The following is a 144,179-nucleotide window of genomic DNA, read 5'->3' as shown; positions in this document are numbered from 1 at the left end:
TCAGAATTTTTTTGTTAAGAAATGTTAAGAAAATCGTCGAAGATATGCCCACTTTACTGAGTTTCACTTTTGTGCGTGCAATTAGTATAGTTTACGTGGCACTGTTGCGCAAAAATTCCTGAGCATAGTGTACAGATGTGTGACCAAATCTGTAAAGTTTCGTAAAAATATCTCGTCCAGTTTTTTCGAAAAAAATTCCGAAAGTGGCCCCTCAGATTGAACCGAGAACGATTGGACTTCCTGTTCTGGAGAGAATCGTGGCGAGGGTGTTTGTGCGACGGGAAGTCGATCGGGGTAAGACTTTCGCACGATCGTGAGGAGGGTGGCGGCTCGCCGAGGCTGACCAATTAATGACCCGGTCTCCCTTGATCCAGCCATTTGGCTCGCGAACGACTTTTCATCCCCTCGGCATAATTCGATCCACGCCGCGCCACTCCCTGGCTTTTGGTCGAGCCACCCCCGGGGCCGGGGCCGGGGACGGGGGTGCGGTGTCGGTTCTGGGGCGACCCCTCGACAGAGAAAGAGAGATCCGGGGCCGTTTCAACCCACAGAACGAAACATCCTCGTTCCCCGTATTAAAGGCATCAGCCACTTATCTGGCACGCGCATCGGATTGCGTTCCTTATCGCGCCGCTGCACTACTTTCTAGCTACGATACCCGGCAGCCACCCCCTCATCTAGCCGGTCCACGACGATGGAAAGTAAACGGAAACGACACGGATCGGGGAACGAAATTGTCTGGTTCCCGGGATCGACTTTTAATTCTCCCCGGCTGAACCCGATCGACCCCGCTCTGCCATCCGAGCTCCTGTAACACCACGGCCATCTAGACACCTAGCAAATTTAGATAGACGGCCCCATTACCCCCTGCTTCCTCGCAGAATCCACAAAAATGTCACGGTAGCTAAACCTCACTTTATTGCTATTTTCTAATTTATTCCGAGGGGACTTTCAGATTTTTTTTTCGAAAAAACTAGTAGAGCTACCCCCGTGAAATTTTACAGACTTGGTTGTGCATCTGTGTGCCATGTCCAGTAATTTTTCCACGTCGCTATCTTTCGTATTTCGCTAATTACGTTCATCGAAAGTGCGAATGTATTTTTCTTCCGGATACAAAGATAGCGTGCTGTGTTTGTCACTCAAGTCGGGGATGCTGCGAGGCTTCTTTCAGTGTTTCGTGAAACGAGCGTCGCCTTGGTTTCCCGAGTCACGCTCCTGCGGATGATATATGAAGCCTCGCGGGGAGACCGAACGAGTCGCTCAGACGCCCGATAGAAGCCCGAACGATCCCGACGACGAATCCGTGACTCCGGCGCCATAATCCGTAACAGACCTTTTGGGAAAGCATCGTTACACCGTCGCGTACACATTGTGCCGCGGACATTGTGTTTGTACGGGCCCCTCCATGTGTCAACGTCTTATTCTTATTCTTCGAGGGTGGGTCTATAGAGGAGCCTGGGAAAAAAGGTTTGAGGGAGCGAGCGAGCATTCTGCTGCGAGTCCATTATACGGCCCGGAGTACATTAAAATGTTGATAAATCGAGTCTGGCAACGGCTCCCTAATAAATAAAAAGGAGAGAAAGACCGTCGATACACCGTGAAACGTTTTAACACACGTCGGTCTACCGTCGCGCGTCGGAACTAAAGGGTCGCGACCGTATCCGAGCGAAACGACTGCTTTTTTCAGGTCTCGTTTCTCTGTTGGCTCTAAAGCGGCTTTAGGAAGCTATAAAGACCACAATAACGGTATAACTATGCTCCTCGAAGCGGATATTTACGTTAACCCTCTATTAAGTTGCATTAATCCCCCGTACACCGTGGATCTTGACGATTCTCCCCGTCGTAACTTAGGAACGGAACGTGCCCTCAAAATTTGACAAACGCTATTCGAAAGAGCGCCGAAAACACTACCTAGGATGAGTTTTTGGTTAACAGCAAATGGCTCCTTCTTGGGAAACTAGACCTACCCAATAACAATTTTCCACGCCAAAAAACATAAAAGTAGAAAAAAACTTATAGAAAAAATAAGTCCAGTGAATCGCGTGTTACACCGTTCGAAAGCTCAATTTTTACGTGATTTTTCAGCTCAAGTCCCAAAATGATACCTCGTCTTGATCAAAAGTTACGGGCCCCGATAGGTTTCGTGAAAAACGAACTTCGACCCTCTCTTTCTCCCAGCTTGGGGCCTGTATTGGAAAAGTATTTCGTGGAAACATGCGGGCTGTGTGGAGCTACCAACCTGCAAAGTTTCGAGGAAATTGGGCACCGTTCGTAAAATTCTGAGTCGGCGGTGCCCGGGTCAATCTTGACCCAGACTGAAAAAATATTTGTAAATGGTAGATCGAATCGACGGTGACGCACAGAGGGTTACCGACGTGCAAATTTCACAGAAAGTCGTGCGCTTGGAGCTTACGAACGACTGCTCGCGTCTCATCTTCGTGGTTCGATTTGATCGGTGGACTTTATGGAAATTTTACGGACCGTGGCGAATCGCGAGAGAATCGCGGCCACGTTTTTACGACTCCGGTTGGTCGCGATTCGCACGCCTCCTCGATTCACCGAGCGGGTATCAATCACCCGGGATCGGGCCGGGATAATTGAAATAGTCCATGATATTCTCGTCGTGCCGGCTGGCAAACGCGGCACCTTGAATAATTTTATTACCGGGCCGGTCACCTAAATAGCCGTTCTATTGGCCGTGCCGAATCTGTGTACAAAACAGGCGTAACCCGATGGTGTCACGGTTCTGTTCTGGCTGCCGTCCCCCTCTACCCTCGGGACACGCGCTCTTCCAGAGGGAGAGAGCGAGAAAGAGGGAGACGTTCCGGGGGGTAAAGCGCGCGATCACGAGAGGGTGGGGCTGTTTTGACTATCCGAGCAACCGTGGAATCCTCGGCTCTTCGCGAGGACTCCCTTCGGGGATGAAAAATTGAAGACGGACCGTCGAACGGCCCGTGAAATTGGAACCCCGGGCCCCGGGGCCCAGGACCCACGGCTGAAACCCACCGGCATAGAATGGGCCCCTAATGCGACTTTGTCCCGGAAATTGATCCTTGGGACTCATGCTTACTTCGCTGTTCTAGCCTGGTGACCAACTTCGACCACTCCGGGAGACGTTCCCAGTAAGAAACTCTTCAATGTACAAACGCAGGTGAATTCGATGATGGGGGGTTGATAGATCGATGGTGGGGGGTTCGAAGAAACACCATAGAATCGCTCACCATTGTCTGTTTATGCGTTTATACAAATGACAAATTTGAGTATTTGATAAGTCTGGGGGCCTAGATGATACCTACACGTGGAGAGGCTGCCACTTAGGAATTTTTTCCGAAAAAACTACGAGACCCACGGAAATGAAACTTTGCACGATTATTGACCCCATCTTCCGCTACGCGCATGAATTTTTTCATAGCAAAATATCGAGCAACTTTCGTATGGCACGTATCGAAACTCGATGCTGTGTGTGGAGGGTCCTTTTTGGACTCCAGATGAACTGGACGGTAATAGCGAGCGATCGGCGGGTTCTAGCCAAACCAGAATCCTTCTAGGAGAAGATAGCCGTACGTCGGAGCTACTCTCGATCTCCTCAGGAAGCATTTTCACGGACAACGTGTCAGGAATCACTTAGGCCCTCGGGCTGGCCGACTAACAATGACACACACTCGGTCCTCTTCCTCCGCGAGTGTATTCGAGTCCCTCGTGCATGCGATTCGGACACACCTGCTGCTCGTGTACACGGATACGTGGACTCGAGCCGGCATTCGACGGACCCTCCGATGCTCGGCCATAGACGCGGCTCGCACAATGCGGAGACTAATCGAATCTCGCGTTCTCTGCGAGTCTGCGTTCGCGTACAACACCTGGCAAAAGTTTCCTTGATGTTCCATCAAATATCCACGATTGTCAAACCGATTCGCAAAATCTCGACCGGACCGATCGATGCAGCTCGAAATTCTGCAGAGAAAAGTGCTGAACCATTTGTAAGAAAAAATCATCTGTTCCTGAAATATTTCAATTTGAATTTGGGTCATCTTCTTCGCGTGTTCATCTTGCGAACACTTCTCACCTCTGATTCACACAAAAACATCTGCTGAACTAATGGTTGCTCGATGAAACTGGTTCAGTACTTTTCCCTGCAGAATTGCAAGCTGCATCGACTGGTGCAGTTGCATTTTTCATTCCATTTGCAAAACCATAGTTATTAATATTTTTATGTATGATGGGCTCAATTTCGTGCACGGACTTTCCGAACGGTAGTCGTACGTCAGGTGAAACTACGAGATTTCTTTCTTTTCCTTAGGTACTTGAATTCTATGGTCTCAAAGTATACGCTTGGAGGTATCACAATGAATTTTTGCAGAATTTTTCGCCAATTCTAATCATGCGAAATTCGAAGCTGAAGTTGAAGGATTTGATGCAATGTTTGGTGAAGACGTTGATCATTGATTGGGGTGCAATTGAAATTTTTGTGGGCACTGTACGCGTTACAATGCGTAAGGTACGGGCACGCACGCGTCGGTGTGCGTGCGCGCATCGATTAGTATCGATACTCGGTCCGGAGTCCTCTGCCCATCGTCCGAGAGACTGACTTCATTGTCCGGCTGACGAACATTGTGCTCCTGCGGCCTCTCCGATCGCGACCACTCTCCTCTCCTCTCTCTCTCCCTCTCTCTCTCTCTCTCTCTCTCTCCCACTCTCTTCTGCTCTTTCTTTTTCTAGCCTGTTCATCCCGTTCGGGCCTCTGTGTTTCTGTCATTCCACCCATTGGAACGTCTCGCCGATGATGCGTCTCTACTTTGGAGAAAAGAAGCCCAACCACCACGGGAACCGACCACGGTGACACGTGGAATTTCGGGACCGGCTAATCTCGTGACTAAGTGGCTGCCCGGAGCTCCGGCCGATACAATATCGATACCGTTCCATGGGAATCTTTCAATGGGACTCCCACAATCCCATAGAGAAATCTCGTGATCGCCGTTCCGTCAGGATATCGGTTCCACTGCAGCCGCTCGTGTCTTTCCGTTCAATGTCGGATAAAACGACCAGAAAAAATCGCAGCCCGATGGTTCCGCGCTCGTTTCCAAGCGAAAGCTTCAGGCTTCGAACACGTGGTGGTCCGGGTCGCGAAAAAGAATTTTTGAACTCCTCGCGGAGGTTGGAATTTGAAAAATTTGGAAAAAGCGATTATTTTGACTTTCTCGCGAAATTTTTAATATAGGAGTACTCTTAGCAGAAGTTGACGTGAAGACGTCGAAAGCGTGGACTTCGAGCGTTAAAACGAGCCTAGTTTCATCCCCCTACGATTTTTTTTCAGAAAGTTACAACAATTCAACTGTCGCCTAGGATGCAGTGCCCCCTCGAGTAAGACATCGGCAACACCGATGGCACACTTTTCATTCAAATAATCACGAAATGGTGGGAAAAAATCGCAGAGCAATTGTTTTGATCTTGTTTTAAAGCGGACGCTTCACGCTTCGAATTCCGGGTGGTTTCAACCACAGAAAAAATTTTTCAAACTCCCCAGAGACGATTGAATTCGAAAAACTTCGAAAAGTGACTATTTTTCTCTCATCGTGTGTCTCTCTGCGAACAGGTCTTCGAAACAAAAGTTAAGGTAGAGGTTTCGAAAGCGGAGACTTTGACCTTGAAAATGAGCATGGATAGGTTCTCCTGGGATATTTTTTCGCGGAGCTACAGAAGGTTGAATATGAAGTTGTACAGGACCAATCGACACTGGTGACGGTTCGTGAAGACATTTTGATATCGAAAGAGAACAGGTTGTAAGATGTTGCATACGGTTTGACAGTTCTAGTATGAATAAAAGAGGGGGGGGGCAGGTTGCCATTCGAAAAGCGGTTTCCTCTGCCGGCAAGTGGAAGGCTGCCGGGGGGACGGTTCCGTGGGCCCCGATCTTCGTCGATGGTATCTCCGCGTCGAGCCACGGACTATAATTATATCGGATCCCCGAGCCACCGCGTATATTATTATTAATATACTTACCCGTTCGCCGGGGAGGAGGGAACCGGGGAGGGAGAGATAGAGAGGCCGTCGATCGTATGTGTAACACGTTCCAGTACTCGAGTTTCCCCGGTGTGTACGCGCCCATACGTGCCCTAAGCACAATGGACGCCCGAGGACGGGGGTGGAGCTGGAACGACCGGCGGTAGGCAGACAAAGAGAGCGAGAGGAGGCGGGGGGCACAGAGAGGGGGGCCTTATTTGCATACGGAACCACCCTGTAGAATGTGGATCGCTCGTTTCCTCTTCTACAGGGTGTTCCTTGCGGGCACTCGCCGGAATCAAATAAAAAGTCTCGAGAAAAATTATGCTCGACCCCGAAATTCACTTTACAACCACTCAGTTTTCGAAAATAAAATCCACGCTTTCGAACGAGCCCAGAAACTTTGATCTACGACTCTTTGTTGTTTCGTTCCAAGCTGAATCGATCGTGACGCTTCAGTTCGACAGTTCGAACGGTATTCAAACTGTTGCAACTTCGTGAGAAGAGATCGCAGGACGATCCACCTTGGCTCGTTTTAAAGCGCCAAATCTGAGCTTTCGAATCCCTTGAGTCACTTCCCTCTAGGACTTCTTCGTCTTCGGAGATGACGGAAAAAGTAAGAACGATAATTTTTCGAAAATATTTCGTATTCGTACAGCTCTGAGAAGTACAAAAATTTTTTCCCGCAAATAGGACTGCGACTGTGTCGAAGAACAAAGTCTGCGCTTTCCAACGAGACCAAAAAAATTGCTCTACGATTTTTTTTGCCCACTCTATGCCACTTTTAGTGAGAAGTGTGCCATAGGCGTTGTAATAACTGACTCAGGAAGGCAATGCATTCTAGACGAATATTTGTCGATATTTAAACTACTATAACTTCGCGAAAAATAATCGTAGGGAAATGAGATTAGGCTCATTTTAAAGCGCAAAGTCTGCGCTTTTAATCCCTTTCAGTCGTTTTTCGCTATCGCTGTTTTAACTTTGGAGGCAACAGAAAAAGTGAGAAGTCTCGTTTTTGGTACATTTATCAACTTCAACTACCTCTGAGGGATTCAAAAAATTTTTTTGGTATTGAGACTAAAGTAGATTCGAAGAACGGAGTTTTCGCTTTTCAACGAGACCAAAAAAATTGTTCCACGATTTTTTTTAGCCATTGCATGCCACTTTGAGTGAACACAGTTGGTACTCGAATTCCTGACTCACGGTGGCAGAAATTTGTGAATATTTAAACCATCGTAACTTCGAGAAAAAAAATCGTTGGGGGATGCACCTGGGCTCATTCTGAAGCTCGAAGTTTCCGCTTTTAAAGTATGTGTGGAAACGCTGCGTCACCATTTTTTCCAGTCATTTTCAACACGATCAAGTCAAACTCGACGAGATAAGGTCAAACTCAAAAAGCAAGAATCGCTTTCAAAGTGAAAATTCGCCTCGTCCTTGAACGACTGTGGCAACAACAGTACGCAGAGGTTGGAGGATCGGTCTGAGGCTAGTTTCTCGTTAGTATTGTCCCCGGAGACGATGATCGAAGCGGCACGGAAGAAATCTCGGTGAAATCTGCCGCGAGTGAGCAGGTTTATCGTGCCTAAACGCGAAGCTACTTCCCGTCCCGATACAATATTTACGAGGCGATGCATCATGGCCAACAATGGCTCGTAACACCCTCCAGAACCGCGAGAGAGGGAGAGAGGAAGAGAGAGAGAGAGAGAGAGAGAGAGAGAGAGAGAGAGAGAGAGAGAGCCTCGGGCGCGCACAGCCTCGTCGGGTGAAACGAGGGTGAAAGGAGGGTGAAACGGGGGTCGAAAGGGGGTGGAAAGGGGGCGAAGGATCCCGTACGTTGCACGCACACGATCTCCCGGCAATACCCGGGGGCTCTATCGTATCGGAGCCCGACAGATAACTCTTATCTCCGCGCGGCAGTATTCTTACGGAGCGACGGGAATCGGGGACGAAACGTCGACCTCGGCCAGGGCTGCTCCCGCGATCTTTTTACGTCTCGAGATCGATAAAGACCCAGCTGAGCCGAGGGGAGGGGGCCATGGGGGACCATAAACCACCGTCAAGTCCGGCCGCTAGCTCCGAAAACCAAGTCCCGCTTCTTTGTCCTCTTTCGAAGGACTTTGTCGCTTCAACTTTTGCACAAGCGGTACATTTTTGGAGATAAAAAAAACGACTAGGAGCTTTCGTTTCGAAACTTCGCGGGGTTGTTCGCGGATGTTTCGAGAGTGTACATAAATTTTTCCAACCTGGCCTGTTCGTCCGATGCGAAGTTACAGTCCAGGAAACGAGGACAGTTTTCCGGATTGACTTTTTCGAGTTCAAATGTTTGTGTGGACTTTCGAAAAAATTTTCCTCGAGTCGAACCACCGTGGAATCGAAGATCGAAGGCTTTACATGACAGCCTGTGAACAGTGAACGCGGTTCCGAGGTGAGGAACGCTTGTGTAAAATAAAAAACCGGAGCCACGAAGGCGGCAGCGTGACAAAGGGACGGCTCCTCGCGTCCGCCACGAGTTTCGAGGGTTGACACCGTTCGGGAAAGCCTGTCATCCGAATCGGCCGCAGGGGGAAAGTGGAAAAAAAGGCTCGGCCCAGGCTTCGGGAATCCTCCGGGAAGAATGATGCGTCAAAATATGTCGGGGAAACGTCAAAACGCTGGCCGAGACCTTCTTTAAGGTGGCTAACCGCGTGTGCGCGTCCCGGCCACGGCTCCGGGACCCTGTCTCCCGGGTTTCTGGGAACAGGGGGCTCCATTTTCTATCTGGAACCCCCTGTCACGAACCCCGTGTCTCGTCCCCCGTCGCAAACACACGGAAAAGTCGACGTTTCGCGACAGGTTGCTCGAAAACTTCTCCACCCCGAGCGTTTAGGCGTCCCTCGTTCAGCTCGCACCAGGATTCCCTCAAATTGAACGCCGATCTCGCGTAGACAGGAGACTGCGGCAACCTTCGGTCACCTTTCCAGATGAAAATTTCAAACGTCCGTCGATCGGAACGTCGCCGACGATGATTCCGCCGCGGCCAGCCTGGATCCGGCGAAAATGAGTCTGTCACTCCGCTTTTCCCGCACCCGTCCACCATCTCGCGACGTTTCCCTTTCCTGTTGGTGTTCCTGAAACCCTTCCGAGACTTCAATCTTCGAGCTCGGCGAGGTCTGAATCGCAGAGAACATTTCATAAAGTTTCCAGAGAGGTTTGAAGCCGATAGCCTTGGAGAAATTGCTATTTTCGATTTACGGCCCGCCTGCTACTGCACACGCGTTCCAAAAAGTACATGCGTTGGAGCCGTTCGAAGCGGAAAATTTAATCTTTAAAATGAGCCTAGGTATACTGTTCTACGATTTTTTTTCATAATGTTGCAACAGTTCAAATGTCGACGAATGTTCGTCTGGACGACACACTTTTCACTCAAAGTGACGTGGAATGGTGAAAAAAATCGTAGGACGATTTTTTTGGTCTCGTTGGGCAGCAAAAACTCCATTCTTTAAAAGCGTGTTAGTCTCAATTGTGGAAAAAATTTTTTGAATCCCTCAGAGACACGTGAACTTGAAAAATGTCCCAAAAATGTGTCTGTTTACGTAGAGCGACGGTACCGAAAACGAAAAGGATATAGGAAAAAATGACTTAACAGTGTCGAAAGCGCAGACTTCAAGCTTTAAAATGAGCCAAGGTAGATCCCTCTACGATTATTTTTCAGAAAATTACGGTAGATTAAATATGCACAATTTTTCACATTCTCCGACGCGCGAGTTACTTCAATCTTGATGGCACTCTTTTCACTCAAAGTGCCGTAGAAGAGTCAAAAAAATCGTGGGACAATTTTTTTGGACTCGTTGGAAAGCGCAGACTTTGTTCTTCGAATTCCCGTTGAGTTCGCTCCCGAAAGAAATTTTTTAGCGTCTCGGCGTAGTCGGGAATCGGAGGGTCGTAATATGTGACGCAACATATTGAATGCTGCAGAGAAGGGGAAGAATTGTTGTGGTTAGAAACAATGGGCCGATGAGAAATGAAGGTAGAGGGGGTGGATTGATGGGTTCCTAAGGTGCCGTTGGCGCATCGGCCCCTGGGGGGAACGGTGTTTAAAAGGCAATCGACACGCACGGACACGCGCAAAGAGAGACAGAGGTTCTGTAAACGCGGTCCAGACAAGTTGTCCCGAGGATCGCAGATGCGCGTCACACGCGAATTACACGGCCGGGGTCGTAGCGACAGGATCGCCACGGGGGTTTCCGCATTATGTCCTGGCCACGTAACCCTCGTTAAGGGGGTTTCTTAATGGGGACAGGCCACCCCCGTATTGCGCGTCGATAGTTTACCGAGGAGAGACTATTAACCGACCAGCAACCTGCTATCGCGCTACTATACCCGCCGGTTTAATCCCTCGATCCGCGGGACAATGCGGCCACGATCTCCGGCCCGGGATCTACGATCCACAATCTACGATCGATAACTCACAATTTTCACAGTCGACATAGTCTCAACATGTTCGCGATGGTCGCAGTGCGTTCCATCGCCCACGGCACACTTTTCACTCAACTTGTCATATTGTCACCAAAAAAAAATCGTAGAGGAATTTTTTTGGTCTCGTTGGAAAGCGAAAACTCCATTCTTCGAATCCACTGTAGTCTAAATTGCGAAAAAAATTTTTTGAATCCCTCAGAAGTAGCTGAACTTGATGAATGTTCTAAAAACGATACCTCGCACTTTTCCTGTCGCCTCCAAAGTTAAAATAGCGTCAGTGAAAAACGACTGAAAGGCGTTAAAAGCGCAGACTTTGCGCTTTAAGATGAGCCTAGTTTCATCCTTCTACGATATTTTTCCACAAAGTTGCAATACTTTAAACATCGCAAAAATTCGTCTAGGATGCAGAGCCTCCCAGAATCAGTTATTGCAACACCTATGGCACACTTCTCATTCAAAGTGGCGCAGAATGGGCAAAAAAAAATCGTAGAGCAATTTTTTTGGTCTCGTTGGAAAGCGGAAACTTGATTCTTCGAACCCACAATAATTTTCCTCGGGGAACAAATTTTGTCAACTTTTCAGAGATACCGAAATTCGAGAAATATTGCAAAAACGGGTCTTCGCACGTATGACTGCGGTACCGAAAGTAAAAAAATGCTAAAAATAAATAACCTCAGGGAATCTAGAGCGCAGATTTCACTCTTTAAAATGAGCCAAGGTGCATTGTCCTACCATTTTTTTTTCACAGAGTTGCAACGGTTTGAACATCGACGAATCACCGCCAACGATCCCAACTATTTTTCGATCCTCGCCGAGCGAATTCCTCGGTACTCCAAATCGTTTTCGATCGACAAGAGCACGTGATGGGGGGCGGTGAGGGGTGGGGGTGGGGGTGGTGATTTAGCCGAAGACCGCCGACGCTCGGGAACAGTAAATACACTGCTCTAATAACAGGGGACGATCTCGTCCGAACGCGCCGCGTCATCTTGTTCGCGGAGCCCGAAAGAAGAAGAAGAAGGTCGCGCGAGCGGTTAATGGTATTCAAATTTCCATGGATGGGCGTTTATGGAACGAAGTGCTGGGCGTTCGCCCTTCCGACAGCCCTTCGATCCACCAGCATTCCTTTCGGACATCCTTTTTCCAACCTTTCTACCGTTTTCTAATTTCCACTCCCCGCCAGTAAGAGGATTCTGCTTCTCCGAACGTCTCCGGTGGTTTTAGTTGCGCGGACTATGAACAGCGTAATCGAACCGGGATGTTCTTCTGGATGGGAGAGCCTAATTGGCCGACTTACCGGAGCGGCGCCCAAGGTCCGACCAAATCGAAAACATATTCCCCGGTTAAACGAACCGGAAGGTATATGTTTAGTCGATTTACTCTCACCCCGGGGGTCGCAGGGGGTAAACCACCCCTTTGCGCGAGCGCCTTTCACCCTACCGTAGCCGCTGCAATTCACCCCCTCCTTTGGCCGCAGGTTATTCATTGTTGGAAGCCTGTGCGTATGTTTATAAAATAATTTTCACTGTGCCGAAGAACCAAGTCCTCGACAATTAAAATTATTTTGATCTGAAATTTTTCGAAGCGAGGGGTGAAAAGAATGCTACTGGTATTGCAATACCTGACTTTGGGTCATCTTAGACGAGTATTTGTCAATATTTGGACTGTTACAACTTTGTGAAAAAAAAAATCGTAGGAGGGTGTACCTAATTTTAAAGTGTGAAATCTGTGCTTTTGAGTTTTAGCACCGCTGCTTCGGGGGTTGTTTGAAAACGATTTTGCTCGCAAGGGAAACTATTGTGGTATTCAAGAATCATCGCGTTCCAACGAGACACGCATAACCACAATGTTCAATTCCCCAAGCATCCATCAACTGTGTCCCTCGGCAAACAAACCGAGAAAATATTTCATTATAACTGGGAAAAAATCAGCAGCTATACAGTCTCTATCAGGCACGCATCTCCATCGGTGGAATAATTGCGTGGCACCGCGACGTCTCCATCGGGGGCCGGCATTGTCGCAAACTGAACAAAGAGCGTCGAGCAAATTCCCGCGCGAAAACCTGCCACAACATCGACAATGGGCGTCGGGATCATCGATTCTGTTCCGTCGACACGATCGGTACGCAAACAAAACTGCCTGGGGGTAGTCGTTGGTCGCGTGTAGATCGCAGGATCTCGCTGGATCTCTCTCTCGGGCAGGAGGCCCGTCTCCCGTCGATCCTTTGACGCGAAGACGCGCGCCATTTGCCGTGTTCCGCGTTTCACGACGCCATCGCGCCTCCTCGCCGATCGATGGACAATGCTTCCCGACAATGCTCGGCAAATTACGGCCGTTCTAGCCAAAATATATCCCCTGCCCTCTCCTCTCCTCTCCTCTCCTCTCGTCCCCGCTCCTCTCGAGGGTAATCGCGATCGGACATCTACAGGCAGCCGTGCATCGTGCGACCGCAAACTGCAGCTGTATTTTCGGTTATCGGCGATCGCCGATCTGCGGATTTTCGGTTTTTATGGCCGACAAGGGAGGGGGTGCGCGACAACCCCCTACTGCACACACCCTGCAACTCGAACGCGAACGCTTTCACTTCGGGCTTTACCGTTCGACTGCCTCCTTGCGACAGGAGCCTCGAATCTGCTCGGCGGAGCACGGTTTTCTTCAAGTTCTTTCAGTTGGACGAGTTTAGTCGCCAGACCTCCCTTTTCGTGTCGAAACAGTGACCGTTTTCAATGTTTCCGTTGCTCCTGACGCCAAAAAATTTTTGTAGGCAAAATCACCGACAGAAGTAAAAAGCGCAGACTTTGCGCTTTAAAATGAGCCTAATTTCATCCCTCTACGATTTTTTCCCCCGAAGTTACAGTAGTTTAAATATCGACAGATGTTCGTCTAGTCAGGTACTGCAACACCTACGGCACACTTCTCACTGAAAGTGATACAGAGTGAGTAAAAAAAATCGTAGAGCAATTCTTTTGGTCTCGATGGAAAGCGAAAACTCCATTCTTCGAATGTAGTGTGGCCTGAATTGCGAAAAAAATTTGTTGAATCCCTCAGAGGTAGCTGAACCTAATAAATGTTCCAAAAACGAGACTTCTATCTTTTTCTACCGCCTCGAAAGCTAAAATAGCGATAGCGAAAAACGACTAAACGGGGTTAAAAGCGCAGACTTTACGCTTTAAAATGAGCCTAATTTCATGCCCCTGCGATTTTTCGACGCGAAGTTATAGTAGTTTACGTCGGGACATCGACATAAACGCACGAGGGGTAAAATAAAATGATTATGACCGAAATAGAAATGACAAACAGCAAACCAAGACAACTTAAGGGTGGTTGTCGGAGGATGGAGGAGACAAGGGGTAGATCCAGGCTGAGGTTTAAGGCCGAGCACAGTGAAATCGCGGACAAAGCAGGCGGGGCGAGCACATGTCAGAATTTCCATTCTTAATAAGGATGTCCCGTGTGGGCAAACAGAGTGAAAGAGAGGCGGAGAGAAAGAAAAGGAGAGGGAGGGAGAGGAGCAGGCAGGTCAGGAGCAATCTCGTCATCTAAATTCGCGTGGAATGATCGTTGTTCGGGGTCCCGGGGCTCTCGGAAGCTTCTTCCCAGCACGTGAATATGAACGCGGACCGTTGGACGCGTGTTTTCGCTTACACGGGCGCAAACCGCGCGCTGCCACGCATTTACGTCGCCGGAACCAAAGAAACGGGACGAACAAGAGGAAGAAGAATGGCCCGGGGGAGGGTGGGGGGGGGGGGGAGTGAGACAGAGAGAACAGTGAGAGAGGAGAGAGCGGGGATGCAGATGAGATGGTATCGGACCGCGTAATCGTCGGATCTCCGGGAGCAGGACAATACCGGGTGTTCTCCAGTGTTCGGGAACACTCAAAACATCGCGCGACAATAGCGCAGAATGGGCGACAGCTGCCTGACGCTAGTCCTGCTATTCTCTCCCTCCCTCTCGCATGTTCTTCTCTCTCGCGGAACCAATACGGCCACGCAATCACCAGGTATTCGATGATTAATCCATCAAACACAGTTCACAGTTGCGTGTTACTCAGCCTGCAACAACACGAAACCATCACTCACGGTTGCATCCTAGAAGAACAATTGCCGATGTTTAAACTGTTGCAACTTTGCGAAGAAAAATCGCAGAGGGATGTACCTTGGCGGATTTCAAAGGGTGAAATCTATTCTTTCGACACTGGGAAGTCACTTTTTCCAAAATCGTCTCAATTTCTAGTACCGCGGTTATAGGTAAGAAGACTCGTTTTTCGTGCATTTTTCAAGTTCAAGCCATTCTGAGAGGTTCGAAAAATTTTTTCCAGTGGAAAATTATAGTGATTTTCTAGACTGAAGTTTTCGCTTTCCAACGAGACCAAAAAAATTGCTCTACGATTTTTTTTGCCCGTTCTGTGCCACTTTCAGTGAGAAGTGTGCCATAGGTTGCAACTTTGCGAAGAAAAATCGCAGAGGGATGTGCCTTGGCTAAAGTAAAATCATTATCACAAAATAAACTCATCTAAAGTAAAATCCAAATACTGTCAGCGAAAGCGGAGACTTCGCCCTTTGATACGAGCCTAGATTCATCGGGCTCCGATTTTTTTTTCATAAAGTTACACCGCGTGAAACAATTTTTGAAAGCTCTCCGACTTCAATGATCAACTGTTTTAATTTAGGTAGACGACTGTATTAGGCTATCGATAAACATCTCGCGATTTGAATTAGCATTAAGTGGTCAAAAACTGTGACTAGATAACCGGTCCGACGGGAAGAATCGAACAATTCCCGAAAAAAAGCGCATCCAGAACCGGCGCATTTGCATTTGCATTTGCATCGGGCTGGACGGGGAGAAAAAAAAACCGGTCATATCGAAATCATACGCACGTATATATATAGCATACATGTACATGTATGCGTATAGATACGTGAATTTTTTTTTGTTGTGCCGTCGGTGAAACTGCCTCGGCGGATATCGATTCGCGATACCAATCCGATAAGTTATCGGCATTATGCAGCGGCTTATAAAAACTCGACTGTCGTCGAACGGCCAAAAACAGAATTAATCTCGATCGGGCTTTTTTTCGCGACGTGTCCGAGCGTCCTCTGTGCGAATTTTTTTTTTTTGCTTTTTTGTTTTCGCCCGTTTCCACCTGCGCGCGCGCGCACGCTCGCGTGTGTATGCGATTTTTTGTCGAGTTGGTGTGCGGCGGGCATCGTTGGAACTAATACTGATTTATGGGCCACGTTAATTCGAGATCATCTGCCGATTGTAAATATACGAAGTGTAAAAAATGCACTTTTGAAAAGCCGGCACAGATAACACGGAAACGGATTTATCTGATTTACGGTCGGGCGGATTCGCGCTGCCCTGCAACTTCCGGTCTTCTTAAACGATGCTCGATTTCGATGGAATTTCTGCTCAAATTGCAAATTATTCCGACCGAGCAATTTTCAACAATATTCCCAGCACCGCGAAAGCGTTGCAGCACCTCTTTGCGTTTTAACAGAACCGCCACAAAATTATTCGTAACTTCCTAATTAACAAACATTTCTGAATGAAAAAATAGTGAGCTACTCTCCGAAGTACGCTTTTCAAATGCGGAAAAGTTTCACTCAACAAAGTCTTACCGTTTTCGAGAAAAAAATTCCTGAAGATTCGTTTTCGTTCTGACTTTTGTTTTCTCCAGCCGGTTGGTTAATTAAAACGTGATTGTTGTTGGATTAGAGTGTGAAACGATTTTTTCGGAGTGGCAGGGGGAGAGGGGGGGTCGCGGGAGTGGTTTTCGTGGAAGATGCAGAATGCGGGGGCGGAGGGATATCCGACGCGTGCATAACGAGTCGATCCCGAGAACTGGCAAAAGAAAGAGCGGGAGCTGGCGCCGTTCGCTCGCCGTTGCTTAACGCGCAATTGGCGTCGACCGAGCCGGAAAGAATTGCTGACAGGACATCGATGAGCCGGCGTGTTTCGCTGCATCCTAATTAATCGCCGGAATCTCCTGCTTTCGGCCGATTCCTCGAATCCCTCGGCCGAAGGGGGAGCCGCTCCTCGGAGCCATCGGAATTTCGTTCTCGCCGAGCTTCCCCGGCTTTTCGATAGAAAATCACGTTCCTTTCTTCTTCATTTGCATAGCAACATCATTCTCTTTCTCTCTGCCTTTCTCAAATTTTAATTAACCATTAAACTCGACAGATCGACGAACAGCACTTGCAAGACAGTTCGAGCTTCAAGGTATCACAGGTTGGTGAAAAAAAATCGTACAGCAATGTTTTTGGTCTCATTTTAAAGCGAAAACTCCATTCTTCAAGGCCATAATAATTCTCCCGGCGAAAAACATTTTTTGACCTCCCCACGGGTACCCGAACTCGAGAAACGTCCCAAAAACGAGTATTTCCACTTTTTCTGTCGCCTCGAACGGTAAAAAAGTGCTAGCGGAGAATAACAGAGAGGCGTTAAAAGCGCAGACTTTGCGCTTTAAAATGAGCCAAGTTACGTCCCCCTACAATCTTTTTTCGCAAACTTGCAATAGTTTAAACATCCACGAATTTCAACCTCCGGAGATCCACGCGTGACTCCAATTCTAGCTTTTATTCAAAAAGCTGCGGAACGGCTAAAAAAAATCGTAGATCAATTTTTTCGGTGTCGTTGTAAAGCTGGATCCTCACTTGTCACAGCCACGTTGGTTTCGTTCGCGAAAAAAATTTTCTCAACTTCCCACAGGTACCTGAATTCGCGAAACACAATTCAATTAAAAACACTTGCCTTTCGCGGCCATGATTTCGAACCGGACGTGTACCTCTGCTCGGAAAAATTTCTGTGCATTCTCGGAAAGCGGGCGAACAACCCTACAAAGTTTCGAAACGATCCGAGCGGTGGTTTTGTTTTTTAATCACCCGAAATTCCCGGCCGGGACATTCTTTTCACCGCGTCGCGTCGCGTCGCGTCGCGGCGAGATCGATCCTCGCGTCTCGATAGCGCACCGCCAGGGGCCCGGCTGTCGATTTCTCGGAATTCGACTGATCCTCTTTCGTACGGAGAGCCAGGATCGAGTCTAGATCGGCCAGAGACTGCCAGGTGGCTGGCCGCGTCCGTGAGCGTATTTAAATCCCTCCCGCGACTACCGTTTCGGACATTAAAAATGCTAATATCCCGAGAAATTCCCGCGCTGGTAATCTCGTGGACAAGAGCAGCAATCAGAGGACATCCTGTTATCCCCCGGGGAACACCCATATTTAACGCTCGAAGCCTCGACCGTTTCGTTCGCCTGATTCCGCCTGATTCGGCTACCGTTGGCCACACCCTTACGCCCTCTTCCCCTTTTCCTTTTCTTACATCCTGGAATTCCCGTTTTCCCTCTTCCACGAACCTCCTCTATCTTCCTACGCGTTCATTCTACTCCCAACATTCAAATTCGTGGCCCTTTCCCGCCTTTTTCCTCGCGAAACACGCGAGCTCATTCACAGGTCGATATTTGTTACTTTCGCGAAGGAATTATAATTCCCACGAATTCAATCGATTTCTAGCTGTTTTAATTAAATTAATCTGCCCAGATTTAACGTAGAATTCCCGTAAAGAATCGCCGTAGAATTTTCAAGGAATTGTTTCGTCTCGTTTGTTGTGTCCCGTTTCTTTTTTAGGGGATTCGATGTTAATTGAATTTCGAGACAATGGAGTGTTGTTGCCGGGGCTCTGGTTTCAGAGATCGCGTGGGAGTGTAACGCCGGTGAAAATAAATTACAACGGTGACTTGCGTCCGCTGGAAAATCAGTCTGGCCAGGTGTCGAGATTGATACCTAGCCCTCGAACCCCCAGGACGTTGCGGGACCTCCTACGGTTAACGATCGCGCTACCAGTCCCTCAGGATGCAAACCTATCCCAACACCGAACATAATGTATGAGTTACATCCTGGAACTCGCTTCATCCTCCATGACGATCATTCCGTTTTCCCCAGTCATTATTTTCCCGAGACTTCCTTCTCTCCGATGGTGGAGCAGGTAGGCACGGGGAGGAGGGGAGGCGGGGGAAGGAATTTCGAGCGGTGTTCTCCCAAGACTTAGGATCTTGATTGGTCCGAGCGTTTACGAAAGATCGTGATTTCGTACGCGATACGATCGTTGTCGTCGATGTTACATCCTCGCGTCGCTCCGAGGCGGATTCCTGCGTCCCAGATCATCGTTCGTCCTAATGTTACGATAATCATTCATTTAACGAACCTTTCGCATGACAAGTAGTCGCCGGAAAATACTCCGGCCACGATAAAACAAAAATTTATGGGCTTCTCCGATCGAACGATCCCGAGTTGTCGCTTGGATGAGGGATCGGTGACGTACGAACTTTCGTAACATTCTGAAGAAAAATCGTAGGGCGATGAATCTGCCCTCATTTTGAAGGGCTGAGTCTGCGCTTTCGACACTGCTAGGTATTTTTCTTGTGAAACATTTTTTAGCGTCGTGAACGAAATATATATTGAAAACTGGTAATTTCTTCAATTTTGCCAAATTTAAAGGGCTCTGGGGATTTCGAAAATTTTTTCACCGGATTAAAAGTACGTGGAGCTTAAAGCCCGAAGTCTCAGCGTTAAAATGAGCCGAAAAACATGGTCGTACGATTTTTCCTCTGTATTTTACAGCAATTTGAAGAAAATTCTCCCCGTGGAAAGGAATCTATCTCGAATGTACGATTATTCGAGCTAAGTTAAAACAATAAAAAAAAAATGGAAGTTTCCAAATTTGGAAAGTAGCGTAATTCAATAGGAACGGAGTGGTACGTCAGTTTCCAGGGACGGAAGACACGGAGAGCGAGTAATTCGCGGCGGGGTCGACAGATAGAGGAGACAAACAGGTTTCGGGAGCGTAACGAGGACGAAATCAAAGGGCTGAAGCACAGCACAGAGAGAAAGAGAGAGAGAGAGGGGGGGAGAGAGGAGGAGAGGGAGAGATGGCAGATCGTTGAATGCTATCTATATTATCCGAGCAAGGGTTTAGCCGCTCACGCTGTTTGGCGTAGATCGAGATTATCTTGAGCGGTATCCGAGGCCACGGTCGGCCCGCCGAAAAGCGAGGGGGTGCGCGAGAGCGTGCGCTCTCTCGCGGAGGGGTTGAAAAGAGAGACAGAGGACAGAGGGAGAGATTATCGCGAGATACGTTTGTGTGCACGCACGTTTGCTCTCTCCAAATCTGATGCGACGTCTGCGTCACGTAGCTCTCCTCTTCCGACGCGGCTCCTCTTTCCTTCGGGCCGGGGCGCGGGGCCCCAGCAACCCCTATGCGCCCCTGCCGCCTGGTAATCGGCGAATGTTCCACCGCAAGGGCTTTTCGAAAAACTGTCCCCCTTCGAAAAAAATAACAAAACACTCTACAGTCACAACGCCCACAAAAAATATCTCAATGAACCACCGACTTCTCAAACTAGTTTTGTTATCCAAATTGCTGTTGCTATTTTAAAAAATTCGTCCCAAAAACCGGAAACTTTTTTTCCCCGCAAGAAATCAACCTTGAATTGGAAGATCGAAGCTTCCTTTTTGCAACTACCCCTCGGAACTAGATCTACGATTTTTTTCCGATCGTTTTCGATTGTTTTCGGTACTCAAGGTCACTCAGAGGTCACGATATCGCGATTAACTATTCGGAATCATTTCGTTCCGAACGAATCGACTACGAAGAAGGATGTTTTCTACAAAATTAGATAATGTTTGGTGCTCAAGGTTACGAAAAGGTCATTCCAAGGTCATTTCCCGTTCTCGAGAAAAAATTCCGGAAGATTCGTTTTCGTCAAGGCTTTTGTTTTCCCCGGCCGGTTAGTTAATTAAAATGTGATTGTTGTTCAGGGTGTGAAACGATTTTTTCTGGCACGGAGAAAAATTCCAAAAATTCGGCAAACCTCTGAATAGTCTTCGGGGTAGAAGAGCGTCGCCTCAGGGGCGCCGATGTTTACAGGGCTTAGGCAGAGGCTCATTGTTCGAGCAGGTTGGCCATAGTGTTCTCGTGTTACGCGGCTCTCGTTCGATCGGCGCCAACTCTTTTTGTGCTTTTCCGTCGCATTAAGGATTAACGGGGACCCTGCGCAGCGGGGCTCGCAAGCCCTGAAGAGAGTGCCACAGTCTTCAGGGTCGTGGGCCGTGAAAAACTGGGGCCGGCCTTTTTCGCTCACCGGAGACAATGACAATCGCAGAGGATCTTAAAATTCGCGATCTTCCGGATAGGAGAGGCTCGCGGAGAGGAGCCTGAAGAAGCTTTACCTTGAAGAAGGTAGCCTACTTTTCCAGCAGGACAACGGACCGGTAGTGGCGATCCTATCGAGCGTGGATCGCTTCGATCGAACACGATCGGAGGGATCGATGACACCGAGGGGAGAGGGATAATAATCCGTCGATCGTTGTCGAGCTCGGCTGTCTCCGATCGGGATCGATGCACCTGCGACAAACGAGATATCACTGCCATCGACATCTGCTGCGGTTGACTATCGACCTGACTGATCGATAGTCGCTTTCCTCTTGCTCTTCTTGTCGTAGCAATTGCACCTTTTACGTGGCCCACTGTTTCTTGTGATTAATCAAGCAGGAACAAATTTTTCTCGTCAGCGAATTCAACGCGACATTGAAGAACGGTGTTTCCGCTTTTCAACCAGACCAAAAAATGGCTCCACGGTTTTTGTTGGCCATTCTATGCCAGTTTCAGTGAAAAGTGTACTCTCGGTATTGGCATTCGAAAACTTGTCGACATTTCAACTACTGTAACTTTGTGAAAAAAAATCGCAGGAGGATGAGACTAGGCTCATTTTGAAGGGTGAAACCTGCGCTTTCGACGTCACCACGTCGTTTTCTCTTAAAAAATTGTTCAGCTTCGGGGTCAAACGAAATAGTGAAAATGGTAATTTTTTCAATTTTTCCGAATTCGAACGAGTCTGCGGGGTTCAAAAAATTTTTTCCGTGCCTGAGATCACGGCGCGTTTAAAGCCTGAAGTCTACGCTTTAAAATGAGACCGAAACCATTGCTCTACGATTTTTTTTTACCAGGTTATAATACTTTGAATGCGACCCGAGCTGGGTCTTACCCAGTACTATTCATCAAAGTGTTTCATCTGGTGTTTCTTCTTCTGCTAGATTGCTGATGGGTCTCTCGTTGTTGTATTTGATTTTTGTTTTCCGAGAACACCCTAAATTCAAGAATGCTTCGTCAGCGACGTGAAGATTCAGAAAATCGAACAGCAACTTCCGGAATTCCGTATCGGCCTCTACGATCGGTTACGAGAACCATGTGTACAGTTCGGAAACCTCGTACTGGTCCGTTCTTTGAGAAAAGAAGACAAAGGGGCGTGGCACAAGGGGCAGGGGGGAGGGGAAAGACAAGGGTGGGGAGGAATCTAGAGAACGTATCTGTCGGTTCGCGGCCGATACACCGGTCTATATAATTATTCTCGATGCAGGATACGAGTATCTTTATAAGGAAGGGCTCGCGTGCACCGTGCAGTATCCACCATGGTATCTTTATGGCTTATTGCAACGCTTTGGGCTGTTTCGTGATCGACGGGCCACGGGGTGGAGGGGGAAAGCGATACCGAGTCGCGACTCCAGGCGTTATTGGCTCCCTTCTTCATTCATTTTTTTTTTAAATCCACACCGCATCTCAAAATCGAGATTTCGAACTCGAGCCGGAGAAAAAAGTTTATTCGAACCCGCGAGTCACTATTTGTTCAAGTCGCTATAAAGTGAAACAAAAAAATCGTGGAGCAATATCTTTCGTCCTGTTTTAAAGCTGATACTTCAGGCTTTGAAATCACTGTGGTTTTAATCCGGAAAAAAATTTGTTGAACACCGTACAGGCAGTCAAATTTGCGAGGATGGAAAAATTTACCATGTTTTCTATTTCATTCGTTCCCGACGGTAAAAAATGGTTTAGAAGGAAAATACTTAGGGGTATCGAAAGCGCAGACTCCGCCCTTCAAAATGAGACCAGATACACTGCCCTACGATTTCTTTTCGCGAAGTTACAGTAGTTTAAATATCGACAAATATTTGCCTAGGATATAGTGCCCCGAAAGTCAAGAATTCTCGTTCCAATGGCACTCTTTTCACTCCAAGTGGCACAGAATGGAAAAAAAATCGTAGAGCAATTCTTTTGGTCTCGTTAGAAAGCTAAAGCTTCATACTTCGAATCTATTGAAGTCTCAATTGTGAAAAAAATTTTTTGTATCCCTCAGAGGTAGCTAAACTTGAAAAATGTTCCAGAAACGAGTATTGTTACTCTTTCTGTTGCCCGCAATGGTAAACTAGTGGTAGCGAAAAACGACTAAACGGGGTTAAAAGCGCAGACTTTGCGCCAGAAAATGAGCCTAGTTTCATCTGCCCACGATTTTTTGTCACGAAGTTGCAATAGTTTGAACATCGCCAATCCTGAAAAAGGTGTAAACAAGCAGAGACACAAGAGGGGGATGGGTGTTGGGTAAAAATGCGGGCTGCTGGGAGAAAAGGGGTGAATCTCTCAAGACTGTTGAAGGCCCGAGGGGGTACCCCATGCATTGGACACCGTGGAATTACAAAGACGGGGGAAAAAGATGTGTAAGATGCGGTGGCACGTTGGAGGAGATGCCGGGGAGGGAAGAGGTTGGATTAAGGCAGAGAGAAAAGGAGGTTTCCTATGACGGGGCAAGAGCCCGTCGTCGTCGTCGTCGTCGTCGTCGTCGTCTACGTCGTGATCGTCGCCGTCCTCGTCCACGTCCTCGTCGTCTATGCAGATACGGCCAGCTGATACGTTTCAACTCCCGGTCTAGCCCCCACAGATAGAACCGATATTATTCAGCTAGCCTCCTCACTAATTCCATTCATTCGCTCGAAATAGAGGAGAGAAGGTTCCACCGAACGGACCCTCGCCTCCCAACCTCTCTCACTATGACGCTGCGAACGTGCTTGCTGCTGCTGCTGCCATACTACCCCTCGAATTTACATCAACGCAACCCCCAACCTCCTCATCCCCGTTACACTTCTATATAGACCATCTCTCTCTGCCTACAGTGTTTTCAGCTATTATCTTCCTTTTAATTGAATCGTCTTCAGTCACAGCGACCTAGGATTCGATGCTGAAGAAGGTGGCTAGCTTGTCTTCTCACCAGTTTCTCGGTTTTTAATGGAGAATAGTAGCTAAGTAGTATGTGGTTTTTAAGAGTTGTTAATGGAGGGGGTAGTTTGGGAATTTTTTGCGGATGAACTGAGTGAAGGAGCTTTGTGCAATTTTACAGAGGTGTTTGAATATGTGTGCACTACGTTCAGGAATTTTTCTGCGTCTATAGCTTTTGAATTGCGGTAGTTATTTATGTTAGAAGTTGGAAGATTCCTTTTTCTGTCCATTCCCCTGAAGGTGCACTTTGGGAATTTTTTTTTGACAAAACCTGGTGGTGTATTTTTTTCAAACTTTACAGATATGTTCATACAAGTGTACACTACGTTTAGTAATTTTTGTACATCGATAGCATCAGAATCGCGATGGTTATTCGTACCAAAGGTTGATCATCTTAGACACAAAGAGTACACCCTTTCTGGTGATTTATTCTGAGTGCTCGGTTTGAGAATTTTTTTGCAAAAACCGAAGGAGGTATCTTCACAAAATATCTTGCATATCTTGATATCTTTGCAGATATCTTCATACGTATATAGATTATGTTTAGTAATTTTTCTGCGTTGTCATTACGTGAACGACCATAATGGTGACCTGTATTAAGCAAGGTGCTCCTAATACGGATCGTTAACGCAATTCTCTCGAGACGAAGGATAGGAAGACGATGAATGGGAACACGGGAACTGTAAGAAGGGCTCGTCTAGGTAGTCAGGTGGCAAGTGGCAAATCTCGCCGGGTCCCTTCCGGTGTCGAAAATCCGCTCTACTTTCCTGTAACGGGCCCCGGGGCGGGGATTTGACCGCGATTAAAGAGACTAATCATCGTTCCGTGCCGATCCTTTGTTCCCCCGTAGAAAATCTACCAATTATCGATTCGTTTCCACGGACCAAAACAATGGGGAGATTAACGAGCTGTAGACAGATCTTTCGCGGGAACCCGGACAATGCCCTCGAACCACTCTGAACTTCATCGGCAACGTTGAAACAATGAAACAAAGCGCAGACACCTGCACACATTCGAACACAATTTTAAATAACAATAAGACTTTTTTCAATCCACCTCAGAATTGAAGAGGAATCTCCCTTTGCACAACTGTCCCCTCAAAACTTGATATGTAAATTTAAACTACTTATTTTGATCATTTTTCTATATTTTTGGCTCTGAAGGTCAGATCAAGGTCACATGAAAGACATATCAAAGGCTTTCTATGCGTTATTGTATTCGTCTAGATCTTGACAATCACACAAGAATAGTAGAAAATTATATGATTGTATAAAAGAAGGGTGGAAAAAATTCCCAGGGGGTTGACAAAAAATTCCCCTCCCCGTATCTTCCTGTAAAAATCGAACAACAATTTTCTTGGTTTAAATTCCCATAAAATAAGCCGGAGTAGCCAAAAAGCAAAAACCGGAAAAAATGCCTGGCGGTTCGGGTTTCCACGGGGTGGGTTCGCCGGGGGTGGGGGGTGGAGCCGGAGGCGAGTCGCATTTTACATTTTTGCTCGGCGCTCTCCTTTTTTCCCTGGCCGAGCTCCATCGCGGTGAACGAACGGGCAGCCCCTTCGCGCCCCTCGTCCCTTCTGCACCCCCACACCCCTCGGACGGGGGTAGTATTTCACATTGAAAGCGACGCGAGGCTGCCGGACCCGCTCACCCCTTCGCGGGCTTCTGGACAGGGTGGCTTTCCCGGCGTATCTCCGCAAGGAATACAAAAACGCGCGCACCACCACCACCACCCCCCTCTCGTGCAACCCCGGCGCGCGGCCGGCTTTAATTTCGAAAATAATTAAACCGCGAAATTAAACGAGTCCGACGCCGCTCTTCCTTCCCTCGCCTCGGCGACGAGCGTCTCTTCCTTTTTTCGATAGGACGCTCTCGATTCGCTCCGACGCGAGACTCGTTCGCCATTTTACCTCTTTTTTTTTGGCGAGACAGAGTAGCAACCCCGTTCCATTTACCCCCGGAATTACCGGCCGGCTTTTGTGAATGCAAACGCCACTGTTCTGTGGGACCCTGCGATGCTTCTGCGAGATCCACAATTTTTTTAGAGCCTGTACACAATCTCTGAAAGCTCTAGAATTTTTGCATGCGCTCGACAATAGTTTTCAGAGTCCTAGAATTTTTCTCGAAGCCCTACGTTTCAGTTTTGGGGGACCCACAATTTTTTAAAAAGCTTCATAACATTTTTCCTGGCTCTACATTTTTTCTATAGGCTCCACTAGGTTTCTCAGAGCCTTGCAAATTTTCTGAAAGCTCTGTCTACAAATTTTCTTACAAATTTTAAAGAGTCCATAATATTTTTCTGGGGCCCACAACTTTCCTGCCATCCCTCTAACACTTTTGTGAACGTAACAACAGTATTTCTGCATGTCCCACAGTTTTTCTGTTCGATCCCCCCTTAAGGTCCCGCTGCTGTTCGAGAGACAATGCGACTGTTTCTCTCTTTGTCTCTCTGTCTCTCTCCGGTTCTCTACGAGGGTGGACGGAACCCTCCCGTAAGGGGGTGGGCAACAAGAGCCCCGTATGTGGGGACAGGAACGTGACTCGCCGACGAGGGGAGGGGTAATTGGAAGTACAAAGAGAATAGACACGGATAACCGATGTCTCCATTAAAGCGCTCGCCGATTGCGGTCTGCACGCTCGACTACGCTCCCTCTCTTTCCTCGCGCGACCGGCGCGGAAAGGTGGCGCGCTTACAGGGGGATCGGCCTCGATTGCCAGTAATTATATTAGCTCCTCTAATAAGTCGCCTAATCACTCTTGCCTGCGATTAAACTCTTCGAGAACTCGAAAACCGAAAACGACAATTCCACCTCTTTTGATAGCCCCAACCAGTGGTCCTCATCTTTCTATACTTAATCTTTTATTTTATTTACAGCGAACACAACTTTCTGTGCAGATCTTCTAAACTCACCCAGTACATTTATACAGACAATTTTATAATATGTTGAAAATATTTTGCAACCCATTTTGAAAATCTGTGCACTTCGATTGCAGAGGCCTGAATCGATTTCAAGATTATTTTGAGGGAAATCGTGGCGAATAAAATATGAGAAAAATTTTGCGACCCATTTTGAAAATCTATGCACAGTCGCAGGGTTCGATTGCAGAGGCCTGGATCGATTTCAAGATGATTTTCAGGCAAGTCGTGGCGAATAAAATATGAAATAATTTTGCGACCCATTTTGAAAATCTACGCACGGTCGCAGAGTTCGATGGCAGAGGCCTGGATCGATTTCAAGATTATTTTCAGGCAAATCGTGGCGAGTAAAGTATGAGAAAAATTTTGCGACCGATTTGGACAATTTTTGTGCATAGCTAGGGGTCTAAAATTGCAGGGGACTCGTTCGATTAGAGAAATTTCCAGCGGTGGAGCCCGGTGAAGATTTTACGGGAATTTCCGCGGGATCGTACAGTTTTTTCGAATTCCTCCTCGGGCACCGGAAATATACGAGCCGCAGGAGGAGGAGGAGCGTGTCCTGGAGAGGACACCGGCCATATAGAGGCGGCGATATATGTATATCGGAGATATCGGCCGTTATCTGCGGCCAGATATATCGAACTCGTATACTTCGGCCAGGAGAACCGGAAAAAGACATTTTTACGAGGAGCCTGCGGGATATGCGTACAAATACCGGGCCATATATCCTATTCGCCAGCCGGCAGTCATTCTCCTGTGTGAAATATTTTAACCGGAGATAACGGTTCCATTATTTTATTCGCCGTCTGCGCTGTATCGAAACCATCTGCCCGCAATCCCCGACAAAAATAAACTATTTCTCATTAAAACCAGCCCGCCGCCGCCTTGAACGACCGTTTCGCCGCTGGTTATGCCAACTACCTACCTCGTAAACCCCCACCCTCCCACCGAAAAACTACTATCTCTGTTTTTACCACTTTTCGAGATTTTATTCGATTTTTATGCTAGAATTGGAATTTCTAATCAAGAGTCAGATTGCGAAACTTCAGCCAAATTTTATGGTGAACTGGGGGTTCGAGGTCGTCGTAAGGTCAACACGTAGAATACATGAGATAAGACAATTTTAATTCGATCGAAAACTGATTTTAGAAAAGCGGTTCTAAATAATGAAAAAAATTTATTTAAAAATCCACAGCGTACTCATAATTATTTACCACTAAGCAGAGCATCATCTTCGACAATTCCTAAATAAATTCTCAGCCACAACATCCCGAAGAATCTCTACGAGAAGAAGCTAGCAAGAGGGGGGTGGTCACAAGGGGGTGGCAAAAGAGAATCTTATGGGAGGGGGTAGTCGTTACTTTTCCATTGGACGGATAACTCTAGGTCTGCGAAACGAGGCAGGGTGCGGGGGTGGTGTAGGGCGAGGGGGTGTCGGAAGGAGGGATGAGAAGGTATATTTTTTCACCCCTTTTCTTGCAATAAATCTGGTCGCAGGGAATTAGTTTCGAGATAAAGTATAATATCGGGCCCTCGCCGGGTGACGTCAGAGGCTGCTCCCCAGTATTTATGGCCGCGATAGTGTCAGTCCTGCGCGCTCGAGCACCCACCACCACCACCACCACCTCCGCCGCCGCCTAACCACCCCCTAACCGGAAAACCGCCACCCGGCGCAACCCCCTTCCACCCTGGGGTAAATTATTGGAAAATAGTCGGCCGCTCTGAGATCCTGAGGCCACCATGGCTGGGGTGCGAGGGGTGGCAGGGGGTGTCGAGAGGAAGGACTATCCTTCTTCTGTTTTGTATTCCGCGGTACGTTCGGGTGCCCGTCTGATTTATGCTCTTTTCTGCTCCCGTTTTCCGAACCGACCACCCCCGCCACCCCTTCGTCCACCGTCGCCGCCGGAATTTTGTTTCTCTCTCTCCCTCTCTCTCTCACTCTCTCTTTCTCTCTCTTCCACCCCCGAGTTCTCTCTCGCTTGCCAGCTTGCTAGCTTTATCTCCGCAACTTTTCTTATTCCTCGCCGGGGCTGGCCTATCGACTTCCAACCCCTGCCACCACCGTGCCGGCAACTTGCTCCCGCGGAGGGTGGCAGTCGTCGCGATACTACGCGGACTTTGCCTCGAACTCAATTTTTATGCTGGAAGTATCATGTTTTTCCCAAGATATTTATAACGATTTTTTCGCCCGGCTAACAATTTTTGCGAAATCTCTGGAGCGGTTCCTAGGGGTTTGTAATTTTTCTAGTTTTCATACGGACTTCCTAAAGCCCAACGATTTTTTTTTTTTGAGACCCCATATCATTTCTGTGGGTCCTACAGTGTTTCAATGAAACCCAGTTAATATAATCTCAATAATATTGTTAGGCGCTCCAATTTTTTTTTTCACAGATACTGCATGCTTGTGTGGGCCCTGCAATTATTCTGGATGTCCCATAAAATATTTTGTGAGTCCTACCCTAGTGTCTGAAGTCCAATAAATTAATTAAAAAGTGAGAAACAACAGAGCTTGTTAACGTCAAAGGAATTTCCTATAAATATAAAGGGGAACAGGTTGAGCGAGAGTATAGCAGCCGGTTGCGTCGCCGGCAATTACGTGAGGTCGAACAATGGCCCGGAACGGTGTTTTCGCGGTTCGAGGGTGGTCGTTCGGGGTGTCTATTTCACCCCCTGGACGGGACCACCCGCGGATCTCGATCGGCTAGATCGTACGACAGCGATTCGCGCATCTGTTCGGGACCTGTCTCCTCGGACGTTAAGTCGTCATGGAGAGCTATATAGGGTGGCCGGTGTTGACATTGAAATTATTTTATCGTGCCTCCGGGGAGCAGTTAGGCCATCTGGACGTCTGTGTTCGTCGGCAATTTTTCCTGGAAGATTTTACCATACATACACCTTACACATACAACTCCTTGACACCGATTTTTGGCAATCTCGTCGGGCCGATTGATTTTGCAAAATGACAGGCGAGTCCTTCGCGAATTAATTGAACGCTGGCGTATTTATGCGTTATGCATTATGCGACCGCGCCGAGGGATAAGACTTTCGGGCAGGCCTGCGGCTAATTGAAACGCCACCGCGCGCCCGATAAGCCCGATTGCGACGGAGAGTTATGAGACAATATTATGAGGCGTCGTACGTCAAGCCGAAATTAATTTCGGCCATCGCTTCGCTGCCCGCAGATAGCCCCACTTCGTGGCCGCCGTGCTCGTCTCCATAAGTCACAACGAGATGGAACCGCGAGCACGTGCTTCCTCTCGAAGATCGCGATCTTTCGATCCAAAGGCTCGGCGAGTCGTCGGAAAACGAGGATCCAGCGACACATTGCAGGTCCATGGTGGCCCAGTCGTGGTCTACGAAGCGTGGAAAAAATTTTGGGACTCGCAAAACTGTTACTGAACCTTCGGAAAAATTGCAACATCTGTGAAAATATTATGGACCCCAAACAAAAATTTTCAAATGCCACAAACACATTATACAAGTGTTGTAGGGTATCAGAAAAATTCTACGGTCCTCGAAAACGACTTTATAGGCCTTTCAGAAGATATAAAAAATTTTATAGGGTCCCTGGAAAAATTGTAGGGCCCACAGAAATATTATAACATCATTAGAAAAATAGTTGGGTCTACCAGAGCGTTGAATGGCTTTCAGAAGAAATGTGAGGGTCACAATAGTGTCGTTTACAGCCTATAGAAAAATTTACGGGCCCACAAAATATCATAGGCCCTCTAGAGAAATTATGATGCCTCCCTGAAAACTATAGGACACACCAAAATGTCGTGCGACCTTCAGAAACGTAGGGGACACAAAAAATATTGTATAGATTTTCCCTAGGAAAATCGTGATGCCTTCAAACAGCCTATATAGTTTGCTGAACAACTGTATACGGTGTGTGAAAAAATTGTAGGGCCCTAAAGTGATCGCCAAGTCCCCCAAAAATGTTGTAGCACCTCAGAAAGGCTAGTGATGCCTGTGAAAAGATTGTGGAGGGTTTGAAAAAATTGTGGGTCTCATAAAAATGGTAATGGGCGGTCGGTGGGCGTGGCTTGGGCGCTCGCGATTTCCGAGGGGCCAGCGCAGCGCCCCAGAGGGCGCTCATCGCTCGCGTTCGTTCTCCTCGTTCCTCCTCGAGTGTTTCGCCGTCTCTCTCGGCGATCGTCGTTACATAATATAATATAAACCGTTCACAGAAGCAGCGTACTCGTCGAGGCGTGCACGGGGCTCGACGAGTGGCCTGCATTAAACGCTTTAGCGCCCTCGAGGCTCTAGATGTCGATAGGGCAGATCGTGGCCCTCTTCGGAGGCGCACTCGAGCAGCTTACGGGGTGAAAAAGGTAACTCGAGTTTCGCGGCGACGGCGTCGAGTGCAGCCTTTTCACCGGGCCGGGGCCGGGGCCCCGGCTTCTGATCTTTCTCATTGTCGTGTCACGAAGGACCACCGGAAGTGTTGCTCCATGCTCGTTTTCGACGTCGACGAGCCACGATCCCCCGCGAACTAGCCCCAGACCGTGAACGTGCATGACCATTTCTAGAATTTTTTCGAAAACCAACGACTTTTTCACTTTTATTCACAGCATATGACAGTTAAAAGAACACTGAAGGTACCCACAAAGTCTCGTGACCGTACCTCTTTCCATTTCCGAGAGAAAAAATAGCAAACTCGACTGTACAGTCTGGAGACAGTTCTCGGACTCATCCTCACCGCGCTCTCAGCGAGTGGAGGGGATACAGCAGAACCACATACCTGCCTCGATACAGATCTCAGCGTGGTCCGCGCACAGGAACTAATAGAGAGGCGCCATAGTTTCCGTGTGAAAGGATTTTTGAAAAAATGGTAGAAATTTGCGGCGATCTCGCGGCTCGTTAGCTCCTCAGGAGCAGTTGCAGTGAATTAGCGCGTCAAAACACCTGGCGCAAATTATCGGGCAATTACACGTGCCATTAGAGAAGCTCCGGATGACTTTAAGCGAAACAGAGATCGCGTCTCCGACAGAGGACCTGGCAGAGATCATGCCAGGGGGAGAGAGAGAGAGAGAGGGAGATTGAGGGAGAGTAGAGTTAGGGGTTGGGGGAGAGGGGAAAGGGGCGGGCCGATGCGCAATCGTCTAATTTACGCAAATTGCAAATCTGCCCGGGACGTTCTCCGTCGCTCTCACGGCGTGTTACGCGGTAATGTCGACGATCCCGGGACTCGGTGCGCAAACTAAGATCTAATAAAGCGACAAATCAGCCTAACGAGCGACACGCGGACGCTGGAAATGCGGCTTAATGCGGCACGGCCCGTACGTTGGATTAACGGCCACACTAATGGCTTTCCTATGCATGGCTGGCAAGGATTCCTGGACACCACGGCCGCGTATGATTTTCCTTATCTCCTGCCAGACCAAACAGCGGCTTCTTCGTGGGCTCTTTCGGCTCTGTGTCTCGCCTATTTTTGCCCGCAGGACTGTAACGAGGCTCCCTCGAGCCCCTGACATTTTTATGTTCAAGCAACAATTATATAATTACTTTATAATCTCGTTATACTGGCTGCACGACACTTTCGAGTGCTTTTTTAATTTTTTTAATAGTCCTAAAAGTTTATCGAAGGCTCTGTAATAGTTTTAATGGATCAACTGAACCCCTGGGAACCCCACAGTATTTTTATAATTCCCAAAATTTGTCAGTAGACTGAGCAAGGGTGGTGCAGGGGTTTTTTCATAAATGTTGATTTTTTCTGGAAATTTGAAAGCGATTTTGTTCAAATTTTTATAGTGTCTGTACACGGTTATAGAGAGTGTCCGTGAATTTTTTCAGATTTTTTGGAAAGCTCTTTGGGTCGTTAAAAAATTGGTGAGCGTGGAGCGGTTGAGTTTCGGGTATTCGAGAGGAAACGGAAGGAAGTTTTGATGCGGGAGCTTCGCGTATGGTGTAGGGGTGTGGTATGGGACTCCATGGAGAGGTTTGGAGACAGCGTTACGATCGTGTGGCGCACAGTCTCACGCAAAATCCCATTTGGCCCCGGTGCTCGCCGGTGATTTACGATATCTCGGCCCGTAGGAGCCGACGTCGATGTTTACGGAAGCTGAAAACGAATAGGAAACCGAAGCCAAAAGTCATAAGGACAACCGCACATTAGAGGGTCGTAAAGCATTTGTCCGGGATAAGTAGTCGCCCGTGCTCGATAACGAGGTGGGCGTGGCCCTGTTTTCCGCGCTCCAACGTCGAACCGCCGAAGGGACCACGGAAATCGCGTTCCTATGGGGCCCCGTAAGGCCCCGAAAGAGTACCCATAACCCCTAACCGAGGATTTACCGTTCGCTTTCGCCTCCCACACGACGGTCTTCAACGAAATCCTCGATCTCACGGGAATACCGAGCTACAGCCCCTTTTCGTGTGCTTAACGAGCGTGTCGTTACATTTACACGGTTCCCTTTTTATCTGCCGATGTAATACAAACAATTTTGATAAATCCAGCGACTTTTTGAAACCGCTAATTTGTCTTAAGAAATGAGGCGACGGATAAAGAGCTCGTAACGCGACTTAACGATCGTAATTACGCGTAATTGGAAATCAATTAACGCTCGACGGTGACGAGGAACGTCGAAATCTCCTTTAATAACGGTTCGGGAGCGGAACCTCCCACTTTTCCTTTCTTCCGTGGACCTAAACCGACGAATTCGGCGATCTGTGGTTATACGGTAGCGGCCCCGGGCCGCCTAACAGTCGGCATAGTCAAACACCGGAAGCCCCGGTGATCCTAATTTCTGTTATTACCGCCTCAATATTTTCCACGTTCACCGACAGCTCGATCGGGACCCACACCATCATCCCTCGTAATTAAGGGTTAACTCGATCGCCTCCCGACGATTATGCTCTCTCTCTCTCTCTCTCTCTCTCTCAACACGGCGAAAATCGAATCACTGTTATTTGCGCGGCCGAACACCTTGCTTCCTCCATTTTGAATCGTTTGACAATTTGACAACATCCTCAAAACTGAGCTAAAAAGCATACCACAGAAGTACACAAATAATAATCTATTAATTTTGACTATTCATTCTGAAAAAGGCTTCAAGGTCGTTTGAAGGTCAACCGTGTTTTTTGTTTTAAAATGAGCTGCTTACTTTAGTAAGCAATTTTCCACGGTAAAGCACTCGGCCACTCCTGTCTAACAACTGTAAATTCTCAATAAAACTGCAATGCATTAATGAATCAATTAATCGTTCTCCGAAATCAATAACTTTTCGCCACAAATGCGTCAGTACTTTCTTGTGGAGAATGGAAAACTGCAGCTATCAGTGTATTCGTTTTTCCCCCACCATTATTCCACTGGAAGTTACGATGAAAAATAAATGAGAAGTGTCTTTTTGGATAGCAGGACGCAGGCTTTTCGTTTTGCTTCGGGCAGACCGTGTAAAAAATGGGAAATATAGAAAAGCGATTGTAGAGTGGTCGCCGGTACGCAGACTCGAGGCTTCGGACGCGCCATAAAATTGAAAGGCATCGGCCTTGCTACCCTAATCCCCGGGAAGAATGCGAAACAGCTCGAGTCACAAGGACACCCCGTGTTGAGGGCTGGACTGTTATTTACGACCGTTGAAATCGATACCTCAGCAAATCAATTATGAGAATATAGCTGTGCCTAAGGTCGCCTGGCCAAAGGGCCCCGTTTTCTCCTCGCTGTACACACAAACCGCGCGAGATTTAAATAAGCCGGGCCCTCGTTACTCTAAGTGGCCAATAAAAGCGGTAGTAGCCTTGGCGATTACGGAGAACATTAAATTCAAATCAACCTCCTCGAACAAGAATTGTTTAGGGGAATGTGTTAATTACACAAAAACTCCAAAGGTCTGGAAATGACAAAGACTCCCAGCGAGCCCAGGCCATTAGAAACAGAATTTTGCTTGACCATCCACTCGTTCCTGGATCGTGCACTTCAATCGTGGGACGGTGATGCCAGATCATGAAATCATGCTGGGCTCATTTGATCCTCTTTTCTGGCATCGCGGGGGTGGTACAGGTTCCCGGAAGAGTTTCATCCAGCTTAGGCTCTCTCAGGTACGAGGGTCCATAGAGCCGTTGTAGTCGCTCCAAAATGTCGCAATGTCTTACGTGTCGGGGCCCCATTGTCCGTTCGACCCGGACACCCTGCCTGGACGCCATAAGGCCCCCTTCGGCCCCCTTCAGACTCCAAGGTGCCATTAGGGAGACGAGACGAGTCGAACGACGAAATCGCGGTTGCTTTTGCTTTGCTTACTCCTGTATACCTTCGTATACCACGGTTTTATGGTCGGTAGCGGCTGATTTATGGGACGGTGCGAACCCCGTAAAATGTAAAAAGCGTTTCGTGCTCGCGACCGCTTCCCGAGTCCCCCACTCCCCAAATACCGAAGGCTATGACGCCACCGAGGAAATTATGGCAAACGACTCTCTCGAACGAATTTTCCGTGAGCTTAACACTCAGCTGCGCTTGCCAATAGGTCACGTATTTAATTGTTAATTGATTATATTATTTATTTTAGAATACAGATCTTTTGCGTCTGAAATGATCATGCTTGAAAATTATATCAGGCCTGGTTACTCTTGGAGGTTACTCACGAGAGTATCCTTGACTCAAGGACGTATATCTCAAGGTCAAGGTCGTCGGAGCAACCTCCAACGAAAGTAAATAAAGCCCCTAGTAAAAATTTATACTTACTCGCAACCTGGAGTGGTTGAGCCGTTTTTGAACCTCCAGGTGACAGTGCCCGGGTCACTTCTGACCCAGTCAATCTTAGACTAGCTCCCACACAAACCCACTGATTTAGTTCTATATTAGACTGAAACAGAGTATGCCAGAGACGCTTTCGCCCGAGATCAGCAATGCCCAGGTTAGGCTAGGCTGTCCGCAATGTAACCAGGCGTCGCCCCGAACAAATGTTTTCGAGGATCCCGGTAATTTTCACGAAACTGGCAACTGTCTTAATGCTTGTGTACCTGGCGAGTCTCGGTTGCGATAATCCGGTGAATAGGCATCTGTGTTCTGGAGCGCACTTCGACGGGCGCACAGGGGTTAAATAAGGATGACCCAGTTTCGCATTAGCGACGTCCACCGTGCCAGCAGGGGGCCCGTAAGGTGCACGAACCGGGACCAAAGCCCCATGAACCGCTTACCTGGGCTCCCTTCGTCCTCCCCGAAGCACTATGCCGCGATTAAATGGCCTGGCTCGGAGCTTACATCCTCCGGGGATAATATTTGTCACCGATGCCACCGCCACTGCTACCGAATCGACACCGCACCGTCCTTTATTTATTATTCTTCATGGATCCCGTACTTTTCTTATTATTTCCCGAGCTCGCACCTGACCTTGATACAACACCCACTGAAAATCAATCTCCTAACACAGAAATCTTACTCTCTACGTATTTAACACTTTGAACGCCAAACTAGAAACCCCAAAAATTCCATAAAACCAAAGTAAGTTATTTAATGAAATAAATATGGCAAAAAATTAAATGTACGATACTGAGTAATTCTCCGACTTTCTTGCATGTTACAGATCCTAATTAAGTTTAGTACAATGAATATATCCTCGTAAAAATTCATTTTAAAACCTGCACAAATAATTCCGTCAGCCACATATGGCTCACGTGGCGTTCAACGTGTTAAACAATTTTTAGTGGGCGTGGCCTCGCTGCACGGGACCGAAGCGCTGCCCCAGAGGGCAATGCGTGCTCCTGCCTCTGTCCCAGACCCTACACTCACTAAAAATCTACTTCCGAATAAAAGAAACCTTCTATGTACTCATTTAAAAAATTTGGAGAGGGTGTGGCCTCGCTTTACGGGGCCAAATCGCTGCCCCAGAGGGCAATGTGTGCTCCTGCCTCTGTCCGAGACTCTACACTCACTAAAAATTAACTTCCGAATAAAAGAAACCTTCTATGTACTCATTTAAAAAATTTGGAGAGGGCGTGGCCTCGCCGCACGGGGCCAAATCGCTGCCCCAGAGGGCAATACGCGGCTGGAAGTGTTCCAGGCGTGCTCCAGCCTAGAATTTCGCTTTCTCACCGGTTTCAGGTTGCTAATTGGTGCTCCTCGAGGAATTATGTCGAGTCACGTAGCCGAATACGAGGATCGACCTGGCCGGCGAGTCTCGAATCGATAGAGACGTGTCGCGTTCGAGTCGGACGGCCGGCGGAGCGGAATGCTGCGGCGTAAGACGATGCCGTCGGGGTTTGCTAACCCCCGGGAAGAAAGGGGACCGGGAACCGGGGAGACAGTATTTAGAGGTTACAAGGCCTGGCGCCTGGCTTACAATGTACCCGGCTGGGTCTCGCCTCGCCTCTTTCTTCCGCCCTAAAACCATTCTCGAAAGTGTCCCGGCCCTCTCCGAAACGAATTTGCATGAAAATACGAGGCGTCTCAATCCGGGGCCTCCGAGTCGACTCGTGTCCCCGATCGAGCTCGATCCTACAAAAGTATCGATCCCGATACCTCCATACCACCCCGTTACAATCAGCATTATTAGTCATGCTTTTACTCTGCTCGACCTGACCTACGGACACATTATATTTTTCCACCGACGAACGGAACTAGCTATCCAAAATTTATTTATGGCGTCCGAGAGGGGAAAGTCCGCTCTACAGAATAGCCCAGTCGGTTTTCACCTCGAACGGTTAGTTTTGTTTAAAATAAATTGCAAAATGACTCGCTGTCACCGCCGAAATCAAACAGCTGAATTTTAGGAAGAATTCCGAGTCGTTGGAAGTGGGATCGCGGATCGCGGATCGATATCCCATCGCGAACAACGGCCGGCGGGCTCTCGATCGAACGAAACAAGATCGACAATCACCACGCGATAGGAGCGGAGAGGGCGGCGAAAGCGTTGTCAATCGCGGCCGGACGAGGATCGATTGCTATCTGCCGGGGGCCGATAACCGGTTTCCTCGCGAGGAACCGCTAGAAAATGAACACGATAAGGACGGGACGAGGCGAGAGATGCGAGAGGCCACTTATCTGCTGCTGCCGGTCCCGGGCCCGGCTCGGACAGATAACGGCGCGGTTTTATACGGTGTCGGGGCGTGTCGAGGATGCTCGTCGAAACTTTTGCCGGCCTTCCGCGGCTCTTTCCTCGTTTGTTCGGAATCGGAGTTTATCGATGCCGCTCTCCACTTCTCTCTCTCACTCTCTCTCTCTCTCTCTCTCTCTCTCTCTCTCTCTCTCTCTCTCTCTCTCTCTCTCACGGACTCGCCCTGTTGTCTGTATTCGACGCCGCAGGCCTTATCTGCGAGGCGTGGCCACCGCTTTTACAGGAGACCACCGGAAACACGTGTAATCTCGCCAATTCGAAAGGGTTTTCCTAACCGGCTACGATTTCCCGGACACCGGCGATTTTTACGAGCGGATGGGATTGTTTACACAGACTAGATCAGAGCATGATAACGCTGATAACACCGGTCGACACGCATTCTTGTCCGCGACTGATTATCCATCAGAGATTCTGGTAGGGGCTCGGACAAAGTCAGTTGGACCGGATGGTTGACTTTGGGAATTTTTTCTGCGACAATGGCAACAGATATTGAGACGTTTCTTACGTGGAAATATTTTGTAGACTCTCCCGAGTACGACGATATTTTTATTATTGCTTGATCGACGTTCGAATTTGTTTGAAAAATGTTCGTAGCCAACACTGGTAGCCCGACCGTATCCTTGATTCCATTTGGCACGAATAGTTGACTTCGGGAATTTTTTCTGCGACAATGGCAACAGATATTGAGACGTTTCTTACGTGGAAATATTTTGTAGACTCTCCCGAGTACGACGGTATTTTTATTATTGCTTGATCGACGTTTGAATTTGTTTGAAAAATGTTCGTAGCCAACACTGCACCGGTAGCCCTACTATATCCTTGATTCCATTCGATACGAATAATTGACTTTGGGAATTTTCTGTGCGACAATGGAAAAAGATATCGAGACGTTCCTCGCGTAGACAAATTCTGCGGACTCTCCTGAATATTTTGAGGTTGTGGAGTCCTCGTGCTCAACCCTCGGAAACACTCAGGAAACACCAGAGGCTTCGAATCGCAGGCAACATCGGCTCAAAAAGCATCAAGATCGAGGCTCCAAAGGTTCCAAAAAAAAAAAAAAAAAAAAGAAAAAAGAAAACGAGAGCAAAACAATTCCCACAACGTTACAGTGTCCTCCATCCACCGGGCAACAAAACTCCCGATTCCCAGAAATCGTGTAAACTCGCGCTGACGTGTGCAGCTCCGAGGATCTCGAAAAGGGCAAAAACATAAAGCACGCGCGCTCTCGCCGTCGCTCCGGCGGCTCACAATATGGCCCCCGTTCCCCTCTGCTCCTCCGCGGTGCGGCAGCGTTCTTTCTCGTCGTAGGAAACACAAAGCCAGGCCCGGAGTTATCTCGATGAACCCTAAGTACTACAAGACCTATTTGGAGGAGAGATAGGCCGGGTCCTGAGGAAGAACCGGGGGAGGGGAAGGGCGGGGGGGGGGCAGAAGAGACGAAGGAAAGGCGAAGGTGGACAGCCACGGGCTCCGTGGAAGGTAAAAAGGGAGCGGGGGCAGAGGGTCCACTTTGGAAAAGAGATCTTTCACGGTTGTCGATGCCACGATGATAACCGGGGACGACGGTATTTCACGTCTCTGCTACTCTTTTTTAGTATACCGCTGTGCTGCTGCTCTGTCACTTGTCCTACGATTTTCCAGGATCTTCTCGACAAGCCACCGATCGGTCACCGAGTGATTTCGTTGGTCTCGACACCAGTCGAAACATACAGTGTCGAATGATAGCCAAGTTACTCGAGCAGGCATGAAAGCGTGCCTCTAACGGCGAAGCAAATGAATACATGCAAGGTACAGACTTTGACATTTTTTCCACGAGCTCTGGGATTTCTCCACAGGCTCCACAATTTCTCTGTGAACTACGCGATCATTTGCTGAACTCCAGAATTTTTCCCATAAGCTCCAGAATTATTGGCTGAGCTCTGGAATTTTTTTGGTATCCTCTAGAACCGATTCTTGGCCCGACGCTCTGAACGTAAGGCAGTCTTTGGGAATTTTTTTAAACGTAAGTAACAAAGATAAAAATTTGAAACTTGGTGGGTACACAGGTTGGTATTCGAAGAGTGTACTCGAATTTTCTCGAGGAATAATTGTAATTCTCCTCAGAGCTACGCTCGCGTTTATACAGGCTAATTTACGGCTTGTTTACTGCAATTCTTCAGCGAGCTCTACAATTATTCCACAGGCTCCAAAATTTTTCGATAAACTCCAGAATATTTCCCCGACATCCAGAATTACTTGACGAGCTCCAGAATTTTTCTGCCAGGCTGTGTAACCGATTCCGTGCTCGTAAGTTCGAAGTAGACCGTGAAAATCGTCGGAAAGGACAGGCTAACGGTAGTGAAAATTGGCCATCGAAACCGTAGACAGTCGGAGTCAAAGAGATTTATGCCAGCACGTGGCCGCTCAACCCTTTCCTCCGTTTCCGGCGAACAAGGGAAACCACGTGGATCGTGAGCAAGGACGAAAGGGCTTGCCTCGGACACGGCGTCACGCCCTTTCAAGACTCTCTCGGTCGGTCAGCCAGCGTCGCCGCAACGTAATTGTCCTGTTCGTGGGTCGGCTTAGCCTTTCAATCCTTAATTACTCTAGACTCCTCGGCGACATCGGCTGTTACACGGCTACGTAAACCTGGCGGCCAGGTGCGTCTCCTCGGGCTTCCTCGGCTTCGATATTCCCGCTCACGTTTGCCCGTTTGTCTTCTCTGTGCGCGGAGATGACAAGTTGCCCCTAACGCGTAATAGTCCTCTGGAGACTGGCCCACTATTTCCACGAATCTAATTACCACTGTAAAACAATTTTTTAAAACTTTTTCCTTTGATTTGATTTCCGACAATTTAGTGCTCAGACTGTAATAAAATCGCGAAAAGAGTGTAGAAGTTTCGTCGAGCTATCGTTCAGAGAAAATTATGTTCTTTCGCAGGCACAGATGCTATCCAGAATCCTTCGTTCCGCAGTGACAGTTCGCAGAGAGCGCAACGACACGTTCCAAGGAGTCCCCGGACTTGGATTCTGCTTCTCGAGCATAGAAGAGTTCACAGGACCTTCCATTGTGTCCTCCGGAGCTGCACAAAAGCGACGAACCACTGTTGCGATACTCGTCGATCGGGCACACTGGTCCTTTGTCCTTGGCAGGATCGATTGTCGATCTTCCCTGCACCGGAATGATCGACGAAAAACTCGAAACACACTTGTGACCAAAATCCCTCGACCCCTCGCCAAAACAGCCACTCTTAAATTTTCGAAAAACCCGTAACCCCAAAAAAAATTTTTACGGCACATATTTCGCTCATGCTATTTTTCCTATTGAATCCCTTTAATCCCTGAAACAGAAATTCACAATCAGGAATTAAATGAGTATTCAACTACCCTTAGAGAATCACCAAAATAAAAATTCCCGGCGACCATAACACCCTTCAAAAAGTAGAAATTGATCGCTTCTGTGAATTTCTTTGCCGTAGGAATTAATATACAGAGCGATGAGCTTGCAATGAAACGGATTTTTAATGGAAACGATCTTCGGCTCGGCGAGAGGCCGAATTTCCGGTTGGAAAGTCGTTTAAAAAGGCTGCTGGCTGTCGGGTAAGGGCCGTCGAAGGGCGAGGGCATCGTGTCGGTGCATTAACGTAATCACAGAGACCCGAGGCGAGGGCTGGCCGTCCTTTTTTTGCCCGCGAGGCAGAACTCGATCGTTTTCCGGGTGCTTTCTATCGGACCTGATACACGGCGATCGCACCGCGATGCGGATGCAACGCGTTGCTGACACGCGTCTACAACCACGTTACAATAAATCCACCCACCGGTGCATCTCGGGCCCCGAATCGGGCCCGGCGATCTCGCGGACGATCATCAACCGGGCCCTGACTACGCAGAATTTCGAGTTTTTCGAGCCTCGATCCGCTCCTCCGCCCGTGCTCGTTCAAATACGGAAGAACTCGACGCGAATTTCGCTCTTCGTGAACTCGATCGTATCTCCCGGAGCTCTTGCGTTCAGTTACCCGGAGAGCCCCGAATGTGATCACTTAAAGGGTTCCCTCGATTTCACGCTCCGAACGTAACGCCATCTTTCGGAATTTTTTCAAAGAAAACTATCGACCACAACAATTTGAAACTTTTTGGGATCTTTGAACCGATATTCGAACAACGTACTCGAATTTTTCTATATAAAAATACTAATTTTCTTCAAAGTTACAGCAGGAAGTGTCTGAAGATAATAATCGTGACGAAAACATTTGTCGGGATTTAATACTGCAAATGCACCGGAAAGAAATGCGAGTGGCGCCGGAGACGTCGAGGCCCGACAGGCCCATGTCGAATCATAGCAATCGTGGGGCCCATTGTCCCGGGAAAAACTCTTTTGCGATCGGCGAAACTCGAGAAACAAAACGGGGACGTATTTTTTTGTCCGCTCGACCCGGTAACCGTGGTGGGACCAAGGTGGAGCAAGGATATCGATGTCGTTTAACGAGGATGGCCCGGGCCCCGCGGTCGGGGCCCGACGAGGTGTCTGTGTTTTACGAGTCCGGGTTACACAATGCCGAAAGTCGAGGGCGCTCGGTGGACGTCGTAAATTAGCCGAGGGTCCACGAGCACGCCGGGGCCCCGGGAAAGTCCTCTCCTTGTTTTTTCGGGGCCCCTTTCTCCCCGGGGACCGGCACCTTTCTCCCGCTAGCCCGCCATTGTTTGTTTACCCAACGCGACGGGACCGAGAGAGGTTCAGGTCGGGGACTGCTGCCGGCCGGACTGCTAGGCAAACTGTAAACGATAGCTTGCTCTCTTCTCGATCGCTGCGACGACTGATTCTCGATCGTGTTTGTTTCTTTACCCTTGTACACTATCCTGGAAATTGGCACGTTTGTAGTTCGAGGCTTGGACAAACTTTGCTCATCTCTGGCTCTAGACGTGCAATATTTACCTTTAATTACAGTTTGCACAATTTTTATTTAACCACGCAAGTACCTCCTAAATTATAGATTATTCCATGAAGGTCAACCATGTTTAATTGATATTACGGACACTTCTGTAACCTCGAAGAAAATTGATATTTTTACTGAAAAATTTGAGTACATTCCTCAGATACCGGTCTATAGGCACGCCAAGTTGCAAATTATTGTCTTCATTACCTGTCTGTAAAAAAAATCTGCAATATTCCCTTGCAATCAGGGGGACTCTATCAGTAACTTTTGAGACTTTTCTGTTAACTGAAACGGTTTGTACAACAATTACTAAACATATAATGAATATTGTTTATTGAATATTGAAGTATTTTGTTTCGTGAAAGGTGCAGATGTGAATATTTTTCGGTGGCATTTTTCTGTTTTCTCGTGGAGCTTTGTGAGAGAGAAGCAATTGTATATGTAGAAATCGTGTTTCTCCTTGCTGGGGACTTAATGGGTTAATCGGTGGTAGTTAATTAAACCGGACAGAATCGGCCATTTTGCCAGGATCTCGTCGATCCGATCTCCGGCCAAGAAGTTTACCGCTTCCTCGGAAACTCGCCGGCAGATTTATCGGCTCCCCAACCCTCTTTTTCTTCTTCCTTCTCTGGATTTCGGTCGGTCTTTTTCGGAGCTCGGCGCGAAAACACCGCGGATTAACTGGAATCTTAATTAGTCGGGCCGCTCCGCTCACGAATATTGCATTTTGTTGCTCCGATAGACGCCGGTTCGTCGAACTGTCGATCCCCCGGTTTGTTCGACATTTTTACCGTAATTTTAACGGAGCCGTAAATTTATTTTAACCACTGGAATCATTACCGTGAATTGTGTCACTTTTAATCTGAAGACTCTTTGAATTGGTAATTCGAGTGTCTCGACTAATTCAATTTTCGTAAAATAATTTGTGGATTATTATTTATTGATTTATTGATTCGATTTTTATATGAACAGATGTTTCTCATGATTTTTAATAAATTGAGCAATTTTCCAGGAATTATTGAGCATGTTCGATTTTATATTTTTTAACAAATTGTAAGTTTAGTGTTCAGATACCGTTCGGAGCCAGTGCAGGTTCTTTTTTAGATTTTCTCATGTGGATTCTTTTATGAATAAATAAATAAATAAATACTAAAGGGCAGAAGGGAAAAAGTAGTGGTCACGCGATAAAAAAATCTGGCGACGGGGTATCGAGCTCAGAGAACAGGGGGTGGAAAGAATAAGGGTGGAAACCGAGCTCTCTCCAGGGTGTCCTTTCAGATAGCGAGCCTTCTTCTTCTCCCAGTAGTCAAATTCAAAGACGATAATAACTTTTCTTTCTCACTGGCTCTCGGAAGACCCCGAGCCGACGCGCGACGTCGAAACTTTCCAAAAAATGCCGCGATCATTACAACCGCGTCATCCTGCGGAATTTCCAAAAATTTACCCGACGAAAATACTCTTAATTCTCCCAAATTATTCCGAAACGTATATCAACAGAGGAGCACACTTTTATTTAATTCCTATTTCCAGTTACAGGTTTGGAGAATTTTCCGCAGGGCTTCGTGGTATAGTGATTATAATATTCGAGCACACCTGACTACGGGATTGTCGGGGTTGAACAAGCGGCCGGGATCGAAGGGCAAAGGATAATTAAGCGGCGTTCGAAGGGGACATTAAGAGCAGCCTACTTAAAGCGTCCCGAGATTCCGTTAATAGCGGTTAATGGAACACGGTGACTCATTGAAGATTAGGCGAGTCCTTCGGTTACGCTTCCGATCGTTCGAAGCCTTACCTTTCCCCGAAAATAAACCCCACAATTTAGCAAAACGAAAAACAAAATTGTAAAACTACCAACCAAATCTAAAAATCAATTAAACAAATGACTCTTAAGACAGTGCTACACTATCCCCAATTAGAATTCTAACCACTATCTTCATCGTAACTATTATTATTCCGGTTAAACGTGTATTGTAAAAATCAGAACGGTATAAAATTTTTAAAATCATTATTAATACACTGAAAATCTTTTTGGTCACAATTCGGACCCAAGAAAAATCGTAAAATTGTCATTTTGAGCTAGGGAGCGGTACAAAATAAAAATCGAGGGAAACACAATGGGAAATCGACTTTTCCGGAAGTTGTTAGTTTGGAACGAGCGAGTTTTCTGTGGAACGTGTTTCCCGGGGAAATTATCGACGCGTCCCAAGGGAGTGGGGGGGGGGAGGGACGACGCTTTGGAGGACAGTTGGAGGTGTAGATTCGCCCCTAGGACGGATGACCATAACTTTTTACACACCTCGTACCTGGGCCTGACGGACAAACGAGACGCAGGCCGCAAATTCACGGGCTTTATTGGGGATCGCTTACAGTCGAGAATCGTCGGGGCTTGTCGGAACCGATGCTCGCCTAATGATTTTATTAACTCCCGTATCGGCTCGGATCTCGTCGTCACCGGGAACGGCGGTCGGAATCTGGTTTGCCGAGCGCTGATAAAAATCAATCCAACCCCCCACCCCTCCGCCCCCGGACGTGTCCGGCACTGGTTCGCGTCGATGGACGACCGTCGACGTCGAAAACACACGTTTCGAGCCCATAAATCGCGGTTTTGCCGTCGATCAAATCGTCGTTAACGGTTCGGACGTCTCCGAGGTATTTGGCAATTTTTTCCATGGAAAACCGAAGCTGCCCGCCAAAAGAGAACTGTGCAGCGTCGAAGCGCACACTTTGAAGCATCGGTGGACATTTTTTCCTTGTCGGAAAGTCGCCTGCGTGTTGCGCAAAATGGCGTCGAGTTTCAACATCGCTGCCTCCGCTCCTCGATTTTTCCTGCACGAACCATTGAACCGAAATCTAAATTTCGAACTGCTCTTCAATACACACGAGTACAGGCTCTGTGTAAGGATTTTTTCCTCCGACAACGATTTCCAAAATGGCGATGGTGCAAAGCAGATTCGACTGCTCGAACCCTAAAAAAGAAAATATGATAAAATTATCCTGGACGAATAACAGCGTCCCAAATGAAAATGGCACTTTTCCGGAAAGCGATTGCTCCGGGCAGATTTTTTCAGATCGCACGATGAAGCCGTTCTCCCCGACTTTGTTATCGATTTGCAATTAATCGGCGCGGTTTATGGTAAGAAGATGGCGTCGCCGACACGGCGGACCGCGGGATAATTTGTCCGGTGCACGCGTGACCTTGCGGTGCATCGGCGTTATCGCGGACAATGCACTCGCACTTTCATCGGGAACGTATTCGAACCGGGGTCCCCGGTTTATCCGGATCCGCAGCCTTGGAATAAGCGGCCCGCGAAATAATCCCGGCACTCGGCACTCTCGGGGTCGCAGCTCATTATCATTAAACTCGTTTGCTCGGCGCTCGCCCGCTCGAATAACGCTGCGATCGAATTATTCGGTGCCCGGTTGCCGAGTCGCGTTTTCACCGTGCCAGTACGTTCCGTATGCTGCCCTAAGCGATCAACCATACCACGAACGATGCAATTACTCCCCTTGCCCCACCAGAAATGTTTACAATATTCTACGGTATTCGTTCGTTGCAGTTCTAGAGGGTCCACCAATTTTTAGAGCTCGAGAAAATTTGGGAATCGGTTAATATTAGTGTCTTTTATTTTATTACCCTTCTAGCTCCTCCAGAAATTTTTACAATACTCTACGGTATTTGTTCGTTGCCGTTTGATGCATTCAGAGGGTCCACGAATTTTTAGAATTCGAGAAAATGTGAGAATCGATGAATATTAGCGTGTTTTATTTTGTTTTATTACTGCTCTCCAGCTCCTCTAGAAAGTTTTACGATATTCTACAGTGTTTATTCGTTGCAGTTTGATGCAGTTAGAGGGTCCACGAATTTTCAGAATTCGAGAAAATGTGAGAATCGATCACTGTTAGTGTGTTTTATTTTATTAGTGCTTTCCAGCTCCTCCAGAAATTTTTACAATATTCTACAGTGTTTATCCGTTGCAGTTTTATGCATTCAGAGGGTCCACGAATTTTTAGAGTTCGAGAAAATGTGAGAATCGATGAATATTATTGTGTTTTATTTTATTAGTGCTCTCCAGCTCCTCCAGAAATTTTTACGATAACGCACATTGTTTATTCGTTTCATGTTTGTACAGGGCCTGCACATTTTTAGAATTGTAGAAACCATGTGAATTGGTGAGTATTAGAGCCCCTTTGTCTGAAGAAGCTGGGTATACTGAGAGAAAAAGAGAGACGAGAGAGCGAGAGAGAAGAGAAGGAAAGCGTCGCGCGTTTTCCCATCGATTTTCCGAGCGCGTAGACGAGGGTCTCGAAATCAGGATGCACGGAGCGGCGGCTCCGTGTGCCGGGAGGATCCAGAAGGAATCGGCCGAGAGAACCTGAGAGAGAGAGAGAAAGGGAGAGAGAGAGAGAGAGGGAGCCAGAGAGAACAGCAGAGAAACGGAGAGAAAGAGAGCGCCCGGAGAAAGCCGCCGGAGAGAGGGGAAACAAGAGCGGTAAAAATGAATCGATAGGCGGAGTTTTTCATGACGCGGCGCTAGAGGTTTGTCCGTGGGGTGGGGGTGGGGGGGCTGGATAGGCGGAGTCAGGCTGATTTAGGGCCGCCATTTTGTGACAATGGACGAGAGGGGGTATGCCTATCTGATTGGCTGATCTACGGACTTCTCTCGTCCCGAACAAGCTTCTACAGATTGTTCGGTTGTATTCTCCGCTGGTACTCGAGCCACCCGGCGACCCGGCACCGCCGCCAACCCGTTCCCGTGGCTCCCCCACCACCTCTGCAGCTACGAGAACCCCTCTCCCCTCGCCCCGCCCACCCGCCAGTCGCTCGGAACCCCTACCCCTCCTGCCGAGGCGACGCGAAAGCGAGACGAACGCGTCCTTCGTCCTCGCGCGGAACGCTCGTCCTTCCCGGGACGGAATCGACTGTTCTCCCTCGCTCTCCCGCTCTCTCCCTCTCCCTCGGGCTCCTCCACCCTTCTCCCTCGCACCACGTCCCTCTTTCTCCGGCTTTCGCCGATGTTTCTCGCGTACGAGATTTTTCCTTCGCTCTCTCTCTCTCTCTCTCTCTTTCTCTCTTGTCTTCTCATTTGCGCTCCCTCGGTCGACTTCCGGGGGGCGGGAGAGAGCTCCAGTGTAGAGGGGGCGCGGGGGTGGATCCACTCGACCCCCTCCCACACCCCTAATCGGCGATCGCTACACCGGCATCGAGATAGAAGTCGGGAAAGCTCTCCGATGCGACGCTTATCCGATCAACTGACCCCCGGCAACCTGTAACGCGGAAGATCGCGCGCCCGGATTTTCGGCGATCCTACCGGCGCGTGCGGCGCGCGATCCATGGATCACAGGGATCGCGACACGCGCCCCGAAATCGCGGCCGCCGCGGTGCGTTAGAGCGTAGAACGGTGCGACGCGTTTCGCGAGGGTTTTCAGAATTTTTTTGAGGAGAAACAGGTGGGACGATCTTTTTGAAATTTTTTGAATGTTTCGAAGCATGTTTCGGTATGCAGAAAATGATTTTTCTACAATGATTTTTCCGGGTGAACTATCTGTGCGGCGACCGCGAAGTGAGTCGGCCGGTGGTAGCTGTTGTTCTCCGAGGATGCTAAGATTCAGAGCGACTTTGGGAATTTTTTTCGTGGGAATGGGTCGGTGGATCTTTTCGAAACTTTTCAGACGTTTTAAAGAATGTTTCGGAATGTGGAGTATATTTTTTCTGGAGCGATTCCTCCAGGTAAATTACTCTGGCGGTAACCGCGAAGCGACTCTGTCTTGGTAAAGTCTTCCACGAAATGCTGCGAATAAGGTGAATTTTGAGAATTTTTTCTGAAGAACCAGTTCGAAGGATCTTTTTGAAACTTTCCGTGTATAATAAAGGATGTTTTGGAATGTAGATAAGAATTTTTCCATTCTCAAATACCGCCTGCGTTCGAAGCCAGAGCGTGTTGTTTGCAGCTACCACGTATTAAACACGTTTAATCTCATCTGCAGTTAATTTAGGCTAATATACCATTACAGATCAATAAATCCAACCTTCCTAATCAAACGTAATAAGAATCCATATCCGCGATCCGCCAACAAGCTATCTACGCCATTAATCTATACTAAAATCTTGATTTCGCTGTGTGAAGCTGTAAACGAGCATCCGCAGTCTATTAACCCCTAAACGGGCTGCCGCGGCTCGCTTATGTCATACTATAACAGCGTATCGCTCCCTGGACCCATGGACTTCCCAAACAATCCAACCCAAAAAGTCAAATCAAAGAAAACTCATTTGGACCTGGTTCTCACGTCAAGCAAGCACCCTTAAAAATGCGAAGAAGACTGGAATAAAGCGAAAGAATAAAATATCAGCTGACCCGCATTAATAGATCAGAGACGAAGGGTTAGGTCTACACCGGAATATCGATCGCTGGGATTGTGAGAATTTCGGGGCCGCGTAAAACGCGAGCGACGTGTCGCGTGGCCCCGCGGATCGTCGGTTCGGGCTGCGGTGTCGATGGTGGATCTCTCGATCGTGTTTCAAAGCGGCCGGGGTATTGTCTTACGGGTTTCGGGGCCGCGCGTGAAACAGTATCCGGCGTGCGCGCGGCCGGTTCATTCATGCGGCCGGCAAAAAAGCGAGATCCTAATTCCCCGGGGCGCATTGTCTGGCGCAAACGAGGAAAAAAGCGGGCCGTGGACCGCGCGGGCTCGCGGGGTGGGAGGTTCGCGGTGTGGTTTGCGCTGGTGGGGGGCCGAGGCACGGCGTTGAGATTCGCGCGGCGGTGGGGGGTCCCGGAGCGACCGCCCGCGAGTGGGTTGGTCCTTGGGACGGTGGGCGTGTCCGACGGGGGCCGACGGCGACCGAGGATCGCCGAGTCGGGGCTCGCGCGAGGGGAACGCCGAGGCCGGTGTTTTCGTTCGCCTTAGTTCCGCGCCGGGTGCCACGACAGTCGCATCGCTTCGAGTTTACGTGCGCGCGCGCGCGTGCTTCACAAGCCTCTCTCTCTCTCTCTCTTCTCTCTCTTCTTTCTCCGTTTTCGCTGCTGGTTTCCCCTCCCCGGGCGAGAGGAGCGCGGTTACAGAGATATATCGCATACTACATCATCGAGTACGCAAAACGAAGAAATCCAGCCCGATCGTTGGCGGACCGCGCGGGGTTCGATATCTCTGTTTCTCACGGATTACCAATCTCTCGGGTTTCGTGCGAGGCCGGATCTGGAGCACACGCGGCCACCCGAGGACGCACCAGAGGAGAGACAGACGGTCAGTTATCAGACGGGACCCGGATCCAACGGAACCGGGGAACCGCAACCCCACACGCCGAATCTCCCTACCCGCCGGCCAAATCTCGAGAGAGCCCACGATGTGCTGTGTGTGTGTACAGTGCAGTGTCTTTTACTTCTGCTTCGTCGACTTGGTGCTAACGAAAGTGATAACGATTTTATAAACACGCCCACCGAACGGTACCACTCTTCTACGCTGCCTGGCGAGACCCGCCGGCTCCTTATCGCGACGCACCGCGACACTGTGATATCTAAAGAGGTAAGCGCACCTGCGAAGAGATCGAGAGATACGTCGCCGTGCACTCTCTCTCTCTCTCTTTCTCTCTCGGACACGAATCTTTTCTGACGCGGTTAGGGCAACCCGAGGGTATTGCGCTTGGCTCCTGTTGCCGCCCGTTAAACACTCGTCCAGGGGCTTTGGAGGGAATTGTTTGGTTTTTTGTTTTCACCCCTGCTGGGAAATCGTTTGGGCAGTTTTCGGAGATATAGTGGTGGTAGTGGTTGAATATGATAATTATTGTTAGTCTCAGTCATCTTCAAGATGGACCATGTATAGTCATTTTGATGATTACGATCACGTATCTCTTGCGACCTCGGAAAACCGTGGCTGTCAGGATAAATCGATAGCTTTTCGGTTCTATTTTTACCGCCGTCGATCTTGATCGCGCCGACTTGAAATTTTCACGGAATATACTCGAAACAATGTACTTTAAGATAACATCAAAATTTTTAATCCTCTTCGATCCATCTTCTCGAAATTCACGTATGAAAGTGATCTCTCGGCGATCTCGTCTTTTGCGAGTGTACGTACGGTGTATAGTTTGACTTAAAGTGCTGTAAAACGGCGAGAAAAAATCATAGATATAATTTCTTGGGCTCGTTGGAAAGCGGAGACTTCAGGCTTCGAATCCTCGTTGGCTCGAGTCCCGGGAAAAATTTTTTGAACCCCGCAGGAGCTTTCGAATTCGTGGAGTGTCGAAAAAGACACTATCTTCGCGCGATTGCCGGTTTCGTAATGCGAAAGTGCTTCATTAAAAAATCCACCGGGTGTATTCGAAAGCGCAGACTTTGCCCTTTAAAATGAGCCTGGGTTCATCATCCTCCGATAGTTTTTCTTAGAGTTACACTATATTGAATGTCATGCTAATGTCGACATTGCGGATGCGGTAGGATAGGAGCGGTAGCCTCCTCACTAAAAGTGCTATAAAACGGCGAGAAAAAATCGCAACTCAATGTTCTTGTGCTCTGCGTAAAGCTGAAACTTCAGCCTTCGAATCCACGTTAGTTAGACTCCGAAAAAGATACTTTTCATTTCTCCACAGACTTTCGAAGTCGAAACACTTCCGAAAATCGATAGCCTCCACTATTTCGCCTACTGCGAACTTTATAAACATCATACGGCAAAACAACTTACGGCAGTTTAAAGCGCAGAACTCGCGCTTCAAAACGAGCCTAAGTTCATCGTTCTCCGATTTTTTTCCACCGAGTTACATCACGTTGAAGAACCTCTTTCTCTACTTCGAGATGTTCTGTCGTTAGGAAATTGCCTATTTTCAACAGCTCCGTCGAGTTAGGTTTCCGATTATGACAACTGTGTCTTTCAGAAGTACATCTGTGATAGTGTGTCGGAAAAGTGTCAAGTGTTAGCCTAGACTGAGTTCAATTCAAATAGAAACTGTTCGAGTTGATTAGAAATTTCGTGGATAATAGCGTCGTGGTTTTTTCGTTGGGAATTCGCCTAAACGCGCATCATGGCCGCCGACGGTTGTGTGCTTGGGACCGCTGAGCACGCGTGTGGGGCCGTCCGATCGTAAATCGCGAGCGAAATCGAGTTCGTAACGAGCACCGGCGACGTTCTCTCGATAAGTGTTACCTTGTACCGGAGTGTGCTCGCAAACCTTCCCGGCTATAGTGTTTCGTGCGACGGGGAGCTGGTTTGCGCGGCCAGGATCGGTATAGCGCGCGGAAAATCGCGATTCTCGAACCTGGAATCGGCAGTCGACCGCGAATTCGATAAAACGGGATAGAATTTACTCTCGCCGTTAACTTGTCACGGAGACACCGAGCTAAATATGCACTTTTCACTGCGCACAACTTTTACAATGCGGGAAATCGCGTTCGCGAGTCGAACGTTGCGATTTACATGCAAACGATCTTGAAAATACCGGCTCTCAATTTCTCCTGGAATTTCAATCGAATTCCCACCATCTTTGGAGTTCTTTGACACGGCGTAGGGAATCCGAGACGTTTCCGAATCAACATTTCAATCGGTAAAAATTGATTTTATTTCGAATTTTATTTCAAAGAATTTTCGGTTAATTATGCAATCGAAATCATCGCACGATTACTGTACATTGTGGATTTTTGAGAATGGGAAGTGGCAGTTTCTCTTCGGAGAGATTGATTCGATGACTCCTGTCAGTGACAGGATGGGAAAAGCTTGATGTATGTTCAGTACGGAATCTGTCATCGATGGAAAAATCGCAGTTGCATCCTCGCGGTGCAGTTGCAGTCTGCTAGGGAAAGCAGTTGCGTCTTGATCGATTAGGATGGCTACTGTAGGTATCTCGGTTCGCTTTGAGCATGGTTTAAGTAGACCTGAATCATTGTATTTGGGAGAGTGTGTATAGTCATTCTACGTGAGAAATATTTGCGTAATTTCTACGGTTCAGTGAAATTGTCAAATCTTACCTTCGGACTGAATTGTTTTACATTCACTTAAACATCAAAAACCTAATGGAAACTATGTCATTATATTCGGGAGAGCGTGTCGAATCGTTCTACATCAGAAATACTTGTTTACCGTCTACACCTGAGCCGCAAAAACATTTCGAATCCCCCCTTAGCCTCTCGCAGCAGAATATTCGACTTTCTGTTTGCCATTGTACACACCATCGAACAAATGCAGTTCAAACATACTTGAAAAAGTATCGTCATATTCGGGAGAGTCTACGAAATCATTCTACGCAAGAAACAGTGCCATACCTTTCGTAGTTTTTTCACAAAAAATTCCCAAAGCTCCCTCTAACTATTAAAGCTAAAGCAGTTCACTTGTCATCTTTAAAGTGGAATATCTTAAAAACTAAAAATGACAGAAAAAAGCGGTTTTTAGGTAAAAATTCAGCTGTGAAAATCCTGTTAGAACAAGCTATAATTTTCCAGAATAGAAATAGTTGATAATGAGAGAACGCGATGAAAAAACGTGGGTCCGTGGGTTCCGTTCACCGTGGGTCCCCATCCCTCTGGTCGAAGTTAGGCTCGTTTGGCAGTGTGTTGGTCTGTTTGGCAGCGTAGTTTTTGCGATGGCCAGGGTTCGTTGGCTCTGGAGAGAGCCGTCGCTCGCTGTATCAAAGGAAACTGTTGTCTCTCGAAGCGAGAGGGACGGGAAGATGGCGCCTGTTCACACTCGACGGACCGTTTCGCTCGTATTTTACTTTCTCGCCTCGCCGTTGCTCTTACAATTAATATCCCCGGAGAAGAAGAAGAAGAAAAATAACTGTCCGATATATCGCTCAAAGTCCTCGGAGTATAAACATGATCGTCGAGACTGTTGGTGGAAATTGGATAGAGAGCGTCCAGTTTTTCCGTCGGATCGGGTTGCAGGCGGCCAGTTTTCCTCCGGGGAAATTAGAGACCGATCGTCGAATAATGACTCGTTACGCTCGATTGCGCAACGAACGGGGACCGAGGGGGGCCGACGAGACCCGACGGGCCCAGGTAGCCGGGCCCAGAGGCCCCGCTGAGCGTCGCGTCGCTTTTCGCGAGGCCCCGAGCACCTTTGTTCCTACGAGCGGCCCCGCCATCGCAACGATGTCCACCGACGCGGAAATTTCGATTTCTCGACTCCCCGGGCCCGAAAAGGAAATCGCTGGGCCTCACCGGAGACCCTCGGCAACCTATCCCGACAGACAGCAACAAAGTTTCTTTGCCCTCGAAGCTAAATGTCTTAACCCCTCAGGTCTCATGACTTTTGTCGACAATTCGTCATAAAAAGTGAATATTCTGCCGTTACTGATTACTTAGGGTAGTTGTAGTTTTGGTTCGAGTCGAGAGAGCTGACAGGAATTTATTTTTGCTCGAGTTTGACCGGATTCGTTTGAGCCAGGACAATGGGCTTGACTACACAATTTCTGAAAGACTGATATCAATTTTTGAAGTTATTTAAATTTTAGATATACATATTGTATGAATAATTGCATTTATTAAGTCGATCGTAACAATGAACAATTGTAGCATTATTTTAGCAAGTACTAGTAGCAAAATCTTGGCTGAATTTTATAAACTTTATTTGAGGTACCTAGGCATTGTACTTTGTACCTCCCACGCAGTTCTTCTAAATTGTTTTCAATTTGTTTCTTCATGGTGTGACAAACTTTTGGCTGGTTGTTTGAATTTCGCGGTATTTCGAGCGTGTACCAATCCGACGATCTTCCGCCATCTTGTGGACTGTGAAATTATTCTGTGGAGTGTTTAAAGAGACGCGAAAGTTTCGAACTTTTCAATTAAACATTTATATTCATATTCAAACATGTGAGAATGTTTAAATTTGTTAATCTAGGAGATTCATAATGTTAATAACAATGATTTTTAAGAGGGTTGTTGTATCTTCGAACGTCGGGCTCGGACAGGTGTCCGTCGGACAGGAGTAGGTGTGCTCTGAGGTCCACTTTTTCGATTAGGTGTCTTAGTTTAACTATAATTACGTTATACAGTGCCTACTATATCTTGAATCGTACAGAGCTAGTTCATTTTTATAATATCACAAAAAAGGAAATAGTTCAGACAACTGTGATTACTAAACAAATTGCATAAACATTTGAATCACTACATCGTATTTTATAATCTCTCTTAATGGCACTATCTAAACTCAAATATTGGTTTATCTGTCGTTAATTTCCTCAGGAATCTACGAATTTCCATAAAAATCAAAATCTGCCATTTTCGGCGGGGGTGGTTTTTTGTAAATTCTATAAGTCGCGCAATTTTCGTCCAAAAAAATCGTTCGAGGTCTCAAAATGACCGTCAAACAGTCCACTATAACTCCTACTAACTCTCATCAAAATCGAAATCCAATTTTTTCCATAACAGCATTATTTCGCAACTACTCTCTGTAGCTCGAATTTTCGTAAACGCTCTCAATGGCGAAATTCCTATAAATTCTGTCAGTGGCGCAATTTTCGTCTAAAAAAGTCGTCCGAGGTCTTAAAATGATCGTCAAATCATCGACTACAATTTCTGCCGAGTCTCATCAAAATCGAAATCCGACTTTTTTTACGAAAGCAGTTTCTGTGCACATACTTTCGTTGACGGTCTCGGTGGCGGAGTTTTTATTCGAAAAAAGCGTCGGAGGGCTCAAAATGGCCGGCAGACGATCGACTATCGTTTCGCAACGATTGTTTCGTGGTTCGCGAGAAACTCTCGCGATGGTTTTCGAAGGGAAAAGCGGCCGGTCGCGCGTCGCTCCCTCGCGAAAGGGAGGGAATATTTGCGCCGGCGTTCCTCGCCGCCCATAATTGCCAATTTGCAAGTATAATAAACGGCCGTCGGTTTCTGTTTTCATTTATTAACCGCGAAATGCCTCCGCTTATTAGCGCAACGATGCATTCGAAGCCAGCTCGCTCGTTTCTTCGCGATAAACATTCTTTTCGCCGGGCGAAAACGCTCGAGCTCCGCCGGACGCCTCCGTTTTCGAGCGTACGCAGACTTTCCAGTGGAATTCCGTCGATCTTTTACGTTCCTCTATTTTACTTTCCTCGAATCGATCGGCGATACAACCCTTTTTCCATTTTTTAAACACCTTTTGATCGTCATACGATCTTTTCGATTCAGTCGATCGAGGCGGACCTCACCTTCGAGATTTTTCCTGAAGACAACTGCAAAATTTATGGCAACAAAAGTACCTGGGGCTCATTCTATAGTCAGTATAGTATCGCAAAATATTTTTTAATTTCAATCATAGTCGCTTTTTCTTACGATTTTACAAACTATTTCACTCAAGTGTATGTTGCTGACGAATCGTCGGCAGAGCACGGTTTGCGATTTTTTCCAGGAAGAACTATACATTGCACGAGGATAACAGTTTTCTAGACTTGTTATGCTATAAATCTAGTATACGAACAATTTTTTCCACTCGACAGTTGTTCAATTTCAACTACTTTATAGTAACTTTTTCCCGTAAGTGCACGCCTCGATCGAATCACCTGGATCGTTGCTTTCAGAGAAAACTGTAGGTACTAGCTACAACAATGAATCATTTTGGGGGTCATTCCATTGTAAATTAAGTATGCAACCATCTTTTGAAATTTAATTTTCACCAAATTTTCTCGTCGCTACCGAACAAACACCGAACCTCCCCAAACTCGGGCGGTACCGTCGCTGAAATCGCCATAGCAACCGCAAAAATGCACGAACCCTGAGCAAAAAAATCGTGTCGTATACTCAATTTCTAGTACAAAAAATCCCAAAAAGTTTCATTAGCGTGCTCAGTCCAGTTTTCGCGGAAAAAAATCACGAAAGCGGCCGAGTCCCGTCCGCTCGGTCTCGCGCCGGCAGTTCTATCGCTAGAAAGTAAATAATACCTTAAATGCAAGAGCGCAGAAACAATTACGACCAATATTAAACTCGGCAATATTCAACTCGGCGTTGGTTGTCAGAATGTCTAATTTCGATTCGTTGAATAATATTCATTTCGCCGGAGCGGCGAGATTCGCATCGCGTCGCTCGGATCTCTCGAATCTGTAGCCAGTGGAAAGCCTCTTCGTGACAGAACAGATTATTAACGCACAAGCAGACTGCGTGTCTTTGTGCACTTATGGCACGCGCAACAGAACCTCGCAAACTCGCCGCGAGCACGTACTACAATCGAAACGGAGAGTATTTCCATTCAATTTTCAACGCCGAAAGAATTAGATCGTTATTGCCGCGCTTTCGATCGAATTCATCGCTCTCGTTAGACCGGTGAATCGCTGTTTGCACTTTTACCGAACCAGTGATCCCGTCGATCGCTAGATCGTTGCTGTTTCGCGATCGAAATCGATCAATTAAGCTAGCAGAAAAATGTATGTGTCTTGGATTTATTTTCAAGCATTAGAACGCGGCCATGTGGAAAAGGAAAATTAATTCAACAATTAAGTCAGTATGTTCTCAAATGTACTTGGTAAGGTAACAAACTTATTTGAGCAGTTAGAAATGTATTTAAAGCTCACAGAAAAATAAAATAAATACATAATGCTGCCAGAGTAAAAAGTCCTTAACAGAAAAATTCGATTAAAAGTGTACACATAAATAATAGTTTTGAAATAAATAAATGAAGCTACAACGGACAAAAAATTCTGACAAAACACAAAATTCTGAAACATTACGCCCATCGAAAAGTTGGAAAATAAATCAACACCCAGCCTGATCGTTAGAAATTAATTGTTTAAAAAATAGGCAAGTTATCCGCATAAAATAAAATAGAAAATACAAAGAGAAAGAGGGAATTGATCGTGCTAAAAATCGACAAGATCGACGTACTCGCCGAACAGGGTGAAAATAATTAGACAAAATAGCAGAGGATCGGAACGAAGCTCGAAACAGAATAAAACTGAGCGAAGCGCGAGGACAAGATAATAAAAAGTGGGAGGGGGGGATCAGCGGTCGGGTCCTCGCGATAAATAATCGAATATAAGTGTCTCAGGATCTACTAAAGTAGCCTGGGGATAGCGAGTCTGCTCCGAAAGAGTCCGCATTTCGATTTTCTTTTTCATTTCCATTGGAATCGTAAAGTTTGACGTTCCTCCGCGTTAGGTCCACCTCCGGTTGGTTCCTCTTTTAGCTTCGAGAGAGGCCTCGAAGGGTATCGTGTTTCCCCCTCGTGCCCGTGGTGTCTCGTGGAAGCTCGATCGGCCTCGATCCGACGGCGGGGATCGAGCAGGATCGAGTGAACACGATCGATCTACGCGCGTGCCACTTTCTCAGTTTTCGGAGGCTGTTGTCGATGGAAAACGCGTGCGACCGTGGCGATTGCCGATCGAAACTCGATCGGATCACCGTGGATCGCTGCCGTCGGCCACCACCGACGGCGAGGCCGCGCTGGATCGATCTGTAGATCGTGTAGATCTCGCGCCTTTCGCTTATCTCGCCGAATTCGCTGCTTGCCGACGAACACCGATCTTTCGCAATTTAATAGAACAAGACCGTTGCAGATATCGTTCTGAAAGTTTGTGGGCTTGTTCGGCCATGTTTCGAGACTACACGGTAATTTTTTCAACTGAAAATATTCATTCGTTTCGAAGTTACAGTCAAATGAGCGAGCACGATTTTTTCACCTTGAATTAAATGGAATTTTCCAGTTTGACTGTTCGCAGCAGTTGAAAAAATTTTTTTCGCGACTGAAACCAACCCGGATTTCTAGTCCAGAATCTCCTCTTCGTGGCCAGTCAAAAATCGATTATGTACGATTTTTTCTTTCCGTTTTATGGCTGTTTGTTGTCCGAGGAGTACCGCTTGTTCCAAGAGAGTTGGACGGTTGTGGGAATTTTTGTGCAGAAAATGGTGAATTACGTTGCTGTATGAAACCATAATCGGTTGATTACAGCCTCGTCGAAGCGAACAGTTCGAAGTTCGAACCCTCGAAAAATTCCCCGAGCGCTGCGCTTATCGGGAGATTCTTATCAGCGAGTCCCGAGCAACAATGCTATTTTATTGAATCGCGTTACAGGCCGCGACGTAACCACTCTTATCGACTCGTATCGACGTCTGTCGCTTCCACCCGGACAAATTTCGGAGGCCACACTTTTTCTGAAATCTGCTTGCTTCTCCAGTATTCGCATAACTGATCCTTGCACCTCGGCAAAAATTCGAGAAAATTCGGAAACACTAATTTCTACAGTAAAGTATTTTCCACGATATTGTCTACAATTTATTATTGTTCTTCCTCTGTTTTCCTTTTCGTTTAAACTCTAAGAACTTGTGCATAGAATTATGGCGAACCATGCAAAATTATGAAACGGTGCATGAAGTTTTAAACAGGTGTTGTAGAAGGGGGAATACTCGTATTTTTCTGATGCGTTCTTTGTGTGGAGAATTTTAAAGGACGTTCGAAATTTTGGCGTAGCGAGGCCCGGTTACGTGATCCGCCCGAAAAGTTCCCTCCATCGAGGCGAGCCGTTCGATCACGTATCGCTGTTACTAATCTTATCGACGTCCGTTAATCGATTGTTGTCGGAGAGCGGCGCGATGCACGTGCGCCACCGAAAATCACCGCCGACTCGTGGCACGCGAGATTAACTTTGTCAACAGCCTTCGAATCTCGATCAAAGTTCGCGAGTCTCTCGATATTCGCTCGAAGATTCTACACAAAAGCCTACGAGCTCCGCAACCGCTCCATTCAATTATAAATTATAATAATTCCAAACTTTCCGTTCGGAAAATATCCCACATTTCGCTCAATCTACATGGCCACCAAACATCGTCCACATCGGCCGTCATTTTGAGAATGTTCAATAAACAAAAATTCCATCTTATAGCCAAAGAATCGACGAATCTCATGGAAAAAATTTCGTGTCGATATCTCTTTCCTCTCCGTGTCAAAAAATTCTCAAAATTTTGCAAATATTCTCACCTCGAGGGGCAAAGAGTCTCGCGAGACTTGGCTTATTTATTTATTGCAGCACAGGGATCGTGAAATTTTTCACCTAAAAAATTACTGTCCTCTAGCTAAAGGATCAACGAATCTCCTGCGAGAAAGCTCATGTTGCTATCTCTTTCCATTCGACGCAAAAAAATTCGCGAAGATGAAGTGACTCTCGATTCGGAAAAGTCCCTCGAAGTGGTCATTTATTTACTTTGTTGAACATCTCGCGTGTATCTGGCGGATCGATGATCCCGAACGGATCGAGATCTGTGCGTGGTGGTTCTATCTCGAATTCTGGAAGCAAATCGTTCCCGGGTTCGATTAGTATCGCAGATCGAACGCGACAATGTCGTAGGTTGTTCGACGCGGATTCCGAACGGGCGGGCGTACGGCTCGCGTAACCTTCGAAAATCGTCCGATAGTTTTCGGTTATCGGCTCGAACGGTCTTATCTCGATCGCCGGACTCGTCCAGGCCCACCTCACGGTTCCGAGGAGTGATCGGTCGAAAATATCGGGCGAGCTAATCTCGAGAGTGCTCTCGACCACGATTCACGTCACTCGTTTTCCTGTGACGCGCTCACGGGATCGATCGGGCGGCCTCGAACGTCTTCGAAATCGTGGAAAACACTTCCAACAATTCTCCGGGATCGTTGCTTCTATTTTAAAAAAAATTTCAGTATTCCGACTCGACAATGTCTCTGAGAGCATTCGTTTCGACACTTGCCTCCTCTTTATATCACTGGAACGAAATATTATTTCGGAATATGACAAACGCCGGTCGAATTTGCGTCAAAAGAACTGCTAATCATCAGTTTTTGATTACCGTCGGAGGACTCCTTCTGGTCGGAACAGAACTGCTCAATAGCATGTTTAATCGATAAAAACGATAAAAGTGCGGGTAACTTATATAAACAATGCGAGAACTATATAATTGCATATATGGTTGGGAAGCTTGATTTTTTTGTGATTTTCTGGCTCAAATTGCAAGTCGATACCTGCTCTCGTTCGAAAGTTACAGTCCTCGATAGATTTTGTGAAATTCGAACTTTGACCCCCTCTCCCGCTTGACCCAGGCAAGCTATCAAAAAATTACTTGGTGGAGTCTATGCCGGACCTGTAGGGCTACCAATTTGCAAAGTTTAAAAAGAATTGGGCGCGGACCTTAAAATCCTTGGTTTGCGGTGTCCGGGTCAGTGTTGACCCCGTGTTAAAAAAATTTAGAAATAAAGATTTGAATCGATGGCGAATCTATGGGGCTTCAATGTGTAAAATTTGAACGATACTAAACGTTGGTAATTGCACAGAAAGTGCGCGCACGAATCGAATCGAATTAAATTCGATCAAATCGATGATCGAACCTCGGGGAGAAGAAATCGCGGCGAAATGTGAAAGAGCGATATTCGCTGGCGTTAATCTTATCGGTTTCTCGTGTATATCTTATCTGATCTTGTTTTCGAGTATTTTATTTGCCTTGGACACACAATTTTGGAAACGGAACGTCCGCAGGTATACTTTGTGGACGCTCATGGGGAGATTACTTGTGGCGTCCGATTCGTTTCGAATCGCGACGGATTTCTTCGGAGCACTGTCTTGCTCGACAAAATTTTTTGGAGGCGTCCACACATTTTCCAATGAAATTGTCTTGCTTTCAAAAAATTTGAAATTGATTATCTTAATTTTAAATTCAGGTCTCATTCGTAGCCGTCTACAACAAACACCGTTAAACCCAGCTCGGTATAAAAATTGACATACACTACTAAATCATTCCCGAACATACTGCAAAAAGATTTTTAACCCTCCATCGTCTAGTCTCCCAGTAAAAAACTCCCTAAGAGACCCTACTTTTCGTAACGAATTTAAACCAAAATAAAAGACTTTGCTCAGAAATCGTCGTTAATTATGGCAACAGGGTGTCGCAAAAATTTGTACACAAGAAAACAGAAGAAATAATTCCATCCCTTGAAATCATGGTATCCGACTAAAAAATTACCAAATATTTTGCCTAGTTCGATCGAATTGGTGGACGATCGGTCCGGGAAGCGTTGGCCTAATCGCGGCGTAGATAAGGGCTCTCGGTCCTTTTCCCGTGAGATCGGGGCAGCGCGAGGATTGGCCGATCGCGAGATTAGGGTCCCCGGTTGTTCGGTTGCGTCATCGATGACCTTGACGTGGATGGTGGCGAGGTGAGGCGAGGCGAGGCCCTGCGGTGGCCGTAGCGATTGATAAATCGTTCGGGAGGCACTTGATCGTCGAGTGGGTCGGCCGATGATCAGTGTTTCACGCACTAAAGCGCAGATCAGGACCCAATTAACCGAGATCTCGGCGGCTGATCGATTATCATCGGCGATCGTGCCGGGTAAGTGACTCGAGAGCGTCGAACGGTTCGCGCGCGACCCGGCCCCCGGGTTTCCGGGTCCATTTTATCGTGTCGATCGGTTCAAACCGATCGATCTTCCTTCCGGGATCGGTCCTCGATCGACGCGCGATCGTTTTTCCCGCGATCGGTAACGCGCGATCCGCGAAGAAATCGGCGCCGATCGGCCGATCGATCGGCAAGTTCCTTCGGTTTCCCGCGGTGCTACTCCGCTCCTGCGAGTGCAATCGGCTTGCGCAATCGGCCCGCGACAGTCCGACAGTGCTAATTAACGGACCCGGCTGCGTGCAGACTGTGGGAACACGAATTTTCTATGAAAAACCGGCGCCGACGAGACGCCGGCGATGATGTGACAGTGTCGGGACTCCCCTAAACCAAAAGAGACGCTGACTATGCGACGGAATCGAGTCTCTGACAACGCTCGTGGTTATCTAATCTACAGGAAATCGTCTCCGCGGTGACTAATTAACGATTTTCGCAGTTTTTCGTCGGTTCAACGAGTTTCCGGGAATGGGCGTGTTTGGGAATTTTTTTTTGGAAAAGGGGATAGGGTATTGAAAAGTTTTTCGTCAGGAGGTGTTTGTACAGTTCTTTTCGAGTAGAAATACATTTTTTTCTGGTTTGCTATGCATCGAAAGATGGCGGCTGTATCGATGAACGTGTTTCGAGTTTTGTGTGTGCGTGATTGCTGAAGATGTTGCGCGGAAAATTGTTCACTGTAAAAAAAAAGTTAATGAAATATCGAAAGAATTTTGTGGTTAGGTTGTTTTAACCAGTTTCACCGATTGTTTCAGAAGGCGTAGGTGGAATTTTTGCGTCGCCGGCCAGGCCTGGCCCTATGATCTCTCGGAGCGTGCTCGCGAGGACCAGGTTTCCGTCAGAGAGGCGTTTTTGGCAGCGTTCCTAATCTCCACCCCCGCGTTTCCCGGACATCCCTCCGATCCCCTAATCTCCTCCGTGCTTGTCCGTCGAACGACCCCCTCTGAGAGCATCCCCCTCGTATCACGAACGGAGGAGGAGGGGGCGGACGAGGAGGCGGAGGAGGAGGAGGTGGAGGAGGTGGAGGAGGTGGAGGAAGGGTCGGGCGCTACAGAGGAGGGTTCTGGACAAGGATGGACATGAGCAGCGAGTCGAGCGCGGCTAGGTGGTACGAGCCACCTAGATCCACCTTGGAGCCGCCCTCGGGAGGCGCTGGAGTCGCCGGAGTCGTCGGCAACCCCACCGACTACAGGGGATACTACCCTCACGCTGGACCCACCGCGCATCACCCCGCCGCCGCGGCTGCCGCACACTATGCTCATAGTAAGTCCGTTTTTTTTTCGATCGCTCTACCCACGATATGACCCGATCGAAAAGTCCGTTCCGTTCCCGCAAATTTCTTTGCCGCATCGTGGCGCAATTCATTCTGCATCATTCAACGTGAAAATATCCTTGAAAACACCATTGGTTTGGTTGTAATAACTTCCAACGTAATCACGAAGCGGAAGGGACTTTTCGTTCGGACATGACTGATGATACTTTCTAGGACATTCGAGAATGTGGAACGAGGAAAAAAAATCGTACATGAAGTTTTGACCGGTCATTTTGAAGAGGAGGCTTTAAGATTCAAGTACAGGGTGGTTTTGATTCTGGAAAAAATTTTTTGGAACCCTTAGGGACGATCATATATGGAAAGATTGAAAAAATGACCGGTTTCATTTATTTCCCTTGTTCGCGGAGCTAAAAAATTTTTTCGAAGAAAATCACTCGGAGGTATCGAAAATGCAGATTTCAGCCTTTAAAATGAGCCCTGGTAGATCCGCCTACGATTTTTTCTCGTGAAGTTACAGCAGTTTGAATGTCGGCAATATTTCAATATTGCGATCGTCAGTGTACTGTGGGGCCCAAAAGAAAATCGTAGAGCGTAGAAAAACCATATAAGGTCGATTGTTGCACCAATAGAAAAATTTCGGGAAAAGTTGTAGAGTCGACAAAAAAATTGCGGGTCTTGGAAAAACACCGTAGGGCCGAAAAGAAAACTGCGGAGTTCGCAGCAGCGGTTGCAGTAGTCCCAGTCTAATTTCGACCGGTCTGCTTGTCGACGGAGCGTGAAAAAAAGGTAGCATCTAGCGGGGGGCAGGGTGGGAGCGGGCAAGAGACCGAGAGGAGGAATAAGGGCCCGGATTCAGCACGGAGAGGGGTCCAAAAAGTGCACGGGCAGCGACGAAACTCGATACACAGCCGGTCGGGATCTCGAGGCGGCTCGGGAACGCGATATCCCTGATTCTCGCCGACGCGCATGGATCATACTCGGCCCTCTGTTAACTCGTGCTGCGAAACCGAAAAAACTAGCCGGTGCCCCTAATCGGAATCAAATCTCTATCTGTCGCTGGAGCCGCTCCAAACGTGGTCTCCGCGACTTCTTTACGACTTCTACCTCCTCCCTTTTCTGCCTCCCCTCCCCCTGCCCCCCACCCCCGTAAAAGTCCACGGTTCTTTCTCGGCCGGGTCCCGTGGAATTTTTTCCGTCGGCCTCCTCGTGCACGGTTTCTTCTGCAGAGAGAAACTTCTCCGCTATCCGACGGCGGATAGAGAGATCTCGTTTCGAGTCTGCCGAGAGAGGGTCCGTCCGTGAGCGGTTCGCCAGGTTCCCGTAGCGATGTTTCTGTCCGCGAGTGATCGATCGTCGAGAGCGCGACGCGTATCGGGGTGGCGGAGTTCACCAGCCAGCCGGTCAGAATGGAAAAACAAACAAGACAGGCGGACGGCCGATGAGCGCGGGGATGCATAATACACAAGGTGGTTGTTGCGCAGACAGGAAGGAAGCGCAGCGGACCGCGAAGCCCGCGGGCCCTCGCGGCGCTGCATGCGTAATTGCGGGCCACGGGAGGCCGACGCTTTCGTGGGTTCGCGCTTGCCCTCTCCCCGACCCTTCTCGACGTCGTATCGTTTTCATCAAAATTTCAAACGCTCTTCCGTTGCGGCTACGCGCTGTACCAGGGTCGCGATTCCAAAACGAGCACCACCAGCGTGTTCTACGGGAAAAACTCGATGGAAAATGTACTTGGTAGTTTTCTTCTGCGACGCTTCGTTCTCCAGCAAATCGATGCTGAACGCTCGGCGCGCGCGAAGTGGAAACGGTATGCAGTGATCAGACAGTTTCTGGAGATTGAACTTGAATTTTGTTTTCAGTAAGGGCAGAGGTTTACGGGGAAATTTTCACACGTTTTCGTGGCACCATTCTTCGTTTTATTCACCGTTCTTAGAGTTGAAATAGCCTTTTCAGGGCACCCGGTATGTAGAATAGAATGAAGTATGCAAAATACGTATGAAATGCACCTTAACCGTTTGGGCTGAAACTCGGCACTTTGGTAGCCCTATGGATCCTACATCGAATCCATGAAATAATTTTTCGGTAGGACCGCTAGGTTAGAAGGTAGAGGGAGTCAAAGTTCGAAATTTGAAAAATCTATCGAGGGCTATAACTTTCGAACCAGATCAGGTATCAACTTTCAATTTGTGTCAGAAAATTGTAAAAAAATCAAGCTTTCTAACCGTATATGCAAATATTTACTTCTCGCAATGTTTATTCAAGCCTCTCTCATTTTTGTCGTTTATATCGAGTGAAAATGCTATTGAGCAGTCCTGTTCCGAGCAGAAGGAGTCGTCCAGGACTAACCAAAAACCCGTGATTACTCATTTTTTCAACACCATTTGGAATGGCGCTGGTCGCATTTCCATAGAAAATTTTGCCCATCACCGACAAAACGATTAATACCGTGATCGGTCAAGGTACCCATTGAACAACGCGTCTACGAGGGCTCGAACCACAGGGAACGGCCACAATTCATTACTTTCTGATCGAGGGATCACTCGATCAGACATTTCGCATTGCTGGGACGTCTCGCGGCGCGTTTTTTCCGGGCGGTCGCCCGCTCTTTCCATTTTCCGTTCGATCCAGCCTCCCGTTCCAGTTTCTCCGCGCAAGATAACAACCCCGTTCGCTCTATTTCCGCTTGGAACGCGGCCGTTCCTCCCTGTCGGCCTGGAGGTCGGTGCACCGGTCCCTCGTCTTCAACCCCCGAGTCTCTGCGCTCCCCTCCGAGCTTCTCTTTCCCTCTTTCGCGACGGAGAAGAGGGTCCGAGGCTCTGGGCGCACGGGTCGTGCAAAACGCGCGACCGCCGCCATCTTGCGCAAATGCACACGCCAACCGAAGGCGGAGCCTCTAGTCGCCAGTTCTCTCTCTCTCTCTCTCTCTCTGATTCTCTGTGTCTCTCTTTCTTGTTCCATCACCCCCTCCACCCCCGCGCCGGAGAGCGACTCGCGCGCGCGGCAGATGCGACTCGCGATGCAGCCTCGCAGCCGTGCGATCAATCTTACTCCTCGTTGCTGCTGCCGCTGCCGCCACGGTTGCCGGTACCATTCTTCTGCCTCACCCCCTCCGGTGAAGGGTACCGGGTAGCCCCCTCTCGGTGTCACGATTCGACGGGCCCCCCTACGGACACTCTCGATCTTCTTGTTTCGAAACTAGTCGCGAACCTTTCGATCATACTGTCCGGCGCCGGGTTCGACAATCCACCTCGTTAACCAGAGAAAACAGCCTCGAAAAATACGCAGTACCATCTCCCGACGCTGAGAAGACGCTCGCTGTTTCTCTCCTTTTTGCCTCGCTCTTTAATTTAACCGCAACTCTCGTTGAACGACACTTCGCTGGAAATATGTTTGAACACGTTCTTTGCAAGATCCCGCGCCTTTTCACTCTCCAAACTGTCCTGTGATGAGTATGCGACTCTTATTTTGATGGACTGACTACATTTCTCGACGCGTTTCGTCGTACGCCTGTGCCTGTATTTAATGTAAAATTCGAGGACACGCGAAAAAGCGTTCAAAGCTGAGTCAACGTTGTGCAACACTCGCAAACAAGATCACAAACCTAAGCAGTCGGTAGTTAAGCCACCGCTACAATACTTGGATCGAACCCGAGAATGCTTAGAACCTGTATAAAAATTTCATACTGAGACAGAAACTATTCAAACCAGCACAAACATATTTAAACCTGTAAAATCGGTAGTTTAGCTGGTCCCACAATACTTGGAGCTATCTCAGACCACAGTAAGGGGTACTGGATGACACCTACAAGTGCCTGGGATCTGCAGAAAAGTTTTCAAACTCGCTCAAAAAGTGTTCAAACCAGCACAAACAGACTTGAACCTATAAAATCGGTAGTTGGGCTGGTATCACAATACTCGGAGCTATCTCAGGCCATAGTAAGGGGTACTGGGTCAAACCTTCAAGTGTCTGGGACCTACCCAAAAATTCTGGTGCCAGGAGAAAGATGTTTGAAGCGACTGCAAACGTTGAGGCAAATGCAGAAAGGGTTGAATGGTGTTTCGGTGGAATAAATGAAACAGGGAGCGATTCCCTGTGTGTTTCGAGTAACAACGAAAGGCAGAAGACAGCCGGGGGCAGCTGTCGGATGAAACAAGAAGACGGGAAAGTCGATCAAGCCCGGGAGAAGTACACTTGCGGGGTGAAATTGCATGTTATTACGGCGCAGCGCGGCTAGTGGCGGCCTCGGCAAATGAGACGTTATTTTCTCCTGGAATTTCGTGTACGCCGTGAATCTGATTACCGCGGCGCGGCCTGAAACGGGCCGCGCGTTTTGCTCGTTTTCCATCGTAATTCGAGGATTTACGACGTGCGACCGGCCCGAGCCGTTCCCACGAAAATCACTACCCTTAATTTTTACGCGTCTTTAATGATCGGAGATAAGCAGCGGCGAAATTTCGTGGCCGGCCCGATCGACAGCGATCGCTCCCTGAAGAATCGGTAATACTTCAACCGGGCGCTGATCTTGTCTCCCGAAAAAAATACTCGACATTTTCGTGCCCCGAAAATTTCACCGTAACAGCAAATTTCGTTAATTCGTTCGACAACGGATTATTTCGCCGGAATAAATTTTGATAGGGAGATTAGTGTCGATCGATCGATCGATTGCGGAACAGAGCGTAATTAGACGCGGCCGTAGAAAACGCGGTTAGAAACGTTCGGCCGCATAGCAATCGCGGCGACGACTCGCGCATTATTCACGCCGATTTCCTTTCTCGCGACGCAATTTTCTCCGAGCCTCGCCGTGAATGAAACGGCCGCCATTCTGCGCGATCTTTTCGATGAATGAAAGCCACGCGATCGCGACAACCGTTACTTAGAAAATCACGAATTCATTTTCCGTATTGCTCCGATTTATTCGACTATTTAAAATTATTTCTAGTCCAATCAAACGCATACTGAAAGTGAGCTGTATCTTGTAAATTAATTGTCAGCATTTTGCATCAAGCCTAGTCATCGCGTAAGAGGGTTTGCGGCGTGAAAAAGGTTTTGAAAAAGCGTCTGAATGGTTCGGAGGCGTTCCGGGACAGAAGGGTGCGAGAAATCGGATTAATCGGCTCCATTTCCGAGATGCTACATTTCCATCCTCGTCAGGCTCATCTCTTTTTCCGATTGCATCTGTGCTGGTCTCTGTCCGGCCGTCTCGGGGCTGGGCTCGTCCTTTGAAAGGCGTTGGGGGCCGGCGCTCTTTGAATCCTTTCGAGCCTTTGAACTCGTTCGCGACGCCTCTGCACAAAAGCGGCGCAAAGTCAGCGACGCTCGGGGCGGCTAATTATTTGAAGTAGCCGCGCTTTGATGTCGAATGCTGACCAAACCCGGAGATACCGCGATACGGCACACACGTGTCGCTCGTGCATGCCGACGCGCGCGAACGCGAGCGCGAGAACCACAGTTCCCATTCACTGGAATAAATCGAGGCGTCGCGAGATAAAATTTCGGTCGGCTGAATGGAAGATTCAGAGCGTCGCGACGCCGTTCCATCAGCCTAACCCCTACTACTGTATCTAGACAGCTGGTGAAACCTGGTCTTTTCCGTGCTTCTTTCCAATTAGCTTCAATACTTATTAAAACATCGCGCCTTGTTTTCGAACTGACGACCCTTTTCACTGGTACCACACTTTCAGATTTAGGATATTTTTGCTCCGGGATGTAGCATGATTTTGGGGCGGAAAAATTCGGGATTGTAGATCGAACTCTGCTCTAAAATATAAGACAAGTTTGAAGGGAATCCATCGAGTCGTTCTTCTGGAAAAAATTGTCAAAGTTCGACCTATCTCGGAGCACCATCCAAGTCGCTACAAAATCGTGTTCCTGGGTTACTGAAAAATTGTTTACGGAGGAAAATCGACTCGGAACAATTATTTTCTGTATTTTGAAATGTTGTTCAAAATGTGAGTGAAATTTCAAATAGGTTCACTGGACCGTCTCTTCGGAGAAAATTCTGAAATCTGACCGTACCTCCAGCAGTCCCTGAAAACCATAGAAAAAGGAGCTTCACGCTGACTAAAAAATTGTTTCTCGACGTAAGATCGCACGAGAAAAATTATTTTCCATAAATACAGGTCTTGTTTAAAATATGTGAAAAATCTCAAAGAGTTCCGTCGCGTCAGTTCGTAAAAAGAATTCCGAAAGTTTGCCTTATCTCAGCACCCTTCCCGAGCGATTTAAAGAAGGAAACGAGCGACAGCCACTTCGCACTCCATACTCGGTAAAAAGTTCTTCTTCGAGGGACATTTATCATTCTGGATCTCTCCGGCCCTCCTTCCCTCGCAGGGTTTCCTCTATTTCGCCGTTTTTCTCTGGAACTTTTTCGCTCGTTTCTCTTCCCCGGTAGCTGGCGAGCTCCCGGCGTCGTTATCTCCGCGATATTGCTGAAATTGTTTCCCTGGAAGTTGCAGGGGGGGGGGGGAGTAGAAAGATGGTTCGAAGGTAAATTCACGGTTCCCCGTCCCGGGGACGCCGGGATCTGTCGTGGAAGCTCGCCGAAAAATTGGAAAGCCGGCCAGGGGAGCGATCGCGACCTATAAATCGCGGCGCGCATGATCGCGCGGCGACTGTAAATTTCGTCGGGGAAGTTGGCGAACGCGGTGATGTCGCGTTGACGGAAAAGGGGCGAAAAAATGCAGAAAAACTCGCGGGACGGGCTGCTGATTAAGGCTTAGCGGCGAGGAGCTCCTTAGGCGTCGACTCCCAAGGCGCTCGTTTCGAAACGGGTCGCATGCGAATATGGCGCCGCGCTTTTCCAAGACTTTTGCACCTTCATTTTTGCCTCCCGGCCACTTCTCAGACTCCACTCCCCTCCGCGACTCTCGGCTCGACCTAAAAAAATAAACAGCTTCGACGCTTTTCCTTGGAACAGCTTCTCGCTTCTGCGATTTAAATTTCCCTCCTTTTCTGGCCCCAGGGACTGTACCCCCCACTCTACACGTTTGTGAGACTGTGATACAGCCGGTACTTGGTGATAAAAATATGTGTTCCTTCTGTGGGCGTCAGTTTGTTTTATTATGTTCGATGGAAGCTTTTGGTACTTTTTTGGAACGATGGAAAAAATCGCACGGGAGGTTTTAAGGGCTCATTTCAAAGGGGAGATGTTAAGCTTGATGTAACACGGAGTTTTGAATTCGGAACAAATTTTTTGAACACCGTAGGTGTGTTTGAATCTGGAAAAATTGACAAAATGATCACTTTCACTGTTTCCTTCGTTCCCGAAGCTAAAAAATTTTTTTCGAAAAAATCACTTAGGGCTATCGAAAGCGCAGGTTTTGCCCTTTAAAATGAGCCTAGGTACAGCCTCCTACGATTTTTTTTCTTGAAGTTACAATAGTCTGAATATCGACTTTTCGCCTAGTGACCCCGTGCTGCAACACCAACGGCACACTTTTCACTCAAAGTGGCATAAAATGGCAAGAAAAAATCGTAGGAGAAATTTTTTGGTCTCGTTGGAAAGCTGAAACTGCGCTCTTTAAACGCACCCGAATTTCGCTAGCGACAAAAATTTTTCGAGCTCTGCAGAGAAGTTTGTATTCGAAAAAGTGACTGAAAAATTCGATTTTTACGTTTAACGTGATTTTTATCGGAAAATCCTGATCGAGAAAAACCATTTTAGGTATATTATAGTAGAAATCTCACCCTACAAAATGAGCCCAGGCTCATCACTCTCCGATCTTTTTTCGAAAAGTTACAGCAGGATGGAAGCGATCTCCCGGGCGATAGCGCATCAGTAGATCGCGCCGCGATCTATATAAATCGGTCACTCGATCGCGACAGCTACGCCCACGCGCAGAAAACGCTCGATCCAATAAGCCGTGCACCGTGCATTCCACGCGTTCATACGATAATTGACTCGTCGCGTCGGTTGAACGTCTCGCGAGAGATCGAGTACGAGATATCCGCTTCGATACACGAGATTCGATTCAATTCGATTCTGTTCCGAGTGCCTCATCTCTCATAAAAAAAATTCCTTTGCCCCTCGAAGTTCGAATTCTATTACCCTATTTTTTTTTTTGTTTGAACACTTTTTTTTTGTTGGAAAAATTAATTTCTACGCCAGCTGGGTTGAAAGAGTATTTGAATATCAAACATTTAATTTTCGATTTCTTAAATAAGTTTTTTGGATTTATCGGTGGACTTTTCGGGTCGATAATTTTTGGGACGCCGACACGTTGCGTTCGGCGTCGCATCGGCGTCGCATCGTTGCAGCGAACGCCGCGGATCCAATTACAGGCGGGGCATCGTTGCATTCGATTAATTGCGTGACGCTGCAGCTGCTCGTCTCTGTCCGCGATACTCCCTCTCTCCTCCCGACGGTTGATATTACGTTTCATGCTCCTAAATTTAGACGGCTTTCCACGACGACGTTCCTCTTCCATTCGGTTAGCATACTCGCCGCCAGAGAAGAATGGCAGCCGCGATTATTTTCACGCTGATACTATCCTCCATCGCTAATCTGTCCACCCATTCTCCTACACCCGGTAGCATTCAATCATCGACGCTGTATTTATACACGGTGTGCTCATTATTTCTGCATAGCGTACTCGTGATTTAAATATTCACTATTTTCACATATTATGTTCATTATTTACATATTCGTTAGTTGAACATTGCTCCTGTCCGATCGTTTACTTCAACGTGGGTACAGGAATTTTTAATAGCAACACGGTTCAACGCAAATTTTTAAAACTTCCTGGACATTTACAGGACATGTTCGGGAATGTGTGCAAAAATTTTCAACTCAAGAGATTCATTTTTCCCGGAGTTACGACCAATTTCATCCGACGTATGTTCTTGAATGATTGCCTTTGTGTACACATTCACAGATAATAATTATTCTATATGAGTATTATTTAAAACCGTACAGGTTTATCAAGGACAAACCTAGGAGATTTGAAGAAAATTTTCAAAAATTCGCAACACCGTGTCGACGACGTCAATATTTTCGAAAGTAGTCTAACCCAGCAATGTCCGCGCCAGGGTGTACAGTCCCGAGGAAAATCCGGAGCGTATGCAGTCGCAGAAATCGTGACGGGCAATACGTATCGCGTCTCGGCGCGGCTCGGAGAGAGAGTTAATGCTGGTAATTCGGCGAAGTCTTTGCTCGTGGGTGGGGTTTCGACAAAACACTCGTTATCAGCGTATGCCGGCGAGGCGGAGCCCTCCTCGCGTGGGGGAGGGGGAGGGTGGCGAAGAACCGAGTCGATATATCGATTCGACGGTACTCCTCTCTCTCTCTCTCTCTCTCTCTCTCTCTCTCTCGTCTCTCTCCTCTCCTCGGAAGGAAACGGAGAGAAGCGAGCGAGCGACATCGAGGCCGCGAATTAACCAGGAGAGGAGGCGGGGCCCCGACGGAATTCGGGCTCTCTCTCGCGCGCGCGAGCGCACCCGATCGAAAGGTGAAAGATTCATGCGCGCCGTCTGCGCACATATATGGGCGAGGGGAAGGAGCGGGGGGTAGGAGGGAGGCGAGGACGGGAGACGGGGTGGGGGGACCAGACGAGAGAAGAGAGACCAATAATAGCGCGCGCCTCCAGCCACCGGGGGCCCCCTCGCACTTAATTAAGATGTCTCCCGCAATTAGGTGGTTTTACGGTCGGCATAAAAGCCGATCATTCCGCGCACGCACGAATCAGGTTCCCCGTTTCTGCGATCGACGGAGTCCATGTTCGTTCGCCGGGGATTCTACTCCCCCGGCGTACATGTATACCGGTTTCTAAGTCGCCTAAGGCCAACATCATTATGCCATGCTGGCCGATTTTCTTTCAAAACCTTGTAAACGGACAGATCTCAATTTCCTTTTAAAAGATAATAATACAATCCACTATTCCTTGCCGAAAAAAAACCCTGTACAATTTTCCCAATTATCCAAATCTCAAAGAACTGTGATTTCTGCTCCCCACCCCAAATTTGTACCAAGAAAGGGCACTCGGAAGAGATCCGAGCTCCGAGATGAGCCCGGTTGGGGTGTCGCGTCTCTGTCCCAGTGAAAGTTGGAACGGTCGAAGAATGAGCAGTGGCCGAAAAGATTTTTGAAAAATTTCTCAGGTTGTTCGGTACAGATATTGACGGTAGTTTGTGTGTGTGTTGCAGCAAGGATGTCGAGCAGCGGCGTGACGAGCGGCCCGGTGAGCCAGGTGTGTCGGCCGCACTTCCACAGTTCCGTGCTGCACCCGTGGCTAGCGGGTAGCGGCGCGGACACGTCGAAAACCCCTTGGGGTTTCCCGACCTCGACGGGTTCAGGCGGCGGTGGCGTCGGCGACGACAAGCCTCAGAGTCCACTGGGCTCGTCCCTCCCACCGAGCACGGGTAGCCTATCGAGCCACGGCGGTGCGGGGGCGGGTCACCACCTGTTCTCGTTCCCGCCGACCCCGCCGAAGGACGCGACGCCGGACAGCATCACGGCCAGCACGACCTCCGCGACGAACAACAACAACAACAGCAGCGCGACGAACAACAACAACAACAACAACACGAACAACAGCAGCAATCCGTTGTCGGGTTTGGGGGGTGGGGCGAGCAGCGAGTACCAGGCGGCGGTTGCGCACGCGGCTGTGATGGGCGCGTTCATGCACCACCAGGACGCGTTGGGAGCGTCGGGGGCCAGCTCGTGCGACGTGAAGCCGAGCGTGATGCTGGGCCACCACCACGGGGCGCCATCCCCTCCCCACCAACAGCACAACGGGACCAGCGGCGCGGGGAACGCCGGGAACGGTGGGAGCGGGGGTTCCGGTAGCGGGCAGGTGAAGCAACGTGAAGGTAATAACCAATCGGGCAGCCAACAGGCGACAGCCGCGCAGCAACAGCAGCAGCAACAACAGCAACAACAACAGCAACAACAACAACAACAGCAACAGGAGTATCAGGGAAACGGTGTGGCGGCCAGTGGCGGGGGTGGTGGCGGGGGAGCGAGCTCGCCATCGTGCAGAGACAATTACGCGGCCGCCGCTGCCGCCGCCGCCGCGGCCGCAGCCGCTGCCGCGAACAACAGCCACCACGCCGGGTCCCAATACGACCCGGCGACCAGCGCGTATAACATGTACCAGCACCTGCAGTATCCTAATACCACCCACCACCACCACCACCACCATCATCACGCCGCCTCCTCGTCGTCTTCTTCGTCTTCGTCCCACAACCCGCACAACGGGACCGCCGCGGTCACCTCGGGCCTGTTCGGCGGCCACCACGCCGCCGGGGCCGGGGCCGCCGCGGCTGGGAACGCGACCGGCGTGGCAACCGGCGTAAACGTCGACTCGAAGTTGTTGGTCGGTCACGCGCACCCTAACACACCCGGGTCGCCGGCATCCGCGCACCAGCAGCAGCAGCAAAAGCCCAGGAACAAGTCGAGGACGTCCGCCGGTAAGCGGCAACCGCCTACCAATCTCTCTCTCTCTCTCTCTCTCTCTCTCTCTTTCTCTCTCTCTCTCATTTTATCGGATCTGTTACCCCCACACCCGTTTCTCCTCGATTTTTCTTTATCCCCGGGATAACTCACGTGGGACCTTACTTTTTATGCTTTGCCTTTCAGTTTGTCGTTTCTCCTTGGTTTTCACTTGTTTTTCGTCTGGTTTGCTCGTGTTGCCTTCGGTCGGACGGTGTTTGACACGGTTTCTAACTGTTTGAGGACTATATTTTGAGACCACTTGAATTTTCTTTTGGGGCCTGTGTTAAGTTGATGGTTCGCTTTGGTTTTCACTTGTTTTTGGTCCGGTTTGCTCGTGTTGCCTTCGGTCGGACGGTGTTTGAAACGGTTTCAAGCTGTTTGAGGGCTATATTTTGAGACCAGTTGAATTTTCTCTTGGGGGGCTGTGCTAAGTTGGGGGTTTGCCGTGGTTTTCACTTGTTTTTGGTCCGGTTTGCTCGTGTTGCCTTCGGTCGGACTATGTTTGAAACGGTTTCAAGCTGTTTGAGGGCTATATTTTGAGACCAGTTGAATTTTCTTTTGGGGCTGGGTCAAGTTGGGGGTAGGGTTGTGGGAGTGTTCGCTTCAAAGTAGTTTATTCCGGGAATTCATCTTTAAATAAGATTTTCTCCGTTGGAAATTTCCGAGACGCGCCGTAGAGCTCTGTTAATGATGCATACTCGTTATACAGCAGTTTTATCGTGCGAGAGACACGCGTGCAGTCGATTTCCGGTTCGCGAATGTGAGAACGTTTACTATCTCATTACAGCTCCGTCGATCTGAAGAAACGGCTCGGATAATCGCTTGAGAAAGGAATCGAAGAAAGGGGCACTTTGCATTCTAAGAATTTCCTCGTTTCCCCGGCTTCCTTGGTTTACCGTTCGCCAATCGGAACACGGCTGCACCCCTCGTCTTGCAACACGATGTTTTTTTTTACTGTTCCAATTTGTTCCTTTGGATTCTGTTTCGTTTGTTGCACTTTACTCGTTTACCTCTCGTTTCGCTTTTCTCTCCGTTTTCTTTCTTTCCGTTGTTTTCGACGACCTGAGTCTCGACGATGACCTTGCGCTCCTCAAATTACAGACACTTGCAAAAAAAGAACAATTGGAAAACAATTTTGAAAAATAATTGTAAAATATACCGTCAGAGCATTCGCTTTACAGAGATTATTCTGCACGTTACAATCTTGTCAACAGTACAAAAAAAGGTTACAAATAAACTTGATTAATAAACACTTTTTATTGAATTTCCTTCTGTACAGAAAATTCTTTCAAATATAATTGCATATGGTACTAGTCTTATAAATTAAGAGGATCTCAAGGAACACCGTAATGCAGGCACAGGCAAAGAGCTCTTGGCCCCAGGAGCCACCCAGATTGCCCTCAGGGGCCACTCGCGTTGCTCCCAGTGACACTTGAGTCAGACAAGAGATAGAGGATCGGATCTATTGATCTCTTTGTCTAGCCAAAGTGTACTGGGGGGCACGGCCCGGTGAAAACGGGGCCAGTTGAGTGCCCCAGAGGGCAAACTAGTGCTCCAGGGGGCAAATGTTGCTCTCGTGCCCGCAGAGACTCTGGTCGAGGGTGTTTCATCCTCAAACTTTCTGTTTTCGATCCACTCCCGAGCTTTTGGTGGCGGTCGTCTTTCGCTTACAGTTCTCGTTGATCGGAACGTTGACGAACACACTTATGTTACTTATGTTTTCTCGTTACTTTTCCTCGAGTTCTCGAGAGCTGAGTGTTTACGAGAGGGAGAAACACACCGATCGTGTATTTTTGTATTTTTGCCTCACCGATGTGTTTTTTGAGTGGCACCCGCGAGACGTACAGCGTGAACAGCACCACACCTCGTTCGTTATCAATTTTTTTCGACGATCAGCGTCGATCTACAGGGTGACCAAAATGTCGCGTGGATCGATCGCGGAAACGTTTCTCGGATATTTCTTTCCGGAAAATCGTTCTGCGATCGGTTCGCCAACGTTCTGGACCGCTCTGTACACCATTTGTACATCTTTTTTCTATCTGTCTCTAGATCTGTTCGTGTCTTTATACATACACAGGTGTGACACACGTCTACGCAAGCGCGATACAGCACACACGTATTTTTGTTCTCGATGTGGTGTGGCTACATGCTGCCGTTTTTTGGTTTTGTCACAGCAAATCTCCCTCTCGAGAATGAGTCTGCGGACCACGATTTTTTCGCGTCAAATCGAACCGTTCGAATTTTCTGTTCGATTTGCAACCAGTCGGCGACCGGTATGTTTTTTTTTCATTTTTGTTAGGAAATGCTAGTCTGTTTCCCAGAAAACGAAACCTAAATAGACGAAGGATGATCTTTGCGAATTTTTCGCGTGAAGACCCTGCAAGGTTTCGCAGAAAATCTTTTTGGAATCGATTGGTGCACTCTTCGATACTGTAAAGAGATTTTTATTTTGCAAATTTTCGCACTTGATACATTTTTTTGGGGGGCTTGTCTGAAAACGGTGTTCTTGCAATTTTGACAACGTGCATGGCCCGATTCAAACGCCTGTAACTTCTACAATTTTCGAGATATTTACAAAATTCTTAGACGTAAATTTCCCTAAAGAATCATAGAAAAGGATAAATGGTAAAAATTTGTTTGAGGTTTCGTTTTCCGGGAAACAGGCAAGAAGGGATCGCGAGTCACTGGTGCAAATGTCATAGGGGCTGTGCCTCGCGTCGATCGTCGCGAATCGATGGCACAGTGGGGAGAAAAAGGTGAAGAAAAGTGTAGTAGGAGGACTGGGAATGAAACGTGCCGGTTGAAAAATGCCGGATACGTTGATTGCGGTAATAATGGCCGGTCTGCGGCGAGGACGGCGTGGTAAAAATCCTAATTCCGGGAACAATGGCCCGACTTCGCGGCGTGGAAGTCCGCTAATTAAATCGACTTACGACACACACGCTCGCCGAGCGGCACCGGCAGCCTCGATCACGGCGAAGCCAGACGATTCCGTGGATGTCAGCCTGTTTATGGCTGCCTGTTTATGGTTTTCCGCGAAACGGACGCTATTTCCCCGCAATCGATTGTCCTCGGATCGATCCTGCCTCGCCTCGTGTCTCGAAAAGACGGGAAAACACACTGTCGATTTTTAACACTATTTTTAAATTGTTCTATACCGTGACGGTCACCGGTGACCGTCAACAAATCCCGGGATTTTTTCATAAAATATTGATCTACCGACACTTCTTTTGACGTAGACATTTTTTGAAAATTTTCCGAGTGACGGTCACCGGTGACCGTCAACGAATCCCGCGATTCGTTCATAAAATATTGATTTACCAACACTGCTTTTGACGTGGGAATTTTTTGGGTATTTTTTGACTGACGGTCACCGGTGACCGTCGGATAATCTTGTGGTTTTTCACGATATTACGAGTTCATTTATATATAGAAATTTTTTCGGGAATCCTACGAGGTACCGGTCACCGGTGACCGTCAAGGAACGAGTCTCCTAGAGCAGGCAGCAAAACAACAACCAAACAGAAATTGAAGCCAAAAATCGCGGCAATTCGAGTTAAAATTTCTCGTGTTTTTTTTTGCACCAGTGATTCGCGTGAAAGAAAAATTGCGATCAGATTTGTTCGTTCGTTTTCGTTCGGTTTTCCGTGGATCTTTGATTTCTCCCGCGACCGTTTCGGCCACGTCGATCGCGTTCGACCAAAATCGCATCTCGATCCTGTGCAGGGAGCTTGTGCAGTCTATAAAGGCATCTTTTCCAGTAAAATGGCCGCCGCTCGGTGGCGCAGAGATTCCGAGGAGGACGCAGCTCGATGGACGAATATCCGAGAGAGACGCGGAATTTCACGGCTCGTGAAATATCAAAAAAGAAAGAAAAAAACATAACATACATCCCTCCTTCTCCTGTTCCTGGTCCGGCAAACAAATTTTCAGACCTAACCGCTTGTCAGACGTTTTTAGAACGGGAGGAGAGAAAGGTCTGAAAATTTCGACTCGTTATCCTGTTTGGTGGAGGGTAGACTAACGATACATCAGGTCTTCTCTTCTCTCCTTTCCATTCTCTCTCTCTCTCTCACTGTCTTTCTCTATCTCTCCCTCTGGCTCCGGTCTTCTTTCCGTCTGAGAAAAATTGGTCCCCGCTATTAACGAGCCGCTATCGGACGATCGTGTTCGATCCACGAGTCGTTCGAACGCCCACGGTCCCAAAGAGACTCTGCTTTTGCTCTGGTAATCGCTTGGTATGGTATGTCTGCAATTGCATGCGAGTTCCATCACCGAATTTCGTCGATGTCTACCGTTTCTCGCGTCGGGCACGCTCGCTCTGCAATTTCTCAAACTTCAACGCGACTCCCACGTTCGACTTCGAGCTGTCTTAACGAGCCTCGAGTGTGAGATTCAACTCGAAAAAATATTTGACACGTGTTTTTTCTCATCGCGGAATGCTCGCGCTGAAGTAGTGTAAAGGGTCCTCGAAGTTCAAGCGATACTTCAATAATTTTTTTATGGTTATTAATGAATCGATATTAACGAAACTTGGCAGATATCTGGTCCACATACAGGCACGCCGCGCGGAATTTTTTCGGTCACTAACATTCACGTTGGAGGGGTGAAAACAACCCCTAAAGTTCAAGGACGTAAGACTGATTTTAATCGATTTTTAATTCTCAATCTGATCAAGCGCGATTCAATAATTATTTTGAGAATTACCGTTTGATCGATTTTTATGAAATTTGGCTGATATGTGGTCCACATATAGGTGCACCACACTGAATTTTTTCGGCCCCCAACATCCATTTGAAAGGGGTGAAAATAAACCCCAAACTTACTCGCAATTTATCAAATGGTGTCAAATATTTCTGTGAATAGAAATGATAATACGGTTTCTAATTTTGTTAAAAAGAGCTAGCGTGTTCGTGCTTCAAAGTGGCGAGGTCGAGGAGCGGCGGAATCTTTTCTAGAGTCGCCAATGATTTTTCATGATTGTTAAATGACGTTTAAACGGAGAATTTGGTTCGCTGCTCGACGATCGTGAAAGTAGCTTCTTTTTTTAGCTGTCGAATCAGCAATACGAGTCTCGCTAATAAAACTGTTGTTTCTTCGATGCTATTCCAATAGAGGGCCGCGAGTGCGTCAACTGTGGTGCAACTTCGACGCCACTGTGGAGACGGGACGGCACCGGACACTATCTCTGCAACGCCTGCGGACTATACTACAAGATGAACGGGCAGAACCGACCACTCATCAAACCGAAACGACGCCTGGTAAATACCTAAGCTGAATTACCTATATCTTGAATTTTTTAACACGTTCGCTGCCAATCGTCAGTCTCGAAAACCTCCGCCAAATTAAAGTTCACATAAAACTGAATCACTCACATTTTTTTTTGGGTCGCTCATACCTACTTTGAAGGGGTGAGAACCACCCTTAAAGTCGATGGACGCGAATCCTGCCTATTTCAATGAATATCTCGCGAGCCATGACAGATGGAAAAATTTTGCAAGACGATAAAATCTGTGTTTTTCTGAGAGCTTGGCACTGAACGTGTTAATTACGCTCCCGTCGATTTTCGCAAGCGATTTCAAGAAGGATCGAAGGCGGGCAAGAGGCAAACAAGGGAGGGAATATATTTTCTGGTCCCGGTGGACTATGTAGCACGATGATCGTCGGTTCTCTTGCGGATCGGGTGCCGATGATTCGCAGAAAAGCACCCGGTGCACCTGGCTGACTCGTAAAAGCGAGTCCTTGATCGTTTCCTTCGCGCATACCGAGTCGCACATACTTAATTAATACACGCGCGGTACACCGGAGCGTTACACGTTTCTCGCGATACGCAGATGCAGTCATCAGAATGCAAGATAAAACAAGGCCAAGTTAATTTCCTGTACACGACGATTAATATACGCGACGCCCCCCCCCCTCCTCCCTCTCCTGCCCCCTATGCTCCCCTCCCCGACAGACTGGAAATCGACGGCATCCTCGACGATCTCTCGAATTAGGATCGTTTCGAGATACACCGACGATCGAAATCGAAAGGTTGCACGAGCTCCGGTGAAAATTCGCCGGCGTTCAACCCGCTGTAACCTCGCGAGAAAAAATCGGAGCGCGGTGTACCAAGGCTCATTCTAAAGGCTGAAATGTTCGCTTTCGAATGCCTCGAGTCATTCTCTGCTAGAATTTTTTTACTCGTGATCGCGAGCGAAAATGTGAAGATACTCATTTTTCACCAAATTTTCGAACTCAATCGTCCCTGTAGAAATGAAAAATTTTTTCCCGCGACTGAGACCACGACAGATTTGAAGGCTGAAGTTCTAGCTTTCCAACGAGACCAAAAAAATTGCCCCACGATTTTTCGTTGCGTTGCTACGGCACTTTGCACGAAAAGTGCGCCGGCAGGATCAGAACGAAGGCCACAGTAGCTCGAGTATCGAAGCGTTGACATTTGAACTGCTGTAACCTCGCGAAAAAAATTCGGAGCGCGGTGTACCAAGGCTCATTTTAAAGGGCAACACCTCCTCTTTCGAGGCTTCCAAGTCATTTTTTTGCAAAGCTGTGTTCGACGAAAAGACAGCCGGAAAAGCGAAGGTGGTACGTCGGGAGGATTGTGCAAATTGTCACTTCAGGTTTATTTGCAGGCGTTAGGGACAGAGATTGGCTATCGAACTCGGATTAGGGGGTATCGGGAGAACGGCCGGATCGATAGCCCGAAGGGTGGCCGGGGGTTTCGTGCGATCGGCTCGTAGAGCTCTCGCGAATTCGATCTATTTTCGTCGAGCAGGCTGGCACCTGCGGAATAGTTTGCTCCGATACACGACTCCGCGGAAATTCGATATCGACCTCGCCCCCCTCCCTCACCTTTCGCACCCGTTATTCGCTAGAAAGATCCAACAACCTTCCACAGTTTCCAAAACACCCAACAATTGTCATTTCATACCTCGCGATTTTCGATAGAATTAAAATTAAGATGCTCTTGGTCGACGACGAACGATTAATTGAAATTGAAAATGAGCCGGATCCTTCAGACTGGAACAAAGAGCGGAAAATTTACGGAGATTTGCAGTCGATAGTTTAACGAAACGAGAAAAAGCCAAGAACGACGGGGATTCGTGAAAGAAGCTGCACCGGAGAGTCTCCGTTGCATTCCGCGAACGCAGAATGCAGTGACGTTTCACTATCGCTCTCCGCGCGCTTTCTCTCGCGCGCGATAGACCAGAGCCGATGGATTCACGGCTCTTTTTCCCCTCGCGCAGACACCTCATCATTTTTCTAATTACGCCGCTCACGCGCCGGATAGACGTATTAATCGACGCGTTTTTGCATTCGCGATTGCTCGCCTCGCCGAGAGCGAAAACGCGATTCACCGATCATTAACCGACGCCGAGTCCTCTGGGGACTCTGTGAACGCTGTTCCCTCCGGTTGAAAAAATTCCTCTGGGTTGCTGGACACTCCCTCTCGCGCTGCACAAGACGGAAAAAATTTACAATAATTAATACAAATTTTTATTAGTGAAAAAATCTCCCACGAGAGTAACTCTGCGTAAATGTTAGCGTATCTCCGCTTCCGGTGAAGATTTTTCAGTGAAAAAAATTGCACGCACTGTTTAGACGTTCGTCGAATTGACCACGAAATTTCGAAACGATTCCCCGCATGGTTTCCGAGGGAAAAAATAATGAAGCGCGAAGGTTCGTCGGGGCGCAGCGTGCGCGCGGTCGATTAGCGTGCACGGGGCTCCCTCCCGAAAAAAGGAGGAGCGATCGACGGGGGTAGTAGGGGAGAGGGGAGAGGGGGTGACCCATATGCTTTTCGCACAATATGTCGCATTTTTACGGGGCGAGCATGGGAGCGAATCCGGTCACAGATGCGACGAAACGAGAGAAAGAGGGCCGGCGCCCGATACGATCTGCGAAACAAAAGGCCGGCACGCCACCAGGTATACGCGGTCCCCCCTGCCGAAAATAATAAAGTCGTGGCACACATATCGGGGCCACGTGGAAACGCATTGTGCGGACGTGTCTCTTCCACGGAAATTCCAGCCGAGCGTTTATTATGAACGGGTACGGACCCGCCGGTGCTCGAGAGACCCGATGGGCCAGATAGCAAGGGTTGAAAACCCCCTTGGAGGCCCCCCTCTCTCTCTCTTCCACGTTGCCCCTTCGTGGAACGACGGCCGCCATGCTTGATTCCTCGAGGAGATAACCGGAGGAACAGCTGGGAACATTTTTCGGTACAGTTTTTTACCCGTCGACCCTTTCCGGCCAGTCTCTGCTGCTGCCACGAGACCGTTTCTTCAGTTGGCGCTTGGACTCGAGGGTGGACTCGTCTTTGGGTTCGTTTTTCCGATTTTTAGATCCCCTATGGGCTGCCGAAGGTGTTTGCAAAAGCCTGCAAGAGTTTGTGACAGTTTGGTTCTTTTCTCAGTGTTTTCGGACTTTGTGAGTTACTCTGGAACGTCCTTGGACTCTTCCGAAACTCCTGAAGCTCAACCGAAGCTCTTCGGACCCTCCCCTAATTTCTTTTCGCGTATTTTCCTAGATCTATACGTCTTTTGTAGCTCCTTGTACATTTTAGTGTCTTCTGTGAGCTGTCCGGAAGCTACCATATGCCCTTGAAACTCCTTGAACTCTTCGGACTCCTGTGAAGCCCTTTGGAGTCCTCCTGGCCACTTCGAACCACCCTTACAAATTTCCCAACTAGTGTAGTGTCTTCTCGAAGGCCCCCGAAAGTTTCAATTTTTTCTTGAACCTCCTGAAGCTTTTTGGACTCTTCTTCAAGCTTTCTAGCTAGCTCGAATGCTCCTTAGAGCTTCTCTTCGGTGTCTCCTCGAATCTCTTCAGCCTCCACTGAAAAATTGTTCAGAAAATTACCCAACTTTTTGGGGTAGGACACCAGAGTTTTGGTCACCGGTCTTCCGCAGGACGAAGGACCGAGGACCGAGGATCTTCAGGGTAGGGTGAGGCAGAGGAAGAGGAAGCCGGTCGAGCGGCCGCGGCCGGTTCGAGGCACGTAGAAGCGGGAGGCTAACCTTTTGCGTGGAATCGCTCGTTAACGGCTGTCCTACACGCTCCTTCTCTCTCTCTCTCTCTCTCTCTCTCTCTCTCTCTCTCTCTCTCTCTCTCTCTCTCTTCTCCCTTTTCTTTTCCCTTCTGGTCCTGGCGATGCTTATCGCGCGCCACGCCACGGCGTGCAACGTCGTGCAACGTCGTCGTGCGCGATGCTCGTCGAAGTTATACGGTGCCGGTCCTAGCCGTTCCTGGACATTCCGCTGGCTACAGAAGCGCCGGAGACCCCGTCGGACCCGTTAAACCCTTCGAGGAATTTTTTCGGACCGCCTCGACCCTTCCCCTGACTCATTATCATTACTATTTCTACCACGAACCCTGCGACTCTTGCACAAAATTTGTTGGACACCCGTTATTGCTCCTTGCACGTTTTGGACTCCTATCGATGCTTCTGGGACTCCTGAGACTATTCCTGATGGCCCTTGGACTCCCAGGACTCTTCTGAAAGGATCCCCGCTTCCTTGAAAAATTCCTTGGACTCCCAGGATTGTTCTTAAAGGACTCTCGCTTCCTTAAAAAATTCCTTGGACTCCCAACTCTTCTTGAAGTCCCTTGAACCACTGGGACTCTTTCTGAAGAACTCCATCCCCCTTAGAAAAATTTCTTGGTCTCTTGGGATTCGAAGCTCTCGACGTTATCGGAAACGTAAATCTCACGTAACAAGATCAGTACAGCGAGCTAATTGCTCCCACAGGATCCGAATCGTGTATTTGTTACATCAAGCGATTATCGTACGAGACTCTAAAGCTCATTTAGACTCGTCTGGTCTGGTCTGGTCTCGTCTCGTCCCGGCTCGTCGCGCCTCGCCTAACCCCGCCAGTCGTTATCATAATTAATCCCGATCGCGTGGAAAGCAGTTGCGAGTCGCACACGAAACAGAGAGAGATAGAGAGATCACGGCGAATCCGAGCGGGGAAAACTCGACTCGCTTTCGATCTCAGCGACTCGTCTCAGGGAAATCCTCTCTCCTCTCCTCTCTCTCTCTCCTCCCTCTCTCTCTCTCTCTCTCTCTCTCTCTCTCTGGAAAAATCACAGCGCCTCGACGCTTTCTCGAGAACGGGGCAACGACACCCAAGTCCGACGCGTCTCGCGGATCATACGCGGACAACAATGCTCCCGAGATCGTTATCCTCTGTCTCAGACACACCAGGCGCGAGCATTGTGCTCGGCAAGGTAAACGACACCACCCCCACCCTTCGAAAAGAAAATTTTCCATCGACGGTGAACTCGTTTCCAGCTTCGGAATCCCTTGGAAAACATTCCCACGGTTTTCTGAAATTCTCACCTTGGTATCGAACCAATTCTCTTTCTAATATTGTTAAAAAATGACCAGAATAATTGTCATCATTTTTTCAAAGAAGCCCTTCGATTTGGGAAGAGATTGATAGAGAAAAATTGATTATATAGAGAAGGAGATGCAGAAAGGTAAAGAGAAGTCTTACTGAGGAGGCGTGGTTAACTTGCCCCGAGCTCTGACGGAGACAGGCCACTGCCCCACAGACTAATCAATGTGTACCACTTGAATTTGTAATCCCAATTCATCGTACATTATCAATCTGCATCAAAATCTAGCTCAGGAGCCAAAAATCTCACCATATCTCTATATAGATCGCTCCGAGTGGGCGTGGCTTCTTTGCTCACAATTTTATATGAGCACGGACAGTGCTCCAGAGAGCAATCTGACCCTATATTGAACCTAGACTCTCAGTATCAATTAGAATGTTATCTTCGACGACAACAATCCTGCTTCATATGTGTATAGAGTGCTCATAGTGGGCGTGGCCTAATTTCCTCCGATTATAAATGCCCCAGAAGAGTGTCCCATAGGAGAAATCTATACCTCCACTTGACTCTCAGTGTCCACTAGAACTTTATTTTTGAGGACAACAACCTTGCTCTATGCTTCCGTAGGTTGTTCCTAGTGGGCGTGGCCTAATTGCTCTCGACTCAAACGGTCTGGAACCGTGAAAGATTATTTTCTCGGGAATCTCTTACAGTACATTTTTGGGAACGACGATGATGGGATCGCTATTGGAGTCAGGCGACTGGTCGTGGAATAATTAAATGCCGACGTACGGCGCAGGTTAATTATAATTGCGGGGAACAAAAGGGTAGCGTAACGATCCGGCCGAAGCACGGTTTCTGGTCCATTAAAATTCACCGGAATAAATTTTCAAGCGGTCGCGCGCGCGAGCGGAAAGGAAAAGACAGAGAGAAAGAGAGAGAGAGAGAAAGAGAGAGAGAGAGAGGGAGAGAGAGAAAAAGAGACGGAGGGAAAAAAAGGAAGAAGGCGCCTCGTTATTTCCCTAGTCCCGGGGCCTCCTGGATTTCGTGAGATCGCCACCGGTGTGCTTTATGAACAGCACACGCAGCCCGATGCCGCGCCACGGCCGTGGTCGGGGGCAGAAACGGCGACTGAATTATGTACCAGATGCAAATGTCGCCGTATTGTCCGGTGCCGGCGGCCGTGCTCCATCCATCTTTCAGCTTCCTTGAAAATTCCGCTCATGAGAGACGAGATTTGCATCCGTTCACACTTTGAATACGTCGCTGTCCGCGTCCAGATCGCCGCCGACTCCATCCTCCTCCTCTTCTTCTGCCACCCGTCGAGAATCGAACAGTCAATCGCTAGGAAAATTTTGTCTCCGCGACACATGGACATATAACATTTTATTTAAAAAAAACGACGTTGACGATCTTCATGAAACTTTACTCATATTTGGTCCACATACAGATACACCACGCAGAATTTTTTTGGTCACCTACACTCACATTAACGGGGTGAAAACAACCCTTAAAGTGGAAGGAACAATACACTGATTTTATCGTACTTCCGACTAGGTAACAGTTAATAATTAATTACGTAATTATGCTTTAATGGATCTTGCTAAAACTTTGCTAGAATGTGGTCCCCACACGGACACACAACGCAGAATTTTTTCAACCCTCTGCATCCCCATTAAATGAGCGTAAACACCCCCGAAACAGAGAAACCAACTTCCACGAGTATCTCAAGAACTGCAAGAGATACCGAAATTTTATAAAAAAGAAAAAATGTGTATCCTCCGATGATAAATTTGCCAATCTACCTGGCTTTGCAAAATGCCCATTTGTTTAAACAGCACACTCGAAAAAAGAAAACAATGAAAATTAATTACTCCGTCGGATCGGTTCCTGTTTGACCATTTTCGACAGCGCTCAGCGTTGCGAATGTTTGCCAGCGGTGTGGCCAATAATTTGGTCGTGTGTCTCGTTTCGCCGGACGACAAGCGCCGCGATTTATTTCGCGGATTTATGCGCGACCGGGATCGCGCACCAGTCGGAAGCAATTTACAAGTTAATGGGTTAGGACGATTCGTTACGCGGCCTCCGCTTTCTGTAGTCTGTTCCTCCTCGTCTCTCCGTCTTCCGCGGGATTCATTTCGCTGTGGAACGGCACACGCCCATCGTCGATTGCTCTTTGCCTTTTTCAATGCCTAACGCAACCCCCTTGCTACCGAGAAGCCACTGGACATGACGAACGCTGTCAAAAAACTGACAGCGTACAAATCTCCCCCGTACAAAATAAATTGCAAATGCAAAATTTTCTGTGCTGTTTTACGGACACTCGAATGGGGTGAAATAATTGTTTTAGTTTTTTTAGAGGACTCCTTGTGGTCCAAGGGAAGGTATTGTCAATTTTAGTTGAAAATTCCTGCAAAGAAAAATATTAATTTTAGAGGAGAGGGTCTCGAGAGCGGAACAGTGATTCCAGTCAAATGTTTCTAGAATTAATAAGATCGTTATTATTTATTTCTAAGGGTGTCCACGGGTCACTAAATTTTTTAGAGGCGCGTAGGACGTTGTTTTAATTTTTTTGAGAATGGTTAGGTCGAGTGTGACGAAGTGTTTGAACTACGAAGGTTGTTAGCGGTAATGGCAGGCGGACACCGTTACTCGGAGCGACGCTCCGCGACTTTAGGCGACTCCAGCATCGCTTTTTTTATTTTTTTTTCCTTTTTCTTTTTCTCTTCTCGTTCCTGTTTGGTTCTGCCTCCGGAGAGCGAGATAGCTCCGGCTACTTAAGATTCGGCACGCCGAGCCGAGCCGGGCCGAGCCGCGATCAGGCGACCAGTTTTCGACTGTCCGACGAGTCGATCGATCATTCACCGACACAAAGAAACAATTCACCGGCCCGATAAACTACCGTGCCGTACGAGCCAGGGACTCGAAATTGATTTAGCTCGCGCTCTCGAGATAATTCGCTTTTCGTACGGTCGATCCACGGACTCGTTTCTCTCGCATAACTTTCTTTACAGAGAAACTTTGTTATTAGACCGGGAGTTTCATCAATTTTTAATGCCTTCCTTTTTTAGATCCGGCATTCTATAATTATTCTCGTACCTCGATCGATTTTAATAAAAGTGGACAGGAACATTAGGTCACGTTCTGTTGCATCAGACAGAAATTCTTCAGCCGATAATATTCATGGGAAAATTAAGGGATAATTAATAATTAATTACGTAATTATGGGTTGATGGATTTTGTTGAAACTTGCCTGATATGTGGTCCACATAAAAACACATCACACCAATTTTTCTCAACTTCCGCTATTCGCATTAAACGATTAAAACAACCCTCATAGTCGAGACTGACTCAAACTGATTTTTCATTCCACCCCTAATCACCTGACATTCAGTAATTATTTTCTCAAGTACGGTTGGATCGATTTCGATGAAACTTGACAGAGACATAGTCCACAGACGGCTACATCGCACCAATTTTTCTCGGCCGCCAAAGTCCACGTTAAAGGGTTGTAGCCAGGCCTATTATGCGAGGCGACGTCGCTCGAGGAGCCCAGCGAATAATTAATCCAGCGAAGGAAGAGATTTTAGGGGTGCGATTAGGGGTGGGCAGGGAGGTTGTTTACCCGTTTGCGGCGTCCCTACCGTTATTATTTCCCTGGGACCGCCATCGTGTCGGTGTAGGGGTGGCTGGGAGCAATCCCGAGCAATCCCGAGCGTCCTAGCTGCGAGGCATCGGGTTCTGCCTCTCTCCCTGCTCGTCAAAGGGGCTCCTCGGGATCTCCGGAGAAGGATTCGTAGATTCCCCAGGGCAGCTGCGCTCGCTATCATTGGTTGCGATCTCGATCTAGCCCACCCGAGTCCGGGAAACAACCCCTCCACCGTCGCCCCACCAATCCTGTTCTCCTGCAACCCTCTGATGGGGCGAGATCCCCTTCCTGCGGACGCCTGATTCACCCTTGATCCTCGATCCGGCTGAAAAATCGCTTGGGAACACCTAACCGCTCCGCAATGTTGACCAAACTAATTTTGTGTTCCCTGATTCCACAATTAAATTAAACAATGTTGACGTACCACTGCAATTTTCGTGACACCGACGTGCAAAAATTCATGTATGTAGTCTAAGGGTGTGTTATTGTACTTGTCAAGTTTCAGAAAAAACTCGGATCGATAGAAAAAAATTCCTTTCCTCTTCCACATCTTGATATAGGGGATGGTTTGCTACCTTAACGTACAGCGACCGCAATTTTGATTATACCTATGTATAAAAATTTTTGCGTATAGTCTAAAGGTGTATTATTATACCTGTCAAGTTTCATAAGGATTGGATATTCGGTTTAGCAGAAAAAAAATCCCAAAGTGGACCTGACAAACTGCTCCCCTCAGAAATTTAATTCGCTAATATTTAAATAATTCTTATTCCGCTTTACATAATTCCGAATTTAATTGAATCGATCAAAGTGGCGGCGGTTCAGTGGCCCATTCCAGGGGTAGAAAATGGTGCAAACCACCCCGGGGGGTCATCTTCGACCCGTCCCAAAGCGAACACCCTCATTTCCCGAGCTTGCCGCCGACAGTCCCACTAAATTTCCTTATCTCTCGCATTCTCCAGCGGACGGAAGATGCTATCCCGAGTCCGGAGATCCCAAAACTGGATAAGGGATGCACAGCATCCCCAATCTAGCCGTGAAGACGATCGTCCCGCGCGAAATAGGGGTAGTCGGTGTGTCCCGACGACCGAAATCCCGACGATTCCCTCTCGACTGTCTCTCGTCGCGGCCATTACGAAAAGAGGGTGGTCAGCGAGGTGGTGGAAAACGTGGAAAACTCGCCCCACGTTCGACGAACTCACCCCCTGTCCTCGAACGGTCGAAGATCCCGGACAGAAAAAAGGTCTCGACGATCTAAAAAGAATCGTCCTGGAACTCCATAAATCTTCGCCACCCTCTGTGGGTGGTGGTGGGGACGGGGGTTGAAGGGTAGGTGGGGGTGGCGACCGGTCTCGGCCACGAAAAACGCGGTGGCGCGCTCGAATAAATCAAAGTGGCGTGAAAATCAATTGCGAGACACTCGCCTCGCGTGTAGCCACCTCCCCGGCCCGAACGCCCTCTCCTACCCCCTCCCCTCGTCGGAGTCACCTTGTCAACCCCCTCCAACCCTCCCCTCAAGTTCCACGCCGTCGAGGAATCGTAGAACAAAGAGAAGGACGGAGACAGGGGGCCAACCGAAGCCGCAAGGAAGACGCCGGAGCGTTAAGAGCCCGCGGAGGGGAAGTTGAGGGGTCAGGGGGTGAGGGGTGAAGGGTGAGGGGTGAGGGAGTAGCGACGTTAACGCGAGAGCCAGCGCACGCGGGCCCTCCGAAGGAGAAACGCGGGAAGAAAGAGGGAAGGGGGCAGGGTGTAAAGTCAATACGGACGGAAAACCGCGCAGACGCTCGGCGTCGACCAATCCCCGTGGACGAGGGGACGCATGGCGTCCCGAACGCCGTGGACGAGGCGCTCGCGTCGCCTGCTCGCGTTTCGGAACACTCCGACGATCGGCCGATCGATTTTCCAACGGGGTGTTCCATGGGCCGACCACCAGCCGGTACATCGGAATTTTTTGGGGGGACATCGAGAGGGGTAGCTCCGTGAAACTTTGCGGAGTGGTTCGTACATCTGTGTTCTATGTTCGGTATTTTTGTTAGGTCAGTATCTTCGGAATTGTAGGAGCTGTTGATAGGAGAAGACGATAGGCTTAGAAAAAGAGGGTGTCCTGTAGAATGGTCGATATCTCCGGCAGTTTTTAACGTTCCGGAATAAAAAAAATTGTGAGAGTTACTCCGAATTATACCCCTTCAGATGCCGCACGATTGATTAAAAAACACTCGCGCGTTTTTGAGAAAAAAATTCTCGAATATCCACTTTCTCGACGACTGAATCACATTCGAAAGAGATAATGTGTCCTTGTGTGTTTGAGTAAATATCAACAAAGCGAAAATTATTTATTGTTTAACAGGGCAGGGAGAGCGGCGATGGGGAAGGTTTTACGAAACGTATCTTGCGGACGAGTTGGTCGATCCCGCGACAAACCGGGGCCGCGTTTGATCGGCCGATCGCGAGAAAAGGCCTGGCGGTTGTTTTTTTTTTTTGTTATCCGTGCGAGTGACAAGCAAATCGAGACGCGGTGGAACGATCGCTCGAACGGAGAGACAACTATCGACCGGGCAACGGTGCCTAAGCCTGGTTGCTTAATTGCGCCGGGGACTCGGGGCCTGTATCGCGCGCGCTCTCCTTTTCGCTTTTTGTCTCCGGTTGTTAATGGCACTCTCGGCTGGTTCCCCGTTCGGCCCATTATTATTAGCTTCGATAGCGTCACGGTTCGCGGAAGGGGTCGCTGCACTTTTCCCCGGTGAACGTATTATTTCGTCGAGTATACTTTCGCGCGTGCACCTGAGAGTCCTTGAGCCGCGATAGCCAGCTTCGAGAACTGTCTCAAAGTTTTCGGACGGTGTCAATGGGCCCCATGGGGTCCCATAACTCCGCCGTAGCCACTACAGCGAGAACAGTTACTGGCCGCCTCGAGAATCGAGCGTGAGATTGCGATTAGCTAGCCTGACCGAGTGGAAAGGTACCGGATAGGATTCTATTTCTAGCTCTGCTTTCGGAATTTTTTTCTGCCGAACTAATTGACATAGCTTCATAAAATTTTACATGAGTGTTTGAACATGTTCAAGCTACAATCATGATTTTTTCTACGTTGCTATTGTTGGAATTGTCGATACTATGCATCGAGGGAAAACACCATTTACCCTACAGGGATGATCGGACTCCTTGGCGTATAGTGATTGCAATTTTGATGATATCGAGGTGCAAAAATTCATGTAGACCTAGTCTAGGGTGTGTTATTATTTCCGTTTGGTTTCATGAAGATAGGTTGCTCGGTTCGGTAGAAAAAAAATCCCAAAGTGCACCGTGAAAACCACCCCTGTGAAATCGATTGGATGCATCGTCTAGGGTGCATATTGGAATTAATTATGCAAATACGGTGCAACGCTCGTTCCAGGGGTGTGTACTAGGTGCGAGTATGGTGTTTGACGTAGTTTTGGAAGGAAGATTCGATCGGATTCGTTGAAAATTGACCGAGATAGAAGGTTTCGAAGTGGCCAGTATTTTTGTGACGGTGGTTAGCCGAATATTTCCGCTGTAAATGGTGGAAAACGGGGGTCGAACGCGGGGGTGGCGGCGATTGCACCCCCAGGAGCGGAGCCAGAGGGTGAGCGACAAGTAATGGCCGCCACCGTCGCCGCCGCGCTCGTTATTTATCGCCTCTGTCGCGGTGCACACGCGAGCGTGGGCGCAGCGGCAATTTCCAGCGATAAGCGAGCGCGTGCTCGCTCGCTCGCTCCGCTCGCTAGACAGTCTCGGCGATTAGTCGCGCGACTGGATAAACGGCGCGCGACCGACGCTTTAAACTTGGACGTCAGAGTCCGATTAAACGATGTCCGACGACGCTTCCGTGACCTGTTCGTCTTCAGCGACGACGGAGGAACCGTCGCGTCGCAACGATCTACCCCTGAATCTTCGACAATTACAACAAAAAGACACCGTCGCTCTTGCATCGCTCTGAAACTCTATCGGTACGTTCACCGGTGCATTGAGAACGCGCAGTAATTTTTTCGTGTAAAAATGTTCATTCGTTTCGGAGTTATGGTCGAGAAAGTGAAGACGGCTTTCTATTTTCGAAGAAAGTGCTTATTGGAAATTCAAACGACTTCACGGAGACGAAAAAATTTTTTTCGAGAGTAAAATCAACGCGAATTTAAAGTTCGAAGCCTGCTCTTCGCAACGAGCGCTTAAAAATTGATGTACGATTTTTTCTTGCCGGTTTATGACAGTTTGAAGGGACAATGTGCTGCCAGCTTCAGGACACCAGGCACCAAATCTTGAGCATCAAAATATCAAAAGTTCGGAGTGTTATAACTTTGCTACAAAATTTCGTTCGGGGGTCCACCTTAGCTCATTTCAAAGGTTGAAATCTGCACTTTCGAGCCTCTGAAGTTATTTTCGGCTACAATTTTTTTTACTATAGAATTTACACGATACAGTGACAACAGTTGTTTTTCGACAATTTCTCGGATTCAAATGTCTGCCGGAGGTCCGAAAAATTTTTTTCGCGACTCGGACCACAATGGTTGCGTAGACTGAAGCTTTCTCTTTCCAACGACTGCTTAAAACTCAAAGTACGATTTTTTCTCGCGATTTTACAGCGCTTCGAACGAAACCATGCACGATATTTCGCTCTTCTCGGAACGATTCGACTTTTATTCGCATTTTTGCCGAACCGCTAAGAGCTCCGGTATCTCGCAGCTATGTGCAAAAGTTGTAGATGAAAAATTGAAGTTTTTCATGTCCAGTGGAGCAGAACTCGGGGTGCACGTTGGTGGAGTAGGGGAGGGGAGCGGGGACGACGACGGAAGACGGTGTTAATTTATACCTCGCCGCGGCGAGATAAAACCTCGCCGAGAAACAGATTGACCGTCTTAATGAGGCTATACTCGGATTCATATTCGCCGTAAACGCCTTTTATCGGCTATAATTTATATCGGGAGAGTGCGGGCTCGCGCGCTTATCGGTACACGTGTTTACCGGGAAACTGGTATGCGCCTACATTCTGCGCGGCCGATGTCGTTTATTTCGCGCTCGGAGTTTCCGAGACGTTTTAACGACGGGAACGGTAAGTGTATCTTGCCGGTAATGCCCGTGGCTGTCGCGGGAAATTGCTATTGCACGCTCGCCTCCATAAACAATCCCATAGACAATCGGGGAATCGCGACGATGACGATTACGTTGCCTCGTATTATTTCGTATGTTCCGTTTACACCGCCTGCCGAGAAACAACAAATGAAACAATGAGCATAACAGGTCCACGGAAAGACAGATGAACGTTCAACCGTGCTCTAGATACAGGAAAGAATCCCCATAGGCTCTAGAAAAATTCTTTTTCAAGTGCTACTTTGCTTCACGATTTTTAGCATGGGTTGCATAGTCCTGGATACATAATTACCACGCTCGGAATTTTTGGAGTTTCCATCTGAAAAATTAGAGTCTGTTAGAGAAAGGGATGATAAATTTTATGCAAAAAACCTCGCATCGATATCTCTTCTCTTTCTATATCAAAAAAATTCGTAAAGATTACCGTGGGGGTGGTAGGACCCAAGTGAGGTACCCTTTGAAGCACAGTGACTGCCAGGACTAGAACTTTGGAATTTTGCCATATAAAAAAATGTTATTCCGTTAGCCGAAGGATTGGGGATTAATATGCAAAAAAGCTCGCGTCGATATCTCGTTTCTTTCGATGTGAAAAAAATTCGTGAAGATGACTGTAGGGACGTTTGGGCGCTAGCAAGCTATAGTTTTGGGTATAGTGCGTGCTCGCGCTTATAGCGGGCGTCTTCTCACGGCGCGGCGACTCTGCGACGTTTCCTGGCCCTCGCAACGCGCCTCGAACAATTATAATTGTTAATGGAAGGAAAAGAAAATGTTCCGTCGTCCTTGATTCCCGCCTTGGGCAAAAACGCGCGATAATTACGTATTCGCGATCGCGACTCGAACGAACGGAGCGGAGAAGGAAAGAGAGCCTGGCGAGTCGCGAGGACGAAAGGAGAGACCCGGTCAACGTGTACCGTACGCTCTCGGGCCGCGCAGCAACAATAGAGACAACATAATGACGCTATAAATAAATAATAATGCCACGGTCTAAGCGCGGTAGAAAGGCTCTTTGTTGCAGGCTCTCGCTGTACATACGGCGAGGCTAGCGAGCTAGCCCACTTGCCTAGCGCGTTTATTATTCCGCCGAAGCACGGCCACGCTCCGCCGACTCTCGATCTTTGGAAACTCGGATCTCTGGATCGCGCTGGATCGTTTCGTACCTGCTCCGAGCCACCTCGCCCCTCCGGCACCGAGAAAATCAATCGGGAGCCTGATTAGAGAAAATTAAAAAAAACTGTTGCTCGCATCGCCGCGAAACTTTGTGGACTTGTTTATCAGGGTTCTGAGAACGTACAGGAATTTTTTCACGTAAAAATATGCGCCCGTTGCGAAATTATAGCCAATAATGTGCAGATAGTTCTATAGTCTGATACCAAGTCGGTGTTGCAAGTTTGAACGTGTACACGGAGCATAAAGAATTTTTTTCGCGAATTCAACTAACGTACATTTGAAGATTGATGTTATCGCTTTCCAACGAGATCAAAATAATTGGTCTACGATTTTTTGTTGCCGTTTTATCGCAGTTTGAATGAATCATGAGCCGCCTGCATTACAATAACTCGCCATACAACAAATCTTGATTGTTTCTGAATATTCAAACTATCGTAACTCCGTGAAAAAAAATCGCACGACAACCATTCTTGGCTCATTTCAAAGGTAAAAATCTACGTTTTCAGCTCCCGCAAGTTATTTTTCTGTAAAAAAATGTTCACTCTAAATTACGCACGGAAAGGTAAAAATGGTCATTTTCGCACCATTTTTTGGATTCAAATGTCTCTGTAGGGGTGAAAAAATTTGTTCCGCGACTGAAACCAACGCGAACTCAAAGAACAAGGTCTCCTCTTTCCAACGGCTACTTAAAATCCGTTGTACGATTTTTTGCTCTCGTTTTATCCCGCGTTAAATGATCCTCGGACATGTCTACCGGGAAGATACACAGCCTAAAGGATAAATAATGAAAAAAAAGCTGCGTACAACTTGAAAGATTTAGGCTGGCGAACGAAAATCGAGGGGGCAGGAGGATGGAGGGGGGCCGAAATGGCGGCGGAATTTAATATAATTAACCGGGCGAGCGTGACAAGCCAAGACGGATTGTCGCGAGCCGCGTCGGATGACAGCGGTTGAATAATTACCGCGACTAATCTCGTGATCGTTGACCGAACAAATAACACAGGCCTGAGTGTGCTTAATGCGTTCCGAAAGGCGGGGGCAGCAGCAGAGGTGGGGACGGGGGGAGGCATGGTGGAGTTGATGAACGAGCGACGCGTGGAAACGCCGCGGATCGTGTTTTCCGGATGGAAAAGCTGCAAGAAACACCTAGAGGACGACTTTTTGTTCCCCTCACGACAGGACCATTAGAAATTTAAATAGACCGCGCACCACGTTGAATTACGTAAAGTCGTCGAGTTGACACCTACGATGCGGTCTTCCGATGGCCGACGGCAGCCATTCTGCCACGATTTTCTCGTTTCGTTGCGTTTCCTCCCAAATATCCGCTGAACCAACGGAAATATCCACAACATATCTATTCACTGATTTTGTGAAATTATTCTTTGACTTTTACAATTGTTTTCATATACAGTACTCGTATTTATGGAAGAATAAAACCCATAGCCTATTAGTTAAACATAGAGGAAAGTCTGTGGGTGGTTGTAAAAGTAAGTCAGCTAATTGGTATTTCAGGTCAAGTGAGCTCGGTTGGGTTACCGGGAAAGATGGGTGACCGTAGGGGGGCGAGTTTTCTCCCATAATTTCTTACTTAAATTACGTGAGGTTTTCTAGTTCTGATCCAAGACTCCAAACTATACAAAGTACGACGAATTTATCGACCCTGAAAAATTCTGGATGGGGGGTTTATCATCCAATGACAGAATTTGGAGCACGACAAAAATCTCCTTTCAGAATAATCATTCCAATGGCTCCTCCTAGTGGTTTAAAGATGGGGACACGGGGTCTTCCCATCCAACGAAATACAGATTTCAAATCCAGAAAAAAGTGGATCCCCTCTCCCAAAAAGGGTCGGGTCCCTCATTCAGTGTCGAACCGGAGAATCCTGCTTCCAGGATCGGTTACGAGGATCCCCCTCCGAATAGTTTCGTATACTGGCCCAGTGCTGTTACAGGGGGCCATAGTATGTTCAGTAAGTGCAGTCGTCGCGACGCGACGGTCGCGGGCAAGTGGTTAAAAGGCGCGCGAGCGCATGTAAACCCGGTGTTACACACAGGTTAAATATATCGCGAGTTTGTGTCGTGCCACGGGGGCCTCTAAGCTAGCGCGGCATGGCGAGTAAGTATCGTATCGTGGCGTGGCTCTCTCGGAGCCGGGTTGTGCAATCGGTCTGCGTACGCGCGTCAGACAATATAGAACGAACGCGCGCGCACGGCTGCTGTGCCGAGAGCCGACAACGGCGAGCAGGATTGAATATCCTGTTCGGGCTTATTAGGGCAAGGTGGCCAGCCTTGCCGGCCGCCTCGATACCGGTATCCGCGATAGCGTTACAAGCGGACGAGGGCAGCGACGTCAACGCTGCGTCCTGTCGCCTCAAACTCTCAGACCGACGTCTTTCGTGCTGCGAAGTTAGGCTACAACAGTCTAGGATCCTTCGCAGCTAATATCATCAGTCCTGGAAGCTAAATTCTAGGATCTCAGGGAGAGAGACTAGGCTATAATAATTCACAGGATCAGAATTTTCGACATTCCCGCGTAAAAAAAAATATGTCCCGTCGGCGAAAGAGTCAAGGAATATTATGCAAAAAGTCGCGTGTCGATATCTGCTCTCTTTCCACCCGGAAAAAAATTCGCAAGTACGATCATGGGGAACCGAGGTACAGTTTCGAGTGCAACGGTCACCACGGCTGGAATTCATGGAGTTCCTGTATGAAAAAAATATTTTCTGTTAGCGGAATTGTCATTAAACGTCATGCAGAAAGTCGCGTGTCGATATGTGGTTTCCTTCTGTTCGAAAAAAATTGGCAAAAACGATCATGAGGATTATCGACTGGGGCGAATTGGCCAGCAGAATCGATGATTGCGTGGAAATGTCCGACACTTAGGGCAGTCTAGGTGTCCTAGCAAGAGCACCGCTGCGAAACGACTGAAATGCCAGTGAGCCAGCCAGGCAGCTACACACCTGGATAGCAGCAGCACTCGTCCGCGGCTCGGCTACGTGTCTGGCGCACACGAACGCGCACGTGCACGAACAAGGACGCGCGTGCACGCCACGAGACGAGGAAAGAGACAGCGGAGGAGCGTGTACGCGTCGGCGGTCGCGAAGTTTTGTCCAGTGACGTAATTAATGCACTGGCTAGGCCGACTTTCTCGCGAGCCTAACCCAGGGCGGCAGCCGGAGCCGAATTCTAAGCGCGCGAGACCGTGCTCGGCCTCCGGGAACCATAATCGTTCGAGTTTTCCCGAGTCCTGAATCCTCCAGCGAGAAGTTAATAAATTAAACGGCTCGGCCCGGCACGGCTGGTTTAATATGCGCCGATAACCACTGTCCAGGCGAAACGATTAACCGCCGATCGAAAGTAATGCTCGGGCAAGATCATTTTTCCTCGGGCCGGGCTCTCACGCAAAAAACCGCTCTAATTGGATCCGGCAATTTGTCACGATCGACGGCCACCGGGAAATCATCGCGGCCGCGCCGCGATTTTCAATTACGCTTTGGGTGATCCCGTCCGTCCCGCTGCGAGCCAGTCCGGCTTGTAATGGCCGCTAACGACGCCGCAATCTACGCCGGCTACGTCGATCCAACGGTAGATCATCGATCGCGATCGATTTCCGATTTTCTCGGTGGCACTGTCTGATAGACACATGTACAACTCGTTCGAGAAAAACATCCACTGCACGTACCATTCTCAAACTTTGCGGGCTTCTTCGTACACATTTCGCGAGTGTACAGTAATTTTTTTGAATCATAGTACTCGTTCGATTCGAAGTTATTACCACGAGACTTCGTTCTTCTAGTTGAAATTGAAGTCGAAGTTTCAACTTTTCTGTAGAAGTAAAAAATTTTTTTCTGGGACTCCAACCACCGAGGATTCGAAGATTGAAGCCTCCCCTTTACAACCAGTTCGAAAAATTGGTCGTACGATTTTTTCTCGAAGTTTTATCGCGGTTCAAAGGCGAGCACGCCTCGCAGCTGTTTTGAACGAAGCCTGCGTCGCAGTTGTTGATGGGTTTCGAGAGTGTGTTTTCGCAGAGCTCACCCGTTAGATGGAATACGCCCCGGACGAAAGTACACGGTGCCGAGTGTGGGTGTGTGTAAGAGGTCCAGCCTTGCCTCGGACGGAGGCTGGGTGTGGCCGTGACTAAAAGTTCACTAGAGCACACTTAACACACTTAACAAGCGGTTTCTCCGCGGATAGGATAGTATTGGCGAGCGATCCTGGCCGATACGCAGCCACCGTCGCGAATTCGCGTCCTCGAGGTCTTCGGAATCCTCCCGGCACCCTACCTGCCGCTATAGCTAGCTTCCGAAGGTGTTCAACAAGCCAGGCACTGTATTCGATCATTTTCGCGTGTTTGAAGAATTTTCTAATTTTTAAATTCAATTCAAACGAACAATTAATGTTCGTATTTCTGGTATTAGTAAAGTTCGTCACTGTTGGAATTGATGAGAGATCAAGGGAGAACCAAATCACGGTTTCCGACATTGAGAAGGTTCAACGAGAGACGAGAAAATCGACGGCAGATTCGATCGAAGTTTAATCGACTGGGTCGCGCTGTCTCGGCCGCCCGGACTCGGTTTTTGCCCGAGGAAAATTAATATCTCGTCCCAGTTGAGCGCGCGGCATTTGCATATCGAGCACGCGGCCCGCCCGGTGGAATGTCGATTCTCTGTCGACGTTGTGTCCACGACACCTTGGATCCTCGCGATCTTCCCAAACCGAACCTTCCCTGTATCCCTCGCAAAACCCCCTAAAAATATTCCCACAACTCCTTCGTTCACTCGTTTAAACAGATATGGGAGAAACAACCCCCGAACTGGGGGATGGAACACGAAAATTCATACAATTCTTCAAACACACAAAAATTATTAAAATCCGCCACTGTGCTTGTCGGGTACCTTCGGAAGCTGGCTATAACGATAGATGAACAAACACTTGGTATAGAAAATTGTCTGAAAAATTTTTCCGAATTTCTACAATTGGAATAAAGTCCACAAATTTTTGAATTTCCCAATCGGATGGGCCTGAATCAGCGAACTCACGCCAGCGTGACATCGGCCGTCGTGAAAAACTCCGAGTGAAAAAATCTGATGAATAAAATCACTCGTTGCATTAACGACATCATTAGCCATTCAGAACGATGTAGATCATCGTAAAGAGTGTCGGTGGTAGGGGGGAGGGAGGGTAGGCAGGCAGTTAGCTGGTCGATCGAGGATTTATTCGCTCCGGACGCGGCTCGTTAATTACAAAATTACAGAAATCAGTTAAGTCAATGGAATAGCGTAACATAGTGTTTGAGGCGGTGAACGACGACGGGCGACGGCGATGATTATGATGATGATGATGCCATTAAAGTGGCATCGACGTGCTCGCGCTCGCGCACGCATCGGGAGACCACACACACACGCACACGCACACACAGACACACACGTAGAGAGAGGCGAACCGTGTTCTGTATACGCGTGTCCTAGCGTGTCCACGCTCGCGATCATGCTGCCACGCTAATCGCGCCGTGGCATCTCGTCCTACGGTGTATTATCTAACCAAGGATTACGGCCGGCAGTCGCAATTATCCTGCGTTCTATCGGCTCGTGCCTATAATTCGCGACGTTTCAACGACTTCGTCGCTGCCGATCGTTAGCCCCGAGTTTTTCCGCGAAAACGCGCGGCTAAAATCGCAAATCGAGCCTCCTGCTATTACCTACTATGTTCTGGATCATGCTCGTTTTGGTCGTGGACCTCCCGTTTCAGTATCGTGCGAGCCATTGCAAGAATTCGCTCGCCGGTTCACGGAAAGTGTTTCATTCGCAGTTTCCAAAAAATTTGAGATATTCAGACCATTCTAACTTCGTGAAAAAAAATCGTATGGGTACGAACTTTAGCTCATTTCAAAGCTTGAAGTCTCTACTTTAACGGTCCGGTACTAATTTTCGCATAAAAAATTTGTACACGAAGGTACAGGTGAAAAAGTGCAGGCACCGAATCTCTAACATTTACGATTTTCATAAAATCGTCGATTGTGTTCGAATTACCATAATTTCCTTCGAAAAAATCGTAGGACAATAAACCTTAGCCGATTTGAAAGCTTGAAGCCTCTATTTTCATACCTCGTCGCTAATGTCACCGTAAAAAATTTTTACACGATGTAACAATCATAGATTTGAAGATTGAAGTTTCTGTAGCTGCTGAAAGTTGAACGTTTCGGTGCTGAATTGTCACAGCTCTCGACACCCCCTCGCGTCGCCATTTTGTTTCCTTTGCAATGTAAAATAGGTCAAGACGAGGACAGTGATCCAGAGGGATTTCACTTTGTAATTGATACACGTCAGTCCGCGATCACGATATTCTAATTCCGGCGCGTTCGAACGGTGTCTATTCAAATTTCCCGCCTTAATTTAACGCGCCGCACGGCCGCGATGGCGCGGCTCTGAAACCGGTGGATACAAAATGGCTTCGTTGGGGACGAACGTACGCCATATTTGCAGTAGATCCGGTTAGAAATGGTTGATAACGTTTCTGTGACGAATAAATCAATTTTCACCGAGAACAATTGAACGTCCAATAATTTAACGAGTCATTTCCAGGAGGAAATTTGCAACGTTAGTTTCCTCGAGTTCCTATTGGCCGAAGGCTGCCGCCATATGCAAATTTTTCCCGGGAATCCGTCGTCTAGGAATCAGTATAGCGAACTATTCATTTCACAGTCAACGAGGATGCAAATCTATCGATGTATTCGTGTCGGAAAAAATCGAATAGATGCCGGAGAAGCTTCAAAATACTGCTGAGAGTCTCAGGGAGTCTCCAAAGTTCAGAAACATTCCCACAAATAAACCGCTACAGCAAATGTTAATTTCGGAACAATTCAGGTTTTTAATTGATCGCTGATCATTTTCCGGATACAGGCGGGGGCGCTGCGCGTGGAAAGTATGGCTCGTCGAGGGGTCAAGGTCAAAGCAAGCTGCGCGTGTAGCGAAAGGTTAATCAGATTCAGAAGGGACAAGAGGATTTTCGCATGATACCCGCGGATCGTTCGAATATTCGCTAGGCATTCGGTTGCGCAAGCTCCACCTGCTCCTCGAGGGGAAAAGATCAAGGTGGAGGGAAGGTGGAAGCCTGAGCAAGCAAGCAAGCAACCACGGTGGACTGGGGAATACGTGGAAACACATCCGCGTGTGTTTGTGTCCGTGTCTCTCGAAGTTTGCTATTGAAAGATCGAGTCGCCGGAGATTTATGTCGTGCCGGGACCGTTTACTCGTAACGCCTTGAATCCGCGATAGCTATACGGAGAACCTAGTCGGAGTCCTTACCTGCCGAGAAAATCACCGGCAAGCTACAAATCCTTGTTGCCCAAGGAAAATCCTTGCCATTGTCTGAACAATCCTCTAAAAATCATCAAGGTGCGTCACCTACTAGGTCCGTTCAGCTACCAGGGTCTGTTGAGTCAAGACCATCTTCCAAATCAGTTGGCGCACTGAAATCCTCAAAGATACGTCCTGAAGAACCTAGTCAGTCCCCTAAATTGAAGCAATCCTCTAGCCCGAGGACTCAAATGCCCAATATCCTAGCTCCCCATAGTCCCAAAATGAAAATAGCATCTTCTAAGTCAATTTATGCATTGAAATCCTCAAATATAGGTCCTGAAGAACCTAGACAGTCCCCTAAATTGAAGCAATCCTCTAGCCCGAGGACTCAAATGCCCAATATCCTAGCTCCCCATAGTCCCAAAATGAAAGTACCATCTCCCAAGTCATTTTATGCACTGAAATCCTCAAAGATAGGTCCTGAAGAACCTAGACAGTCCCCTAAACTGAAGCAATCCTCTAGACCGAGGACTCAAATGCCCAATATCCTAGCTCCCCATAGTCCCAAAATGAAAATGCGATGCTCTGCATCAATTGTTACATTACTGGGGCTGAAGTTGCAATATGGAAAAGTGAAGGAACAGCCTAAAGTAGCGAACCAAGCGAGTTGCAAGAGGAAGACAAGGAGGATCAGCTTCTGGGTGCTGGCTGCAAAGCCCCAGGCGACCGGTTCGAGTCGTAAATCGAGTTTCGAGAGGTGAATCGCAGCCGCGAGACGCACTCGCGTGCTTTATGCATTGTGCGAGCGCACGGGGGCCATCCGCCCTCCATAATTCACCTCGCGTCCCTTCCAGATCCAGGTTGCTATAGCGCTCGCTACACCACGCTACAGTCTGCTTTTCCTCGAACCGGGGACCTGGCGCACGCTCACGATCACTGCTAATGATCTACGGTCACCTCCGATGAAAAACGAAACGATCCAACACCGTCCTTAAAACAAAAATATGCAAAATTGAAGCACACTAAATGTAAAACTCAATAACTTTAAGAATTAAATAAAATTTAATTCTCTCTGTCAGCGCAGTAGACAAATAAAAGATTGAGGGACATATAGAACATTCTGTACTTGTAATTATAATTAATTAAGTACAGCGTCAATCAGCCAAAGGTTTATTTACAAATAGAAAGTTCCGTGTTTGCGATTATCAGACTAAGGATGTTTGCATTGATGAATAATTAAAAGAAAAAAAAAAGGAAAATGTTCTGCTATTTGGCTGGAAGGTTTTCTGCGATCTAAACAGACAATTTTGCATAAATATCCACAGCCTACTAACCATTTAATTGCCGTGCTAACGCCGAGCAGCAAAAGCTGAAATGATTTTTTCTTGAACAGCAAAGTGGAAAAGCAATAAACGTCGATGCTCGCGTTGCAGAATCGTTGTAAAATTTGTGTACAATTAGATCGCGGTTGCAATTAGACGCAATTACAGCTGCGGGGCTCGTTATTCCACCGTCGGCCCGGTGGCTGATTCCCGTTCCCGAATGAAAATTAATTTCAGGTTTAACTGCGAGAGCTCTCTCTCTTTTTCTCTCTCAGCCGCGCAGCAGCAGCAGCAGCAACTCTTAATGCCCCGGTTCCGCGTGCGCATAGAAAAGTAGATGCGTTTTCGACGCATCCTGGTGTAACTGTGGCATTGTAGTAATCCGCTCGATTGTGCCGGCCGCTTCCTGCCGCCGTGTAATAATTAACGAACCGGCCGGGGCCGGCAGCTTTATGTTTGTTTAGGCAGGTGAAACGGGGGCTCGCGCGAACTCTCTCGCCCGCGGGAAAAACTCGAATGAAAACCATAACGAGAACGTGTCACCTGGCTGCGCGCGGAACACAGGCCCCCGACTTTCCATTGTCTACTTTGTTCACGATTTTTAGTTAGCTGGTTCAGCGGTACAGTGATTCCGAACACCTCCGCTCCATTTTTCCGTCTCTACGTAAAAGTCACTTTCGGCATTTTTTTCCGGAGTAATCGGCGAGTTAATCGAAAATCTGTTTTTAGCTGTGTATTGTACACATTTTGAGCTAGGCGGATGAATTTTTTCATTCGGATTGGATACAAAATGACGGAGCTTGAGTAGTCTCAGCAGCTACTCAATAAGCTGCACTACCTCTGTCCTGAAAAATGGACTTTTGAAAATTTTTCTCGGAGAAACCAACGAAACTATGAAAAATTTATCATTGCCAGTTTATTATACATTCTCTGAGGAACATCCTCAGGTAGCATGTAAATGTTGTACGCTAAATGTCTCTGCAAGTGTAAGAGATATATACAAAAGGTATTATGGGAGAAACATTGTGGTGCTTGGCAGCGACGGAAAGTCGGCGCAACAGCGATCACTATGTCGGTCGCGGGAACACGGTGAACCCCCGAGTTTACCGGAGCGTGTAGCAGAAGAAGCAGGGTTATCGAGGCGGACGGGACACGCAAAAGGAACAGAACCGCGAACGAGCTTCCGAACCGATCGCAATTAGCAGGTAGACCGTTCTGTTCTGCAACGAGAATTCCTCCGGACGGCAACTAATTACCGGTTGCTTTATTTCGTCGGTTCGACGCGTCCCGTTATCCCCCGACGTATCACACTGCCCACGAAGATAGAGCCAACAAACGATTTTCTCGTCCTCGACGCTTAGCTACCTTCAGTGCATCCAACTTGTTGTTGCCGAACTGCTGTTGCTATTCTAAAAACCACTAGAAAAGCCCTAGGTGCCTGATACATGAGAATTTACATCGTCCCCACGAAGGTCATCTTTGGGAATTTTTTCTGAAGAAACTAACAGGCTAATGCAAAATCGACTTGGAAGCTTGTATTGTACGTACCTTAAGCTACACAGGCGTATTTTTTCATTCACCTCGCTAACAAAATGGCGAAACTGGAGAAGTCTCAGCAGACACTTACTACACATTAAAGTTACACCACTTTGGTTCGGAAAAATCGATGTTTGACAATTTTTTCTGAAAAAACCAATGAGTCGATTGAAAATTGGTTTACGGCATCGTATTGTACACTTCTTCAGCTACAAAATCATATTTTTTTCGTTCGAATTTTCAACAAAATGGGAGCGTTGGAGCAGTCTCAGCAGCTACTCACTGCCAAGATTGCTCTTGTTTGGTCGTAAAAAGTTGGTTTTCGGAAATATTTCCTACCGAAACTAACGGACTAATTGCAAATTCGTTTCGGCAATCGCATTGTATATGTCTTAGAGTAATACAGACGTATTTTTAAATACCGTTTATCATTCTGCAACGTTTAGAAATCGTGGGTGTGATCTGGTTCTGCGCGTATCGAGCGTATGGCTTCGGGGTCCGGAGAACCGGCTCGATGGCTTCTGGGTATCGGTTTAACGAGCGTCCGGGCTCGATTTGCAAAAATCCTGGTCGTACCGTTCCGCGGCTATATTAGAAACATCGTAATTGCACGGGTTTCGTTCGGTTCCGAACGATCCTCCACTTTGTCCGCCTGTCCCCTCGCCGATGTTGTCGTTGATTCTCACGAGGTTGTACCGAGCGGAAAAAATCGAATCGAATAAAATGTGCAGTGGAGGAAGGACAGGTACTGGGGGGAGGGCTGAGGGGGTGCGGAGGTGGCGTTGTCCCACGGGGCGACCCACCGTTCGACTTCTCCCCGCCTTATATAAACCGGCGAGCCACCATCTCCCTCTCTCTCTCTCTCTCTCTCTCTCTGTCTGTCTTTCTCCTCTTCTTTTGCTCGATTTCGATCGCGCCGGACCAGAAGAAGCTGCTGAACACGCTGGAACATTGCTCGCAATTTAAATAAATTCACCGCGTACCCGTGGCTCCGCTCTGTCCCCCCTAAGCCCCCCTCCTCTCAGCGTCCTTTTTCTCTCTGCTCTCTTCCTCCTAGCGATATCCTCAATGTGGGACGCGAGGACGATGCTCGAGGTTTGTTTCTTTACTAGCTTGTCCCCGTGGGACACGGGAAAAAATTTTGGTCGTCGACTGAAGAGTTCTTGGAAGTCTGTGAAAGGTCTCGCCGAGTTTTGTTGGACCGGTTTTTTCGAAAAAATGTTTAAACTTCATTCTGTTTCTCGGCGAACTTTCTAATTGATGGAAGCAGAACTTTGCATTCCGAGCTGAGTGGAAATTGTTCACCCGGGGAAATTGCTCGTTGAACAATTTTTTCCCAGTCTTTCGAAATGTCCCGCAATATGTACGGAAAGTTTCAAAAAGCCCCATCGAACCGTCTCTTCAGAAAAATTTCTCAGAGTCCATCTTATTCTTTATTGATCTGAATCGGTCAAAAAGTGACCTCCCCTCTCGCCACCGAATAAAAAATTATTTCCCGAGGAAAATAGTCCCCGAAAAAATTATGTCCTATATTCTGAAGTGTGTTTCAAGACACATGGAAAATTTCAAGGACCGGCGACGGTCCGTTGCTTCGAGAAAAATTCTGAAAGTTCCACCTGCGTCGACCGTCCAACCCAGGGCGTGTGGTGATCGCATAACGCGAAGGATCGATCTGCCGGCACGACGAATTCGGATCCGGCGATCGTAACGGTTATTAGAAAGGCGGAGAGTCGGTGAAAATGGTTTGCCACGTCGATCCGGGCCGCGTGCACCTTGTTGTTCCTAGCGGATCGAAGAGATGAGTGAAAGGTTGCTTACCCGGACCAAGGTCCGTTGTGTTCAATGTCTCATCTCGGCTTCGAAGCAACAGCGTATACATAGAAATCAGCGGCTTGGTGCGCCATTAGAGCCTGGAACCGGCCTGCCACGCAATAACGATAAATCCGCGGCGAGGCGTGCTGATTTATTTCCAGGGAAATGCAATCGATGGATTAATCGAGTAGTCTTTCCACCTCTCTCTCTTTCTCTTTCACTCTCTTGCTCCAGCGACACACAGAAAGAAAATGGTTTCTCGCTATCGCCAGATTTCGCGTGCTCTATTTTCAGAACAGCGGAAACGAATCGCGAGGCTGCCACGGTTTACGGGGCTCGTTCGAGACTTATCGCGTGTTGCCCGCACCACGAATCACTCGGATCGGCTGATTAATCAACTTGATTCGGCGACATCGTTGCGTGTGCTCGTCTCACGCACGCCAACCTCTGCTAGACCCCTCCTGTTGCGCTGTGACGCTGTCTATCCGCGAGAATGTTGACCCGCCAATTTGCCAATGCGATGCAAAATGCGCTTTTTAACTCGGTGGAAACAGCTGCGAGTCTTCTATAGCAATTTTAACCAATTTACACCACGCTCTAGTTAAGTTTAAACAATTTTTCTGGCGTCGTCAACGTGCCTCCTCGCCGTAGCGAGACGCTTCCAACATGGCCGCCAGAGCGCGCCACCACCTCGCGACTTTAACACTCGATTGACAAGTTTCGAGCGATCCAACTTGCAATTAATGAAATTGCAGAGATGCATTCGAAGAGAGTCAAGAAATAAATGTAACTCTTTAAGACTACACTATGGTAGCAACTGTTTTAATAATTGCTAAAGCCTTCAACAAGTCGAAGTAACAGCAGCTGCGTCCACCGGCGTGCATCCTCCCCAAAGCGTACCGACAGCAACGTGGTCGCCATAGTTCACCCCGTGATTTTCGGGAATGGTTGCACGGACCCGTCCATTGTTCGTATCTTTCTCTAGCCGGTGGCAGCGTCGCGAACGCGAAAAACGCGCCGAGAGAGAGAGAGAGAGAGAGAGAGAGAGAGAGAGACACAACGAGAAGAATAAAAGGTGGATAGAGAGCGAGAAAGAGCGAGATCGAGAGTCAAAGGGGGAAGAAACAGGGGGCGAGAGAGAAGGAGAGAAGGTGCACCGAGAGCGGGTCGAGCTCTCGCGCTAGTGTTAGGAATGTGGTACCACTGCTTGTCACAGTCACAAGCGCACGCTGCACCGTACCACCGATACGTTGCATTATGCGGCTGCGGTTGCATCGGGCTGCAGCGAGGCGGACGACACACGGTTTGAATATTTCTTCCCTTAACCGAAATTTCGAGTCCTTTCTACCGAGAAAAAAAAAATTCGAAAAAATCTCCAGAAACGGCGAAACTACGTCGAAAGACGCCGGTCCCCCCTTAAGGTCTCACGCTGTACGATTTTTCATACGTAAGAGTCGCGGGTGTGTAAATTGCTGTGTGTATCACTGCAGCGATGCGATCTCGCGCAATTAAAATAAAATCAAGGCCCCTCGGGTCATGGGGCTCACTCGATTTCCCCCTCTTAGGGCCCCGGCGACGCCCCTACCATTGTTTTCAAAAGAGAATCGTTGTAAATCGGGGGATTACCGAGCCCGGAGATCGAGACTTTTCCGGCCGGATCGTACTCCGGCGAGTAAACGATCGTTTTACGAGCGCTGGCACGATAACGATCGCCGTGTATCCTTGACTAAATCGTGACTAGACGCGGAGGGACCGCGGCCGATACAACCTCGATACAAACATTGTTCTCGGGGGGATACAAATTGCTCCCGTACCGTCGCAGCTGGACCCGACTACTTTTTCTTCGGGCTCCGATGCTTCCCCTCCTACGACTCCAATGAAACTTTCCTGCCTTTCAAAACAATCGAAATCATGAGACACGTGTTTTTTCTTATTACCCGGAGCGCGATGTTAAGGGGGGAAACAGCCCTTTGAATATTAATAACTTTGAGGTCGCGTATCTTCGAAAGTATTGGAGATAGAGGGGCGGTTCAAAGGGGAGAGTTGTACAGTTTTTAGTGTAGAATATTGTGGTGAAGTTGGTTCGTTGAAAAGGGGGGAGTGTGGAAAGTGGAGGGGGTAACTACCCTTATTTCGATTGTGTTTCTTTCTTCCATCATTTTCGAGGTATTTATTGGCGAGGGTGGAAATATTTGGAGGGTGGTCTCAGCCCTTAGAAAAGCTACCTTGACAATCAAAAAAATTGCATGACCCCAATTTTTTGATCTTCTCTGGACAAGTGAAGTTTCGTCGAAGTGATCTCAGGAGAAGCACCGCGAAAAAAAGGAAAAGGAGCAGAGGTAAAAATAAAAATCGCCGCGGAATCAGAGCGGAATCGATGCCGCGGCTTCCGAGAGTCGGCGCGGCGGTTCCCGGCGGCCATTAGGCGTTATTAATTAGCCCGATGTGGTGATTAATGGCCGGCGTCGGTCGGCGATCGCGCTCACAGGCGGTTCTTTATAAAATTCTGCTGGGCACAACGCGGCCCGGGGACTCTCGGGGAACTCGAAATACCCGGGATTCGTGGAACGGTTCTGCGAATCGGGGACAATATCATTGCTGGGAGATCGATGACGCAATTAACGAAGCCACAGGCGGCGTCGGCTATCAATTTACGATTTTATAACCCCCCCTGTTCGATCATTACGCAATTATTGCGCAATCTATTCTTCCGAGAACCGTCGAACTTTTTCTCGGACGGTACGCCGCCGGTACGCCATCTTGATAATTACTCCCGCGCCGCGATCTGTCACAAACGATCGATCGATCGGCGTCGATCAACGTTGAAAAATCGTCCCGAGTCACGGCCGATCCGGTTTCCCCGAGGATCAACCTCGAGTCGGACCTCGTTCGATTAGGTTCCCGCGACACGATCTTCCCAAAACACTCCCCTCCACCTCCACAGATTTAGAGTCGAGACCCTCCCCTCTTCTCCTCACTCCTCCTCTGTTCGAATACTAACGAGACGTCCAAGGATCCGCTGGATCCCCCTGGATCACTGAACCGCGTCGTGCACGCAGCCGTGCACGCATTGCTGCGCGATTAGATCGACCCTACCCCCTCCATCGAGGCCCCTGATCGATAAATCGTCGCTGGTTCCATGGATCTACCGGTAGCATAGCGATTTTTCAAACCATATTAATATTATGTAATACTATCTATGAAATATATTACTGTGTAATGTACAATATGTAGTACAATATACACAGGGTGTCCCAGTTAAACAGGACCACCTAATTACCTACTGGTTTCAAGGTTATTGATACTTTTTTGAACGATAGCTTATGCTTTTTCGTCGATTATCTCACAGAGCGCGAAAAGACGAATCCGACGACTACCATGATGATACCGTTTCGATCATTCAGTCTCGAGATATCTGTGTCTGAAAGCACAAAAACAATATTTTCGAGATACAATTTTCTCGAGACTGAATCATCGAAACGGTGTACTCATGGTAGTCGTCGGATTCGTCTTTTCATGCTCTATAAGAATATCGAAGAAAAATCACAAGGTGTCGTGCAAAATATGACGAATGACCTTGAAATCTCCTTAAAGAGTGACCTCGAGGGAAGATTGTTTCCTCTGTAGTTTTACCTGTCTGTAACATCTGTGAAATTTTGAAAAATGAGGGGCTACTGCACGCTTCTGCCAAGAATCGACAAAATGGCGTCAACGGGTGAGTTCGGCCCGAAACGGGCGAAACGTCTCGCGTGTCAGCGGAACAAGGAACGCGTAGGGGGGCAGATCGACGGGAAATAAAAGCACAAGCGGGTTCCGCCGGGTGGAAGGAACCCTTCGGGCGGGTTTTACGCGCGGAGGGACGCGTCTCACAAAATAAAATCCACGGGGAACGGCCCTCGGAAAGCGACGGAAGAGAGGTAGAGAGAGAAAGAGAGGGGCGGGGGGGATAGTGACGCGGACCGGAGACGAGCAAAACGAGATAATAAGGGAACACGGGACCCCGGCAGAAAAATCGAATCGAAATAAAAGGAGAACAGGGATTCGAGGGTTGAGGGGTGGGAAGGGGAAAGAGGCAGAGGTGGGGAGGGGGAAGCAGAATGAGAGGAGAGAAACGCGGATCGCCGCGGACTTCGCAAATGTCATATCCGTCAGTGTCCGGCGGCTCGACGATGCTAACCGGTTCCGAACCGACGGACAAGTATTGTCCCGTGGCCCCACCCCTCCCCGATCGCGAACAGATCCGATAGGTGATTTCCCGCGGATCGATAAGATCTAGATATATCGCGATCGAGGTAATTCTACCGGCCCGAGAACCCTGACCAATTTTTTCCCCAATCTCTTTCTTCAATGTTTCCACTGTTTTCCTAACGAATTTTGCTGCATTTTTGTATTTGCTGCTTTGTTATACAGGCTGGTCCAAAAGTCATTATACTATTGAAAATTTTAATTTTTTTTTTCTAAAAGAGAGCATACGAAATAGTAAAAAGTGGAAGGGGCGTTTTAAAATAGCCTGGTGAGTTTTGAACCGCCCCTTACATGTTTCCACCCTCGCAAGAAAAAAATTTTCGCTCACCTTATAAAAATTGCCAGTCGATGGACTAGAGATGGAACACAGTCTGCACTCCATTTGCCAATGGCGTTTCCATTTGCTAACGAGCGTCCGAGTATCCGGCAGAGATCCACCCCCTCAGCCCCCTCAGCCGCCTGGCAGTTTAATAACCATTAGGAGAATTTTCGAGGCACGTCGGATATCCCCTGGCCGCGAAGGTGAAAGGCTGGCGGACTCGAGTCGACGGGACGGCGACGCTCGGAGGGTGTCAAAGATCTAGAGCAGATAGTCGGGGCTCTCGGTATCGATGAGCTGGCTCTCCTCATATCGATTCGACGCCGGGGTGTCCACAGGGGCCCGGAGCACCCTGCAGACCCCTTTTGCTGGCCGCGCAGCCCCGATAAGATCCCCCCGATAAGGCACGATTACGCGTCGCGACGCCCCTCTTCACCCCTCTTCAACCGACCAACATTCTGTTCGAGCTTTTCTCGGCTCTCGACCCTTACCCTTCTCCCCTTTGACCGTCAGGGTAAACACCGTCGTCTCCCACGATCCTGCTCGCCTCTCGAAACCTCCTCTGCATCGGCAAATAGCGCCCCGGCGAGTAAAATGTCACTGGAAACTATCAAAATCTTGAGGGGTCATTACTTCTGCCTTAACGAACACGTACATTTCTTAATATCATTCGATAGAGCGTGCAATTCCGCGTGGAACGAGCCGTCACACCCCTATCTTCAAACCACTAATTAACAAGCAAAACTTGATATTACTAATTTAGGGGTCAAGTGGGGTACAGTCAAATATTTTCTAAACCAAGCAGTTTCAGCTATGAGTACCTTAGTACTTTTCTGTGCAGAATTGTAAACCCCGTCGACTGGTGTAATTAAAAATACAAGATTCCGTTTAAAGAGATATGGTTGACCTTCGCGTGACCTCTACGCAGAATCTTTTCATTCACAATGTGTACATGGTGTTAACGTTTTCTTTTTTTGAATATGTTTCTGCAAGTCCAACGGTCTCGTGAGTCCTCGAGTGGACAGATTATCCATTTAGCAGATTATACCCGGCATTCTGCTCGATCTAGATCGCAAGTTTCGCGCTGTCGGCGGATCGCGAAGGACAATGGGGGGGGGGGGGGGGGGCTCTCGAAACAGGAAGACGGCCGGGGGACACAAAAAGGAAAACAGTTGTTGCAGCGGGGACACTTTATATTCGTGGACACGCGCTTCGGGCGTATTGTGACGCGACGAGGCACAAAGGGGGCGCAATTTTGGGGGGCACGGGGGCTCGGCGCGATTCCGCTCTCGCTCGGGCGAGTTTCAATCGGTTTTCCATTAGCCACCGAAAGAGAGAGGAAGCGCCCTTGTGCACTTTCGCCGACAATGATCCAGGTACGCCCCTCACCCCCCATGCCCCCCTTTTACAAACCCCCTACTTTTCCTTGGAAAACACAAGGACAACTGGCGACACTGTTCCCGACGAGGGTTAAGTGGTCCTCGAGAGGAAACGACGGCATCGGAGACAAAATAAAAAATTGCGAAGAAAGGTGGGTTCGATGGGGGGACCGGAGGGGGGGGGCCACCGAACAGATTCCTTTTTCTCGAGGTTTCTTTTCGAGGAGCCCACGATAGCTTGCGCACGGTGTAAACAGGTGTACCAAAGATCGTTTCTCGTTCACAGGGGTCGAGAATAGGGGGCCGGGGGGCCGAGGGGGGCACAGGTAAGAGGACTAGCTCGCGTTTCCAGCCGAGTACGGCCGAACGATCGGAACGGGGGATTAAGGGCGGCCGATTTCACGCGATCCCATTCCCGGATCGTGGCTTCTCGAGTCTAGAAGCTGCTCGACCGGAAGAATGGAATTTCTCGATCGAAAAAAAAGCTCTGAAAGGGCGACGGTGACGTGGCAACGTGACCTAGGCTCGCCGTTAGACGCCTCCTCGATCCTTCTTGAGGCTCGCTGCTAAAAATAACCCACAATGCAAATTTGTATCTACCGTTTTCAAAATAGAACAAAAAAGTTTGTTCCTTGTTCGGATTTTGAAAAATGATAAAAATTGAAGTTTCCGTAATGGTTTCCAAGCTGTACCACAACTGCCATTTAAATTTGCTGATGTTGGTTTGAGTTCAGGGTGGTGTTTTGATAGGTTTCGGGGATTCTGATGGGGTTCGGATTTTCGAAAATTGTTTTGCCGTTACGGGTGTGATATCTGTTTGTTTTCTTTTCCAAAACTGTCGCTGCAGAGTGCGGCGAGGCGGGCGGGCACCAGCTGCGCTAACTGCAAGACTGCAACCACCACGCTATGGCGGAGGAATCAGGCCGGCGAGCCAGTCTGCAACGCGTGCGGCCTATACTACAAGCTCCACAACGTAAGTAATCGATCGTGTACTCGACCAGTTCGATATACAGTTACTCCGAAAAATATCCGAACGTTGAATCAGTCCGGCTTTCCAATAATGCACGACCTGGTACAGTCCGCAACGAAATTCCTATTGCACAGAAAACGGTCTTGCTAGACAGTAAAGTAGCAACTGTGTCGACAGACTTTACGATTAGGTACCGGGATCAAAAAAAAATTTAGCTAATCGAAAAATCACTGTATTGGGAGACCTTGTATCGTGCACAAGAAAATACTCGAAGCAGTAAAATATTAACTCTGCTTAGAAAATTAGTTAAAAATGTCAGACCGGGTATAGTGACAGGAAATTTGTTTAAAGTACAAAACGTTGGAAAGCCGGGACTGGTGATTGAAAATCGCGGCTCGGTGAACTCTCGAACAGACGACAGTCGATACGTATTTTTCGCGGCGGTATCGCTCGCAGGGACTTCCGGTGGACGGCGTCCTCGACAGAAGAAAACAACCGGGCTAGGAAAATCCGGGACGTTAAGGGGGGAAAGGAAAGCGGATCCGTTCGTGGCACTCGATACAATGTTTGTCGAGGAGGGAGACGCCGACAATGGGAGGTCGGGTATTAAACGGCGGATACGAGATTCCACGCGATAAAAAGCTTTCTTCCGATAAATAGAGGAGGCAAAAGGTCGTTCTTTGGCCACCGTCGAAGCCACCGATCGTCGCTTTACCGCTCCGGGATGGATCGACCGAGAGAGAGAAAGAGAGAAAGAGAGGGAGAACAAACTCGGGTTTTGTAACGCGATATCGGATTGCCATTGTCGCGAGCCTCTACTCTCGAGATCCATTGTCGGGCACACCGTGGAACCTAATTCCTGAACCCCTCCTCTCCTCCCTTCCATACGGTCCTTCCGTTTGATTGGAGGCTGGTCCCAAGTGGTTCTGGCACGGGTTAACTCTTTCAAGAAGATACAAAAATTCGTGGAAAAAGATATGCTACATTTTAATTAATTGAAACTGATTTTTTAAATTCTGGGTCAAAGTAGACCCGGCCACAGGCAAGGACACTCTGCAACTCGCAATAGAAAAATCTTCCCCTAACAGGACATGTTGAACCAGATAAAACAGAGCGAGGAATTGAATATTATTTTTTAAATTCTGGGTCAAAGTAGACCCGGCCACAGGCAGGAACACTCTGCAACTGACAATAGAGAAATCTTCCCCGAACAAGACATGTTCAACAAGATAAAACTGAGCGTCTGGGGAAGGAGAAATGCAATTTTCTATTATTAAAACGTCCGGGTCGAAGTAAACCCGGTCACAGGCATGGATACTCTCCAGCTCATACTTTACTTACATTCACAAAAGATTGTCGATAAAACTACAAGCTTGCGTAGGGTGAAATCGATTTTCTACCGAAGCTGAAGAGCGTAAGAGACGTCCGGAAGCTCGAGAACGGTGTTGCGCCAACAATTAGGGTGGTTTGCAAGTGTCCGTGCGAACACTGTGATCAGTGTTTCCCCTGTGGAACGCGGGGGTGGCGAGAGAGCGTGCTCAACTGCGTGTGACACAGGAAGCAGCGGAAGTAACAGCGCAGCCCTTCGCAGGGCACAAAGGGAAGAGGAAATCCTCGGCGATTCCTCTTCTTTTTCTTGCTGGCGGCGGTATTTCACCGCGGTTAGGCTACTTGAGTTTCCGCGGGGCGGAAATCTGCGACGGGACGCGTGGGCGGAGGCGACCTTAATAGACGAGACACTGGAGAATCTGCTTCGCGTTCGACCAGACGAAAATTAAGGCTCGTCGAATTAACAGAAAAATTAAGACCTGCTCGGATCAACGGAAAATACGCCGGTCCAATTATTTCAAATGAGAGTTAATACCAACCAAGACAAACCGCTTCCAACCGACCAAGACAATCACCAAAATTAATATCTAATCCTAAATAAAAATGCTCTGCAAACTGTCTAATAGAAATAGTAAAAAGGATGGACTCCCGGTAACTTTTCATTGAAATTCATGACTGTAGGTGTAAGTTTGCACCAACATGAGCAGCATAATAACAAAATTCCGGCTTTTGTGTTCTCGCGACGCCAGGCGACGCGACGCGATGCGTCTGGCCGCGCTATCTTGATGTCGAGCTCGCGATCTCTCCTGCGATCTCGATAAGGAGAGTGAAAAGAGGAGAAGGGGGAAAAAGAGAGAGAGGGGGGGGGGAGTGGATAGGGATTCGTTTGCGGCTCGCGCTAATTGGCTCGCGATTTCTCCGTCGAACGTTCGTTACGCTCGCTCCCGTCGCAAAACTCTTTTCCCCACTCTCCGCGTCTCAGAGACACAGGGCCCACTGTCTCCTCTCTCTCTCTCTCTCTCCCTTTCTCTCTTTCTATTCGCATAGGTTTTTCCCGAGCCCACGGACTCGTTATCTCTCGAGCTTTATCGGATCGCGGGACGCCAAACGGTTTCAAACAGTGGCAAACAGTCTCAAACACGGTCGAATTTCCGCGCGACGGAGCCGCGAAGTCCTCGTGGGATGCTGCTTGTAGTTAATACCGACCGTCCAGACCGAGACGAGTTTCCTGGTAATCGTTAATTAAGCGGAGGGCCTCCGTTACGCCGCCACGGGCTCCGTCGACGACGGTGGCCCCGTGGGTGGGGATAGATTCGATTACTATGCCCGAAATCCACGAAATGTTCTTCCTTCTCGCGATGCAAATACTGTGAAATTGTAATTCTGAAAGAGGATCTGATCGTGTTCGACGAGGTTTGAGAAGTAGGACTTTTCAGAATTTTTAGCTCACACAAAAATTGTGGAATTTCTCAGAGGCTGTGTTGCAGTTTTCAGAGTTTTTCTGTGTAAAACATACGTAGATACATTTTTTTAGCTAACAAACAGTTCGAAAAACTTGATGTTTGGACGTGTTTGATGAGGTTTGAAGAAGATTTTACATTATTCCGAATTGCAACTTTACAGAGAAATTTTTAATTGGGTCAGAACTTGTTGCTAAATATTCTAGAACGTCTCTGAGAATACATTGATATAGTTTACAAACTTTTTTCAACGCCGAGCGTGAGGGTATCGAGGGACAGACGATTTTGCGAATGAAGCGGACACGATATTTTGCCCAGCATTATGGCACTGGTGTTCGTCAGGAATGCCACACGTTATTAGCCGGAGGAATCCGAGAATCCAAGGAGATTGGCCAAGGGGAGGGCGAAGGTTTGCGCTCGTTTGCGAGCGTTTGACGCGTGGGTAATCGGCCTCGGACTCGGTTTCACTTGGCTTTCGAGTTCGGTACGGGCTCGTCCAGCCGGAATAGGCGACCGTCTCTTCGTTGACGTTAAGCCGACACGTTATGGTCCCGGCCGGCATCGTGTCCGTTCGAATATGTATGTATGTATATCTCCTCGGGGCCCCGGTATAGTACAGTTGACGCTCGAACAATCGGATGACTACTCGCTTTCGGATTAGTCCCACGAAGAGGTCGTGGACTCCTTCGAGGCTCTGACGAAGGACCTCTGCACGTGCAGGCTTGCCAACAACGTTATGCATCTCGTCGTAAACACCTGTTGAATTTGTTTATTGTCTTCCCAGACCGTCCTTGGATATCGGGCTTCTCGAAGAAATACATAAGAAAATATACAACTCGCGTAATTTTGATTATTTTTACTTGAAAAAAATTACATGGGTGCTTCCAATACCGATAAATATTTGTGATAAATTTCAATGCAAAAGGTGGAATAGTTTTTCCGATAAAAATTCTTAAAAACGCAAAAACTTGGGCGCCATTGCGAAGTTCAGCCTATACCCTATAAAAAAAGATATAACTCACATAATTTTGATTATTTTTACTTGAAAAAAATTACACGTGTGCTTCGAATACCAATAAATATCTGTGTTAAATTTCAATGCAAAAGGGGGAATAGTTTTTCCGATAAAAATTCTTGAAAACTTGGGAACCAAAGTTCAGTCTACACCCTATAAAAAAAATATATAACTCTCGTAATTTTGAAGATCGACACTTTTAAAAAATCACACATGTACTTCAAGTACTAGTGAATGTGTGCGAAAAATCCCAATGCAAGAGGTAGAATAGTTTGTCTGCTAAAAATTCCTAAAGAACAGTCTCAGAGACCAGAATTTTAAGAAGTACGATATTTGAAAAGAGATATATAAAAATCGATATGGAAAATATGATAAACAAAACGAGATGTACGAAGACTGTTGCAAGGGGGTCTCGGTGACCCGTTGCGAACCGAATTAAAAGTCCCGGACGTCGTGAGCGAGAGGCCGGGAGCGGAAAGAGGGTTACCGGGCGGGGAAGGGAGTGAAGGGAAAGGGGAAGGGAAACGAAAAGAAAAGAAAAGAAAATAAGGAGGCGATGGCTGACCGGCCAGGGCGAAGATCGATCGTTTCGAGAGCAGAATCTTCGGCAGTTTCTCTCGAAGCTGCCACCGGTCGCGTCCGGTACGCCTCCGGGCCGAGTGCTCGCCTCGGAGATTATTCGAGATAGACGCTCTCTGTGCTGGACGAGGAAAAGAGAAAGGAGAGAGAGAGAGAGGGAGAGAGAGAGAGAGACGGACAAGGGGAACGTCGTTAAGATAGAGCCGACCGATAGCGTTCCCGCTCGAAATCGCTAGTCGAAAATACACGGATTACCCGCGGCCGTCGCGGAACGTGCTCGCGCCTCGACTTTTATCCGTCTCGGGGAAACAGATGGACATTTCTGAGGACTGTATTTATAGAGAGTGGCTAATTGCCTCCCCCCTCCATCGATATACACAGAAAAATTTACGGCGGATAATTATTACCGAATTTAGACGAGGAAAGTTGTGGGGAAGCTCAGATAAAGGAGGTGAGGTACATTGGATCGTTTTTCCTCGGAAACTAATAACGCTACGGAAGAGTTTCTGCGTGCAATTTGTTCGTCTTTCGACGCTCTTTATGCTAGTATAAAAGGATTTTCCGAAAACTTGTTTTTCAAGCTAGAAAAAAGTAGGAAAAACGAGACTTTCTTGGAGGGAGTAGGAGATAGTGATTTGATGGTAAAATTTATTTTCTGAGCGAAATTGATGGAGGGAATTGAGATGTTTTGCAGGTTTCTGACGAATGTTTAGCGTTTCGAGGAAATTTAGAAGGCATAGCGCGCAGCAGAGATCATTGTACTTTCGGCGTTGCTCTAGGTCCGGACGATCGTTCGAGAGATTTAAATTTAAAACGACCGGGGGGAGAGAAACTCGGCGGATTTCCACGTGGAAACAGAGGCGGCCTGTCTCTCGATCGCGAACGGTGGTCCCGTAGATCGGCCGATAGCCGCATAATTTTAGGCAGGCCGTTTCCGAGCCATGAAAGAACGGCTGCGCGTCGGGTCCTCCTAGAAACGCTGCATTTAACCTTCCAACCCTTGAAAATTCATGAAATCTTAACTGCGGCTCCCCAAATATACGAGCCGGGTCCTGGCGTGCTTGAAAGTCGCCATAAATCGCGCGTTATCTTCTGGGAAATCGTGAAACATCGATATTCCAGACGTGTGTCTACAGTTTATCGACAGGGGGCAATTAAGGGGTCAGTACTAAAAAAGTCACAAACTTATAATTTAAATCCTCCCTAAAATCGCATAATCTACGCTCTAAAATCTTCCAAACAAGACTCCATCCATGACATAGTTCCCCAAATCGCTGGAACAATGTACTTCACGTACTGTGCTGATTTTCACGAGTTTGTTTCTGTTTGGACGAGCGTAGGCAGCGAATTCAGCAAGATATCGCGATGAAATTTGTGCGAAAATGTTGGCAAGAGTGTGCTCTAATTGATACAGAAGCAGCGTTAAGCAGTGCTAAGAGGCCTGATTTCCCCGAGGGTCGAAGGAGAGTCGCATCCGTCGGCAGAGGAGTCTCCGTTTCTCACACTTCCTCCGAGCTTGTCAGGCGGCTCACGCGCGTCACCACTCGCGGATAAATCACGGATCGATCCGAGGTGTGCGTCACGGGCCTCGGATTCGCCGAACCATTCGTCTCTCTCCCTCGAGGAAGTTGTAAAACCGCGTTACGCAGAAACGGAGAAGACGCGTCCGCGAACGGGCCCCCGTCCCGAGGGAAAGTATCAATTGAATTCGGGGGGCTGCGGCGCGGCGCGTCGTTGGCGCGTCAAGGAGCGTCCCACAGGTTCTCCGAATCGATCGCGATTCGACGGGAAATTCGAACGAACGAACGAACGCGCGCGTTGCGCTGCGCTGCGCTGCGCGGCGCGGCGCGGCGGGACGCGTGCAATCTTTGATTCGTTGACCCCTTGTCGGCGGGTCCGCGACAAGATCCCGTCGATTACGTATGCGATCGGTGCACAAGCGCGTTCGCCGCTGTTGTGCATCGTGTGCGACCGCATCGATCCGCATTTCGAATCCGACTCGTCGGCTTTCCGGCGCGCTGCGACGCGACGCGTTGCAACGCGCGTCGTCGAGCGTCCTCGCCCCTTTGTTTGCACCTCGTGCCCAAGCTTTCGGACAGGCTGCGCCAGCGGTTCCTATTAAAATCCGCTCGTATTGTATTCAAATCGCTCGGAACTGACCGCTCGGAAACCCTTCCCTCCCGTAGCGGCCTCCCGCGAACTCATGGGACACCGTACTTCCCCCCTTACTGACCCCTCTTCTCTATTACGTTGATCGTCGTCGGTTTTCGCACGGTTCGACGAGTTTGAGGATCATGTGCTGGTTGGATCTCGCTTGGGAGTTGGTATGGTACGGTCAGTGCGATCTTAGGGGGGGTTTAAGTCATCATTTTGTTGGCTCTTACAGTATTGCCCCCTAAAAGCCTGTTTTCTTAGGTTAAATTCATCGTTCTGCATTTTTGGAAGGTTTAATCAAATCTCAAGTCGATATAATATCTGGATTTTGGTTAGGAGTTGGTATGACGTAGCGAGTGGGTTTTTAGGGGGGGGGGGGGTTTAAGTCATCACTTCATTTGTTCTCAAAGTATTGCCTCCTTATTAGGGGCCCATTTCTTTGTTAAATTCATGGTCCTGTCTTTTTGGAGAATTTGATCAAATCTCAAGTCGATACAGTAGTTTAATTTTTATTAGGCGTTGGTATGACGTATAGAGTGGGATTTTAGGGGGGGGGTTTAAGTCATCATTTTACCAGTACGCAAATGGTTTACAAGACACAGGCCCTCCAATGTCCATTTCCTTTGTGCGAACTCTGAATTTGTATCTCCTCGACCGTTCACTCAACTCTCCGCCAAACCAAGCAACACTATACTAACCGAAACCAGATCAGCCCGTCGGTGGTCCCGATAAGTGAGCGCCCCATAAAGGTCCGGAGATTTTTTTCGGGTCGGTCGGCATCGCTGGAAGAGCGGCGTGCGATGCTTAAGTACGAAATAACTAGGTATGCAAGTGCGGTATGCTGCACCGGAGGCAGAGGGGGGCTAGCGGGTGCCGGGGGGAGGAAGGGAAATGCGCGAGCGGGGGAGGAGGTGGAGGCTTGCTTTGTAGTTGCCGCGACGTGACGCAACTGCCAACTTAAGGAAAAGGTTCCTGGTATTGCGAGCGGACCGCGCGCGCTCGAGGTGGCGGCCGAGGCATCATCCTCCCTCGTCCTTTTCCCCGTGCCGCTCTCTCTCTCACTCTCTCTCTCTCTCTCTCTCTCTCTCTCTCTCTCTCTTTCTCTGTTCTCTTCCTCTGCGCTCGCCGACGACGACGTCCAGACACGACGGTGACAACGTCGAGGACCACGGTCAACGACATTCTTCGGAATTACGCGATACCGCCCGAATTTACTCGACTGGGTCCCCCAATGCGCATGAGAGACGAGCTAAACCCCCCATTAGGCTCTTCAGGCTGTGCAGTGGGTCCTCAAACAGTCTCGGTTTGGTGATAGATATTCCGGGTCTTGTGGAGTTGTTGATAGGATTGTCCTGGATGCAAGGTAAATGGGAGACCCTGAAATTGTGATTCAGGTACTGAGGATTAGGTTTGGCTTTTGGAGCTGTGGGATTGTGAAGATAGAGAATAATATAGAAGACTCGTTAGAGGACTAAATAGAGTAGGGGACTTGATAGAGGACTAGGTAGAGGATTAGGTAGAGAGCTAGATAGATTCCCAGGACTAGACACCGCCAGATGATTAGACAGATGACAAACTAGATGGATCCTTTAATAGAGGACTATGAAAATAGGGGACACGCTGTTGCCTAGTGTCCCGGTAGCTAAATCGTCATCTAGGACAAAGGTTTTGGATTTAATGTAGTGGTTTGACTTCTTACTAAATCGAGGCCCCTTATGGCAAGTATAGTCCCACCGAACGTGTCCAATTCCGCTTAGAATCCGTCCCCGGAGCAAACATCTCCCCAGCCGGCACGAGCCAGAAGTGGACAAAGGTTGCGGCGTCGATTTGATGATTGCTGTCTCTGAGCCGTCCCCGTACCAGGAATCCGAGGGATTGGTTAATTGCTGGCCGTCTGCATTGCGCGCAAAAGTCGTCCGGCGTCTTTCCGTGATCGTCCCAGAGTTCACTGAATCCGCGCGAACCGTCTCTTTCTCTGTCCCTCCATCAGCCTAACCCGAGACACGGCCTAGATGTATCGGCTCGACTCAACGAATTGTTGGCTACGACTCTTGCAGGTGAACCGGCCGCTGACGATGAAGAAGGAGGGCATACAGACGAGGAACCGGAAGCTCTCGTCGAAGAGCAAGAAGAAGAAGGCCGGAGGATGCCTGGGTCTGGGAGGCGTGATGGGAGACATGATCAAGGCGAGCGGACACCTCGACCTGGACAACAAACCGTTCCATTCTGGATTTGGCTCACCCATGGGTAAGTTGAAGGGTTTCCTAGAAAAATTGTCTCTAGCTGATCAGGAATGCTGATCCGAGTGAAAACAGGGTGGTTGAACACGATCGTGGTGTGTTTGTGTGTTGCAGGCACGTCGCAGCATCATCACACGATGCATCCGGCGATGCAGCATTACATGTATCACACGGGTGTCGGCGTGGCCGGAGGTCTTCATCAAGGATTTGCGCCACCGGCGCCGCCCCCCATACACCCGCACTCGCACTCGCATTCCCATTCCCATCACATGACGAGTCTTCAGGGTCTACAGCTGGCCGCGACCACGAACGCGATGGTGAGTTTACCAGAGCCCTAATACTCAAACGTACACCATCGGTTTTCGGAAGCCTTTTGAATCTTTCAAGGCCATCGCTGCTCCTCCAGAGTGTACTCAAACTTTTTCGATAGCGAACTGAAAGACGCACGTCTAGAATATTGACGGGAGAGGTTGTCAAGGATCGAGAGAAAGACCACGGATGTTTGTTTGCTTTCAGACCGGCTGGCGATCGGAGTACACATGAATCACGAGCGATCATCGGCTCGGGACGCAGCCCGGCACTCTCGTACGAGCGTAATCGAGTCGTGCTCCCCTCTCTGTCCCTGTTGACACGGGCCTGGAGGGGGAGAGACGCGCGAGACCGGGGAATCGAGAACGATTTTTCCAATCGCGACGAGAGAATTTTCCTTCGCCCCGCCCCCTTTTTGCAATCGTTTCTCTTCTTCTCGTCTGTCTCTCTCCTTTCTCTCTGCCACCGGAAACACAGACACCCCTCTCCCCAATCCCCACCACCCGTGCTACACTCGCGGTCCCGCGTCGCCTCTGTACATATGTAAAGTTCTCTATCCAGAGGGCCTACGAGCCCCGGCCCCAAGTACAAACGAAGTCAGCTAACTTGTATCGAGTCTAATTAATATACTTGTACATATTATACGAACGCTAAGTGTATGCGAAGTCCACACGGTCTACGGAAGTGTTCTCTGAACGATCCCTGTTCCTCGAGCACGATTCGAGGAGATTCGAGGAGGTTCCAACGTTGACTCCGCCCACCGCGGGATGGGAGGAACCGATTCCGAGGACGGGCTGTGAACGCGAGACCAGGTACATCACGTCCGCAGTCGAGACTGTACATAGGTTCGAGGGAGGAGCGACCGGAAGTCGCCGGGGTATGAAGCCCCGGGGCCCTCGGGAGGCGGTCCTCGGAGGCCAGTGGACGTTCTAGCGTGTAAGTGTGCTGCTGCTATTCGTGCGGAATCGTCGACAGCGACGTCGTGCAATCTTCAGAGTTTCGTTTTAGTCGCGCGCGAACATTCTCGGTGACCGGAGCCCGCGTGGGCGTGGCCTGGCGTGGGCGTTCCCGAACGCCCAGAACCCGCGAGGGCGTGGCTTACCTTCCGATCAGGCCCGTCCGTTCCGGACCTCGCCAAGCGAGCCGGGGCACGTCGTTTCTGAGCTCGTTTCGTCGCTTTCGACGCCTCGACACCCCCCGTCGTTCGAGTTTGAACGAGTTCGAGAAGGTTCGCGGTGGTACGGGGAAGTTTGAAGCGGTGTTAAGGGCGAAATTTCCGGGGCGAGGCGTCGACAGGCGAGACTAGTCCCCGAGCGTCAAGGGAACAGAGTAAACTAGCTACCAAAAATGATGTCCGGCGCGGGCATGGACGGGAAGGAGCTAGGCGGAAGCGTGTAAAAAACTAACTAAACGTGCGAGGAGAAAAAGAAACGGAAAAGCGTTGTAAATTTTGTATCTTCGAGATTGCGTACCGTTATTGTACCGAGTATATATATATATATATAAATATAAATAAATAAATCTTTATATATATATGAAAGAAAATTGAATATAAATATATATGTATAAACAAATACCGATGAACGCCGCCGCCGCAACCGCCGCGAACACGGGAAAGCGGCCCAGGCAAAAGCTGCGGGAGAGAGAGCGCGGAGAGGAGTGGAAAAAGGTGATTGTGCATAAATTAGCGGTTAATTGCGCATCGTAAGATTTGCATCTAGATAGTCGAGCGATGGTAATTAAAACGATTTATCGCGAGCGAAAAGGTTAATAGCCGTAAATGACGATTATCGTTATTATTCTTATTACACACCTATTATCGTCGTCGCCGATCGGCCCGTCGGCCGATTCTCCATTCATTAATCGTTCTAATTAATTAATTAATTAATCGCGAGGCACTCGGCTAAGAGATCGAGTTGACCACGAGCTCGAGACCGCATTGTGATCCTTTCTGTTTCCCGATCGTCGGAACGTTTCGGACGGAGACCGCGCGCTGATCGTCGAGGATCGATCGCAAGCCGCGACCAGCCCCCCTCCCCGCTTCGATCTATCGATCCCCCGCTCCGGGAACACCCCTTTCACATCATCCTCCTCACTTCGGGAATCGGAGTCAAAAGTCTTCGGCGTCCGTTTGTCCACGTTTGAGCGTGTCTACGCGCCTCTCTGGAGCAGGAGATCGACCGTGGACACGATCGAAGGTGTGTCGGGGGCGGATCGATCGCTCGAGCTCGCGGCGGGCCAAAGGGGCGGAGCCAGCGGGAATGGGACGGACCGGCGGCGGGGCGAGAGAGCGGGAGGGGGCTCGACGACCTTGTGATTACCCAGAGAAAAGACTTCGAAAAGACTGAAAAGTAAGAATTCGCGATCCGCTCGAACCGACACGCCCCCTGCCCACCTTCCCGCTCGCCCCGCCCACGGATTCTTCGTCGGACAGGTCCAGAGCCACGCGGACGAAGAAGGAGAAGCGAACGGGGGAGGTTATTCTCGTAATAGTATTATTAGGGAGTAGCGTGTAGAGTGTTTGTATAAAGACGCTCGCGCGAGCGTGTGAGAGGCGTGCTAAGGACTCCGTGGGGGACGAGGGGCGGGGCGTTCAAGCCCGCCCACCGATGGAGAGGGAGTGGAACAGTCGACGGAGAGGAGCGAGCGAGACGGACACGCGCAGTTTCGTCGCGGTTTTAATTTCGAATGTAAAAAGCGTCATTGTAAGATATCGTTGTAAAAAAAGGTTTTAACTTAAAATAAATTAAATGATAATTCACGCATATGCACGTGTGCTGATCTCGTCACTATCCTGTCATTTGCGAAGCTCGAGGCTTTGGCTACAATTAATTAAGAAACAGAGTGCTCACGGATGAAGAGTAAAATTCTAAAAAAATTCTAGGGACTCTAGGAAAATTCTGAGAACTTCCAAAAAAAATACTAGGAAGGTAGTGGTGGCATCATAAAAATTCTGAGCGAGAAAAAAATTGTTTAAAGTATTAAAAGTAGTGGGAAGAGGGCTAAGAGTGTGCAGGGCCCAGGAGGACGACGCTGCGCCCCTGGTTCCGCAGCAGCGTGAGATATTCCGTCCAGTCAGTGGCGGCCCCGAGCACCCGGTAAGTGTTCAGATCCTTCCTTTTGTTTTGGCGTTCCCTCGGGCGCTGATCTAGGCCGAGACGAGAGAGATCGAGGATCGTTTTCGTTGACGCGAGGCGACCGAGGCGCGGCGGTCTCTTATTAATTAACGGGCGCGACTCAATTAAAGCTTATCGGTCGGCAACACGGCCGGCACGAGGCGTTTACGCGTAAATCAAAGACCGGTGCGCCAGATAGCGCGAGGCAAATAAATCTTGTCGCCGCGGCCGAGAGATAGCTATCGACATCCGGAGGACGCACGGAAATCGAAACGAAGGCAACACGAGCTCGGCCAACGGAGAAATTTTCGGGTAACCAACTTGTTCGCAGAACTGAAACGACCAGTAGGTTATTCGGGCACTTTTCAAGAAAAATTAGGTATTCCAGCCAACCTACCAGAATTTTAATATGGTAATTTTTTTGGTCAGTCCTACAGCTTCTCTGATGCCCTCAGAATTTTTCTGTGGCCCTACAATTTTCGAACGAGCCCTATACTTCCAAGTTTCTGTAAAAATTGAAACTACAATTTTTTAACGAACCTTAAAATTTTTCCACAGGCTTCACAATTTTTTCTGCTAGTCCTACACCTTTCCTGCAGCCCTTCAAATTTTTTGACAAACCTCGGAGTGTTTCCCTAGGCCCCAGAATTTTTCGACGAGCCTATACGTCTTCCCCATAAATCTAACAATTTTTCTGGCACGTCCTACAGCTTTTCCAGGCGATCTACACCGTTTGAAAATTTTTCTGCGAACTCAGCACCGTCCGCAGGACCCTTCCAATTACTACGGTAAGCCTCTCGCTCGGAATATCAAGCCCCGGTGATCAGTCGATCGCCGCTGTCACGCGGATTGCTCCCCCGATACGTCAGAGCGTACGAATCCCGGCAGCGGGTCCGGCAAATCCTGGGCGATCGCTTCGGCCCGTTCCGGCCCGGCCCGGCCCGGGGAACCCTCAGTTTCACACTCGACGTGAGAGTGACCCTTCGATCTCGCCGTGGGGGAGGATTACGAAACACCGGGAATCGCTCCATTTTCCAGCGACATACTGTCCACCGGAATAACCGGCCTTTGCCTCGATTTGCGAAACGGCGTGGAAATCGCGTGCGAGGCCAGCGACGCGTCGATAACCGAGTAATCGAATCCCCGAGACTACCGAGATTATCTCCGGACCAATTTTCCGAGTCGATCCTCCCCGATTGCGTCCCTTCTGCGCCAAAAAGTTTCTCCGCCAGATCCTCGGAAAAATCCGAGTCTATTTCGATTCCGGGGGTACAGTACACGAGTCGCGGCGGATGATCCGTCTTTTCGACGCGAGACGAGGATCAATTCTACGTTTCTGTGGGCTCTTGCGGGCTCTTGCGGGCCCAGGTACAGGGGCACAGCTGCGGGGAACCGCAAACGAAGGGGGCCCAAGCGAATCTCGCAGTGAAAGCGTCTCTCGAAGTCAACGAGAGAGAACTCGTGAGAAGCCCTGACCCCCGGTGGCCCCGGAAACGGGATTACGCGAAATCCCGGTCACTTTTGGCTCGAGGAGAGTCCCTCTCTCCCTCGGGACACGATTATCCGACCTTCCTTCGATTGCCTCCCTCTCCGGGAGGTTTCAAGAACACCAGCCATTTTCTAGCCAGCTGACAGGACTTAGGTTTAACCTTTCGCGATCCTTTGCTCCCGAATCTATCCGGATTCAATTCACCGTGAAACGAGCTCCGCTCTGGATACTGAAAACGATCGTTTCACCCTCGTTCGGTTTCCGAGTATCGGCCGTTTTTCTACCGATTTTTAATAGGGTCGTGGACGTGTCTGGCCAGTCGTGAGAGAGCACTCTAAGCGTATTTGGTCATTTAATCAGTTGATTAACAAAAAGTTTTAGGACCTCTATAAAAATGTCTTCATACACCAGAAACATTCTAGAACATGTACTACAATTTTAGGACCTGTGAGCAAACTGTGGGAAGTGTAGAAAAATTTTTCAGGACACCAGATAAACTGTATAGTCTACCATGAAATGGTAGGGCCTGTGGAAAAATTTTTTAGGACTCCCAGATAAACTGTAGAGTCTACCATAAAATGGTAGGTCCTGTAGAAAAATGTCGAGGCCGATAGAAACATTTCTGGAGTCTCCAAAAAACATTGTGGGGCACCTAGAAAAATTTTAGTGCTCGGAGAAAAATTGTAATGAATTTTATAAAAATTGCGCTGCCTATAGAAAAATGATGGGGCCTATTAAAAGGAGTCAGGAGCGAACGGAACTGTCGAACGAAACGAGACTGAGCGGGGGATGGGGGGTGGACGAGGAGCACAGCGCGGGTGCATTGTTTCTGTGGGAGGATCTCGCGCATAACTTAGAAGGGCTTGTACAGGTGTAAAAGAAGAATGCTCGTGTGGGTATTGTGGGCCCCGCGGAGGGGGCCGGGGGAAAGGTAAGGGTTGGAGAGGAGGCTGGCAACTCGCACAAAGGCGCGAGTTTCGCCGAGTAATCGTGCCCATTAATAACGATGCTGATCCACCTCCTCTCTGCCTCGTTCCTCTTCCTCCTCCCCCTTTGCCCCTCTCCCCTCCCCTCTCCCCAATGAAACGCGCCGACTATTCTTCCAGCACCGTCCGGAAACAATATTAGGCTAGTCGGGGTTATACATTAACACCGTCGAGCACCTCGGTCGCACCCCCATCGCGAAACATCGGATGGTGAGTGCTATAGTCCCTCTTCAAGTCCCAGAATTTTTCCTTCAGCACCACCAATTTTTTTAGCAAGCTCTACAATTTTTCTGTGAGCTCCAGGACTTTTCTTTAGTGATTTCTATAATTTTTCTGAAAGCTCTACAATTTTTCTGGAAGCCCTAGAATTTTCCTATGAGCTCTAGAACTGTTTGAGATGATCTAGAATTTTTCCGGAAGCTCTAGAATTTTCCTATGAGCTCTAGAACTGTTTGAGATGCTATAGAATTTTTCTATGAGCTCTAGAACTGTTTGAGATGCTCTAGAATTTTTCTATGAGCTCCAGGACTTTTTTTAGCGAGTTATATAATTTTTATGAAAGCTCTAGAATTTTTCTGAAAGCTCTGGAATTTTTCTATGAGCTCTAGAACTGTTTGAGATGCCCTAGAATTTTTCGATGAGCTCTAGCAAATTTTTTGGTGGGCTGTAGAATTTGTCTACATGCCCTACAATTTTTCTATAAACTTTTTGCACGAGCCGTATAACGGATTGGTGAGCTCTGGAAGTTTTTTGGCACACCCCAGGATTGTTTTGATAAATCGGGAGTGTTTTATACGGGCGCAGCTTTAAACGATTCCTTTCCGGAGCAGAACTGACCGGGCCGGTTATCGGTCTTCCGACAGATCGATTCGAAGGCACCGCGAGCCGCTCGAAATTTCCTTATCGACCGGTCTGCCCCCTTCGGTTGATCTTATCGGGCCGGAGGAATTGGATTAACAGGATCAGCCGTTGATGCGATTAATCCGGTGGACGTGTATCGTTGCCGATCGAACGGCAAGCTTCCCCCCTCCCCCTCGATCGACAAAAGGAACTCGAGGAGAACTGATTGCGAGCAACAGAGAGAGCTGAGGGAGAGAGCGAACCAGAGAGAGAGAGAGAGAGAGAGAGAGAGAGAGAGAGAGAGAGAGAGAGAGAGAGAGAGAGAGTGAGAGAGGGAGAGAGGACGAGAGACGCGGAGGAGGTGCCAGCAGGATCAGAGGAACCGATCGAGAGATCTTCTCGTCGGAAATCGAGCACGAGGGCGTCTACGAGGCGTCGATGCTTTCATACCTCGATTCTGTTTCGTTTCCACGATGCACTTTCCCCCGGCCCCGAATCAAATCGACACCTGCAACACGCCAAATTCAATCCAATTCCAATTCAGACGATCTAGGAAAAAATCTAGGGGTCTTCAAAAAATTTCTAGAGCTCACCAAATAGTGGAAGAGTTTGTCAAAAAAATTCTGGGACATTGGGACCAACTAGAAAAATTGTTTGAAGATAAGTACCAACGATAAGAATATGAACTCTCTTTGAAAAATTTCTCCCCACCACTACATATTGGGCCCTACTAGGGGCCCTAGTATTTTTGTGTCGAAGAAAAGCAAGACTGGAGTCGGGTGGAACACTCTGTATAATATAGACAGTGTCCGAGGATTTTGGGACCATTGCAACCCGTGGGCCCGATATTCGGAGCGTTTAATAACGGCAATTATCGGCGCCCTCCCGTTACCGAATCGTTCGATCGTTGGCAGCTCTTATTCGCCGGATCGAATAAGGTAGGCAAGCGTGTTAATCATCTCTGGTTTGAGCAGGCCCGGTGATAGAGGAGGATAGAGAGAGCGCCGGGCCCCGTGGATGGGCCCAGTCATTGTTGCCTCGTAAAGCCAGTGAATGCCCTCCTCGTGATTCCGCCTCGACGGGGCAGCCAAAAAACGATCGGGCTAATCGTTCCACGATTGTAATAGCTTTTCTTCACGGTCATTGTCCCGCCTTGGGACCTTTGATATACGGTGAACGGCAGAATGGGCCTCTCGCTACCCTCTCTCTCTCTTTTCACTCCGTCTCTCTCCGTTTGGTCGATACAAACGCCACGATTGCCGATCGATTGGTAATTTTGTCGGGGTTAAATGGAGAACCGGGGGTGGGGGCCCGTCGAAGAATCGTTCGGGAACAATGGGCCCAGGTTGTAAGAAATGTCGCGTCGCGTGGCCAACTCCCCTTTCGGGCCCGCGGGCCCATTAATTTTTCCAGCCGTGTTACTCCCCTGCCACTGTATCTGCAGCTAACAAATTTTTTTTGTTAAACAATTGCTCGCAAAATGTTGTTAACCAGAAAACAATTTCGAAACCAGAAGATCGCAACTTGTGGTAGAAATTTTTACCCATCTGCCGATTGGACTTTTCTCATTCAAAGTGTGATAAATCGGTCAAAAAAAAATCGTAGCTCAAAATTATTTGTCTCGTTGGAAAGCTGAAACTTCAGTCTTTACACTCTGTGTGGTCTAAGTCACGAGAAAAATTTTTTAATCTCAGCAGAGACACTCGAGTCCGACGAATTTCCAAAAAATCACCATTTTCACTTTTCTGCGTGCAACTTCGTGTGAAATTTTTTTAACGAAATGCGACGTGAAAGCATCGAAAGCGCGATGTTTGCTCTTTAAAACGAGCCCAGAAAGATTGCCGTCCGATTTTTTCTGCCAATGTTACAACAAGTCAAACGCGAACAAATTCCCATCTTCAAATAAGTTACTGCAAGATTTTCAGGTAAGAAGAATAATAAAACAAACATTCCAGCAAAACCATTAACGGTCACGGGCACCAGAGTCCCCCGCGAGGCGGGAACAAAGCGTCGCCTAATAGAAATCAAATCGGCCCACGATTTATAACGACTCGGTGCCCCTCTTCCTTTTGTGCGTCCTCGGAGTGAGCCTCTCTTTTTCGCCCATCACGGAATAATCGAACAAGATCGATGAGAGCGGGATGACTGGCCCTAAAGCGGGGCCCGAGGAGTCGCAGCGCGCTCTGCCGGGGCCTGTACGAGTCTCAGCGGGCCCTGTGACACCTCCGGACAGCCGCCACGCCGCGCCGTTGACGTCCGGAACATCGACATTTTACGCTCGGAATTTTCATTGTGCCCGCGTTCCCCGATTCCGCGGCCACTCGGCCTCATCGATTACGATTATGTCGGGGCCCACGGACCGGATTAGGCCCGCTGGATTTTTCGGGGGGAAGGGGGCAGCGCGCGCGAGCCGAGATCCAGGGACCCCTGGCGCGAAACAACAAGCAGCCAGAAAAATGGATGGGCTGCTAACCGTGCCACACATGGAGCCCGCTCGGTTATTATCTCGCTTTTACCCGATCGTCCCGCGGCGCGCAACGCGCTTTAATCAAGCTACATTCTTAATTACGTTTTCACCTCGCCGAGGTTAACAGACACAGAACCGGCTCTCTATATTTGGCGAAGCCCGTTTCGATGCTGCCCCATCGCCATTATTCTCACCCAGTTGCGTACTATTTTTGACACCGTCTACAATTTTCTCTCGTGGCAATATTAAAGGGTCTCGCTAGTTCGACGCTACGATCGCCAGGCGATTTTTGAGAATTTTTTTCCTGGAAAGTATTCGGTATTTCCATTTCAAATTTGGCACGATTTGTCGGGGATACTTGGAGCATGTACACCAATTTTTTCGACCACTAATTATTATTTTTATGAAAGTTGTAGGTACTTCGATTGGCTGCTGATGGAATTTTGGGACGTTGGTTGAACGGAACCACCCGTTTCACGGAGTTGATTGAATTTTGGACGCCCTGTAGAACGAACCTTCCCCTCTCGAACAAGCGAAGACTCGTCACAATCGGACGTGTACTATCCGAGATAAAAAATCGAACGTACCAGCGTCGCAGAAATTGCGAAATGTAACAACGTATCCTGATGTCTTACAATCACATTTATGTCTGTTTAGGCTGCATCTCGTGGATTCTCCTCGAGTGTACCTTTTCACAAGGTGTAATGACACTCCGAAACACGCGATTGCCCGAGAACAAAAGAAGGTCAGAAGAACGTCTGTCGCAAACGGCGACGCTAAGGAGGAGGACAGACGTGGGCGTCACATGATCACCGAAAGGTAAACGGAAACGGGAACGCATCCCCGGTCGGCGATCCCTTTGAGCTGGTAAGGAGGTCCGTCGAAAATTCACTAGCCCGTGGAACCGTGAAATCTTATTTGCAAACGAGATTTCGAGTGTCCCCTCTATTGCGTCTCGCCGTGGCCCGACAATGGCGAAACCGTGAAACCTTCGGCTGACACGGAGATAAAGGAGGCAGAGCCACCAGGAGCGATTTCCTGCATGAGTTCTCCCTGTGACGGCGAGAGATCCGTTTGCTATTCGGATCACCGTCACCTGTAATTTCGTCCCCCCCTCCCACCTTCCCCTGAAGAGAGATCGCTCACTGTTACGCGAATAAGACCGCCGGCAATCCTAATCTGCCCATTGTTGCCCGCCGTTCGATTCTCGTTAGAATTCCTTCTGTTGCGACCAGATTGCGTGTGCTGTACAAAAATATAAATTTTAAGATGAGGGCCAGAGGAGGGCAGGAAAAAAAATTTATAACAGTTCAAAGGATAGGTTCTGCCCTTCAAACGAGCCCAAGAAGCTCCATCAGTTTGTAACAATTAGGTGCCTCTCAGACACGTTTCGTTCAAAGTGCCATAAAACGGTAAGAAAAAATCGTAGAACAATTTTTTCGGTCTGGTTGGAAAGCGAAGATCTCAATATGTGTATCTACTGTGGTCTCAGCTGCGAAAAAAATTTGTTCATCTCTGTAGAAAAATTTGAATCCGAGAAATGTTCAAAAAGCGACTATTTTCACTCTACTGCGTGCAACCTGGAGTAAACAAGTACTAGAAAGAAATAACTTGGAAGGCTCGAAAGCGCAGATTTCAGGCTTTAAAATGAGCCTAGATGGACCGCCGTGCGATTTTTTTACAGAAAGTTAGAATTGTTTAAACATCGTCGAACAGCAACCTAGCTTCACCGCTGGTCGAATGAAAGGCGTTCCCGGACATGATATAACATTTGTGGCTAGCAGTTTGAGGGGGTTTGACGGTGTTTGCGCTGGTTTTAGTGACTTACATAATGGACTGTAACCGCGAAAATATAGTAACAGGAAAGGAGAAGTCCTTCTCGGGCTACGGTTCAAGCCAAGGTTTATGAAGTCTTCACTTAGGGTATCCTTCGGAGCGAGACGTAGGCGTCGTGCGAGAGCTATCGGCGCGCGTGGTCTACCCGCTAGTTACACTCCCATAAAGCCACGACGTAAATTATCCGCGAGACTGACACTTCAGGGGAGTGTTTGCGATGGTCCACCTCCCGTCAACGCCCTCGCGTAAAACGCGAGAGGAGGAAGCCTGGCCGAAACAAACCGACCGAACCGGACTATTGAATAGGCATCAGATAACGTTGTCCGTCCATCAATTACCTCTTCTACTTGTAATCTCAAAAACTCAAACCCCCTCCGATAAATAAAAACCCATTAATCCTGATTACATTAGGTTCAAATATATCACGATAAAAACTTCTTCACCTGGCTACAGATAAGTGTCACCGAAAAGTCCCATTCTTTTACTTGTAATCTCAAAAACTGAAACCCCTCCCCGAAAAATAGAAACACCCCTTAATCCTGATTACATTAGCTCCTGTATTAGCTCCTGTCTAATATATCTCCACAAAAATTAATTTCTGGACCTGGCAACAGATAAGTGTCACCGAAAAGTCCCACTCTTCCACTTGTAATCTCAAAAACTTGAACCCCACTCCGAAAAATAAAAACCCTCGTGATTACATTAGGTTCAGTCTGAGATCACAAAGATTTCTGGACCTGGCTACGGATAAGTGTCGCCGAAAAGTCCGACGACGTTTCAAGCGAGTTTTTCAGTCACTTCGGTCAGATAGGACAACGTGCATTGATAGGAATGAAAAATTGAAGGTGTCTGGTGGATCTAGAGGGAATTGCACGGTCTCGAGGGAATTCGCAGAAGTGGGGGATTGGGAAAGAACTATGAATTTGGAGGAGACAGAGGGTGGCCAGGGTGTAGGGTGGATCGAGGGCTGGTCCTGCGTTTAGCGTTCGTGCAGGGGTCACTAAATGGTCTCCGCAGGAACTGCATGGTATGGCGGTAACGCCTCGCGGAGTAGCGCTGCTAAGACGCATTACTTCCACCGTCGGTATCCGGGCATTTGTCCAGGACGACGCGTCCAGGAACTGAACGGACTTGGCCTGCCGGGGGGATGGGCCGGTGCCCGGAGGATTTAGTGCACCGACGCGACGGTGCACCAACGCGCCCCATACGTCTCCGGAATCGTGTTAGGATTTTCTGCCCGGCCGTACATCTTTTTCTAATCGTTCGCCTCGTTCCGCTCCTTCCCCACCCACGACAAACAGAGAGTCCTCCAAGGATTAAACGAGAGAGAATATCGCTTAAAGGTATTTCCACGGAAACCCGTGGACTCGCAATTAAACGGTTATGCAATCGTCCGGCGAGTCATCGATCAACGGCGAGGATCTACCGATCGTAAATCGAGAATCGTGCTAAATGCTTGCTGAGAGGTTTGATGAGAACGGCGCCACGCATCGAATCGTATTAACGATCGTAAATTTACCGGGTACAGTTTATTCTTGCTCATTAATTGCTTTTACGATCGTGGAATTGTTGGAAATGCTTGTTTATCGTCCACTTTATGTTTCGGCTCTCTAGATCTTCCGTGGATTTTTTTTTTTTTAACAATGTAATGATTGTTTTAGTATCGACCATCAGCTGAGATTTAGTCATTTTCGAGTTACTCCAGCCTTGATGGGACGTACTTGATTCAAAGTGCCATAACACGGTGACGAAAAATCGTACGGCAAAGTTTTTGGACTCGTTGCAAAGCTGAGGCTCTAGTCTTTAAAGCTGTGCTGGTCTTAGATCCGAAAAAAATTTTTTCATCTCTGCAGAGACATTTGAACCTGAAAATTTCCAAAAAAGGGATTAATTTTACCTTTTTGTCCACAGCGTGCGGAAAAAATTTTGTACAGTAAAATAACTTGTGTGCTTGGAAAGAGCAGATTTCAGGCTTTAAAATGAGCCTAGATGGATGGTTGTGCGATTTTTTTTCACAAAGTTATACTAATTTGAATATCGACAACCACCCAAGATCTACTAACCCCTCAGTTGTTGAAGTGGCGACGGATCATATTTCATTCAAAGTGCGATAAATCGGTGCAAAAAAATCGTAGAGCAGTGTTTTTGATCTCGTTGGAAAGCTAAATCTTTAATCTATAGATCTGTCGTAGACCAAGTTGCAAGAAAAATTTTTTCACCTTCGTAGAGTCACTTGAATTCGAAAAATTTCCAAAAAGCGACCATTTTCGCTTTTGTCGTGCATCCTGGGGTGAAAAAATAGTCTAAAAAAACATGACGCAGAGATATCGAAAGCGGAGGTTCCGAGGTTTAAAATGAGCCTGGGTACATCATCCTCCGACTTTTTTCCACAAAGCTACAAATTTTTCAGTTTCAACATTCGCGCCACTGGCCAACGCTGGCAGTTTGAGCATGTGACGTCACTTGAGCAACATTCTATTACAGCAGCATGACTGCAAAAACCTTCCGAAAGCTGAATCAGATGCCCAAGGCATTGTGGGTGTTCCGATTCGAACAATTTTCGAGGAAGCGACTTGCTCGGACACAGAAAATAACCGTCGCGCATCACGATCGAGGTGTTCGTACGTTAATTATGACCGGAGAATCCGCGAGTTTCGTTAACGCATCGAGATAATGCGATTCAGAAATGATCCCCGGCTTACGTGTCGATCTTAATCGGGCCTCATTGTTCACTCGGCGCGGGTTACATAAACGCGTGCGCGCGCGCGAGACCGAGCCGCGAACGCCTAGCCTAACGCATGTGTGCCACCGCCGTGCGATTACTTAGCGTAATATATAAAGTATCGTGCAATTACTCTGGCCCGACGGTGTTGCTGCGCGCCACGGCCGATCTTATCGCGGAAAATCTGATCGGTCTCTTAACAATATCGTTTCATCGAGGAGTATCTCGCGTGCACCGACGAGAACAAACATCGTAACTCGAGGATAATCCCCAGGGTAAACCCGAGGACGGACCGAGGACGAACGGATGCACTACGATCATCGTAAAAATGCACCGAAAAAATTTCAATTCCTTTAGTCTCCCAAACTAAAAAAAAAAATAGATTCTGTCGATTCGTACGTGCTAAAAATTGTATAAAAATTCATGAAGCTAGATTTGTATTATTCGAGTAGCAGAAAAATCGCAAGGGTCGCCGGCGCTCGTTAGCAGGGATTAATTGGAGAGTGTTTCACTTGGCGAATGGAGATCGAACGATCGATCGTAGCACTCGGGCTCTCGCGAGTTCGCATTTTCGATTGGTTCCGGGCCGGCACTCTCGGATCGTAACTTTCCAAGGTAATTCTTGTCCGTATACTTCGCTCCGGCGTCGTACTTGACCCGCTGGCTATTAATCTCGTGTGCCATCACCCCCTCGATCCCGAGGAGGCGTTTCCGGACTAATATACGACGACACGACCCACGCCTCTATCGGCTGCAACCTAACGAGGACTGACTTTAACGGTTAAATAATAGTAAGAGCTCCGGCCAGCTTGGCAACCTTGCCTTCATCCCCCCGTCTCGACCGCTCTCCACCCGGCGAAACGAAAACACAATTTTCCCAGATCCAACGCCTTCAAACGGAATCCAACATCTTCGAACGCCGCAAATTTATTCTCAACGATACTCTCACAAAACCATAGAAAACCGAGACGTTTCATTCTTTTGTGAATCCAGGGGACATTTTCGATTGTGCTTGTTGGAAATGATCGCGGCTAATTTTTAATTAAGGGAATGGGGTGGCGAGCAAAGGTGCGCAGTGTTGCTGCCGCGGCGCGCCGGTTTTGCATTATAACTCAGCCAGGCCGGTATCGACTCTCAATTAGAACAGTTCGGACAAATGACCGTGATTACCGGCGTAATGATAGCTTGGTCGCGTTCCACGTGATTCATTCGATCGCGTCGAGAGGCTGCAGCTTGCGCCCTCTCCCCTCTCCCTCTCTCGCTCTCTCTCTCTCTCTCTCTCTCTCACTCTGTCTCTCTTCGGCCGAGCGTTGTGCGCGCAGCACTCGGTTCTTGTCGCGTGCCGGATGCCTTCCTCCTTCTCGGCCCTCAATTTCGCGATCGCGTTCCTCGCCCCGTGGTTTCGTGACCGAGAGCCCAGCCGAATTTCCGACTGTTTCGAACCATGAAACCGTCGAGCCGCTGACGCACGAACCGCCTAAACGGGGCGAACCGTTGTCGCCGTGCGCTCCCGTTCCCGGTCGACGCGATATCACCTTTCCCGATACGTCGATGGTTTTTACGCGCCGATTTGATTCCCGCGAGGTGTAGACGGAGTACCTCGCGCTCGCGGAACTGTAAACTCGCAGTAGCAACACGGTCACGCTATGTACGAAGTAGTATTTTTCTGCCCGTAGCGGGTGTTCGCACCAAATGGCTCTCCTTCCCGTCGTAACTCGGGAGCAAAACGCTTCCTCGGAATTTGACAAACGCCGTTCGAAACAGCGTCAAAAACAATGCAGATGAGCAGTTTTTGGTTAGCGGTGGACAACTCCTACTTGGTGGAACAGGGTACGCACTTAACATTTTTGGGTGTTAGAAAACAATAAAAATATAAATAACTTATAAAGAAATCAACGAAGTGTACGGAATTGTATACTCCTGGAAGGCTTGATTTTTCCTCGATTTTTCTGTGCAAGTTTCACCTCCGTATCTGTTTCCAGTCAAAAGTTACAGCCCCCGATAGATTTCTCGAAAAACGTACTTCGAGCCTGTGCTTCTCTCGACCTTGGCATCCGATCGGAATAATTTTGCCGGGAATCGATGGCCTGTATGCAGGACTAGTAACGTGCAAAGTCTTAAAAAGATCGGATATGGTTCATAGAATAATTGCTCGGCGGTGCCCGGGTCAATTTTGACCCACAGGTAGAAAATATTAATGAATGGGGGTTTCAATGGATAGAATCGTAGCCGAGTATACAGTTATAAAATAAATCGAGTTTCCGTAGGGGAATCGGTGCTAAATCGGTAGGTCGTTGATTTCTTCGAGGTATTATACAACGCGATGAGGGCACCGCTGCTTCCTGGGGGAAAAATGGTGGGAAAAGCGGAGGACGTCGAGCCGCTCGAGGTTGCGGGCTTCTTGCTATCGCGGGACGAGCAAAAAGAGCGGCCGATGGTATTGCAAATGATGCAACAGGCTCGAGAAGAAGAATAAGGAGCGGCGGCGCGTCGGATCGAAAACGGCGAGTAGCCGGGGCCCAGGCCAGCGTGTATCGTTCCCCGTCCACAAAACCGTGTGGATTACACCTGCGCAGCTGCCCGGCCGGGGCAGGTGAATCCTCGGCTCACCTGATCCACGGTGGGTTCCGCGCGCAAACCTGGCCGGAGACGTTGCACGTTGACACGTGTAAAGAGAAACACAGGGGAAAAGCCTCTCCGTGTTCGAGGACACGGGCAGGTGATATCGATTGCGCGCGAATTATGCTCGGATCGGCTCTCCCCTTCTCCCCTTCCCTGCTCCCTCGCCGGCACGAGCCGTCCACGCGAGCAAAAATTGTCCCTCGTGCCAGCCGAATCCGAATCTTCGAGCGATCGCCTCCAGGCTAATCGCGTCGCGATTCCCGGAGCCCTCGAAATTTCCGCGCGCAGCTGTGGCCCCGTTCGCATATGCGAGCCCTCGGATATGGCAAATAAAAACGACCCATCGATCTATAATCTGGAGCTCCGCACGTTAGAGGATCCCAGACCAGATCCGGCCTCTTTCTCTCTCTCTCTCTCTCTCTCTCTCTCTCTCTCTCTCTCTCTCTCTCTCTCTCTCTCTCTCTATCGTTCGTCCCCCGTTCTTCGTTACTCGGCCCGTTCGGATAGTGGCCAATCTTTTGTAATTATAGAGCAGCCGCGAGTCCCATTAGCTCCGTAAGGCCCTCGCGCAAGCCCAGCCCTCGATCGGGAACCGAGAAGCGGACCATTTACCTGGCACGCCGACAAGTCCCACCACTGACCAGCTCAACAGTCCTCCGGACTCGTAAAAAACGCAAACTGTCGGCTTGTGCAACATATTCTTTCCTTCAGGGGTACCTTGCTTTTCCACAAGTAAATAAACAGTTTCAATCTTGAGAAACTGTAAATTTCATAATAATAATATAGCCGGACCACGTGTAATTTTCATCAGCTTCGCGTTTCAAAAGCGTACTTCGGGACGAAATATTTCTTCCAAATTCCATGTACACCATTCGAAAGAGCGTGCAAAGTACTACCGGTGGTGAGTTTTTGATTAACGTCGGACCACTCCGTCCCGGAAAATCAGTCTGCGCACTAACGATTTCCAGGAACAAAAAATCAAAAAACACAAGAGACGTAATCAAAAAATGAACAAACCATGTGAAATCGTGTATCGTAGGAAGGCTTGATTTATTTTCGATTTTTTGAAGCAAGTAGCACATCGATATCTATTTCCAGTCGAAAGTTACAGGTGGGGGTAGGTTTCTCAATAAACACGATTCACCCCCCTGTATATCCGGAGTTGGAGACCCGATTTGAAAAATTTTTACGTGGATCGACGACGGATCGGAAGGACTAATCCAGTGCAAAATTTTAGGGGAATAGACGCAGGTTTATTTTCGAGGTCACGGTGCTCGGGAGGGTTCGATGTGTCGCGATCGTCTTCAGGGCGTCTTGGGCGCCCGGAGCGTAGAGTTTGCGTGGCGAACCGCGAAGGACAGGGCCCTAGCCGGCCGGAAGCCGGTTGTAAAGGCGCGCAAACGCTTTTGTTCGCGAGGGAACGCGGGAACGCCAATAAAAATCCTGTAAAACACGGGCTTGTGGATTTACAAGCGGCGCGGCGAGGCGAGCGCGTCATTACGGAGGCGTAGCTACGGACAGAAACCGCTCGTTACACTCCTCCCTGATGTCATTGTTTCAGCGAGAGGCCAACGAGTCGACGAGTTCACCGCAGAATACGCCGGCCGACTATTCGTTGTTAATTCGGGCGTCGTCGGGCCGAACCGGGCCGGGCCGGGCCGGGTCGGGCCGCGACACCAGGCACAGCGGTCTCTAATTCATTGGTTCCGCTGCAGGTGCGCTTCTCTCCGACGACGATCCTCTCCGCGCCGGTGTAAAGGAACTATTAAATCGCGATTTTATGCTCGATCAACGACTCCTGCCCCGAGCTCACTCTGCGGTGCCACGCGCCCGAACACTCGCCACTCTCGGACAAAACCCTCCTGTCTTCGATTCTCAAATTTATATCTGGTTTAAAACCCCTACGTTTAACATTAAAATGCTGCGCCTAATTTAATAATCTGTTATCTGATCTCTCCTGGAACACTACAACTCTGACGAGACAAAGGGATATCATTGTCCACAGATTGCCCCATAGAAGCGTGTATTTGCACGCGAAAATTCTGAAAAAATTCTTACACGTCGCGAGCATCGACGTGCTCAATTGGGAATTTTTTCAAATTTTTGGCACAATTTTTTCCGTAAAATTTCGGTCGCAGAAGATTAGTGAATGATCAGGGGAAAAATTAGCGCCCGCTTCGTTGTGTTCCTTGAGCGCATCAAGGAGTCGTTGACGGCCGGCCGCGTCATCGATTCGCTCATCCGTTCGCGATCATCGATCGGAATGGCGCACGCGTGCGGACGATCTTTCCGCGCGTCGACGTTCGTTAGATTCCAGCTAACGGTTTATCTCGATCTCGGATACACGTCTCAATTCCCCGGAGTCGACGTTCATTCGCTCGAGTCGATGATTTATCATGAACCGTTCCCCTCGAACAAGCGCGTCGCGTCGCGTCGCGTTGTCGCGTTTCTCCGTTCGCGAGTCGCCCGCGGCCTTTTTCCACGGGACTGTACAATTTTCTGACTCACCAGCACCATCAATAATCCACGCCGCGATAATCGCAGGCTGCAGTCTGGAGTAGCTAGGCGCGCGCCGAAATACCAGGCCGTTTCGCAACCTGGATTGTAAATCAAAAAATTTGAAAAAATTCATAAACACTTACCCCTAAGGCTAGAACACGTCAGATTTTTTTCAAAATTTTTGCATTCCATTCTCTTCCAAAACCGGGGCTCAAAGTTTGCAATTTTTACTTCACTTAAACTAGGCACCCCTCAGTCGAGGGCATTTTGTAAATTTTTTTGTGATCAGGATCTTTAACTAAAAAATTAAAAAAAATTCCTATATGCTTACCACTAAGGCCTAAATACGTCAGATTTTTTTCAATATCTATGCATTCCATTCTGTGCCAGGAAGGGGGCATAAAGTTTGCCAATTTTCCTTCTCTGGAATTAGACACCTGATCAAGGGGATTTTGTAAAATTTTTGTGGCCAGAATTTTGAAGTAAAAATTTTGAAAAAATTCCTGAGCGCTTCGCTGTATGGTTGCGATACGTCAGATTTTTTGAGACTCGCACAGGCAAAGGAATGGCGGTAGAGGTTCTAGAATTGAATGACCGATTTTTCTTGAATTTGATAAATCGGTTGTCTGTGACTCTGAAAAGTCGCAGATCGGCTTTCGATCGTGATCGGTTAGGCTTGTGGCGGAAAGTCGGCGGGGAAAGAGTGTTCCGGCGGAGCCCGTCGATGTCCCTTAATTAACGCGTGACGCGAAATAAATTACGACGATTCACCGATACCAGGCTCGCAATAAATATAACACGCGAGGTACGCGGCTACGCGGCATAATTTCCCGGTCTGGAGCGCCTCCGCAGGTGTCGTTCACCCAGCTGTGTGCGTAAGCGAAGCACGGTTACACCTGCGGACCGGGAACTCGGAGGAGGCGCTCCTGTTCGCTGTCGCTCTTTAACGAACGCCACAGAAATTCCGAGTACATCGTTCTTCCTAGAACGTTTACACATTTTTTCGAATTTTTCTGATGTCTACTGCGAATCAGGCGTCACTGATAAGTGGTCTCGGCTCCTGGGAGCGATCTATGCTCTTGGGGGCATTCTATATTGCTCCACGGAGCATTCTTTGTCACGATTAATCTAGGCTTTTTCTTCATTATTTCAAAGTCCAGCTTTGAAGACACTGATTTCGCTTTTTTCGGGGGTGGGGAGTCATGAGTGGGCGTGACTTAACTGCTCCTGGTTCAGATGGAGCCAAGGCAGTGCCCGGTAGGGTAATTATGATTAACGTCTTCCGTAGACGGTGCATTTTCTACAAATTTCAATCCAAGAACGACGATTTTGTGTTTCCTGTGGGTGGAGTTTCAAGAGGGGGCGTGGCTTATTTGCTCACGGTTCTCACGGAGTCAGGACAGTGCTCCGTAGGGCAGTTTGTGCTCATGCCTACCCGAGATTGTGTGCTTTATAAACAAATGAACTCTGAAGTGGCCTAAATGGGCGTGGCTTAGTTGCTCCTAGCTGTTGATCGTCAGATTATAAATTTTAAACAGATCTACTACCAGTTTCCGTGAAGTTCCTTGACGCTTTCGGCGACGATGGACGAATCAGACGAAACCTGTCCCAGTATCAAGGTCAATTCTCGTGTCGGCGACGAATAAACACCTGCCGTCTTGGAGAGCTCGAGCACGCGGCGATGTTTTCAAACGAACGCCGACGACAAATAAGGAAAACCGTTTCAACAGAGGTCTGAGGATCGTTATTCCGCAATTCTCTTGCCTGGGAAGGAAGGATCTAGGGACTAGGGAATAATCTGGGGATACGCGAGGACTTACAGACTGGGGAATACTCTAGGGAGCAATATAGATTCCCTGGGGACACTAAGAGGGCCTAGGGTATCGAAGGATCTGGGGTAGGGAGGGGTCTAGGGTCTAGGGAATAATCTAGGTATTTTGGAGAGGTCTAGGGACTAGGGAAAGAATTGCGAAAAGAACTAGGGATGGAGCTAGGGTATGTTTTAGGAACCACTGGAGGCTCTAGGAATTAGAAAATGGACCAAGTAACTAGGGAAGGGTTTGGGAAATTTCCCCAGGAAACGGCGGGAAAATTCAAAGTAACTTTTCAAAGACCTTCTTTTTAAATATCCTAACGAACATCATCCTCCATGAATTTCAGCAAGCTATGAGCCCGTAACGTTCGGGTGGTGAAGTCCTCGAGCACGGGGACATCTTAAGGGCGAGCAGGGGCGTACCAACGAAGGATTGCGCCCCGCGCAATGAATAATTTAGCCCGGGGACGGAGGCCTGGTGGGCGCACGCCATCGTCCGGCAAAAACTAATGCCCGTTCAGATAAATTACCGATAAACCGGCCAGATAACCATCTAGATAACGGAGCGTGCATAAGCGGCCGGCACGCGAGGCTCCCACACCGGCTCCGCGAACATAAACGCGAGCCAGGCAAGGAAGCCGAGCCGAGCAAAGCCGAGCAGAGCCAGCAAGCCGCGAGGGCTCACGGGAGAAACGGTCGGGTCGCGTCGCGTCGCGTCGAGCGTCACGGTTTTATCCTGATCGGACGGGGTCGTGGATAATTCCCGATTATCTGGTGACGTGGGCCCCGAACGCTTCTCGCGAGCGGTTTTTATTATTTTTTATTGTCGCGTATTAAGCACGTCGCGTAAAAACGATAAGCCGCGCGCGACCGTGTTTATTAATCAAGAGGCGAGATCGGGACCGGGTTTTTATTCCGCGATCGCAGGAGAGACGTATCGTCGCGAGATTTCCCAAGCTGACACCCCCGGGGGAAATTAGGGCCGCCGAGCCTTGTTTTCCCGCCGCGAGCCTAATCTACGGCTTTATGGGCGGGCCGAGCGCGAAATAAAATCGAGCCTCGCGTGCAAATTAAATTTTATCTCTCCCGGTTGAATCTGCACCTCCTTCTCTCCGAACGTTTCTTCTTTTC

The 144,179-nt window shown here is 48.4% G+C and overlaps 1 protein-coding gene across 1 annotated transcript; it reads left to right on the top strand.

Moving 5' to 3' along the window:
• The first annotated feature begins 49,349 nt into the window (after positions 1-49,349).
• On the top strand, positions 49,350-125,423 carry LOC143358809 (uncharacterized). Its single transcript, XM_076796284.1, has 8 exons — positions 49,350-49,954; positions 62,481-62,988; positions 73,139-74,404; positions 79,545-79,690; positions 113,450-113,575; positions 122,167-122,356; positions 122,464-122,666; positions 122,866-125,423. Exons 2-8 carry the CDS (start codon positions 62,799-62,801, stop codon positions 122,890-122,892), a joined length of 2,148 nt encoding a protein of 715 aa, XP_076652399.1. The 5' UTR covers positions 49,350-49,954; positions 62,481-62,798; the 3' UTR covers positions 122,893-125,423.
• Positions 125,424-144,179: the final 18,756 nt, after the last annotated feature.

This window comes from Halictus rubicundus, chromosome 11 (genome assembly GCF_050948215.1).
Source record: "Halictus rubicundus isolate RS-2024b chromosome 11, iyHalRubi1_principal, whole genome shotgun sequence".
In the NCBI taxonomy this organism is placed as follows: domain Eukaryota; kingdom Metazoa; phylum Arthropoda; class Insecta; order Hymenoptera; family Halictidae; genus Halictus; species Halictus rubicundus.
This window is presented reverse-complemented; position numbering and strand designations above follow the sequence as displayed.

What these genes read in the sequence shown, in the direction of transcription:
- LOC143358809 (XM_076796284.1), top strand. Translation starts at nt 62,799, where the DNA reads ATGGACATGAGCAGCGAGTCGAGCGCGGCTAGGTGGTACGAGCCACCT. An exon ending in TCAAACCGAAACGACGCCTG is followed by an intron (nt 79,691 to 113,449) that starts GTAAATACCTAA and finishes CTGTCGCTGCAG; the next exon opens with AGTGCGGCGAGGCGGGCGGG. An exon ending in TATACTACAAGCTCCACAAC is followed by an intron (nt 113,576 to 122,166) that starts GTAAGTAATCGA and finishes CGACTCTTGCAG; the next exon opens with GTGAACCGGCCGCTGACGAT.